The sequence below is a fragment of the Engystomops pustulosus genome, chromosome 1, assembly GCF_040894005.1.
Source record: "Engystomops pustulosus chromosome 1, aEngPut4.maternal, whole genome shotgun sequence".
In the NCBI taxonomy this organism is placed as follows: Eukaryota; Metazoa; Chordata; class Amphibia; order Anura; family Leptodactylidae; genus Engystomops; species Engystomops pustulosus.
This window is the reverse complement of record NC_092411.1, coordinates 24,333,227-24,477,405: the sequence shown is the minus strand read 5'-3', so window position 1 is coordinate 24,477,405 and position 144,179 is coordinate 24,333,227. Positions and strand designations below refer to the sequence as shown.

The 144,179-nt window shown below is 41.9% G+C and overlaps 5 protein-coding genes across 9 annotated transcripts in view; 4 read left to right on the top strand and 1 right to left on the bottom strand.

Moving 5' to 3' along the window:
* Positions 1 to 12,516, top strand: part of LOC140066865 (granzyme A-like) — an 18,527-nt gene extending 6,011 nt beyond the window's left edge. The window contains exons 3-5 of the mRNA XM_072113880.1: positions 738 to 888; positions 1,389 to 1,652; positions 12,158 to 12,516. Coding sequence (XP_071969981.1) covers positions 738 to 888; positions 1,389 to 1,652; positions 12,158 to 12,310 — 568 coding nt within the window. The 3' untranslated portion in view covers positions 12,311 to 12,516. The remainder of the gene's footprint in view (positions 1 to 737; positions 889 to 1,388; positions 1,653 to 12,157) is intronic.
* Positions 12,517 to 30,925: 18,409 nt separating this feature from the next.
* LOC140111806 (transmembrane protease serine 9-like) lies at positions 30,926 to 72,201 on the top strand. Its single transcript, XM_072132627.1, has 11 exons — positions 30,926 to 31,093; positions 34,012 to 34,165; positions 37,331 to 37,481; positions 49,268 to 49,534; positions 50,385 to 50,530; positions 51,806 to 52,094; positions 61,987 to 62,053; positions 64,991 to 65,138; positions 65,518 to 65,668; positions 69,537 to 69,794; positions 71,922 to 72,201. Exons 1-11 carry the CDS (start codon positions 31,024 to 31,026, stop codon positions 72,078 to 72,080), a joined length of 1,860 nt encoding a protein of 619 aa, XP_071988728.1. The 5' UTR covers positions 30,926 to 31,023; the 3' UTR covers positions 72,081 to 72,201.
* Positions 72,202 to 84,306: 12,105 nt separating this feature from the next.
* Positions 84,307 to 92,212, top strand: LOC140066711 (granzyme A-like). Its single transcript, XM_072113865.1, has 5 exons — positions 84,307 to 84,449; positions 85,691 to 85,844; positions 88,236 to 88,380; positions 89,442 to 89,702; positions 91,873 to 92,212. The coding sequence occupies exons 1-5, from the start codon at positions 84,380 to 84,382 to the stop codon at positions 92,029 to 92,031; spliced, it is 789 nt and encodes a 262-aa protein (XP_071969966.1). The 5' UTR covers positions 84,307 to 84,379; the 3' UTR covers positions 92,032 to 92,212.
* A 2,697-nt stretch (positions 92,213 to 94,909) lies between these two features.
* Positions 94,910 to 131,036, bottom strand: CDC20B (cell division cycle 20B). 4 transcript variants are annotated; one of them, XM_072136135.1, is made up of 12 exons: positions 130,809 to 131,035; positions 130,651 to 130,722; positions 114,388 to 114,607; positions 112,122 to 112,264; positions 109,659 to 109,755; positions 107,923 to 108,027; positions 107,061 to 107,257; positions 104,611 to 104,705; positions 100,929 to 101,154; positions 100,111 to 100,236; positions 97,351 to 97,468; positions 94,910 to 95,303 (listed from the first exon to the last, which is right to left on the bottom strand). In XM_072136135.1, the coding sequence occupies exons 2-12, from the start codon at positions 130,711 to 130,713 to the stop codon at positions 95,200 to 95,202; spliced, it is 1,494 nt and encodes a 497-aa protein (XP_071992236.1). In that variant the 5' UTR covers positions 130,714 to 130,722; positions 130,809 to 131,035; the 3' UTR covers positions 94,910 to 95,199. The 4 variants fall into 4 exon arrangements, 3 of the variants coding, with proteins under 3 accessions (XP_071992236.1, XP_071992226.1, XP_071992244.1); XM_072136125.1 differs by having other exon boundaries at positions 130,805 to 131,034; XM_072136143.1 differs by lacking the exon at positions 100,111 to 100,236 and having other exon boundaries at positions 130,805 to 131,035.
* On the top strand, positions 116,109 to 125,356 carry GPX8 (glutathione peroxidase 8 (putative)). Of its 2 annotated transcripts, XM_072136160.1 has the most exons (3): positions 116,109 to 116,371; positions 117,038 to 117,299; positions 123,872 to 124,546. In XM_072136160.1, the coding sequence occupies exons 1-3, from the start codon at positions 116,165 to 116,167 to the stop codon at positions 124,033 to 124,035; spliced, it is 633 nt and encodes a 210-aa protein (XP_071992261.1). In that variant the 5' UTR covers positions 116,109 to 116,164; the 3' UTR covers positions 124,036 to 124,546. The 2 variants fall into 2 exon arrangements, with proteins under 2 accessions (XP_071992261.1, XP_071992270.1); XM_072136169.1 differs by lacking the exon at positions 117,038 to 117,299 and having other exon boundaries at positions 123,872 to 125,356.
* Positions 131,037 to 144,179: the final 13,143 nt, after the last annotated feature.

Here is a 144,179-nt window from a genome sequence, read left to right as displayed (position 1 = left end):
GCCAGATGGGACACACACCTGCATGTAAGTGTGCTTTTTTTACAATACTTGAGCCTGGTGGTGTAGCTTTCCTTTAACAGAACCAGAGATATCCACTCTTAAAGTTACAAGCAGGAATAGAAAGCTGTACATAAAAGTCAATATCTTTAGTACAATTTTGAACTAAAGTGGGTGGATATCTAGATATCTTTGGTTCTGTTAAGCATCCATAAACAAACATATATTTAAAATATAGGAGGAGATTCTTCTGTTTATTATGACACAACAATTGTGTTTCTAGGTGCCAGGGCTCAGGAGATATGGCTGTTTGAAGTTGGCCACTGTTATGACGTTTATAACCATCCTTTCTGCACGGGGCAGGTGCAAAAAGGATGTATATAGCCGTATGGCAGTCATGAAGGGGTAAGAAGTATTTTGCCATATAAATATTAATCACCAGTCTTCAGTCTTTTTGTTTTTGTATAAAAACAGAAACCTATATTAATTCAGTATCAGTGTGCTTGTACAAACACAAAGAATGAAGGGGATGTATTGTATGTTCTGATTGCACAGTGAAAGTTGTAAGAATAAAACCCATAAGAAAATGGTACAAATTCAGGTTCTTATTTGTCACTTTTACAATCTTGGAATTTTTATCCTGCTTCCCAGTACATTGCACGGAATATTAAATATGACACTAGGAAGCATAATAATAATGGAATATTTGTGTTTTAATGAAATATAATTCTTTCTTTTAGGTCCGATGACAAACTATTGGTGGTACTTGGAGCTCATTCACACGATCTCTATGCACATGAAAATGGAAGACAGATTATTTCTGTTGCGCAGTATATCCGCCATCCGAAGTATAACAGAACAACGTTATACGATGATCTTCTGCTATTGAAAGTAATGATCTATTACTTATTGATTGATAGATAGATATGAGATATATAGAGGATAGATATGAGATAGATAGATAGATAGATAGATAGATAGATAGATAGATAGATAGATAGATAGATAGATAAAATAGAGGTAGAGCTGCTTCTCATATATGACAGTAGTACAGAAGATTTTTTTTTATTTGCAGAAATTTTTTGAAATGGACAACCCAATGAGGTTATCTGATAGACAGACTTAGGGTACATTCAGAAGTGTGAATGCACCCTAAGGCCTCGTGCACACTTAAGTATGGGGGAATGCATTCTGGACAGAAATTCAAGGCACCCATAGATGTCTGCCCGGTCATGGGGTGGTGAGCACATGCCATCTCACCGCTCCATGATCTGTATTGTGCCGTATAACTCCGGACGGAAGGGTTGAGCGCTCGCCCCTCCTCTCTCCATTACCTGACTACGAGCTCACCTGGGTCAGGGCTTAATTAGTTTAATTGTTTTCTTTTGCAGTTGTCACACGCAGCAAGGACTGGCCCTAAAGTAAAGACCCTTCCTGTATCAAAGACGTATAAAGATGTGAAAGCAGGAAGGGTCTGCGAGACGGCCGGATGGGGACTGACTGAGAAGAGGGAAAATGCTAAATATCTAATGGAAGTGAATGTCACAACTATAAACAGGGAGGAATGTAATAAACGTCTAGAAAAGGAAAATCTGACAGTCAATGGAAACATGATCTGCACCGGTGTGGGACCTGGAGGAGAAGACTCCTGTTATGTAAGTTTGGAAAGCTGGCTTAAAGGAATTATCAATTATGAACCAAAAATTCCTTGAGAATGCTGTAGATACACTGATGCAGAAACATATCTTGTTAAATCCCTGAACTAAGTGGTTTTGCTTAAAAAAACTAAATCCAGGATAATGAGCCTGTGTCATTCCTGTGCCTGGCTCAGTGCTTCTCCTCTTGCACTGCTTCATAGAATGATGTAATCACTGTGTTATGCAATACAGGACTGGCTGTACTAACACATAGGCCCGGCTTAAATACACCCGTCTCACGGACCCAAAAAAGGAAACACAAGACACTGTTTTGGAAGAAAAAAGGTGGGGGTCGGCCACAGCTTTATTGCTAACAGTAAATAATATCCCAGACCAGTGATGAAACCCAGACCCTTTACCCAAATTTCACCTTGCATGCCGGGCCCCGCCTCCGCGGGGAATGTCCTAGTTGGTCTGTCAGGTGATTTGGGCTAAAACCGAGAGGGTCAAAATTCCACCACAGGCCAAGCTGTGACTACCAACAATCACAAACAACAAATTATAATAACAATAACCAAAATAACCGTCAACTGGTATACAAAAATACAAAAAACTAGGAAGGGTGGGCGGGTGACTCTTGAGTGTGGAGCAGTCCAAAGAGGAAGGGCTAGCTCTGCGCTCAAGCTTAAATATCCCCCAGGCCACTGCCACCCAGTGGCCAACTGGGCAACCAATTAGTGACCCGGGTTAAAGGGCAACAGGAGGGGCTGTACTCCTGCTGTATGGAGCACAGCCAGTCCTACAGCCTGCGGGCTGAGCAGCAGAAGTAATCAATTGCTACACAATCCCCAGTTGCTGTGTATGTGTCATCCAGCTGAGGTTGATTAGTTCATGAATGACAAGCAGCATGCAACCCAGCTTTCCCAAGGTCCTTAAATTTATAATTGTTTTTTGAGCAAAACCGCTCAGCTCAGGGATTAGTGTCGCTACAGCATTCACAAGGTAAGTTTGGTTCATAATGGAAGAAATCAAATGGTAGTTTTCCATTAATGAATATTTGGTTGTAGAACACAAAACCAACGAGCCAGTTATGACCACAGGGCAATGTATGTAGGGCTGGAGACCTGAGAGCCGTGTACAATGACAAAGGGAGGTAGGTGAAATTTACGGACACAAAGCGGCTGGTGTAGGTCTCCTCCCGGCTGAAGTTACTTGGTGAATCGGGGGTTCTCTTAATAGCAGAAGACACAGGGAAAGAATTGGACAAGCAGCTCATGACACTTTCCTTCAGTGCTCGTCAGTTACAATCTTCCATACACAATGGAGGCACAGTTCACTCTCTGTACCCAATACTAAGAGCTGAGCAGCCACTTACCATGTCCATTTTTTTTCCCCTTTTTAAATATCTTTATTTACTTTTTCTATATTCATAATCCAAAAATTCATTCTATAATCATTTCATTAAAAAAACAGTAGGATATCATAGTCAGCATTATTATTACATTTCCAATCCCCCAACCCCCCCATTTTTTTATTACTTATACCATCATCATATTGCTTTTTAATAACCGAAAAAAAAACAAAAAAAACATAACATCAACACATGATCTAGCCATCTTGTGATCTCCCACCCATCCCCAACCCTTTACATACTCATCCTAATATTGTAGAGTGTTAATCAACCACCTATATAATATAACTCCCATCCCACCCCCCCCTCTCCCACCCATATAACCCATGAACCATTCTGAAAATACCATCATTGCGTTACAAACAGTAGAATATGTGATCAAAATTACTATTATCAGTTACAAACAGTAGAATATATGATCAAAATTACTATTATCACATGACCCTTCCCCTCCCCCCTCATAATACTTATACAGAAATAAAAAAAAATAATCCAACACATATATAACAGAGAACTAACATATCCCATCCAATACCCCCCTTCTCCCCCCCATATAACCCAAATACCCGTGGTGCTGGAGATAGTCGGGGGGAAAAAAAAAAAAAAAAAAAAGGACCTTTATTCAATTCCTCTATCCTATATTCCCCTCATTCCTCATAAATTCCAGTGATTCCACAATTCGTTTAGGCGTCTTCCTCTTCTATAGCGTTTTTCATATGCGCATTCGTGTGTCTTAACCCGTTCAACTATATTATGCCATTCCTTTACTGCTGGAGCTTTATCATCTTTCCAATGTTTAATAATGACCAGTCTCGCCAAAAACAAAACCTTTAAAACCAAATCTACTTTACATCTCAAACCTATATTGGTTGGGGTTGATCCCAAAACACCTAGGGTAGCTGTGCGTGGCAGGGAACATACTACCCCTGCTTCAATACACCCAAAAACCTCACTCCAGTATTCCCCAATCCTCGGGCAGTCCCAGAGGACATGGAGGATGTCCGCATTATGTGTCTTACACCTCATACAATTCGAATTATCCTTCAACCCAATCCTAAACATAAATTGTGGAGAAAATAGTGTCCTATATAATATATTTAATTGTGTACATCTATGGTTTAGATTAATAGTACTTCTAGTGACATTCTTATACACCTCCCCCCATTGTAGTTCAGTAATCACTCCAATCTGATTGGACCATTTAGCTTGACTAATGTGACCTATTGTCTTGTCAATATTATTACGAAAAAAGCGGTATATCCTAGCTAAATTTTTCGGCATTACCCCTAACTCTATCAGTGCTGTAAAGTTACTACTACCCTCCACCTTAAATACAACCCAATTTTTTTCACTTCTATATGCATGTGCAAACTGCCAATATCTAAATAGATCCCCTTCTTTAAGAATACCTTTATCCACCCAATATTGAAACAACGGTAATTCCCCATTTAATCCCAAGTGCTCCAAATACCTAATATTCCTCTTTTCCCAGAATACGACATCCTCGATTTTATTTAACTCTGGCATATTGAGGTTACCCCATAAGGGTGTAAATTTGAAGCCACCCTCAATCCCTAGGATCCTCTTAGCCTCTTTCCAAGTATTCACCATTAATGCTGCTATTGGGAGTGCCTTCCCAATAATGATCTTTAACTGTCCTGACTCTAATAAGGCAAAAATAGATTTAAATCTCTTCCCTACCATACTCGAGAGTAACCCGAACAATGTACTATTTTTATTTTCGATTATAAACTGAATCTGATGATTCAAAAAAATAATGAAAAAAGGACGGAATAGAGAGTCCTCCTTTGCCCTTATCCCTCATCAAATTTTCTTGCTTGATGCGTCCTTTTTTTCTCTCCCATAGTAGTTTATTAATAATGGCCTGTATAAATCCAAACCATTTCTTATCAATCCAACATGGACAATTACACAGCACATATAGCAATTGTGGCAATAGAATACTTTTTGTTAAAACCACCCTCTCTGCTCGATTCAGTGGCAGGGAGCACCACGTGTTCACTTTGCACTTCAGCTTAGTCAATAATGGTACCAGATTCAATACTATATACTCGCCTGCTTTGGGACTGGTCTTCAAACCTAAATACTCCAACGTTGAGGAGACCTTCAGCTCTATTTGTCCTAAGTTAATTAGTGAATCTTTATCCAGGGGCATCAATATAGATTTATGTACATTAATCTCAAAGCCAGAGTGCCTGCCAATCTCATTAATCAATCTCAATGCCAACGGAACAGACTCCCCAGAGTCTTTAAGACAGAGAAGAATATCGTCGGCATATAGCATAATCTTATCTTCTGGGCCTCCTGCCCCTGCCCCTCCAATCTCTCTACTGGCCCTGATTTTGATTGCTAGTGGTTCAATGAACATAGCAAATAATAAGGGGGACAGGGGACACCCCTGTCTAGTACCTCTTGTTAAGGAAAAAAAGGAGGAATAGTCTCTATTTACTTTAATACAAGCTCTGGGGTCAATATAGAACAGTTTAACCCACTCCACAAATCGATCACCCAGTCCAAACCTATCCAATACTTCCCAGAGGAAATCCCACTCCACCCTGTCGAAGGCCTTAGACGCGTCCAACGACAGGATGGAGCGGGAATCCCTTTTACCCATCTGCAAGCTCATAAAGAGCCGCCTAATATTTGTACTAATGTGGCGCCCTCCCACAAAACCACATTGATCTTGATGAACTAAAAATGGGACCACCATTTTCAATCTATTGGAAAGCAGTTTGGCCATCAATTTTGTATCAACGTTCAATAACGATATTGGACGATAAGATTCTCTTTCCACTGGATCTTTATTCTTTTTCCCTATTAGTGCAATACCTGCCTCATACCAGGACTCAGGGAGTCGCCCCACAACCTGTGCATTCTCCCATACCTCTACCATAAGAGGGAGGAGTATAGCACCAAATCTCTCGTATATCTCTAATGGTAACCCATCTAAACCTGGTGAGGCACTTCGTCTTGTGGAAGATATTGTCTCTTCTAACTCTTTAACCAAGATTGGGGAGGAGAGTAGATCTTTCTTATCCAATTGCAATTTAGGGATATCAATGTTGTCTAAATATGTCTTTATATTAGCCGTGGTAGCCTCCAGATCCGAAGTGTAAACTCCTTGGAAGAATTGTAAAAAGGCCTCTTTAATCTCATTCTGACTAAGTACTATTTCCCCGATGTTATTCTTAATTGCCTGTATTCTATTTACCTCCTGCTGTTTTTTAACTTTCTGTAGAAGTCTTTTAGAAGATAGCCCGCTCTCGCAATGTGCTGTTTGGTCCAAAAAAAAAAGTTTTTGCATTGCTTTATTAGAAAGAAATTTATTATACTGCTCTTGTACCTGGTTATAAGTGTCTAGGGTACTTTGTGATCTATCCCCCTGGAGATCCTTCTCACACTTTCTAATCTCTTCCTTCAGTAGCCTTTCCTGTTATTCAAATTGTTTTCGTAGGAATATCACTTCTGAGTTGAGAATACCCCTCAGAAAGGATTTTAGTGAGTCCCACAACAGACCAAGATTATCAACAGATTTATTCACTTCAATAAAATGGCCTATTTCTTTCTTAATTTTATCTTCGTTCGATATCAGAGTTAGCCAGTGTGAATTAAGTTTCCAGAATCGGCACGGTGGAATCATAGAGCCAAACAACTCCAAAACCATCGGAGAATGGTCTGATATCGAACGATTATCATATCTAATTTTTTTAATCCAAGCCACTGCTAATTCATTCGCAAGGGCAAGGTCTATCCTGGACAGAGAGTCATGAGAGCGATTGAAGCAAGAGTAGACAGGCTTATTTCCATATAGCAACCTCCACACATCCAGCCATCCTATTTCATGACAGAATCTAGCAAAGGGGGAGCCCCTCACAGTCGGATTTACCATCCGACCTTTCCCTAATCGATCAGTCAGAGAATACTGAATTGAAGTCCCCAAGAGCCAAAACAGGACAATCACCCACTTTCTCCACAAACCGTAGTAGACTCAATAAGCTCTCATATCTAAAGGGGGGAGGTATGTATATCCCTGCCACTACACATCTAGTGCCTTCCAATATACCATGTAAAAAAACATATCTCCAATCTACATCGCATTGTGAGTCAATTACCTTGAATTCTATGGCCCGGTGAATCAAAATTGTAACTCCCCTAGAAAAGGATGAAAAGACAGAACTATAATTCTGAGTTGCCCATCTTCTTTCTATCAAATAAGTGGTCTCTTTATTCAGGTGTGTTTCCAACAGAATAACGATGGCAGGAAGTTGTCTACAGATATAATCGAAAATAATACACCGTTTCAGTCGATCTTTCATCCCTCTTATATTCCAGGAAATAATCCTAATACTGCCCATCTCTCACTAGTAAGGTAAAAAAAAAAAAAAAAGGACCCCCTTCTAACTCCAGCTACCCCCCTTTCCCCCCCAACCCTCCCCCCCCCCACTTCCCTACTACTTGTCCTACCATTGTAGAACTCTACCTACTTGAGCCACTAACCCATTCCCGCCCATTCTCCGCTTCCCCCCATATTACTGGCCTCATTAAGTCTAACCATGTTTCTATCCGTATCACAACCCCTTTGAGTCCATCCAATCGGATGCTTGTTCAGGATTAGTGAAAAAATGGGACTGTTCTTGGTATAGAATTTTCAGTTTCATGGGGTGAAGAAGGGAATAAATGATACCCTTTTCTCTCAGCCTTTTTTTTACCTCGAAAAAACTCTTCCTTTTTTGTAAGGTATCCCTGGAAAAATCAGGATACAACGCGACTTTGGCACCCTGGATCATCAGGTCTTTATGATCACGTGCCCGTCTCAATATCATATCCCTATCTCTAGAGAGTAATATTTTACATATAATTGTTCGGGGAACATTCCCCGGAACTTTTAACACCGCAGGGATCCTATGTGCTCGTTCAATATCAAAGTTGGCTGATAAATTCTCTTTGCCTATTTTCTCAGGGAACCATTCCCTGACAAAATTTACAATATTCTCCCCTTCTGATTTGTCCGGGACCCCAACCATTCTTAAGTTTGCCCTCCTAGACCTGTCCTCTATCTCAGTCAGTCTGTTTTTAAGAGAGATGTTCTCCTTTTCCATAGCGGACACATTTTTCTTTACAGCATTCATTTCCTTCTCCATTTTAGATATTTTTTCTTCTGCCAACTTCTGTTTCTCTCTGACCTTATTGAGATCCTCTCTCAGCAAAGACATGTCTCCTCTTAAGGCCCCCACCTGTTCTGTTAATTCTCCGATTGCATTACTGCAGACCTTAATCGAGGCCAATATTTCTTTTAGCATCGCATTTTCCCCACCAACTTCTATATCCTCCTCTCCTTGTTCATCTCCCTCCAATACAGAGAATCTCGAACCCTGGGACTTATTTTTAGGGTCTTGACTATCCGCTCCCTGATTTTTAACCACCATTCTTGTTTTTACCAATGGGGATTTCCACAGTTTATCTATTTTTGCCGAGTTATCGGCTTTGTTCCCACCCCCCTTCTCTTTCGGAGAGGATGACCCCAGAGACTTTCTCGATGAATTTTTGGGGGGCATTGTATTCCCCTACCTAGGGGACTCAATCAAATAAATCCCGCCCGATTTACAAAGCAATTGACATAGGCAGTATTATTGACTTGTCAACCTAGTACGCTGTACCAAACATAATCTTATATCAGACGACTCCAAGATATTATGTACTCATATAGTCATATACACCTAGTGGCTAAACATAGTCTAACCCCTACAATGCAGTTTTCTATAAGCCATCCCTTAAAATACAGAGATGATCTAGGTTTCACTCGAGAATAAACAATCAATCACTGTACAATATCATAGTAACAGGACTTATGTTACAAAAGGGAAAATTGTTATTCGTTAGTAGACTTTAAGCCAAGATAAACTGACGAATTAATGAATAAATAACAAACTATTGCAAATGCGATCTTCACAGGGCAGCCTCTTGACCACAAAAATAGTTTAGGTGCCACAAAGGGAGCAGACAGTTTAACACTTTAGGAGCAACAATATTGCAAAAGCTGGTTATTGGACCTTAGAAGATGGTCAATAAGACTTGATTAACAGGTTACATGCAGTACAGAGAGTTAGTATATAGCTGCCACAAAAATGAACATCCATATGAAAAATTAGTGAATGGCATAGAAAACGTAAGAATAGTTAGTTAATGCAGTAAGCTTGTTGTTAGTTCCAATGGTTTAACTCTTCACATCACAGTCTTTAACCCATGGGATAATATCAGTACCACAGGGAAACATTCAGTTAAGCTCTCCAGGAGGGATTATACTGTATAAACAGATTGATTAGACGATAGTAGTATAAGTTAATGATAGATTAGTGACTATCCAGAGGGCTAACACTGTTAAGTTAATCACACTGCTGCATCAGAACATCAGACCGCCTCAGAGGTAAGTATCCAAATAATTAGAGAGTTAATAGATGGCGGACCATAAAGATTGATGGTTAGTTATTACTTTCTTAAACTTAAACGTTCCCTAGGCACAGGTGGAAAAAGGTGAGAAAAGCCCTATCCAATATCTCCAGATGATGGTTACCACAAGAGGTTAGGGTAAAATAGAGAACCGGGCTATCTCACCACTCTGCATCCCAACTGCTCCAGGGTGTTCCGAGACTATGCTGGATGTCTGCAGGTGTCTATCGGCGGGCAAATTCTATGGATCCAAATATGTACCGTCCAGTGGTCCGGTCGCGCCGTCCTCGTGGAAGCTTGCTCCGGAAATTTCGCTCCCACGTCAAACCCGAGTCTCCTCCATCTGCGGTAGCGCTCCCTCAGAACCACGGACGTTCTCACCACAGGTATACCGCTGCACCGCCTGATCCACCTTCATTGCCTATATTACGGGCTTCTCCTCAGACGCGTCACTCGTCTCACACCCCAGCGCCCTCTCCAGCGCACGCCGCTGCATCAGGAGTCGCTTGCGGTCGACAGTCCGAGGTATCGGCCTCTTCACTTGCTCTCCCCCATCACGGCCAGCTGGAGGGTTGAGAGAGTGGGCGGGAGCTGGCGTGCAGTGTGACTACGTCATGCCGTTACACTCCCCCACCATGTCCTTACTATGTTCCACAATTCAACTCCCAAATCCAGTACCTCTATGTGCTGTACGTTGTACAGAAGAGTGTGCGGTGTATGTATTCAGCATAGATCCAGTCTGATTGTTTCGAGACTGGGATTTAGTTCTGGATTAATACTGCTCCATTTAAACACTTGAATATTAGTGATGTGCGGATCCAAACTGCTGATCAGTCGGGTTCGCGTTCGGCTAACTACCCGTTCTCCGCCTGCCTGTAACCCCCATGCCGAATTTCTGGTGTTAACTCTTTAAACGCAGACCTTACCGTTACCATTAGGGGTGAGTGTTCAGGCTCGGATACTTGAACAGGTCCACTCATCCCTAATGAATCTTAAAGGGAACCTGTGATCAGCAACTGGCCTAATAAACCGTTACCAAAATATTCTCAGACACTGCAATATCCTTTCGTTTTTGGTTGTTTTCACGGCCTACTGTGGGGGCATCAACCTGAAAATCAATTTTAAAGCGAGATGGGAATTAATTGTATAAAGTCAAGGGGGTGGAGAATTTAATACTGAAGTCAAGGTGGTTGACTCCTCCTCCTCTGGGATTGACATCATGCACCAGACATCAGGAGATCTGGTTAGTGATAATTCTGGATGCAGGACCATCAATTAAAATGAAGGGGGCTTTCTTAGGAAGAGAGAGCTTGACTTTGTGTTATAATCCCCTCCTCCTTGACTTTATACAGCCAGTTTACATCTGAATTTAAAGTTAATTTTTTGGATGATGCCATCACACTGGGTCATGAAAGAAACATCATCTGGAAGGTGTTGAGCTGCTAAGCAACATACTGCTAGTGGTTTATTAGGTCAATTTATGCTGACAGGTTCCCTTTAAGCTTTTTTCAGCCTCTATTAATATTTTCTTGAGAATTGTCATGTATTAAGCTTTGTCCATCTTGGCATCAGATGGTATGTTCAGGATGATGTGCAGTGCTGACTGTCCACCACATATAGCACTGGTGTTGGGTTCCCCCACTAGCTGCGTTCCCCATTGCAAGCTTACCTATAGCCACCTTGTCTGGCCATGTTAACACAAACCCCTGCTGCGTATTCTTCCCCCTTCTTAAAGGAACAGGGCGTGTACCAGCAATGGTGTTCCCAATGTGCACCTGTTGCTATAAGCATTCCCTGCTTTCTAGAGCTTGAGCAAAGGTTCCTAGTCTGACTAGTCCTGCTGTATGGTATCTTCTTCTATTTACTACCTTTCTGTGACTCCCTCGGCTTGTTCTGTGACTCTGCTCTTGATCTGTGCTTGTTGGTACACAACCCAGCTTGTATTCTGATCCTGTACTGCCCATCATGACCCTCTGCTGGTTTCCTGTCTCTGCTTGTACAGCGCTTGAATTTTGACAAACCTTGACCATTCTCTTGCCTGACCCCTTGGTACCACGTAACAATGTCTCTGTGCCTGATGGGCCAGGTGCTATCCTCTCTGGGACCTCCACAGGAGGTAAAGGCTTTGCAACCTCTCCACAGCAGATCCCTCTATATGGGGTGAAGACCGGAGAGGTCCAGGGACAATGCCCTTAGTGTGTGGCCCAAAGTCAAACCAGGAGGATAGCACATTGGGCTCACAACACTGCTGCTTCTTCTATTAAAGGGCATCTACCACTAGGAGGAAGGACTGTATGCAAATGAGCCTCAGGTGCTACAGTCTCTCATTCTGGTGATAGATGTCCTTTAAGTTTTCAATTTACAGATGAACTGCTCCTGTTGCTTTATGTTGTCTTCCATGCTGTTGCCTCTAATTGAATGAAAGAGAGATAGGGTAGCAGAGAACATGTTATAGCAACCTTTTCTGGATTTCTGAAATTAGGGGACAAATACGGATGTTGTCTACAGTAGGTAATACATAAATAGTGTTATCAGTAATGTATACTGTATATACATGTGACTGCATACTATATGTATACACATGACTTTCAATTTATTGCCGAAGTTTGAAATATCTGTTAATCAGTTGTCTTTATTTATACAGGGAGATTCTGGCGGCCCCTTGATATGTGACGGTGTCTTGAGAGGAGTTCTGTCTTTTGGGAACGAACATTGTGGGATGAGTAATGGAGCGGCTGTGTACACTCGTCTGACTAAGGAATACCTAGACTGGATACATAAAGTGACAGCAAAGTAATAACAAAGTAATCGAAGTAAGAAAGAGTATACGTGGCACATCCCATAAAACTTCAAAACTTTATTCTTCTTACATTAAAAAGTGCATCCACCTACGAGTTTCAGCTTGCGCTCAAGCCTTAGTCATGGTGTGAACAAAGTATCTTCACCCTTTCCCTGCTTATTATCGCTTATTAATTCCAGTCTGAGAAATGAATTGATTTGTTATTTCCCATATTAAACAAATATTCTGCTTTATGCAATTAAACTTGACTTTTTGTGTCATTTGTAAAATAGATGGAAGTCACACCACAAAAAGGTTAGAGAAGCCAAAAGGCAACATGAAGGCAACGTGGCAATCATTTTTTGACTTTTGCCCTCCCCCAGTAATGTAATATCCAGCAGCCTTTCCCAGCAATGTGCAACATCCCCCACCGGGGCCTAGCCCTTGAGGTGAGGCCTGGAGACAGCCGGGGCCCGCGGTACCTGAGTGGCTGGCGGTTGCGGCCTAGGCACGCTAGTGTCACGGTGCTTGGTATGGGGAACCGGAGGGCTGTCCTACAGCCTGGCAGGTCTCCAGCAGGGTGGTGTTGGCAAGAAAAGATGAGGGAGAGGCGGCTATAGCGGATCTCCCTGGGGCAACCCCTTAATGTCCCGAGTGTGATTCTCTGGGTGATGGACAGGGTGCCGGTGATGAAGGCAGCCGTATTAGCAGGGACCAGACGGAGACAGAAGTTGGAGAAAACAACTTACAGTTCTTTATTTGAACCGGCAGGAACCGCAGCAACGTGCCTTTAACACGTAGATGGAGTGCTGAGATGTAAGTTGGAGGGAGCCTCAGGAGATAGTTCACCAGCCTGGATGTAGAGGGCAGGCTGGGAAGGCAGCTGTGTCCTGGTAGGAAGCTTCAGCTTGTCCTGTAGGGCTTCAGGTATCACCTTTAAAGGTAAGATGATACCCCTTTTCCTCACTACACTAACTCTAGTCTAATGCTCCACTCTTCAGAGGCAGGGGCTAGGCTCTTCCTGCTCTGGTATGGGCTAGACAGAGATTGCTCACTCACTCACTGATCTCTAGGATTCTCCTACACTGAAATCTCTCTCTTGAGAGACTTCTCTCTAGACTAACTCTTCTCTCTCCTGAGAGAGACTTCTCTAGAACATTCCTGGCCAGGGGGTTTTATTACCTCCCTTTGGTCAGGTGGTGGCTGCTCCTCCAATCACATCTCAGCTTACAGAGCACAGGATGTAACACAGATCATTGGACAATAGCATCTTGCATCATACAAAATACTTAACTTCTGCCTTGCCAGGCAGGATTCACCACTGCAATATCCCCTATGTCCTATCAGGACCATGTAGTGTAATGTGGGTACATGCAGGTGGGACGTATTCGCAAACACTCCCTCGCCATTGCATTGTATGCAAATGTATATGTGCATACACTATGACCCGGCATGTGTTGCTGCTGTTAAGGTCATGGTGTGTGCGTGCACAGAGTATATGGACACATCTCTGCCCACTCTGTTAAATGAAGAGTGTCAGGGAGCATCGCAAGGTAAGTAGGGCAGCATGGTGACTCAGTGATTAGCACTACAGCCTTGCAGGTCAACATCTGCGAAGAGTTTGTATGTTCTCTCCTTGTTTGCGTGGTTTCCTCAGGGTCTTCAGGTTTCCTCCCATGCTCCAAAATATAATGGTAGGTTGATTAGATTGTGAGCCCATTGGGGACAGGGACTGATCCGACAAGCTCTGTGCAGGAATCTGTTGGCGCTATATAAATTATAAACATCTTGACAGTGACCAACTTTAAACTACTATATCTCCTAAACCCTGCAGCCTTCCCCAGTAATCTATATATAATGGAGCCAATGGAGAGTATTTTAGGGATGGTATTTGCAGGGAGGGAGAGGTAAATTTGGTGAAAATGCATAAACCTCTTCACATGAAAGGACATCTATCACCAGGATGAAGGATTGTAAACCAAGCACTCTGACATACTGGTGTGTGTGTCCCCTGGCAGGATCTGCTCTTCTTTTAGCTTCTTATACCCTACAAAAAAAGCCTTTCAAAATTATGCAAAAGTGCCTGAGGGATTCCGGGCTACATAGGTGTTAATGGAGACTGGAGCCCCTCAGGCTCATTTACATAATTTATAAAGCCCTTTTTTTTCTTAAAAACAAGGATATAAGAAGCTTAAAGAAAAGCAGATTCTGCCAAAGGGGGCACACACCAGTATGCCAGTGTGCTTGGTTTACAGTCCTTGATCCTGGTGGTAATATTAATAGCATCTTGTATAAATGTTTAGTTGAATTGAGTTGAATTGAGATATGATCCTGCCAATAGCTTTTGGCTGGCCTGTTCTTCTGGTGTATGATTTGAGCGGCCATAGGTCTTCTGGGGACCCAAATATACTGTATATACTTCTATATAAGCTAAGTTTTTCAAAAAAAACAATAGGCTGAAAAACCCCAACTTGGCTCATACACAAGGGTATAAAAGAAACCAAACTTAACCCCTTCATGACCAATGGTCATTGGTGCCTGAATGTCCAGGACAATTTTTGACGTTCTGCTACGCGTTTCTTTAAATTATGATAATTCTGGAAAAGCTTTGCAAATCACATATCATTTCTACAAAGTGAAAGTCGCCTACTCCTTTTTCTATACCCTTCATATTAAAGGGTATAGTCGTTTGAAGTTGGTCACTGTCAAGGCGTTTACAATTTATAAAGCGCCAACAGATTCCTGCACAGAGCTTGTCAGATCAGTCCCTGTCCCCAATGGGCTCACAATCTAATCAACCTACCATTATATTTTGGAGCATGGGAGGAAACTGGAGGACCCTGAGGAAACCCGCACAAACACGGAAAGAACATACAAACTCTTTGAAGATGTTGTGCAAAGCTGCAAAGCTGTTGTGCTGCCATGCTGCCCTACTTGCCTTGCGATGCTCCCTGACACTCTTCATTTAACATAGTGGGCAGAGATGTGTCCATGCGCTCTGCCCACGCACACACCATGACCTTAACAGCAGCAACACATGCCGGGTCATAGTGTGTGCGCAGACAGAGAGCATGAACCCGTCTCTGCACATTCTGTTACATAAAAACTAAAGGAAAGAGAGGCCTCGGGGAGTACCAGAAGGTAAGTATGCAAGTTTTAAAAATTAGGCTGTTGCGCATTACATTACTGGGGGAGGCTGCTGAGCATTACATTACTGGGGGAGGCTGCTGGGCATTACATTACTGGGGGAGGCAGCTGAGCATTACATTACTGGGGGAGGCTGCTGAGCATTACATTACTGGGGGAGGCTGCTGGGCATTACATTACTGGGGGAGGCTGCTGGGCATTACATTACTGGGGAAGGCTGCTGGGCATTACATTACAGGGGGAGGCTGCTGGGCATTACATTACTAGGGGAGGCAGCTGAGCATTACATTACTGGGGAGGCTGCTGAGCATTACATTACTGGGGGAGGCAGCTGAGCATTACATTACTGGGGGAGGCTGCTGAGCATTACATTACTGGGGGAGGCTGCTGAGCATTACATTACTGGGGGAGGCTGCTGGGCATTACATTACTGGGGAAGGCTGCTGGGCATTACATTACTGGGGAAGGCTGCTGGGCATTACCGTACTGGGGAGGCTGCTGGGCATTACATTACTGGGGGAGGCTGCTGGGCATTACATTACTGGGGGAGGCTGCTGGGCATTACATTACTGGGGGAGGCTGCTGGGCATTACATTGCTGGGAAAGGCTGCTGGATATTACATTACTGGAGGAGGCTGCTGGGCATTACATTACATTACTGGGGGAGGTTGCTGGGCATTACATTACATTACTGGGGGAGGTTGCTGGGCATTACATTACATTACTGGGGGAGGTTGCTGGGCATTACATTACATTACTGGGGGAGGTTGCTGGGCATTACATTACATTACTGGGGGAGGCTGCTGGGCATTACATTACTGGGGGAGGTTGCTGGGCATTACTTTACTAGTGGAAGCTGCTGAACATCACTTTACTTGGGGAAGTTGTTGGGTATTTTGTTAGTGGGGGAAGGTTGGGACCAGTGTATTTCCCATCCCAGGCTTATACTCAAGTCAATAAGTTTTCCCAGTATTTTGTGGGAAAATTAGAGGCCTTAGCTTACACTCGAGTATATAAGGTAAATCTTATAACAAGTGTCATATGACAACCACACAAGTTATTGCTTAAAAATGTCACATTGAGTTTTTTTGGGACTTTTTGCTGCTGTTCCTATTCTGGCGTAAAGATAGAATTACTGCTACTGCAACGCTGTGCAAAGTCAGATTTTTGACTTTTTAAAAAAGTTGCATAAAAAGTTGCACTGTCACTCCACTCCAGCTAGGCATTAATTGACTAGGGGGAGCTGCTGAAAATCACAAAACTCGGCTTATACAGGAGTATATACGGTAATCTCGAATCAGCAGAAAGGGTTTTAAATATCTTATTGCAGAAGTTTTGTTTTATTGCAGCAACTTTGTTGGGATAAACTTGAGATTCCCTAACGTACTATACAGTGGGTGCCAAGGCTAATCCTCTGCAAGGCCAAGGTGGCAAATCCTCTGCATCTCCCAATCAGATAAACCCTGACACTACAAAAGAGCAGGGGGATTATGTCTAAAGTTTGCAATAGGGCCACAAAAATTTTTTTTTCTGTAAAACAATAGTGAACTTAGCTCTCCAAGGTGACACAAGAAAGATTACATTTATTATCCAGAAATGTATTTCACAGACACCCCCTAATAATATGATGCCAGAAAGAAGCAAAGTGTAAATAATAATAAAATACTGCCCCCACCTTACGCCTTCTTTCCTTATCCTTTCTACAGTCCCCTGCACACTTTATACCTCAATTTTTGTAGCTCACCTTTAAACCTTATTGCTCCCTTTTGATTGCTAGCCCATCATATACCCTTCTTTTGGTAACTTCCCCCAATTTTGTAGCCTCCACATTCCCCCTTCCCACATTCAAATTGGGAGCCAGCAGCCCTGATGATGTCATCACATTGCACCTGTCTGCTCCGCCTACAGTTGACAGCAGTTGGGCCCTGTAAAAGCCAGATCGGTAGTTGTACCAGCGCTCATAGACATACGACTGTCTCACTGCTATAGATTGGTTATAGAAGATTCATAAAATAGACATTTTTAACCTATTTTATGAAATACCATCGAGCTGGTCCGTCACCACATATTGGTCTGTATTTGAGAATACTAGACATGACTGTGCAGACGGAAAAGATAGGCATCTATGTGGTACGAACACTTGTAGGTTGAGGTTAGTCATTTCACGTAAAAACACATCTGCCTTTCCTGTTTGCGTGATCTGACTGATATGGACATATAGGTAGCAAACTTTATGACTCTGTGGGCAAACAATGGATAGAATTTTTATTTGAACGCTGTATTGATTGCCGGTGTTCTGCAGGGGAAGACATTCCAGCCTCTTAGTAAATCCAGACATGTGCTGGGTCACCAGAATGAATCTCCAGCAGGTTAGACTATTTTAGACCAGATCAGACCTAGTGGAGATTTCAGCTGTAGTGTCCGCCAGTTTTCCACCCCACTATTCACCCCACCATACCCCAATTGGTTTGGGGGAACGTCAGAAATTGGGCTTTTAACATGAATTGTCTGCCGGAGCTCTATCGGACAAGGCATAGTAAATGTCCTCCTTTTTTGTGTATAGGTTGATTGCAAAACCTTACATATACTGTCAATACCTGTTCAGCAAACACGCAACCACAACCAGGCTTGGTGCTAGCTGTCAGACTAGGTAAGTGGTGGCGAACTCACCCTGTGATGTCCCTGCAAGCTAAGGCCCTGCCTATAAACCGCCCTGATAAGGGCGAACCCACTATCAGGCACATAACTGGTGGTCCCTGAGCGACCCTACAAGATGATAGGGAAAACTTACTTCGTCTGGCAGCTGCTGGATGGTGGAGCGGACAGGTAACCGGAATACAGGAATAGACCAGTGTTCACACTGGGGCACAGAATACTAACACAGGACTGAGACAGGGACACAACAACAGATATAGACAGGTCTTCAGGCAGATTATACACAGGTCAGGTCAAGATCAAGCAGATTATATACAGGTCAGGTACAGATACAGGCAGACAAACGGAGACACAGTTCACACACAAATACACGCCATCTATTCCGCCAACTACAGATTTAGGTGCGAGATTTAGGCACGGATGTTACATATACACAACGTACACAGTATTAAAATTACAGTGGGTACGGAAAGTATTCAGACTCCTTTAAATTTTTCCCTCTTTGCTTCATTGCAGCCAATTGGAAGATCAAAAAAGTTTTTTTCTGCTTATTAATGTACACTCTTCCAAAAGAAATTCTTACAATATTCACCGAATATCATAAAAAGCTTTACAGCTCCTCTATAATTGACATCAGGAAAAGCAATATGTTATTTGAGGAGATAACTTAGCCTGAAGTAGAACAAGCCCAACTACTTTTACTAAATAGTCCCGTAACTGACGACGAAATAGTATCATAGTTTATATGGTTGAAAAAAGACACTTGTCCATCAAGTTCAACCAAGGAAGGGAAGGGATTTAGGGGAAATAATTCTATATAACATAACCATCAATGTTATTTAGGTGTAAAAAGGCATCTAGACCCTTCTTGAAGCTATCTGCTGTCCCTGCTGTGACCAGCGCCTGAGGCAGGCTATTCTATAGATTGACAGTTCTCATAGTAAGACGCCCTGTCACCTCTGGTGATTAAACCTTGATTTCTCCAGACAGAGACAGTGCCCCCTCGCGCCGGGACCCGATGGCTTTACAACAAACTACTACAAATTGTTAAAAGATCAAATAAAAACACAGCTAAATAAATTATTTATATGCTATCAAATGAGGACATTATGCCAACAGGTAAAACTGCATTATTAAAAACCTTTCTAAAACCGGGCAAAGATCCACTCCAGCCATCATCATATAGACCACTAGCCAGGATTAATCAGGATCTAAAGTTTATAACTAAGATCTTAGCAGAAAGAGTGGCATAAATGTCGCCCAGGTTGGTGTTACCAAATCAGACAGGTTTTATGAAGGGAAGAAGTTGGGCAACCAATATTCGGAAACTATTAATGTCGATGGATTAGATTAAGATAAATCCCCAACTAGCAAAAAATTTTGGAATATTATCAGTAGATGCCGAAAAGGTATTTGATAATATAGAATGGGAATGGCTGTTCCTAGTTCTAAATAAAATGGGTATTGAAGGAAATTTTATTAAAAAAAATTAAAAGCTCTGTATTACAAAGCCACAATGCAAGTGTCAATATCGTGAAAAATGTCACAAAGTAGAGAAAGGTCCTACAAACGGATGTCCTCTATCTCCAATTCTTTTCAACTTAGCATTAGAACCATTATCTTTATATATACAAAAGACCAATTAAATTGAGGGAATAAGAGTTGGAGGTACAGAACATCGTATAAATATGTTTAATTTTTTTAGACTCACCAGATAAGACCTTAGTTAAACTCTTTACAATTCTGGAAAATTTTGGTTCCTTCTCAGGAGGTAATATAAATAAAGATAAGAGTATCCTCTTTATGCTGAATAAAGATGACAAACTTAGTAAAAATTCTGGTACAAAACTGCTAGTACTTCTATTAAATACGGTACCTAGGCATCCATATAGCCTGCTCGAAACAACAAATTTACGGACTAAATTTTGTATCAGTAATTTGTAAAATCAAGGAGGTTATGAGGAGATGGACAAGACCTCCCCTTATCGTTAGTGGGAAGGTGCAGTTTATTAAAAATGAATATCTCACCTAAACTACTATATCCTTTTCAAAATTGTCCTATGAAAATAACAGCAATAGATTTAAAGAGTCTAAATTATGCCATAAATCAATTTTTGTGGAAAAAAAGCCTCCAAGGATCTCTTAAACCCCTTACCGACACGCACCGTAATAGTACGTCAAGAGTCGGGTGCGGGTGCATGGAGAGGGCATATTGCAGAAAAGACTTACTGGTAACACCAAAGGATAACACCAAAAGATCAAAGGTGTTATCCCATCAATCGCCTCCGGCCAAGCGGCCGGCGGCTTCAAAAAGATGGCGGCACATGGGCAGCGCCGTCTTGCCGAAGATCGCCGCTCCCCGTGACAACATCAGGGAGCACCGACCCATTGCTATGACAGCCTTGGGTCTTCCAAAAACCAGAGACTGTCTCGTTTTAACCCATTCATTACAACGTGCTAATTACACATTGTAATGAATGAGGAGGAAAATCCCCATATAATGCCATATTGTAGTATGGCAGTATATGGTACAATCAATCAGACAACCTAGGGTTAAAGTACCCTAGGGGGTCTGAAAAATAGTAAAAATTAAAAAAAAAAAGTAAAAAAAAAATTATTGTAAAAAAGCATAAAAAATGTCAAAATAAAAAAAAATTGTACGGGAAATTTAAATTTTTGTAAATATATGAAAACATTACAAAACCTATACAAATTTGTTATTTGTATAGGTTTGTTATCATTGTTATTATTTGTTTTCACTGCATTTGGAATTTTTTTTCCCGCTTCCCAGTACACGGCATAGTAAAAAATAGCAGTATAAATACCATCACTATGAAGTGAAATTTGTTACGCAGAAAACAAGGTGTCACAAAGCTCTTTACGTGTAAAAATAAAAAAGTTATAGATTTTTGAAGGTGGGGAGTGAAAAATGAAAATGAGAAAACAAAAAAAGGGCGAGGTCGTTAGGGGGTTAACAAAAACGCAGAGACCAAGAATAGAAGGTGACTTTGATGTTCTGGATTTTCATAGATACAACTTATCCTGTATACTAAGATATTTAAAAGAATGGCTAATTGGGAAGGGAAGAATCTACACCATAGCGGGAGAAGAAAATATACACAATGGGGGTCATTTACTAAGGGCCCGATTCGCGTTTTCCCGACGTGTTACCCGAATATTTCCGATTTGCGCTGATTTCTCCTGAATTGCCCTGGGATTTTGGCGCACGCGATCGGATTGTGATGTGACGGAAATCGGGGGGCGTGGCCGAACGAAAACCCGGCGGATTCGGAAAAACCGCCGCATTAAAAAAAAAAATGTGGCGCGAAAATTGCACTTACCTTCACTCAGCCCGGCTTGGTGTATTCCAGTGCGTTCCAATGCTCTTCAGCGCAGCAGCGCCACCTGGTGGACGTCGGAGGAACTGCTTTAATAAATCCCTGCCGGACCCGAATCCACCGCAGAGAAAGCGCCGCTGGATCACGAATGGACCGGGTAAGTAAATCTGCCCCAATGTGTATAACATTGGGAGCTTACTACATAACATCAACTCAAACAAAAAATTAGATATCAAAAACTACACACTTTTAAATGATAGTATTATAGCTTGGAAAAAATGTACGCAAGCTGTTAAAAATCGAAGGCACATTAACTGAATACCTAAAAATTAGAGACATAGGAGCACATTTACTTAACCGGCCGCTGGAGACCACAAGGTATGGAGTGTCCGATGATAATGCACTGCGCCGTGATTCACCAAGATCGTGCGCCCGATATCCTGCATGTGTCGCTTCCCCGCTCAGGTCTGCCAGAGTTCACCTTCTTCTTCCCGGTGTATGTAAGTGCATTGTCTTGCTACACAATTTGAAAGTTAAAACCCCTGCTCAGTCCGAATTAGTCGGCACAACCCCCAGCTGCTCCACAATTTGATCGTGTGCGACACAATCCCAGCGCAAACCCCTGTTAAAGGACACCTGTCATCAGGTCTGTGTCACTAGTCCTGTCACTACTTCCTGTTGGAGCAGCTCACAAGGATCCCATCCCAGCCTTTATCTAGTTATTTCATACATTAATCATTGTAAAATCCTCTTTTCTTTATTATGTAAATGAGGCTGGTCACATGGTCAGAGGCAGTGATGTCACCCCTGTTCCACCTCCCCTCTCCTTCCCCTGCTCATGTCTGTGTGTAATGTATAGTAAAGCATTGCTAGTGTGTGTGCTGCATCTGCTGACATGCTGCATCCTCCTAATACACAGAGACACAGACATCAGCTACACAAGTGTCTGACATGTTCCTGCCTGGAGCTGATGTATCTCTCCTATACACACACAGGCTGCAGGGGGTGTGGCCAGCAGCAAGCACATGGAAACATTACACCATTATACCTCACATCATTATACATCACATCATTGTAGAGGCTGTCAGTCAAGCACTGGGGGAGTGGCTGTACCTCCCACTCATGAATAAGATGAACAGCTTGAATATGCTAATGCTTCATTGGACATTTCACAGGTCATTTGCATACAGCTTTAGGACCTCATTGCTTAGGTTTACAGGCATGTAGAGGGACAATGAAGGGATAGAGGCAATGCTTTCTAATGGCAGTTTATGAAAATATATTTAGTTTAGGGGGGTTATTTTGCATGACGGGTTCTCTTTTAATACCTCTCAAAGCTGCGCAAATCCCTTAGTAAATAAGCCCCATAGAAACTATTAACAGAACCGCCGCAGCCTTTTTTTCGTTTTTGTGTTTTCATTTTTCACTCCCCACATTCATAAATCTGTAACTTTTTTATTTTTCCATGTACAGAGCTGTGTGACGGCTAATTGTTTGCGTAACAAATTACACTTCAAAATGGTGGTATTTAATATTCCATGCCGTGTACTGGGAAGCAGGAAAGAAATTCCACATGCAGTACAATTGTTAAAAAAACGCATTTGTGCCGTATTCTTGTGGGCTTGGATTTTACGGATTTCACTGTATGCCCCAAATGACAAGTCTACTTTATTCTTTGGGTCGGTACGATTACTGGGATAACAAATTTATATAGGTTTTATAATGTTTTCATACATTTAAAAAAATGAAGACCTGTACAAAATTTTTTTGGGGGATTTTTCCATCTTCTGGGGCTAATAACTTTTTTATACTTTGGTGCATGGAGCTGTGGGTGGTGTAGTTTTTTGCAGATTTTGATGACGTTTACAATGCTATAATTTTTAGAACTGTGCGACCTTTTGATCACTTTTTATAGAATTTTTATTTTCTTTAAAATGGCAAAAAAAGTGCCATTTTCGACTTTGGGCGCAATTTTCCATTACGGGGTTAAACGCAGTGAAAACCGTTATCATATTTTGATAGATCGGGCATTTTCGGAAGCGGCGATACCTAATGTGTTTATGATTTTTACTGTTTATTTATATTAATATCAGTTCTAGGGAAAGGGGGGTGATTTGAATTTTTAGGTTTTTTTATTATAATTTTTTTTTTTACTATTTTTTTAATTTCATTTTTACTATTTTTCAGACTCCCTAGGGTACCTTAACCCTAGGTTGTCTGTGCGATCCTATCATATACTGCCATACTACAGTATGGCAGTATATGGGGATTTTACTCCTCATACATTACAATTTACTGATAGCACATTGTAATGCATGGGTTAAGCCGAAGTAGCTTCGGGTCTGCGTGAGACCCGACGCTACCATGGCGATGGATCGCCACTCCCCGATGACATCACGGGGAGTGACGATCCTTGAAGCCGTAGGCAGCTTTGCCGGCGTCGATCAACAGGAAAACACCCGCGATTGGTGCCGGCACTGATCGCGGGTGTTACCGGCTAGCCTTTGCTGCAATATGAAGCAAAGTCTTACCGGCTATGGAGAGGGCTCGTCCCGCGAGCCCTCTCCAAGCACCGGGACCCGGCATGTGACGTATTAGTCGGTAAGAGGTTATTGAGCAAAAAATAATTTTTTGAACTTAACAATTGGCTGCAATGAAACAAAGGGAAATATTTAAAGGGACCTAGGTACAAAAATTGTCTCCTCCGACCAGGGCAAGACTAGATGTCAGTGAGTAGCATTGGGATGTGAGGCAGAGAATAGTCAGGAACAAGCCAAGTTCAGGGCAGGTAGAGTACAAGTACAGTCTTGGATGCGCCAGTGGGTCAAGACAGGCAGCACAGGATTTCTCGATGTAAGAAAGATGGGAGTAGCAATGTGAACGCCATTGAAGGATTACCAGGCTTCCCAATAAATCACCAGAATCTGCAGTTGTGGTTAAAGGGGTTGGCCACTCTTTTTTATAAGTGCATGTACCTTTACTGCCTTAATAAGAATCCCTGAAAGTTCATCAAGTGATTCAGATACTTACATTTCTGCTGTCTGCAAACTCTCCATGATTATTTGTTTACATGTATGAGCTCTGATGAATAGGAGGAGCTGCAGCAGGAGTTATGACTCATCTTGCTCCCTCTCCTTTTTCTGTCTCTCAGACAGTGAAAAGAAAGACACATAGGGAAATGCTATCAGGATGGCCTAGAGCAACTATGTTTATATGCAGAGGACAGCATGGTGAGAACGGGAATAAGCTGAAGCTCTCAGAGGTAGCAAAGACACAGGTACATATACATGTAGAGACATGTCTAGAGGAAGATAATTATTGAAAAGTGGCCAACCCCTTTAAGAGTTTCTGTCACTAGATTTTACTCCATTAAACTACTAGTCCTCTCAGTTAGGGTAAGAATACCCTAACAAAATACCCTCTTTTATGTGAAATCTTGCCCTTTACTCCTCCATTGTCATGTGAGATTGAGTAGAAGATCATATTTTGTTTGAGATGAGTCAAGTTTAGAGGCTGCAAGGGGAGTCATTTTAAATGCTTCATTTAATTTTTTTTAAATTTAATCTGCCGCTTGCATTCTCTTACAGGTCAGTTCAATAGAGGCAGAAGAAGCATTAACTGTAATGTGTTTTACATAAAATCCCTTAGCACAGTAGCGTATCGTTCATTTGTTGGAAAATATCATGTTTCTAGGTATAGTATATGCAGCCTCTAAACTTGACTCGTCGCATACAAATATGAATCTTCACTGCTCATTTTCTAATTATCTTGGAGGAGTTTTTGTAGGTAAACAAAAAATATCTCACATCCAAAGGTACTTCATTGGGGTCAATCTGTTGACAGGTTCCCTTTAAGAAAGCCCCCAAGCATAGGATTAATAGAAAGATGCAGAATCTTAACAGGAGCGAGAGGCCGAATTTTATGCTCCATACGTATGTTCAGCGGTGAACTGGATAGTTTCAGGAAGTTGCAGACCAATAAAGGAAGCCACAAGAAAGAAGTTTAGGAGACACATGATGGTTATCTGACATTGGTTGACCACGATCGTGAATGAATGAACAATTTGCTGCATTAATAGATGTTTCATTCTTCATCCTGTCACATGAAATCCGACCTACACAAACTAATAACCTAATGTGCGAACTAATGTTGATTCTGGAGGTATAAGGTACAATATTATATAATATTTTTGCATATTTGGTATGTCCCGCTGATGTTATGTTACACCCCATCCTGCATGTTATTCGGGTACTGAAGTAAATAAATGCTGGATTCGGTATAGTATGAGCAAAACTGAATCAACAAGTGGCCCATTTGACTGTAAAGACAAACAACAGCCTTGAAAAGGGTGACTCCCCCCGTTAATGTTACCATATACAGTGACCCGCCCTTTAATTAAAATATGAACAGGGACCCTAGAATTGTAATATAGTGGGGCAGATTTACTTACCCGGTCCGTTCGCGATCCAGCGTAGCGTTCTCTGCGGTGGATTCGGGTCCGGCCGGGATTCATCAAGGTAGTTCCTCCGCCGTCCACCAGGTGGCGCTGCTGCGCTGAAAAGCATCTGAACGCACTGGAGTTCACCGGGCGGGACCGAGTGAAGGTAAGCGCATCCCAAGCGACACATTTCTTTTTTTAAATGCGGCGTTTTTTCCGAATCTGTCAGGTTTTCGCTCGCCCACGCCCCCCGATTTCCGTCGCGTACATGCCGGCGCCGATGCGGCACAATCCGATCGCGTGCGCCAAAATCCCGGGGCAATACAGGGAAAATCGGCGCAAATTGGAAATATTCGGGTAACATGTCGGGAAACCGTGAATCGGGCCCTTAGTAAATGACCCCCAGTGTCTCCCATTAATTATTATAATAGCTCATGACATACATACAGAACAAGAACCAAGCTTAGCACAGAAATACAGCACCAGAACTAGGCTCCATTTAGAAATATAGCGCTAGAACAATGCTCATCCCATAAATACAGTACCTACACAGTAACCCCCTTCATAATGAAGTAACATGTAAGCAGTGCACCCCTCATAATTAATTCATACATATACAGTGAGCTGACAATGAATTTATATGCAGTGCTGCCATACACTGTCTGCATAATTAATTCTTATATCTCACCCTACAACAGTGATGGCCAACCTATGACTGACACGCATAGCCATTTTCAGTGGCACGCGGCCGCCGGAGAGTTAAGTTTCATCCTCGGCTCTTACACGGCCAGGTGCAGTAGCCGGGAGGCTGAGAGATTGTCCAGCACATTGTAATAAATAGATGTAGTATGGCAGTACATGGTAGGATCAATCACACAACCTAGGATTAAAGTACCCTAGAAGTTAAATAATTATACATATTTGTTATTTAAACTATAAATATCACAAAATTATGCTTTTTTGTCAAGGTGACACACCACCAGAGTTATGCTTGGTTTTTTGGCGAATTTTGACACACCAAGCTAAAAAGATTGCCCATCACTGCCCTACAACATGGTGAATATGAACAAGACACCTGGGATCACAGTTAGGTTGAGACATTTTTATGCGTGAGATAGTCAAAATGATAGTCTATTAAATAATGGTTGACTCATTTTGGGGTTGTCAGCAGTGTTTTAAAACATTACATTACTTTATTGTATTATTATATAACACTATGGGGGTCATTTACTAAGGGCCCGATTAACGTTTTCCCGACGTTACCGAATATTTCCGATTTGCGCCAATTTTCCCTGTATTGCCGTGGGATTTTGGCGCATCGGCACCGGCATGCACGCGGCGGAAATCGGGGGTGTGGCCGAACGAAAACCCGACAGATTCGGAAAAGCCGCCGCATTTTTTTTAAAAAAGTGTTGCGAAACTCGCGCTGACCTTCACCAGGAATAGGCCGGTGAATTTCAGGGCATTCCGGCGGGCCTCGTGGAACTTCAGCGCAGCAGCGACATCTGGTGGACGGCGGAGGAACTACCTTAGTGAACCACCGGAAGACCCGAATCCACCGCAGAGAATGTGCCACTGGATCGCGAATGGACCAGGTAAGTAAATATGCCCCTATATTTTGTAGGTTCTTAACCATTTTTTAACTGCTAAAAAAAACTGATTAAAACTGATCACTGATGGTCTGGGTGTTAGAGCAGAGTTTCTACAACACACCTTAAAGTTCTTGAGGTGTCACTTTGAAGAGATGCTTGATGGGTCACCGAGTAGACCATTGCAGCCCATGAAAAGCTGAAGGTCAACTCCTTCAGGCTAGCGTCGTACAACTGAAACCCATAACAGATGTAAAGATATTATTTTTGAAAAAAACAACAATACAATCATCATAAATACAGTACGGTAAATCTTCTCAAAGGTTGTAAATAAGATGCAAAAATAACCAATGGAGACTTCCTAAAAAAAAATCATTATAGATTCTTTCTATTTTACTGGTTTTGTGGCAAAATGTGCCTAAAGACTTAGTCCTCGATCACATTTATAGACTTTGTTCATGTTTTGCTTTTACATTTTGAAGTTGCAGTGAATATCACTTTCTGTTTGGGGCAAATTTTTGTCACCAAATGAACTTATATGTATTTTCTCAGAAAATTTTTACTTAGTTTCACAATTGTAGAATGTTTGTAGAATGTTTGTAGACATGCTGCTCGTTGGAATTTAGACGTTGTGACCATTGTCTGATTTTGTGGAATATGAGGACAAAAACAAAAAACAAATAAATGTGATGATATAAAATGGAGTGATGTCTGTATTATTGTGCGGGCACAACGCTGTAAAATAGCATGGGAAGCCGCCTCGTCCTTGCCGGTAGGTTCACCTCATCATTGGTAGATCCAAGCAAGGGAAGGATGTGGAACCTCTTATTCTCGGACGTCAAACATAAAAAAAAGGACTATACTTTGGCAAAAAAACCTGAGTGGGATGTTCATACATAGACATTTAGCAGGAAAATGTCACTTTATTAATAAAAGCTTGAATAAAAATATTGATAAAAAACAGAGATAAAATAATGTCAGACAATGGGGCAGATTTATTAAGTGTCTGAAAGTCAGAATATTTCTAGTTACCCATGGCAACCAATCACAATCAGCTTTCATTTTACCAGTGCTCATTAATATTTTAAAGCTGAGCTGTGATTGGTTGCCAAGGGTAACTAGAACTATTCTGACTTTCAGACACTTGATAAATCTGCCCCAATGTGTTTTGCGCATGCTAATGGGCGCTTCATCGGGTCAATGCATTCTATATAGAACACAAAGGGTATATATATAGATATTGATAACAGAAAATTATGTAATAAGTAAAAATACAATATTATTAAGGGATACAAGAGTGGTATGGAAGATACTGAGGAGAAGATTTGATTTACCAGTTGAGACATCACAATTCTTAAAGATCAGTGAAGTACTGGATTTGAAGAAATGGGAAGGGCCTAGAGCATTTATTAGGGAATGGGAGAGGAATCATTAAGATGGCAGATCTAGTAGATAGCAAAGATAAAAAATTTAAAACATTTGGTCAGTTGAGAGCGGAGTATGGGTTGGGAGAAGGCCAATTTCTATGCTACTTACAGCTCGCAAGTGAACTGGGGAAGAAAGAGGATCTGTGGTGGTTAGGGAAGGCGACCCAAAAACGGTTTGCGGCAATGATAACACATAACAATGTTGACCCTTCAATAGCCAGCATAAGGAAAGCCATCACCCCCAGAGCTGATGACGTTTTTGAAGGAAGACTAGCAAAAAAATGGAAAGAGGATATAGGGACGTCATTGACAAGTCAGGAAGTGGGTAGGAGGCTCTTGAGGGGATGGAATGACACACAGAAGGCCACTATATCTGAAAATCTGAGAGAAATGCAGTGGAAGATCGCATTAAGAGCTTACTGGGCCTTCGACAAACCATTTCAAAGCAAGTTCTTGGATTATAAGGCAGAATGTCCTAAATGTGCAAGACCTAATGCTAATCTCATACATTGTCTATGGTTTTGTCAAGCGGCCAAAAAACTATGGGGGTCAGCGAATCAGTTAATTGAATCTGTATTAGGAGAAAGAGTAGAGATGGATGTATGGAGAAGTATCTTTCAATATCGTGAGGGAAGGCTCGGAAGGCAGAAAGATGAAATGATAGATTTGCTGATATTGGCTGTTAAGAAGGTACTACTGACAGAATGGTTATCTTCACACCTACCCACACTGCTGCAAGTAAGAAGAAAGTGGAGGGAATTTTTGATGTTTCAATGGGTGGAGAGAAACAGTAGATATAAAAAGAACAACGGAGGGAAGTGGAGAGCAGTGTGGGGACCTACAGTTAGCAGGATCTTCTCAAGAGAGGAAATAGATATACTCTATGGTGGGACCTAACTAGAAATAAGAAGATAAGCGAAGTTGGAAGCCAGTTGCATCTCAGGGAGGGAGAGCGGGGTTTGGGGGGGGCGGGTGGGTGAGGAGGGAATAGGGAAATGTATGTAAGTAAATTTGACAATTGTAGAAATTGTATCTTTTGTAAGAGTACATGCAAAGCTATGAACATGGTGCCCTGTGAAGGGCCATGGATGTGCAGAACTGTTTTAAAAAATTTTTGAAAACCTAATAAAGATGATATAAAAAAAAAAAAAAAAGTAAAAATACAACAAATATAAATTCAATTCATATTTGTAAATTTAAAGATATGTATCTGATATATAAATAGAACCAAGCACAGGATACATCGATACCCAGTATAATTAATATACAGCCTATAAAAGCTAGAAATATAAGCGTTGTGAAATATGGTAATAAGTGTGTTAATCTGATTTTTTATGTTGTAATTTGACTATTCGTACATTTCAAAAAATGTAAAAATTGCTCTGAGCACTGGAGGTGCAAAATGACTGAAAGCTCCAGGTAGCAAACAAATTAAAACCCTGAGATCCACCGTACATGTAGTGGTTAATTTACTCTGTGAAATAACCTAAAACTCAACAAGTTTGTATAGGAATTGTTTATAATGACCCTATAACAGTTCTTATAGTCCCCATTTTCTGATTTTCAAAACCTCTACTTCAGGTGTCCAGGGCTGGTGGTCGCACATGCTCTGAAGCCAATCTTGCCTCCTGGATCATCTTTGCCAACTACAGATCCCATGTACTATATGGTGTTGAAGGAATTTAGGACTTGCAGAGGGAAGCTGGAAAGACTATTGATCCTGCTACGTGATTGTACCAGGGTTCGGGGGTACTCATATACTCATTTGGCAGTTTTGGTGGCTTATATGAAGTTATAGTAAAATATTATGTATGGAATACAATATGATTAGATATTTTTAGCATCAAGAACCCACCATATTGTATATATAGTTATTTTGTATTTATGGGGTAATTTATCTATTTTGTGATTTTACAATAACTTGTCTCATGGTCTTTTTTTGCTGTTTCTAGGTGTAAGTTTCACAATGACTTGCAGCTAAGTTAAAAATATTAATGACTAACATCAGGGTGGGCATTCAGAAAGGGTACATACCGGTAGTTACCATTTAAAGGTAAATTATCACCTCTGTGGTAGATGGCCTAGATAATTTCCTATTTAAATGCCCAAAGACTGAAAGCTGCACATAGATCGTCCTATGCAGATATCAGCCATGAATCTCCTCCATCTTCTGCTTCTTTCTGCAGCCAGTCTGCTGAGCTCTGAAGGTAAGAACTAATAGATGATTGTCGTACGTCTTTATTATTAGGGACAGTTGTTTCTCTGGACAATCCCTTAGTGTTTTGCACCCAGGTCTATGGGGCCACACAATACCTGACTAAGAATACTGTAGTCCAGGGGTGGGATATCCATCTGGTTGGCCCAGATTGTCGGTAAATTTACTGCCAATTTTGAGTACCAGGTATACAGGGGAATACAACTATGTATTGGGTTCTTGAACCCCCATGCTGTTCTATAACGCACACAGAGTCCTGGCGCAGGCATAATTCATCGAGCCACTGTTACCAGACCATTAATAGGTTCCTGCGGAATGAGACACTATAGAATGTATGGGGGAGATTTATCAGGAGTGTCTGAGAGCAGAACTGTTCCAGTTGACAATGGCAACCAATCAGAGCTCAGCTTCCATTTTAAAAACTGCATTTGGAAAATAAAAGCTAAGCCCTGATTGGTTGCAACTAGAATTGCTTTTGCTCTCAGACACTTCTTATAAATCTCCCCGTATGTATATAAAACACCGGAAGGGGCCATAGGAACACAACAGAGGTGCACTATAGGTCTACTACAGGGAGCACTGTAGGATATCTATAGAATAATTTACAGGGCACTATGGAATAAAGAAAATATGGTTCTCTCTGGACGTGAACTTTAGTTAAAAAAGCAATAATAGCTGAATTTGCTGAATTCAACTATGCTACTAAATATATACTAAAGACGCACTGGGCATTACATAAAATAACCACAGGGGGCACAATATACTATGAGAGACACGTGAAGCCGACGTGATGAGTGAACCAGAGGTCTACAGTCTACAGAACATCTATGCACAACTAGTACCAACCACTACATGGTCACATGCATTATGATAACCTGCTGGTGTAGCAATATTTTTAGTAATATTGGTCTTTGACCCCTTCCTGACGCGTGCCGTAATAGTACGGGTCCCGATGCATGGAGAGGGCTCACGGGCTGAGCCTTCTCCATAGCCGCTAAGTCTTCGCTCCATATTGCGCAACATGGGCCCCGCCACCTTGGTGCCAATCGGCACTCCCCGTCACAAGCCGTCACAGATCTCTTTAATTTCAAACAGTATTTATCCCCAAAATAGTCAATTCTGAAAATACGGAAAATCGCTATTCGATTTGTAGGCCGCGTGACGTCAAAAAAATTATCCAAACATTTAAAAAATTATGAAAATGTAAAGTAGACAAATGGGAAATGTTATTCTGCAAGTTACTTAGGTGGTAAATCGATCTGCCTGAAAACGCAGTGATTTTGAATTTCGAAAATGGCAAATTTTTCTAAAAATTCATCATTTTTTCTTTTTTTTGTAAATAAACGCAAAACTTATCAGCCAAAATTTACCACTAAAATGAAGTACAACATGTGGGGAAAAAACAATCTCAGAATCGCTTTGATAAGTAACAGTGTTCAAAAGTTATAACCATATAAAGAGACGCAGGTCAGAATCCAAAAAATGGGACTGAGCCTTAAGCTGTAAAATGGCTGCGTCCTTAAGGGGTTAAGCCGCAATACAGCAGTTTAGGACAATAACGAAAATAAGCTCCGGCACCAGCTCACCCTGAGCTGGTGCTCGGTATTTGCAGCTTACACCTACCATTTCAAGTGGTATTTTTCCTTTAAGGCTCAGCCAAATTTTTTGGATTCTGACTTGCGTCGCTTTATATGGTTATAACTTTTAAACTCTGTATTTATCAAAATGATTCTGAGCTTGTTTTTTCCCCACAGGTTCTGCTTCATTTTACTGGTAAATGTTGTCTGATAAGTTTTGCGTTTTTTTACAAAAAAAAAGAAAGAACGCTGAATTTTTTTAAAAATTTGCCATTTTTGAAACTTGAAATCATTGCATTTTCAGGCAGATAGATTTACCACCTACATAAATTGTTGAATAACATTTCCCATTTGTCTACTTTACATTTTCATAATTTTTGAAATGTCTGGATAATATATTTTGATGTCACGCGGCTTACAAATCGAGTATCAATTTTCCGTATTTTCAGAATTTACTATTTTGGGGATAATTTCCCCCCTATATAACCAACCCATTTTCAAATCTGCACCCCTCAAACTATCAAAAACAGCTTTTAGGAAGATTGTTAACCCCTTGAGATCTTCATAGTAATTACATCAAAATGGAGGTGAAATTTAGAATGGTCGTATTGTGCCGGTTATACGTTCATTTAGCCCTAAAATTTACACATTTCTGCAATCTCTCCCGAGTACAGAGACCCCCCACATGTGGCCGTTACTTGTTTTATGGGCGCACAGCGAGGCGCGGAAGGGAAGGAGCCCTGCAGCTGCCAGGATTTTTGTTTCCTCATTGGCCCCTTTTGCAGGCTATAAAATTCGAGCTTTTTCGTTATTGGGGCCTTTTTTTTTTGCAGGATGAGATGCTTTTTCCAGTGTTACCATTTTGGGGTTGTTATCCCCTATTGTTGAAAATTAAGAAACTTTTTTTTTTGAGGGCAGCAGTAGAAAAGCATCAATTCTGTACTGGATTTTTTGCTTTTTTTTTGTTTTCACCATATAGCCTAATAATCATGTTATCTTTATTCTATGGGTGGATATGATTACAGGGATACCAGACTTAATTTTTTTTTCTGTCTTTTTCTAAACTTACCAAATAAAACCCTAATGTGAAGAAAAATCTATAATTTTTGCATTGCCGTCTTCCAAGTGGCATAATATTGTTACTTTTTTGACTATTGAGTATTTCTCTATACATCTTGATTGTTTAGTGCTCTTTATGTGGTGCAGAGACAATGCCGGTAGGTTGAAATAGAGTAATGGGGGAACAGTAAGGAAAGTATAACTTCTTTTTTTTTTTTTTAAGAAACGCGAATAGACACCCGCTATAAAATAATTCATGTCTGTCTTAACACAGGTACAGATTTCAAGATAATAAATGGACATGAAGTCAAACGTAACTCCAGACCCTACATGGCTTACATTTTAATTTCAAATGGAACACACACAATGTCTTGTGGTGGAACTCTGATCAAATTCAATTGGGTGCTGACTGCCGGTCATTGTACACTGTAAGTACATGGAAATGTCCCTGAAAAAAGAAAAGCTGAGATCCACGAGGTGTCGTCCCGTTCTGGAGGGCGCTGCCACACTCAGAGATTAGACCGGAATGTTGTATCCATAAAATGATTTTAATAAAAAGTAAAACACTACGCGTTTCGGCTCCGGGCTGGAGCCTCCGTCAGGTGAAAAATTACATACAAATTATACTGAAGGGCACTCTGTCACACTCTCAGCCGGAAAATTGCCCCACCTCCATGTCTCGGCATGTCAACTTTGCAAGGCGTGTATTAGGTTAGCCATTACTGTTCTAAACTGTGCAGCAGACTGCAGATGGAAGGTCATGTGATCTCTAACTGTCCTTGAGCAATCGCCCTGCCAGAACCTTGATCTCATATTTATAAACATTATCATAAAGTCTTGACGATTGCTCATGGACAGTTAGAGATCACATGACCCTCCATCTACATATCTACATGACCCTCGTCTGGCTGACGAGGTAAAAGACAGGAGACTTTGCTTTACATATCAAGAACTATTAATAGATAATAATAGATGTGTATTGGTAAATTACCTATTATCTTGCCCCCTTACATTTTCACACACATTACAAAATACATGAAGTAACAAGGGGCTATTCCCTTTAAATTAAAATTAAGAAAAATAAAACCTTTTGCTCTGCTCTGATAATCAATTGTCGTATCAGTATTATTGATTATTTTAGCAACATTCCCCCACATTTATTAAAGTGTTTGTGCAAATTTTCTGTCTGACTTTACACTGAAAAGAACATGCAAACTGCTTGCACATGTATTTATAAAGTGTCAGCGCCAGTTTTGCGTTGCGGCTGCCCTGTGTCCGCCACAAAATTCAGCACCTAAAGGGATGTTCCGCTGCCAATTCCGGTCGCGTGCCAGATTTATTACTGCGACTGAACAGAATTGTGTCGCACGCCCTATGTTATAGGTGCACCAAAAACAGTTTGTGCACAGGGGGCGCCAGATTCATGAAAAACCTGTGCCAGTATTCAATTATCTGCCGCACCCTGCACATTAGTGAGCAAACTGCGCCTACTTTTGATAAATGTGAGCGAACTTCGATTTTCTCAAGTCGCCGTTCTGGCAGCATCTAGTACTTATTTCAGAGGTGTTGTAACTATTTTGTCCAGCAGACGGCAGCACCAGGCAGTAATATTACTGGTTCATCATCACTGGGGAAACCGGAGTTGGAGCCCATCTCTTCTGCTTCTGTCCACAGCACCATAGTCAATCTATAGTACAACTAGGAGTTTCAGGAGAGTCTTCTGTATAGTCATGTGAAGACTTCAGAGGTCACCTCTGCACTAAGTGGACAGGATGTAGCATCAGTCACCTATGAGATGCCGTCTGCTGCACCAATGATATTTCATGGTCAACACTAGCCTGGCAGCTACAGTGGCCACGCCATCACATCAGGTGGCCCGCTGCAGTTAATCATTCTCTAGGACAGTGGTTCTCAACCTTTCTAATGCTGTGACCCCGCAATACAGTTCCTCATGCTGTGGTGACCCCAAACCATGCAACTCACCGTAAAAACACAGTAAAATTGCGGCTCCGATGGCTTTAGGCGACCCCCGGTTTTGGCCACTCGACCCCCGCTGGGGTCCCGACCCACAGGTTGAGAACCACTGCTCTAGGAGGTGTCATTTCTGCAGCCATGTAAACAGCAAAGAAAAAGGACCACACATAAATTAGTACTCATATTCTGCATATATGGGCACTGTATTGTTCTTCTCTTACCCTGCATATATGGGCACTGTATTTGTTCTTCTCTTACCCTGTATATATGGCACTGCGCCGTTCTACTACTCTTACCCTGCATATATGGGCACTGTATTGTTCTTCTCTTACCCTGCATGTATAGGCACTGTATTGTTGTACTCCTACCCTGTATATAAGGCACTACGCCGTTCTACTACTCTTACCCTGCATATATGGGCACTGTATTTTTCTTCTCTTACCCTGCATACATAGGCACTGTATTGTTCTTCTCTTACCCTGCATACATAGGCACTGTATTGTTGTACTCCTACCTTGTATATATGGCACTACTACTCTTACCCTGCATATATGGGCACTGTATTTTTCTTCTCTTACCCTGCATACATAGGCACTGTATTGTTCTTCTCTTACCCTGCATACATAGGCACTGTATTGTTGTACTCCTACCTTGTATATATGGCACTACTACTCTTACCCTGTATATATGGGCACTGTATTGTTCTTCTCTTACCCTGCATACATAGGCACTGTATTGTTGTACTCCTACCTTGTATATATGGCACTACTACTCTTACCCTGTATATATGGGCACTGTATTGTTCTTCTCTTACCCTGTATATATGGGCACTGTATTTGTTCTTCTCTTACCCTGTATATATGGCACTGCGCCGTTCTACTACTCTTACCCTGCATATATGGGCACTGTATTGTTCTTCTCTTACCCTGTATATATGGGCACTGTATTGTTCTTCTCTTACCCTGCATGTATAGGCACTGTATTGTTGTACTCCTACCCTGTATATAAGGCACTGCGCCGTTCTACTACTCTTACCCTGCATATATGGGCACTGTATTTTTCTTCTCTTACCCTGTATATATGGGCACTGTATTGTTCTTCTCTTACCCTGCATACATAGGCACTGTATTGTTGTACTCCTACCTTGTATATATGGCACTGCGCAGTTCTACTACTCTTACCCTGCATAAATAAGCACTGTATTGTTGTACTCTTAGGCTGTATATATGGGCGTTGCACTATTACCTGTATACACAGGCACATAATACTACTACTCAAAACCTATATATATGGGCACTGCACAATACTACTACTCCTAACCTGCATATATGGGCACTGCACTGTACTACTACAGTTCCCCTTATATACAGGCACTGAACAGTAATACTCCTACCCCATATATATGGGCACTGCACAATACTACTACTCCTACTCTGCATATATAAGCACTACACCATACTAATTATTTTATATTATGCTCAGGCGCTGCACAATACGACTGTGTCCTGTATATGTAGTTTGCATTAGTCTTCCATATAATTTATGTACATTGCAGAAGAGGGGGGGATTATTCGAATAACAACTAGCCTCACTAAATACCTTTCGCTTTCTCTTTTTAGGCCCTATGGTAAAGCACAGGCTGTTCTGGGCGCACACTTAAGTGGTTTATCTGCGAAAGAAAATGGAAGACAGATTTTCTCTGTTGTGAAGTATATTCCTCATCCGAAGTATAACAGCGCAACTTTATACAATGACCTTCAACTCATGAAGGTAATGACCCATAACTTATTACCATTTTAATTCATTAGAGTATTTTCCAACATAGATAGGGGAATACCGTATATATTCGTGTATAAGCTGAGTTTTTCAACACAAAAAATGTGCTGAAAATCCTCAACTCGCGAGTCAATACAGCACTCATCCTGCAGGGCGCTGCAATGTTTTTCTCCCGGCCAGTGCATAGTATGATGTCAGCAGCGACCGCGTCATACTATGCGCCTGCTGGCCTGGAAGGTCTAGGCCGCTCCCTGCAGGATGTTACCGAAAACAGAAGATGGGCCAGCGCATCGGGGCCACCGGAGGGTGAGTATATAAGTTTTGGGATTTTTTTAGTGCTGTGCTGGCTGTATACTTCAGGGGGCAGGCTGGGCTGGCTGTATACTACTGGGGGCAGGCTGGGCTGGCTGTATACTACAGGGGACAGGCTGGGCTGTGCTGTATACTACTGGGGCAAGCTGGGCTGTGCTGTATAGTACTGGGGGCAAGCTGGGCAGTGCTGTATACTACTAGGGTAAGCTGGGCAGTGCTGTATACTACTGCGGGCAGGCTGTATACTACTGGGGGAAGGCTGGGCTGGCTGTATACTGCACAGGGCAGGCTGGGCTGGCTGTATACTACAGGGGGCAGGCTGGGCTGGCTGTACACTACAGGGGGCAGGCTGGGCTGGCTGTATACTTCACGGGGCAGGCTGGGCTGGCTGTATACTACAGGGGGCAGGCTGGGCTGGCTGTATACTTCAGGGGGCAGGCTGGGCTGGCTGTATACTTCAGGGGGCAGGCTGGGCTGGCTGTATAGTACTGGGGACAGGCTGGGCTGGCTGTATACTAGTGGGGGCAGGCTGGGCTGGCTGTATACTAGTGGGGGCAGGCTGGGCTCGCTGTATACTACTAGGGGCAGGCTGGACTGGCCGTATACTACTAGGGGCAAGCTGGACTGGCTGTATACTACTGGGGCAGACAGGGCAGGCTGTATACTACAGGGGGCAGACTGGGCTGGCTGTATACTACAGAGGGCAGACTGGGCTGGCTGTATACTACTGGGGGCTGGCAGGGCTGACTGTATACTACTGGGGGCAGAATGGGCTGGCTGTATACTACTGGGGGCAGGCTGGGCTGGCTGTGTACTACAAGGGATTTGCTGGCTATATACTACTGGGGGCGGGCAGGCTATATACTACTGGGGGCGGGCAGGCTATATACTCGAGTCAATAGGTTTTCCCAGTTTTTGGTGGTAAAATTAGGGGCCTCGAGTTATACTCGGGTCGGCTTATACTCGAGTATATACGGTAGATACATCATAGATAAAAACACTTCAAACTTATATATCCTTATTAGAGATGAGCGAGTATACTCGTCCGAGTATACTGCTCGGTCGAGTATTAGCATACTCGGACCGGCTCGTTACTCGGACGAGTATCTCGCCGGCTCGAGTTCGAGCATTAAATTAATAAAAGACACAGAAGAACAGTGTTTACACTGTTCTTCAACACATAACACATGTTTCCAGATGTAATTGTAAGAATACATTAATAAAACACTATTCTTCACTTTACAGGTGTTCGCGCGTGTCTCCCGCTAAGTTCGGAGATGTGCGCCGAACATCAGCAATGTAAAGAATAGTGTTATTTGAATGTGTTCTGCAATGTGCACTTAAATGCTCGTGTTTTCACTGTTTTTATTCTATTCTTCACATTGCTGATGTTAGCGCGTATCTCCAAACTTAGCGGGAGACATGCGCGAACATCTGCAAAGTGAAGAATAGAATAAAAATAGTGCAAACTGTGAAAACAAGAGCATTTAAGTGCAGAACACATTCAAATAACACTATTCTTCACATTGTTGATGTGCGCGCACATCTCCGACATTATCGGAAGACTTGTGCTAACATCTGCAAAGTGAAGAATAGAATAAAAACAGTGAAAACAGTGAACACAGGACCATTTAATTGCAGAACACATTGAAAGAACACTATTCTTCACATCCAGATGTTCGGCGCACATCTCCTAACTTAGCGGGAGACACGCGCGAACACCTATAAAGTGAAGAATAGTGTTTTTTTAATGTATTCTTACAATTAAAACATCTGGAAACATGTGGAATGTGTTATTATTTACTGTTCTTTTAATGTGTTGTGTTAGTGAAAAAATGCTCGGGTCTCCCATTGACTTTAATGGGGCTCGTTATTCGGTACGAGCACTCGAGCATCGGGAAAAGTTCGTACCGAATAACGAGCACCCGAGCATTTTAGTGCTCGCTCATCTCTAATCCTTATATATTATATTTTGCTCGGAAAAAAAGGATAAGGCTTATTTTCAGGGGATGTTATATTTTCTTTCCAGGAACAGATATCCTCATTTATTTGTGAAAAAAAAAAAATCAACATTTGTACAAATATAATAATGTCGTCATCTTCTGGGACATTATCATAACTCTCTAAACCCTGAATTCCATCGTAAATTTCCTGTGACTATTTTGCATTTAGAAACATTGGCCCCTAATTTCCATACATGAGCATCTCTTGTCTATGTAGCTTGTCAGATACCTCTTCCTCCTTCTCCATGTAGCCTGCTGAATTGTGAAACACAGTACTGGTGTTATTTTAAAGAGGAGAACCTCCCCTTTAACATTGCATAAGAATCATGCTTCTTGGTGCCACAGAACTGGAGATACCCACAGTCAAAATTAGTGGGAGTGAGAGCTATACAGGCGGTCCCCTACTTAAGAACACTTGACTTAAATACGACCTCTAGTTACAAACGGACCTCTGGATTTTGGTAATTTATTGTACTTTAGTCCTAGGCTACAATAAACAGCTTTAACCCCTAGGCGCACCACGACGTTATACTACGTCCCCGAGGCTAGATGCTTAGCGCACCGGGACGTAGTATAACGTCCAGCTTCTGGGACCGGCTCACGAACGGAGCCGGTACCAGAAGCAGCGGCTGTCAGCTGTCTATCACAGCTGACACCGCGCTGTAACACCCGCGATCGGAGCCGACTCCGATCGCGGGTGTTAACCCCTTACACGCCGCGGTAAAGCATGACCGCGGCGTGTAAGGGTGTTCCTGCTGTGGAACGGATCCCCCGTGCCGCTTACCGGGGGATCCGATCCTCTTCCGGGCAGCTCCGAGGACTGGCTTGTGCCCCGGAGCTGCCCGGTCTCCAAGGCAGCCAGACCCCTTCCGGGTCTGACTGCAAACTGTCTGAGCATGCGCAAGCTTGCTCAGACAGTTTACACTGCTCTACAATAAAATAGTATTGTAGAGCAGTGTATTGAACTTAAACCAGTGATCAGAGCATCAATGGTTTAAGTTCAAGTATGTATAAGTAAAAATATGCAAAAACAGTTAACACTACACATTATAATAAATAAAAAATAAATACATAAAATATAAGCCCCTAAAATGTCACTTTCCCATAAAAAACTTAATAAAGTATAAAAAACATAAAAACACAAAAAAACCCCGCATATTTGGTATTGCCGCGTCCGTAACAATCTGCATAATAAAACAGAATTGTTACTGGACCCGCACGGTAAACGCCGGAGGAAAAAAACGCAAAAAACGTTCCGAAAAAAGATAATTTTTAATTAATACCCTATAAAAAATGCTCTAAAAAGTGATTTAAAAAATTTTATGCACTCTACAATGAGCCCACTAAAAAGAACAACTGTTTTCGCAAAAAATAAGCCCCTAACAAGATTTGTCAGCCAAAAAGTAAAAAAGTTATGCATATAAAAAGATGGTGATGCTAAAATGAATAAGATTTTCTCCAAATTAGTTTTTATTCAGTACAATTGAATAAAATACACAAAACCCCCACATATTTGGTATCCCTGCGTCCATAACAATCTGTATAATAAAACAGAATCGTTATTAGATCCGCAAAGTGAACCCCGTAAAAAACAACTGTAGGGATCTTCCCGGGGGATGGTGTGTTAGGACACAGTTCACAGCAGACGTAGATGTATAAAAGATGAACTTGGCGTTTATTTTTAGCATAAACAGTCCAGCAAACATAAATACAGCAACACCGTGCTTTTAAAAAATTCAAACAAAAGACCTACCCGTCTGGGCGCTTACTAACAGGTTGTTTCACCTATCTGACACTCACAAACGCAGCGTCTTTAGCCTGGATATCGCAGGGTGAGTTTTAGCTCCCGCAGTGGCTGCCTTCGCAACTTCCTCCAAACCCACATAGGCTGTTTAGTGGCTGAGAGGGGGAGGAGGACCTGTAAGCTTTGGAAAGCTTTTACCTTCACAGGCTGATTAGGAGGAGAGCTCACCTGATCCAAAACCCGAACTGGATCGAGGGGAGGGAGTGGCAAGTCCCTCTACCAAACCTACCTGCCACTCCCTGTAAATCCAGGCCCGGCAAGATTAAACAACAACTCAGCAGCATAATACTGCTGAGCAACAGGTCAATCCTGGACTTACCATCTCACACTACGTAGCAACCTAGGTGAGATGTACACCCCCTCGAGCACTTCTCCAGTGAGATGTCTACATATCCCCCCCCTCTTTTTCAGACCGGAGGGCTGAGCATTTTGTCCCCACAGACAATGTACCCTTGACAATGCATCAGCATTCGCCTGTAATTTCCCTGGTCTGTGTTCCACAGTGAAATTGAAATTTTGTAGGGACAGAAACCATCTAGTCACCCTTGCATTTTTCTCCTTGTTTAGTTTCATCCATGTTAGGGGGGCATGGTCTGTCACTAACTTGAATTTCCTGCCTAGCAAGTAATACTTCAGGGATTCTAGGGCCCACTTCACTGCCAGACATTCACGCTCCACAATAGCATAATTCTTCTCGGCCGGGGTTAACTTCCTACTCAAGTACATCACCGGATGCTCCTCACCATTCACCACCTGTGAGAGAACTGCCCCTAACCCTGTGTTAGAGGCATCTGTCTGGACCAGAAATTCTCGCCTGAAATCGGGGGTAACTAGCACAGGTTGTTGGCACAGAGAAGACTTAAGGCTTTGGAAAGCCTTCTCGGCCTCTGGAGTCCACGTCACCATTGCTGACTTTCCGCCCTTTGTCAAGTCAGTTAGCGGGGCTGCAACTGAGGCAAATTCGGCACAAACCTACGGTAATAGCCCGTAATACCCAGGAAAGCTCTGACCTGTTTCTTTGACAGGGGTCTAGGCCAATTCTGTATTGCCTCAATTTTATTTAACTGTGGCTTAATCAAACCCCTCCCAATAATGTAACCTAGGTACTTGGCCTCTTCTAGGGCTAGTGCACATTTCTCGGCATTTATGGTCAACCCTGCATCACTTATGGCATTCAACACAACCTGTACCTTACAGAGGTGACTTTCCCAATCGGGACTAAAAATGACCACATCATCGAGGTAGGCAGCTGAATAATCACGATGTGGACGCAGAATTAAGTCCATCAACCTCTGAAAAGTCGCAGGTGCTCCATGTAACCCGAATGGCATCACTACATACTGGAATAACCCCTCAGGGGTGGAGAATGCAGTTTTCTCTTTAGCCTCATCAGTAAGGGGAATCTGCCAGTAGCCCTTTGTGAGATCGAGGGTGGTTATGTACCTGGCATTACCCATCTTCTCAATCAGCTCATCTACCCTGGGCATAGGATAAGCATCGAACTTGGAGATCTCATTCAACCTTCTGAAATCGTTACAGAACCTCCAAGTTCCATTGGGCTTTGGGATTAGCACAATCGGACTGGACCATTCACTCTGTGAAACTTCAATCACTCCTAGGTCAAGCATACGTTTCACCTCAGCCGACACTGCCTCTCTGCGTGCTTCTGGTATCCTATAGGGCTTGAGGTTTACTCTGCTTCTAGGCCCAGTTTCAATGTGATGACGGATGAGGTGTGTACGCCCTGGAAGGTCAGAAAACTTGTCTTTGTTTTTCTGCAAAAACTCCTTAGCCTCCTGTTTCTGTGACCCTGATAGGGTATCACCAACCTTGACCGAAGGGATTGGTTGTGACCAATTATTACCAGGATTTGTTGCCACCAAGGATTCCCTGTCTTTCCAGGATTTGATCAAGTTTATGTGATAAACTTGGAAAGGCTTCCTTCTACCTGGTTGGTGCACCTTATAGTTTACCTCACTGACCTTTTCAACAATTTCATAGGGACCTTGCCACTTCGCTAGGAATTTACTCTCTATAGTGGGAACTAGTATGAGAACCCTGTCACCTGGGTTAAATGTCCTGATTCTCGCAGAACGGTTGTAAATTCTACTTTGGCTCTCTTGCGCCCTCTGGAGGTGTTCCCTTACTAGGGGCATTACAGTGGCTATACGGTCCTGCATTTGTGCTACATGTTCGATAACACTTTTGAATGGGGTGGACTCACTCTCCCATGTCTCCTTTGCAATATCTAATAGACCCCTAGGGTGACGACCATAGACCAACTCAAAGGGAGAGAACCCTGTGGACGCTTGGGGAACTTCCCTCACAGCAAACATCAGGTAAGGTAACAAGTGATCCCAATCACGACCATCTTTTTCTACCACTTTCTTCAACATATGTTTGAGGGTTTTATTAAACCTCTCCACCAATCCGTCTGTCTGGGGGTGGTATACAGAGGTGCGTATAGGTGTGATTTTAAATAGCTTACATAGCTCCTTCATCACCTTGGACATAAAGGGCGTACCTTGGTCCGTCAGGATTTCTTTGGGAATCCCAGTCCTAGAGAACATATAAAACATCTCCCGGGCAATTGTTTTAGATGCAGTGTTTCTTAAGGGCACAGCCTCCGGATAGCGGGTCGCATAGTCTAAGACAACCAAAATGTACTGGTGTCCTCTAGCCGATTTTACAATGGGACCCACTAAATCCATGGCAATACGCTCAAAAGGCACCTCTATAATGGGGAGCGACACCAAAGGACTACGAAAATGAGACACTGGGGCGCTAAGCTGACATGTGGGGCATGACTCGCAGTATTTTTTAATGTCATCATAAATTGCAGGCCAATAAAACCTCTGGAGGACTCTCTCCCGCGTTTTTTCAGTCCCCAAGTGTCCCCCAAAAACATGGTTATGTGCCATGTCAAGCACCTGACGCCGGTACGGCTTAGGGACCAGAAGCTGTTCCACAAGTTCATCATTAATTTTAGTGACTCTATAGAAGAAATCATTAGTCACGGAAAAATGTGGAAATTTATTCTCAGCATCTGGTTCCTGAGGTACCCCATTCAAAACAGTAACCTGCTCTCTCGCATTTGTGCAGTCCCAAAATTAACCCTAGACACCTCTAAGTCTGGTATATTTTGCTCAGTGGGAGGAGCTTCCTCCTCCTCTCCAGCCAGGACCTGTAAAGGAAAAGCATCACTTTCATCCTGCACAGTTTTATCATTTACAGTGGGTAATGCAACATCCTTAGGGGTATTCTCACTCCTTTCGGGGGTTTTTCTTTTTCCCCATAAAGCCCAAAACCACGGAAAGTCTCGTCCCAATATTACATTATGCATGAGGTTTTTAACCACACCCACTTCAAACTGTACGGAGCCTAGTTCAGTCCCGACTTTAGCCAGCACTATAGGGTAAACTTTTGTATCACCATGTATGCAAACCACACTCATGTGTTTTTTTGACCCAAAGTTCCCAGCCACCAGGCTGGCATGCACCAAGGTTACAAGGCTTCCTGAGTCCAGCAACGCCTTAACAGGGAAGTCATTAATGGTAATGTTGCAGACTTGCGGTTCAGTCTCTAGTCCAGGAACTGCAACACAAGATGGTTCCGCAAATAGCGACTGACGCCGGCTAGCGTCACACTCCATTGGCTCAGAGGTAAGGGGGCAATGGGCAGACACGTATCCCAGCTCATGGCATCTCCAGCACTGGATAGGGCCTGGTCTCCCTGGCAGGGAGTCCTTTTTAGGGCCACTTGGCCACCCGGGTCCAACGCCAGTCTTTTGCCCCTGAGCTACCTCTTGAGCCCTTTTCCCTCGATCAGCACCCCTCCACACTCCCCCAATCGATGGAAGTCTCTTACCAGCTGACGGCACAGACCTGGCACTCCGGGGAGGTGAAGAAGCTGCAGGAACATCACGGAGGTAGTCCTCAGTCGCTTGGAACCTCTCCACAAGGTTGACAAGCTCGTCTGCATTCTTAGGATCACCTTGTCCCACCCAGCGTTGCAGGTCAGCAGGCAGTGCTCGGAGGTAGCGATCCATCACGACCCTCTCTAGGATCTGTGCAGGAGTAGAGGTGTCTGGCTCCAACCACTTTCTTGCCAAGTGGATCAGGTCATACATCTGGGACCTCGCAGATTTGTCCAGACTGTAGTTCCAGTTGCGTACCCTCCGGGCACGGACAGCAGCGGTAACTCCTAGTCGGGCAAGTATCTCTGCTTTTAGCCGAGTATAGTCCTTGACCTCCTGCTCACTGAGGTCATAGTAGGCCTTTTGAGGTTCACCTGTTAAATAGGGCGCAATGACCTCTGCCCACTCAGCAGCTGGTAACTTCTCTCGCTCAGCCACACGCTCAAAGACAGTTAGGTAGGCCTCAACATCGTCCTCAGCAGTCATCTTTTGCAGCGCTCGCTGCACAGCCCGTCTCACATAAAAAGTCTCTGGAGCGGCTGTCACCGCTGGCTGTGGATTAGCCTCTGCAGACGCCTCTTGCTTAGCTATCAGGAGCTCGATGAGTTTTTGTTGTTGAGCCATTGCTTGTTCATGGCGCAGGTTAGCCGCTGTCTGAGCCTGCTGCTGTTGCAAATTCACTTGCATAAACTGCTTCCACATCTCCTCCATGGCGCTTGTCTGTTTTTGGAGTGAAGTAGCAGTCTTCACCCAGGACATAAGCAGCTGTAGCCAAGTTGATACACACCGTTGCCCCTAGCAACCGTTTTGCCCGCGTCCTCCACCAATTGTAGGGATCTTCCCGGGGGATGGTGTGTTAGGACACAGTTCACAGCAGACGTAGATGTATAAAAGATGAACTTGGCGTTTATTTTTAGCATAAACAGTCCAGCAAACATAAATACAGCAACACCGTGCTTTTAAAAAATTCAAACAAAAGACCTACCCGTCTGGGCGCTTACTAACAGGTTGTTTCACCTATCTGACACTCACAAACGCAGCGTCTTTAGCCTGGATATCGCAGGGTGAGTTTTAGCTCCCGCAGTGGCTGCCTTCGCAACTTCCTCCAAACCCACATAGGCTGTTTAGTGGCTGAGAGGGGGAGGAGGACCTGTAAGCTTTGGAAAGCTTTTACCTTCACAGGCTGATTAGGAGGAGAGCTCACCTGATCCAAAACCCGAACTGGATCGAGGGGAGGGAGTGGCAAGTCCCTCTACCAAACCTACCTGCCACTCCCTGTAAATCCAGGCCCGGCAAGATTAAACAACAACTCAGCAGCATAATACTGCTGAGCAACAGGTCAATCCTGGACTTACCATCTCACACTACGTAGCAACCTAGGTGAGATGTACACCCCCTCGAGCACTTCTCCAGTGAGATGTCTACACAACCTAAAAAAACTCTCTCTGAAAAAGATGATTTTTTATTAATGCCCTTTAAAAATGCTCTAAAAAAAGTGATTTTAAAAAGTTACGCAATCTAAAATAAGACCACTAAAAAGAGCTATCATTCTTGCAAAAAATAAGCCCTTAAACAGATTTGTGAGGTGAAAAATAAAAAAGTTATACATATGAAAGACGGTGATGCTAAAATTAACAACAATTTTGCCAAATTACTTTTTATTCAGTAAAAATGGTAAAAAATAAAAAATATATATAAATGAAGTATTTTCATAATCGTGGCGACCCATAGAATAAAAATAATATACTATTTTTATGGTATGGTTAACGGCCAAAAAAAAAAACACATAAAAAATTTCCTCCACCAACAAAGAGTTAATTAAATCTCACCAATTAGCTGTAGATGCCCCAAAATTACATACCAGAAAAGTGCATCTCATGTGGCAAAAGAAATAAGCCCCTATAGGCCCTCATTAAAAAAAAGAAAAAAATTATAGCCTGTACAATGTGACATAGCAAATCTGATTTGGATGGCGCCTCCTTCCCTTCTATGCCCGGCCGTGCGCCCATACAGCAGGTTACCACCACATATGGGGTATCCGTGTACTCGGGAGAAATTGGGTATCAAACTTTGTGGAGCCTTTTTTAATTTAATCCATTTTAAATGTTTAATTTTCCACCCAAAATGAGTGTATTGTGAAAAAATATTACAATTTGCAGACTCCACCTCCGTTTTGTTTTAACCCCTATAAAACACGTAAAGGGTTAACAAACTTCTTAAAAGTAATTTATCATACGTTGAGGGGTGTAGTTTCCACAATGGGGTAATTTATTAGTCTCACTATTATTTAGGCCTCTCAGTGTCAATTAGAAGTTGAGCAGGTCCATCTAAGTACGGGTTTTGGCGATTTTACAAAAAATGTGAAAAATGGCACCCAAATTCTGAGCCTCATAACATTCTAGTAAAATATGTGGAATCTTAAAAAACCATGCCAACATAAAGCAGACATTTGGGAAATGTAAGTTATGAATTTATTTGGGTGCTTTGACTATCTGCATCAAAAGTAGAGAATTTTTTAATAAAGAATTTTTCAAAATTTTTGCCAAATTTTGTTTTTTTTCATAACTAAACGCAAAAGATTTCATCCAAATTTTTAAACTAATTTGAAGTACAATGTGACACGAGAAAACAATCTCAAAATCCCCTGGATATCTCATAGCGTTCCCACGCTATAACCACTTATAGTGACACAGGGCAGATTTGAAAAATGGGGCCGCGTCCTTTAGGCCAAAAGAGTCCCCTAGGGGTTAACAGTTATCAATGGTGTCTGTAATTAAGACTTATTGTTAATCCTGGTTCTTATGACAACCCAACATTTTTAAAATCCATTTGTCACAGAGACCAAAAAAATTTTGACTGGGGTTACAATAATAAAGTATACGGTTCCGACTTACATAGAAACTCAACTTAAGAACAAACCTACAGAACCTATCTTGTATGTAACCCGGGGACTGCTTGTATATGAAAAGTGCATTCCTTACTGTTACTTTAACTATTAATTTTAAAGGGGTTTTCCCACCAATCAAGTTAGGCCCTATCCAAAGAACAGGGCCTAACTTGCGGAACAGTAGATCACAAGAACGGAGGGTCTGACGGGGTTGTATATAAACCACCAAATGTACCTTATTTGGGCTGTTTTGGGCTATACTCACGGACAGCTACCAGTCAGGAGGGGTGGGGTTCGGGGAATAGCTATCCAGCATGCAGTCATGGGGGTTACCTGACGATGTGCCCTTGAGAGTGCCTGCTTGACTGCTATTCCCCAAACCCATCCCCCTGTCTGGCAGTTGCCCATGACTATAACTTTATTTTTCTGGATAAAAGAAAGTGTTGACTCGTTATAAAAACATGTGCAGAAAACAGTCCATATAAGGTACATTTGGTGGTTTATAATGATTTGCGTGGTGACAGGTTCCTGCAGGTACAACCTCTGATCTTGGGATCAACCAATACACCATGAAAGCAAAAGAATGAGGTATCACCCCTATGCAGTTCCACAAAATGTTTTATCACTTCCGAAACTCCCTTCTCCTTATTTATGATACTCGTGAGGTGTTTCACCATCCTGAACCTAAGTTTCCGAACATCCTGATTCAGAACTGGGAAGTATTTTATTACTATTTCCCAATGTATTTTCATTGGACAATTCCTTTAAGCAACCGATATCCTCCATATGTCACTGTAAGGTCCTGATAGACTCAGGTTGAAATTTTGTCTTGAAAATTTGAATGCATCTTTATTCCAGTTGTCACATGCAGCAAAGATTGGACGTGGAGTACAAAGTCTTTCTTTACCGAGGACATATGAAGATGTGCAAGAAGGAAAAGTCTGTGAGACAGCGGGATGGGGATGGACTGAGAAGAAGAAAAGTGCTAAATATCTAATGGAAGTGAAAGTCAAGTCTATAAACAGGAGGGAATGTGAGAAACGTCTAAATAAGGAGAAATTGGGAAAAATTAGTGATAAAATGACTTGTACCGCTGTGGGACCTGGAGGAGAGGACACTTGTAATGTAAGTTTATATGGATATTTAGATAAAAAAAATATACATGTGGTTTTTGTAAAGTTGTAGAACATTGGGGCTCATTTACTAAGGGTCCGAATCACGCACTTTTGTCAGATTTCCCGACGATTTCTGATTTGCACCGAATTCCCCCGGGATTTTGGTGCACGTGATCGGATTTTGGCGCATCGGCGCCGGCTTTCACGCAACAGAAATCGGGGGACATGGCAGTCGGACAACCAGACGGATTCAAAAAAAACTAGGAATTTAAAAAACGAATTTGTGTCGCAAGATCAGCACTCACATACACTGGGACGAGGAAGGTGAAAGGCGCAGCAGCAACACCTGGTGGATATCGGGCACACGGACATTAGTGAATCCTGGCAGACCCGAATCAGCGTCAGAGAACGCGCCGCTGGATCGCAACTGGACCGGGTAAGTAAATGTGCCCCATTGAGTTCCATGGAGGAAATTTAGGCCGTTTCTATAGCATCAGAATTTGTATAAAATATCCTCTGCAGACATTCTGTGTCCTCAAGTCTATAAAATCCTTTATTTTAGGGGCTTCTTCTTCTTTACCATTGGCGACCCCACAAAACTTTAAACAAAGTGAGAAAATCTAATTAAATGAATCAGATGATCAAAAACGCAACTAGTCCTTCATAAAAACAGGCCCTCATACAGTGACATACAATTGTATCCTTCTGATGGCCACAGCAAGAGAGATATAGCTGCAGAGCATATGTGATAGAAACTTTGTCACAACCATTTCTGAATCTGAGCTATACTTTCATTTTACTTAAGAAATAACCCCTGATTTGTAAATATCTAATATTGAATTATGTTTCTTTTTTAATAGGGAGATTCTGGCGGCCCCCTGATATGTGGGGGCGTGTTCAGAGGAGTGGTGTCTTACGGAAACATGGATTGTGGAAAGCCTAATGGAGCGGCGGTGTATACTCGTCTGACTGAGAAATACGTAGACTGGATAGATAAAATGACCGTGTAGTAGCCATCTTCTCTCTATTCCTGCTTAGTATAACTCCATTTCATGTTGTCTTGTACTGATTATCTACATGGCATTCCGAGAGATTTTGTTATTTTTTATTTCTCATATTAAAGATATTAAACATGAGTTTTTAATCTAATTTATAGAAAGGTTGCAACTCCCATAACATACAGGTTAGAGCAGTGTTCCCCACCCGCCGGGCTGTTGAGCAGTGGATACCAGGTCACGGCCAAACTCTGTAAAAATACAAAAATCTAATACTCACCTTCCCCGTTGCCCGAGGCTGTCTTCTCTTCCTTCACTTTTCCTAATGCATAGCTCTATTGCCGTTGAACGTGATGATGTCATCACATAGCGTCTGCTGGCTGTGCATTGCTGAGGAAGAGAAGTGAAGGAAGAGAACGGGGAAGTGAGTATTGGAATTCAGCCGGAAAAGGGGGCATAGGAAGCAGGTGGTGGGGGCAGCTATAGGAAAAGGGGACATGAGAGGGGCAGCTACAGGAAAGGAAACATAAGGAGCAGGGGTGGGGGCAGCTACAGGAAAAGGGGGAATGAGAGGGGGCAGCTACAGGAAAGGAAACATAGGGAGCAGGGGGTGGGGGCAGCTAAAGCGAAAGGGGACATAAGAGTGGGCAGCTACAGGAAAGGAGACATGGGGGGAGGAGGGCAACTGCAGGAAAAGGGATAATGGAAGAAGGGGAGCAATTGAACAGGAAATGGGACAATATAATCTTGGCACACAGAGAGGTACAGTGGGACTTCCCAACATACATTTTTGGCTGTTCGCCAGACCCCATCCCCCCACCCTCCGGTCCATAAAACAACTTTATGCTCACGGCCGGCAAAAAAATTTTTTTGAAAGCCGAGGGGTTTGTGTAAATGCAGTATGTGTAAAACGTTCAGTTTTCCGCCTCAACCCTTGTCGCTCCGCCAGATAAATGGAGCAGACAGCTATAGCTGACCGTTCTGCTCCATTAATTTCTATGGAGCTGATGGAGAACGCTAAAGGCTTATTCCGTAACGCTTCAGTGATGCCTGTGAGCTGCTTTAGGTGTCAACTCCTCTTCCTCATCCTCCTGCTCTAAACTTGCATCCTGGCTGGACAGTGCAATAGCAGACCACTAGTCCAGATTAATACTGCATATTAATCATATAATAATCATATAATCGTTTTTTTATCTGCCCCCTTTTCTGCTGACCCCCAAATTAGCCTTTTCCAATCAAATTTGAAAAATAAAAAAATCATACACTTTCCTTTCCTGTTCCCCTAGAGCACGGGTCCCCAAACTACGGGCCCGGCAAAACACGTTTTATCCGCCCCTCGTCGCCTTCAGCAGTCGCCTTCAGCAGAGTCACTGTATAATGCTCGATGCGCCCAGAAATGGCCGCTCGAGCACTATTACTGCAGGTGGAGCGATGTGGCCCGAAGAAAAAGAACCCGGCGCACATCGCTCCTTGAACCTGGATGCGCGACCGCATGATTACGTCATTACGCAGCCGCACAACCCTTCCTGTCCGGCAGCAGCCAGAAGTAAGGCAATGCGGAAGCCACTGCCAGAGGTGAGTATAAGGGTTTTTTTTGAAACAGCAGTGAAAAGATTTTTGCGGCCGGGGCCCTAATATATGAAGCGATTAATTATGGGGGCATCATAGTAAATAATTAATGGTGGAGTGCCAGCATAGGAAATAATGGTGGGGGGCAGCATAGGAAATAATTAATTATGAGGGGCAGCATATAAAATAATTAATGGTGGGGGGCAGTATATGAAATAATTAATGGTGGAGGGGCAGTATATGAAATAATGGTGGGGGGCAGCATAGGAAATAATTAATTATGAGGGGCAGCATATAAAATAATTAATGGTGGGGGGCAGCATATGAAATAATAAATGGCATAGGCAGCATAGGAAATAATAAATGGTGGGGGGCAGCATATGAAATAATTAATGGTGATGGGGCAGCATACGAAATAATCAATGGTGGAGGAGCAGCATAGGAAATATTTAATAGTGGAGGGCAGCATATGAAAGAATTAATTATGAGGGGCAGCATATAAAATAATTAATGGTGGGGGGCAGCATATGAAATAATTAATGGTGGAGAGGCAGCATATGAAATAATTAATGGTGGGGTGCAGCATATGAAATATTAAATGGTGGGGGGCAGCATATGAAATAGTTAATGGTGGGATCAGCATATGAAATAATTAATGGTGGGGGCACCATATGAAATAATTAATGGTGGGGGCAGCATATGAAATAATTAATGGTGGGGGGCAGCATATGAAATAATTAATGGTGGGGGCACCATATGAAATAATTAATGGTGGGGGCAGCATATGAAATAATTAATGGTGGGGGCAGCATATGAAATAATTAATGGTGGGGTGCAGCATAAGAAATAATAAATGGTGGAGGGCAGCATATGAAATAATGGTGGGGGGCAGCATATGAAATAATGGTGGGGGGCAGCATATGAAATAATTAATGGTGGAGGGGGAGCATATGAAATAATTAATGGTGGAAGGGGAGCATATGAAATAATTAATGGTGGAAGGGCAGCATATGAAATAATTAATGTTGGGGGCAGCATATAAAATAATAAATGGTGGGGGGAAGCATATGAAATTATTATGAGGGGTCGAATATGAAATAATTAATTATGAGGGGCAGCATATAAAATAATTAATGGTGGGGGCAGCATATGAAATAATTAATATTGGAGGGGCAGCATAGGAAATAATTAATGGCGGGGGGCAGCATATGAAATAATGGTGGAGGGGCAGCATATGAAATAATTAATAGTGGGGGGGAAACCTTTGAAATAATTATTGGTGGGGTCAGCATATGAAATAATTAATGGTGGAGAGGCAGCATATGAAATAAGTAATGGTGAGGTGCAGCATATGAAATATTAAATGGTGGGGGGCAGCATATGAAATAGTTAATGGTGGGGGCACCATATGAAATAATTAATGGTGGGGGCAGCATATGAAATAGTTAATGGTGGGGGGCAGCATATGAAATATTAATGGTGGGGGCACCATATGAAATAATTAATGGTGGGGGCAGCATATGAAATAATTAATGGTGGGGGCAGCATATGAAATAATTATTGGTGGGGTGCAGCATAAGAAATAATAAATGGTGGAGGGCAGCATATGAAATAATGGTGGGGGCAGCATATGAAATAATTAATGGTGGGGGCAGCATATGAAATAATTAATGGTGGAGGGCAGCATATGAAATAATTAATGTTGGGGGCAGCATATGAAATAATTAATGGTGGGGGGAAGCATATGAAATAATTATGAGGGGTCGCATTTGAAATAATTAATTATGAGGGGCAGCATATAAAATAAATAATGGTTGGGGCAGCATATGAAATAATTAATATTGGAGGGGCAGCATAGGAAATAATTAATGGTGGGGGGGCAGCATATGAAATAATGGTGGAGGGGCAGCATATGAAATAATTAATAGTGGGGGGGAAACCTTTGAAATAATTAATGGTGGTGGAGCAGCATATGAAATAATTAATGGTGGGGTGCAGCATATGAAATAATAAATGGTGGGGGGCAGCATATGAAATAATTAATGATGGGGCAGCATATGAAATAATTAATGGTGGGGGCAGCATATGAAATAATTAATGGTGGGGGCAGCATATGAAATAATTAATGGTTGGGGCAGCATATGAAATAATTAATGGTGGAGGGCAGCATATGAAAAAGTTAATGGTGGGGGGCAGCATATGAAATAATTATTGATGGGGGCAGCATATGAAATAATTAATAAGGGAGGGGCAGCATATGAAATAATAAATGGTGGGGGGCAGCATATGAAATAATTAATAAGGGAGGGGCAGCATATGAAATAATTAATGGTGGGGGGCAGCATATGAAATAATTAATGGTGGGGTGCAGCATATGAAATATTAAATGGTCGGGGGCAGCATATGAAATAGTTAATGGTGGGGGCACCATATGAAATAATTAATGGTGGGGGCAGCATATGAAATAATTAATGGTGGGGGCACCATATGAAATAATTAATGGTGGGGGCAGCATATGAAATAATTAATGGTGGGGTGCAGCATATGAAATAATAAATGGTGGAGGGCAGCATATGAAAAAGTTAATGGTGGGGGGCAGCATATGAAATAATTATTGATGGGGGCAGCATATGAAATAATTAATAAGGGAGGGGCAGCATATGAAATAATTAATGGTGGGGGGCAGCATATGAAATAATTAATGGTGGGGGCAGCATATGAAATAATAAATGGTGGAGGGCAGCATATGAAATAATTATTGATGGGGCAGCATATGAAATAATTAATGGTGGGGGGCAGCATATGAAATAATTAATGGTGGGGGCAGCATATGAAATAATAAATGGTGGAGGGCAGCATATGAAATAATTCATGGTGGGGGCAGCATATGAAATAATTAATGGTGGGGTGCAGCATATGAAATAATAAATGGTGGAGGGCAGCATATGAAATAATTCATGGTGAGGGGCAGCATATGAAATAATTAATGGTGGGGGCAGCATATGAAATAATTAATGGTGGAGGGGCAGCATATAAAATAATTAATGGGTGGGGGCAGCATATTGTCACCGTTACACCCGCGATCCTCTGTACGGATTGAGGGTGTACCCGTGCCTGCTGCCGCGGTCCCCGCTCCCCCAGCTCTCACTTACCTCTCCTGGCTCTGGCCTGCACTCTTGCTCCCAGCGTGTAGGCCGCATGCTCTTTCCATGCAGTCGCGTGCTCCTGCCACTAGAGGGGTCGCACGCACACTTCTCCCAGCCTTAAAGGGCCAGCGTCCTCCTTATTGGCTCTGGCATTCCTGGCTCGGCTATATAGCCTGGCGACTCCCAGCATCCCCTGCCGGATCTTCAGTTCATTCTTCTGAGGAGAAAGCCTTCTTGAGCGTTTCCAGACGCCTCTGAGTTTCCGTGTTTCCTGTGTTCCGTGGTGTCCCCTTGTTCCGTGTTATCCTGTGGAGGTCCTGTTATCCTGTGGCGGTCCTGGTGTCCTGTGGCGGTCCTGGTGTCCTATGGTGGTCCTGCCTGCCTGCCTTCCCGTGGTCCTGCCTGCCTGCCTGCCTTCCCGTGGTCCTGCCTGCCTTCCCGTGGTCCTGCCTGCCTGCCTGCCTTCCCGTGGTCCTGCCTGCCTGCCTTCCCGTGGTCCTGCCTGCCTGCCTTCCCGTGGTCCTGCCTGCCTTCCCGTGGTCCTGCCTGCCTTCCCGTGGTCCTGCCTGCCTTCCCGAGGTCCTGCCTGCCTTCCCGTGGTCCCCGAGTCCCTACCTTGGCTGCCACCGTGGGCCTAGTCGCACCCGTGGAGCGACCTGGTGACTCCCCGCCGCATCAAGACCATCCCGCTTTGCGGCGGGCTCTGGCGAAGACCAGGAGTTCACTTAGACTCCGCTCCCGGGTGTGGCTAAGGTGGTTATCTCCCGCGGTGGTCCAGGGAGTCCACTTACTTAGTCCTAAGGGACTAATCCCCATAGACTGTGACACATATGAAATAATGGTGGGGGGGCAGCATATGAAATAATTAATGGTGGAGGGTTAGCTTAGGAGATAATTAATTATGATGGGCAACATATGAAATAATTAATGGTGGGGGCAGCATAGGAAATAATTAATGGTGGGGGGCAGCATATGAAATAATTAATTATGATGGGCAGCATATGAAATAATTAATTATGATGGGCAGCATATGAAATAATTAATGGTGGAGGGGCACATAGGGAATAATTAATGGGAACTGAACATTGGTTATCTTATCAACCATACTTCCCATTGAGATGCTGGTAAGTACTTGCTCTTTATTTTAAATATATATTTTAAATAATATATTTTAAAAATAAGATATGTGCAGTGCACAGAGGAATTTCTTTTTTTTTTTTTTTTTTTACTTTTTTCCGGCCTTCCAACATTCTGAGAGGGACCGTTAACGGCCCCCTGTGTAAAAAAAATTTGGGTACCCCTGCTCTAGAGCAATCTTGTTCGCTTTTCTATAGTTGCCATGCGAGCCTCTGAAGCCAGAATTCCTGGTGGCTCGCCTCTGCCACATTCAGCAGTTGGATGGTTGATGTAGACGGCATGAAGCTTCCAGTTCCGCCATTGCATTGTGTTGCAAGATCAAGCACTAACATGCACCAGGAAAAAGAAGGTAAACTCCGGCGGAGTGCCCCGCAGTGTAGTAATGTAAGATTTTCATTGGCACTATTCAAAGTAATTAACCTGTTAGGTTATGTGTTCAAAGCACTGTATCAGCTCCGAACATGAGCACCTCCATGCTCGATAATTGCCATCCCACAGCTATCACTCAGCAGACCCCATTACATTTTGCAGGAGGCATATTCACAATACACTGCAATTCATTTGTATTGAAGTAGTATGTTGTATAAGTGATCAGGTTTTCACGGCCCCCTAGGGTCAGGGGCATAACTACAGGGTTAGCAGCCATAGCATCTGCTTTTGGGCCCACAGTCTCAGGGAGCCCCGTCATCTGACCTGAAACACTGAAGAATAGGAAAAAATTGTTAAAGGGAACCTGTCATCAGGAGCCCCTTTTCTGCCTCCCCCATGTCCCCATAGAGAATAGTATGCACATTGCCAAAGAGTTTAAAAGGTTTTTTTTTTTTCCGACAAAAAGATAAGTTAGATGAAAGTTTACCTTTCTGTATGCACAGCTGTGTCCCTAGCCCCCTGGCAGTGACCAGTGAGGATTGGGGCAGACATGTATGATGTTCTGAAGGGGGAAACGACTGGGTGCAGGAGATTTGGAGGACATGTGAATTTTTTATTTTTTTTATTTGAAATCGATGCTTGACGGAACGGTTTCCTGAGGGTGTGACCAATCCTCACTGGCCACTCCCATGGGACTAGAGACACAGCTCTGCAAACAGAAAGGTAAACTTTGATCATTTGTTTTTGGAAAAATCCACTTTTACGGTAAAAACTCTTTGGCAATGTGTACACTATTTTCTATGGGGACATGGGGGAACCGGAAAAAGGGCTCCTGAGGACAGGTTCCCTTTAAGGAAGGCAAGATGAAACTCACCGGTCTTCATTCAAAATTTTCAAGCTTTTATTAGTTTAGTAAACACTCACATGTGTAATCTTGAGCACATGGCAGCCTAGCTGAGGCAATGGTCGCTTCCCGCTCACTTGTGACTTGTTAAACTTGTTAATGCTGATGCCGGCACATAGTTTAGTTAGGCTCGGAGAACTTTTGTTTAGCTAAAAAAATGATTTTCTTACATGTGTAAATGAGCTCTCCGGTGCTACACTATGTTATCTTCGGGCTGGCGATGGCTTCCGATGTTTAATTAATCCTGCCTCCTTCATATTATCCGTCCTCCTTCAGGTGCCGTAAGCTGTGATGTCACCAAGCTCTCGTCACCAAGCTTTCCTTTAAAGGGGTTATCCGGGTTTAAATTTTATTTTATGTCCGGGCTGGGGAAGGCTAGTTAAACATAATAAACATGTACTTACCCCCTCCGGAGCCGCCGATGTCCCGCGCCGCGGTCCCTTCGATCCGTGCCCCTGTTTGTTTACAGGGGCACGGAAGCCGCGCACAGGGAGCTTCCGGTCCACGATGTGGACGGCTCCTCCCATGCGTCCCTATCTCTTAGCGTTGTAAGCGCTGAGAGATGGTGCGCATGGGAGCTTCCGGCCGGCCGGAAGCTCCCTGTGCGACGGTGTAATGAAACCGGCGCACAGAGAAGACGGGCCGCGGCGCGGGACATCGGCAGCACCGGAGGAAATAAGTACATGTTTATTATGTTTAACTAGCCCTCCCCAGCCCGGACATAAAAAAAATTTAAACCCGGATAACCCCTTTTAAAGTGAGAATATCAGGTGCAATTTTTATATATAAAAATCACTCCTGACGGCAGTTTAACAGTTATTATCTCAGTTTTCCTGACACTTAGAAACACAAACACAAGCTTCTATGAAAAAAGAAGTGCGCTTCTAGGTGTCACAGAGCCAGAGATATAGCGTTCTTAGCCATCAGGCTACAGGGTCCTCTGTTTTAAACAATTTTTGGGAGTGCCACATACAGGCACTCAATCTATTTAATTTTTATGGAGGACCACCTACTTGCTCCTCTGGTTTGAAAACTTTTTTGGACTGCCACATACAGGCACTATCCAAATTAAATTGTCTCCATAGCAGCCTCCACACGTCGTCTTTTTAGCTGCCTCCACACGTTGTCTCCATTGCTACCTCCACACGTCATCGCCATAGCTGCCTCCAAAAGTCGTCCATATAGCTGCCTCCATACATGGTCCCCTTATCAAACGAGTTGTGTCAGGCAGAATTTTGGGTTGTTTTCATGGCTTCCACATCAAACTTGTTAACTTTGTCGCCACCCTGCTGTGTAATCCACAAAATATACTGGCAAACTTTTATCATTTACCAATATTATTTCAGCGCTTTTTGCGCATCTGTTTACATTCCCCTCACCCGCCATATCCCAAAGTTATAAGAACGCTACTACACTTGATCTTATACAAAAGGTTCTTAGAGGTGCTGTTTGGGGAGGAACCGAGAGACAGGGGCTTGGATAGGCGAAAGCTCGCCTGGCAGCGGAACGCCAGCTCCATCCCAAGATCCAACTAACATAGTTTTAACTGCAGCACCTTTAATCTACTACTAGATCACTGCCTCCATACATGGTCCCCTTATCAAACGAGCTGTGTCAGGCAGAATTTTCAGGTGTTTCACCAGATACATAGTGGAACTCGGCCCATCTGTCGCCGCCATGCTGGAGACCTGAAGTTGCAATCATAGCAGCGCAATATGGATGCCCCATACTGTCGCTCTTAATCATGGAACCATTTCCGAAAAAACAATTAAAAATAGAACCACTATGCTATTCCATTATTCCTAGGTGAAATATTCAAATGACCCGGCCTGCTTTGAAAATTTTTTCAAAGTAAACGCTTCTGGCCCCCAGGCCCATTTTGGGTGGGGAGGAGCCGAGAGACAGGGGCTTGGACAGGCGAAAGCTCGCCTGGCAGCGGACCGCCAGCTCCATCCCAAGATTAGGCAGCCTCAGAGGCATCCATGCATGCTGCCCCTGCTGTTTCCTGTCCATTTTGCCTCCACGATCCTCCACAGCGTCCACCAATTTCTCCATGCGCAACTTTCAACTGTCTATACCCCAGACGCTGGACCACGAGAGGATATGCAGCACATCATCTCCTTATCAAACGAGCTGTGTCAGGCAGAATTTTCAGGTGTTTCACCAGATACATAGTGGAACTCGGCCCATCTGTCACCGCCATGCTGGAGACCTGCAGTTTCAATCATAGAAGCAATATGGATGCCCCAGTAGTCACTCTTAATCATGGAAGTCGTCTCCATGGCTGCCTCCACATGTTGTCCCTTTATCAAACGAGCTGTGTCAGGCTCATTTTTCGGGTGTTTCACCAGATACGTTATGGAACTTGGTCACTATGTCGCCACCATGCTGTGTTATCGACTATATATACCGTCAACCTTTTGTTCACATAGGAAATCATTTCACCGCTTCTTGCTCACCTCCTTTGGTGAAGCCTGAGTCCATTTAGGGTATGTCGCATGCCGTCCCCTATAGTGTCAGGGTCAATTATTGCATGTTTTAGATGCTATCTAGCCTCATTCGGTCACTCTGTCATGGCCATGCTGTTGCCTATAATTTTGGCATAATGGTGCAATTAAGCAGCCTCAGAGGCATCCATGCATGCTGCCCCTGCTGTTTCCTGTCCATTTCCGTGGTGTTTCCATCCTTTTCTGAGGTTCCCAGGTGTTTGGTCAAGCTTCCCTGTGCAGAGCCTTGGTCCCCTTGAAAAATACTCGAGTCTCCCATTGACTTCAATGGGGCTCATTATTCGAGACGAGCACTCGAGCATCGGGAAAAGTTCGTCTCGAATAACGAGTACCCGAGCATTTTAGTGCTCGCTCATCTCTAATCTTGACGAGGAGTAATGGGATTGGCTGCTTTAAGGTTTAAATAGTTGGGTCTTTCCTCTGTTTGGATGCGCCTCCTGAAGAAGCAGCAAGCGAAACGTGTGGCGGGGCGAGGGGGAAATGGCAGCAGAGGACACAGGTATTTGAATTACATATCTGATTGACATTTTTGCACAATGTGATAAGGATATCTAGAGCAAAAAAATTTTAGTAGAGACTTAGAATCTAGCATCTAAAGTAATACAGGCAGTCCCGGGGTTACGTACAAGATAGTTTCTGTAGGTCTGTTCTTAAGTTGAATTTGTATGTAAGTCGGAACTGTATATTTTATAATGGTAACCCCAGTCAAAATTTTTTGGTTTCTGTGACAATTGGATTTTGAAAATGTTGGGTTGCCATAAGAACCAGGATTAACAGTAAAGCTTCATTACAGACATCTGTGATAACTATTATAGCTATTTACTTTAGCCTAAGGTTAAAATACAGTAAATTACCAACATCCAGAGGTCCGTTTGTAACTAGGGGTTGTCTGTAAGTCGGGTGTTCTTAAGTAGGGGACAGCCTGTACATTGTTCAACACTCCTGTACGTATGTATATGTTGGATACTTTTTAAATACTATACAATAAAAATCATTATTTCTTATAAATATGGTTGTGGCGTTCCCTTTATTTAGGTAATAAGTCTATTGAAGTAACGGGCACCTATGTAAAAAGATAGGGCTAAATAAATTTTGGTTAAATAAAGTATGTGCCACACAGTAGCTAATTATGCAGTAGGCAATATGATAATGGTACACCCAAAGTAGACAAAAAACTACGTAACTTCACATTAGACTAGTAAGTGCCTCAAGTAGACAAGAAAGTGAGTACTTCCACAGAAATCAACATAGAAAACGGCAGCCCCTCAGTAGTAAATAGAACAACATCAGAGCTACAGTAGCCAATAAAATAATGTTGCACCCCACCTTTGTCAATACAGAGCCCCCACAGTAGCCATTATGAAAACAGGTTCCCCACAGTAGCCATTATGAAAACAGGTTCCCCACAGTAGCCAATAAATAAAGTGCCCTAACATAAGACCATAATATTATCAGATAAGGCACAGCAATTTATAGCACCAATGTCATTCCATCCACATGCTGCTTAAATAGAAAATTGAGGTTAAAACTCCACCACATATTGACTTAGTTTCCAGTAGCGGAATTCAACCTTTACGATCCAAAGGTTGAGCTCAGCCCTACTGTGATCAGAACAAAATTGCAATTTCATAACTGTATTTGCTCTGATTACTCCAAATTTATCAGTGAAGTATCTGACACAACTCGTGCTACTAAAACCACCATGTGCATCGCCATGGAGAATATTTTCCATTTAAGCTCAAAAGTTCCATATCTCTATATCTGTGGTAGATTGGTCAGATAAGTGTTTCTGGATGGTACAGTATTTAACAATTCACTGCTGACACATTACACAGACCGAAATAGTCATGAAAACGTTACACGCTCTGCTTATCTCCACCGCTTGTCTTCTCATCTCCGAAGGTAAGAACTTTAATCTTTTATATCATGGCAGTAACGAAGAAGTGTTTATGAGAACCGGATTTCAATTGAAAGCACCTGTCACACCGGGGCTCAGCATATAGTTATATACTATGTTACCATTTATCAGCTGAATCGGTCATCGAGTTTTTCCTTTCCACCATGATTCTATGCAGGAAACCGTCTGTCTATTCACGTCATATGATACACAGTGGCCTATGATCACCAATAACCGGCAGAAGAAAGCGGTCAAGCGCCAAAGTGGTGTGGATAACACCCTGTGTATACGTGTATTTTCACATTGTGGAACTTCTATCAAATTCGATGGTTGGGCTTTCCAATGTAGAATTGGACATTGTATTTCAAACAAAATCTACCCAGTCACCATAGAACACTGAGGTCGACGTCCATTGAGAGTTTATTTCTTTTTTGCTATATTTTATTTAAACTTTTATTAATAGTATTAGACACCCGACTTACAACCGACCCCTAGTTACAGACGACCTCTCTGTCCACTGTGACCTCTGGTGAAGGTCTCCGGAGGCTTTACTTTAGTCCGAGGCTGCAATGATCACCTGTAAGGTTCTGTAATGAGGTTTTATTGACCATTCTTGTACCCGTGACAGCAAAAAAAAATTGAAAATCAAATTGTCACAGGGAGAAAAATTTTGTCTGGAGCTACAATTATAAAATATATAGTTCCGACTTACATAGAAATTCAACTTAAGAACAAACTTAAAGAACCTATCTTGTATATAACTCCGGTAATTTACATTTTTGTAATATTGCATTCTGAGAGCCATAGCTTTTTTATTTTTCTGGCAATTAAGCTGTATGAGGGTTTGTTTTTTGCAACATCAGTTGTATATTTTATTGTACCATTTTTGGGTGCATATATAACTCATTAATTCACTTTGATTAACTTTTTTCGAGCAAGAAGGAAAAAAATGCATTTCTACCTCTCTGATTTTGGTTGCATTTTTTCCCCCTATTTATGGTATAGCATCAGTTATGTGTTAATTTTATTCTATGGGTCATTGCGATTTCAGCAATACCAAATATGTATAGTATTTTTATGGTTTACTACATTTTTTTTTCATCTTTTGTGTTTTTTATAGAATGTTTATGAGATGCAAATAAAACCTTTTTTTAAAAATTATTATTATTATAATATTTTGTTCCAATTTTATTATTTTATGTATTAGATATTCACTAGAAAAGCTGCAGAAATGCTAGCTCCCTGAAAGAATTTCTGTAGCTTCATGGATGAGAGGGTTTAGGAGGGGGCATAATTTAGAAAGGCTTTTACAGACTCTGGGGTGATTAAGTGCAGCAATATCTAGCTCCTGTTCTGCAGGATATCGGTGGATTGAGATGTGTGCGATGTGTTGGGAGAATTTATTACATTATGCAGTTAACATCTTACACCCAGTGGCACACAGCAGTGCTCGGCCTGTGAAGACCTTTTGGCAGACCTGGGGATCTTCATCAGGTTCCCCAGTTGTCTTTCCATGATTGTGATATAAACTACTTACCAGTACTAATCACCTCATGTGGATGCTATGGTGACTATAAGTGCAGCTTCTAAAGAGTTAATTGCCATCTCCAATCTCCCACCTGGCACCTTGCCTCTTTACGTCCTAATCGGCTTTTGGCCGGGGCAGTGCAGTGCAGCCAAGCAGTTAAAGATAAAGTCAAGTTTGGTAGGCCAGGATAGTACACCAGTAGCCTCTGCAGTTAATTTATATACAGGCGGTCCCCTACTTAAGGACACCCGACTTACAGACGGCCCACAGTTAAAGACGGACCCCTCTGCCCACTGTGACCTCTGGATGTTACTATAGTCCCAGACTGCAATGATCAGCTGTAAGGTGTCTATAATGAAGCTTTATTGTAATGAATATTTTTGTCTGGATCTACCATTATAAAATGTAAACAGTTCCCACTTACATACAAATTCAACTTAAGAACATACCTACGGACCTGCCTATATTTATAAAAAAAAGTTTTTTTAACATGTTAGGTTAGGTTCCAGGTTTTTTAAAGGACATGTACCATCAGATCGCTGATGGTAGAGTGTCCTTATAATCACGCTTGTTACCTTAGGGGGTTGCCTACACTCTTTATACCTTTTTCCATGCACGGAGACCGGAAGAAGCGCGAACTGTGCAAAACAGCCGTTGCCTTTTTGTAGCATTACTTCCCACTCCCTCCCTTGCCTATCCTATTTTTTGTGAGTATCACTTTCTGTACAATAAAGAAGAAAAATTCTTGCAACAGGACGTTGGTGAGTGCCATACTTTCTATTCGACTTTTACTTTTTCCAAATATGTAAATTAGCCTGGAGCGCTCAAGTTTATGTCAGCTAAGCGCCTCATGGCTCCACCATCCTGTAATTATTCACTCTCCAGCACCTATGGGAGTCAGACAGAGATATGACCCCTCTGCTGGGGGGTGTGTACAGTAATACTCCTCCAGGCAGAAGACACATTCCTGGAATAAATCTGAGGGAGGGGCTGACGTGTCAGAATACACATCACTCCACTGCAGTTCCACATTCTAATAACCCTAATCCCTTTAGCATCCTCGCTAAGAGAAACAACCTGGCAACAGGAGCAGGGCTAGGTAGTGTGAATACGGGCAGATACAGGAGCAGAGCATACTTTTGTCTGTGGCTTGTGATTTTAATTAGCAAAATTTTTTGTTAACCCATTATATTTTATTACATAGCTAACAGTAGTGTTGAGTGGGCCTGAACCAAAAAGTTGAGGTTCGTACCGGTCTTTTCACGTTCAGGTTCCCAGAGTTTAGCCCCCACCAATCAGATAACAATCAACATTGGGACAAGTCCCAAACAAGCTGTAAATTCACATTGTACTCAATAGAAATACTGCCGTGTGTGATTCCCATTATAATATGTGTCTATCTTATCCCACCCAGGTGCAGATATCATTAATGGCCGCACTGCTGCTCCTCATTCTAGACCTTATATGGCCTACATAAAAATCTACTCGGGAAAATATGAATATATTTGTGGAGGAACTTTGATAGACTCAAAATGGGTACTGACTGCAGCTCACTGTAAATTGTAAGTATAACAAGTCAAGATGCTTGAATAAATATAAAGTGGGTCAGTATATGGATTGTTTTTGATACTGTTGATTATCTAGATTTAAACATTAAAAAGCGGATCTGCTATGAAAAATTTGCTTTGTTTTTAGGAATTCTTCTAAGATGCAAATTTGGCAAAAAGGTCTTAAAAATTGGGCAGATTTTGCTGCAGACATTTCTGGGGTTGAAAATAAGGTTGCACTCATCTGGACGGAGTTGCAAAATCCATAAAGTTGAATTGGAAAGTTTCAGAAATCTTTGCTCCATTATCTCCCACATGGCCATTCTCAGACCTAAAAGACCTTTGGATCACTTAATTATGGTAAATATTTAATTCCATCTTTTCCTTAACGTAGGCCTGAAAGTAAAGTGAAGATCCTTCTCGGAGCACATTCAAGTGATGAAAATGTAAAAGAACAAGGGAGGCAGAGGTTTCATGTCTCAGGGATTTTTGGGCACCCACATTATAACAATATTAGTATGAGGAATGACATCCTACTGATGGAGGTAAGGACAACATCCTGAGAATTATTCTCTAAGACTTTACATATTTCATTAAATTATAAATGTTTAATCCGATGTGAGTTAAGATGGGAAATAGTATATATGTTATATTAAAGGGATTTAAATGCTGGGTTACTCGCTACGACATCATGCAAAACATGTGACCATGAGAGGCTACATCCTATTTGTAAATCGTAAATCTGGTTCCATAGTAACCAGACTTGTGAAGTCAAACCCAGATGGGAGGAGGGGAAATTATGGAAGAATATGCTTCACTTGTTGCCTGATTCAAGAGGATGGCACTTGGCTTTCTGAGCCATTCCCAACCCACCCATTTGCAAATGTGATAAACCTAGTTTGGATGCGGCAGTAATCTTGAAGGGCCAGAAGCTGAGGCCACATTGATACGACTGGGTACTCAACCAGGCATCACACAAGGTCGGGTAGAAGAGGGTAGGGGGTGTGAGTGCTCCTCACCTCTGCCCTCTCTATATGAGGTTGTGCCACCCTGTATACTGCACTGTGACTAGATGTAATAGACCTCTATGGGGCCGTGTCCAGCTCACCTTCCCAATACAGTCATGTGAATGGAGCCTTAAAGAGAGGCAACCATGTGGTGAGCAGCGGCTACTACCTGGAAGTCTGGCAGGGAAAATAGTAGGAGAATTGTGCTCCCTATATGAAGAGAAATATTGGGCTGAACAAACAGGACACTTTTGTTCAACCTTTTTAAGGCAAGGGAAGTCCACAGATAACCCATTTGACCAAATTTAAAAGAGTGATATATCCAAACCTATTCTTAGTGCTCATTGCAGCAGGGACACAACTATCAGTTCATGCGGGGCTCCTATTACGATCACACAGACTTAACTTCTGAGCCCATGCATTTACCATGAAATAGAAGTTCATCATGATAAATTCATGTTTTCAAAACATTGGGGGAGATTTATTATGCCATCTTTGACAGTTTTCCAGTTTTAGCTACCTTGTAAGGCAGCTACTTTGACATCAAGCATAACTTTCAGGAAGCCTAATGACTTAATGCAGGTTTAAAACCAAACCAGTATATCTATTCCAGAGGGAACAGACTCACAACTATGGACAACACTGTTTTGACCTGTTGTGTGTCTTCAGTACAGTGACAGGAACTGGTTTGGAGTGAGAGGCTTGTCACTAGTATCGGGAAGTAAGAGTTCTCCTTACGGAGACTGCCAATTAAGGCTGTTGTGTAGGCGTGTGGAGACTTATAGCCTTTGATGCTTCACTAGGGGATTCTGGGAAAATATGCAAAGTTTTCCAGGATGGGTTAAGGAAAACCATGCCACTTTTAGCTACCTTGTAAGGCAGCTCTCTCATGGTTGATGTCAAGGGAGCTGCCTTACAAGGTAGCTAAAAGAGGTGTGGTTTTCCTTATCACATCCAGGAAAACTTTGCAAATTTCCCTAAAATCCCTTATCTCCCCATTCCATTTTATGCTGCAGATCACCCTTTTCGCTCAAATGGAGCTAAACAGTAATTCCAAGACGTGGACAGGTGAGGTGCTATTTCTAGAAAATTGATTTTGATTGCTGTCCATTAAATACTTTATTGACTTGTCCATCCTTCAAATAAAAATTTTACAGAAAATGAGAAAGATAGATTAATATGACAAAGACTAAATGGCTACAAGTGCAGTTTCCTTAGACAAACACTGATAATAGTATAAGTCATATTGAAGAGCTACTTGGGTTTACCAAATTATAATTGGTCACTGTGGTTGAGTCCCAACTCATCATGAGTCCATCATGACCGACCTTTGTCAAACCTTCTGAATCAAGCAATAGTTGCTTAGGCTCACAGCTGCTTTATGTTCCTCAACTGAACTGAAATAGATACAGTTATGGTATCTAAAGCATACAGCTGAAGGATTGACTGTAACTCCATACCAATTGTATTCAAGGGATTATCTTTCTTAATCTTAAACATATTCCTCAATGTGACTTAGGGACAAATAGTATTGGTGGGAAATCCCTCTTAATAGACAGTAATAGAATTCCATCAACTGTAAGTGTTATTATAGAAAAGCAGAAGTTTCGAGAATCACAATGATTTAATCTAATCTGTTTCCATGGTCGGACAGCTGCAAAGAAACATTAAATCACTAAACTCAATACCAAGCGTAGGTTTGAGTGATGTAAAGCAGCCTACACTGGAGAATGAAAGAGTATTCTCTGGAGTAATGAATCACGATTCGGTAATCAGCAGAATGATAATGACTAGATGACTATGGGTTTTGTGGATGCCATGGAACCAATATCTATTGTATCCATTTTCATAGAGTCTTTGGAAAAAGAGAGAATACAATTCTTCTGGTTTTATTCTAATGAAGAATTATTTTCAAGATAAAGAATGCAAAGATACTGTAAATAATTGCTTATTTGTGGCTCTTTTGTGCCCTCTACACAAATCGAGACTCATATGGACATGATGTGATAAGTATGGTGTAGAGAGGAATGGTCTGAAAAGACCTGGGACATGAACCTAAATAAGCACTTTTGTGATGAGTTTCAACCAGATCTTTACTATACCAATGATCATTTGGTGCAAATTCCCTTGAATACACTTTAAAATCTTGTAGAAATCTCATCCTAAGAGTGGAAGTTCTAGAAGTTTCAAACGGGGCCTACTTCAATATGTTTTTGCAATAAGGTGTCCAACAAACTTGTGTACAGTAAGTGTGAAGGTACAAATAATTTTGGACAACTCGGACCTCTGAAGCAATGCACACGTTGCATCGAAAATAAAGAAATGCTCCATCGCCATTTCAAAAAATAAAATGGGGGGGAATTCATGATTGCATCTGTGCCAAAAATACCTACCGACACATTTATGAAGGCTTGTAGACCATTCTTTGGCCATTTTCCAACTTGTCCAGCAAAGGGGTCGTGGCATCTGAAACGCAGCATGTTTTGGAGAAAGGGGCATGGCTATATGGAAACTAGCCTGTGAGCCAAAAAATCATGGGGGTTGTGCCAAAATGTGGCACAGAGTTTAGACCAGCTAAAAGCAGCTCTAAAAGTAGAACTCGACAGTCCAAATTCTTTATCAAAATAATGAATCTGGTGCAGCACAAGTAGTGATGTTCAGCTCTGCACTGTCGGAGCCTGAGACATATTAATTAATCTCCCCCAATGTGGGGAATTTAACAATGTGTCTTAGGTTCCACCAGTCTCTAGCTAGAAAACACTTGCCTTTTGCTGCGCCAGATTTATCACTGTTTGGTATCAGACGGTTTGGCATTAGACTGTTTGATGTTAGACTGTTGGTTTCTCCTTTAGACCTACTTTTAGTTGGTCTAAACTATGCGCCAGAATTTTGGGCACACAGACGATTTTCCGCAAGCCATGCCCCTTTTTCACGAGTTTATGCCCATCTCCCATAGGTCACACCCCCTTAATCGTACAAGTCGGGAAAGTGCCAAAAAAATGTCTAAAAGCCTTGATAACTTTGGTGCAGTTTAGGTTTTTTTGCCGCAAACCAACCAGAATTGTGGCTCAATCGCGTTTCTAAATCTCCTCTCCCCCGATGAGTTTATTGGAGCTTAATGCATACACCACATACAGGGACCCCTTTTTTAAACACAACCTCCCTAATCCAAACCCTTTCCCAACACACAAATCCCTTTTATTTCTCCATTGCTCCAATAGGCAACCACTGATTGCACCATTGCCGATGGTGTATATATAAATATACAAAGATTCTCATATAAATAGTATATTTGTTGGTATGACATAAAGATTATGGATGTTACCGGGTGAGTGCCACTGCTCTTTCTTCATCTTCCGTAAATGTATATTATGTTGATACTATTTAATGCTTACTTATGTTGCAGCTGAATACCATGCCAAAGTTTGGAAAATTTGTCCACAGCCTTTCTTTACCCGAAACATTTGAAGATATTAAACCAGGGACAGTTTGTGAAACAGCTGGATGGGGATGGACCGGAATAATGTATGCAGATCATCTGATGGAAGTCAATGTCACAATTCTAGACAGAAAAATGTGTCAGAGACGACTGAAAAATGAAGTGTACATTACAGAGAATATGATGTGCACCGAGGTGGGACGTGCAGGACAAGACACCTGTGGGGTAAGTTTAAAAAGGCTTTTATTTCTGATGTAGTTTCTTACAGGTACCAAAATCTGAAAAAATTGAAAGCCCCAATCTGTTTGTCATAAGCAGCTTTTTTTAAAATTTAATAATTGCAGTGTCTGACTACACAGAGTGCTTCTGTAGTCTGTTACCATGGAGAGCAAATTAGATTCAGAATATCAAACTACACTGCACCGTAAATAACTTTGCATTCTATAATTGTTGGCAAACACCCCATTTAAAACGAGCTTCTATAATTTGTTTGGAAAATTAAATTACCAAATTATTGACACAAGTAGAATATTTGTGCTGACATTAATATGGTTTTCTACTAATTCGATATTGGTGACCTATTTTTGTTGGATTGGTGGGAACCAACTCCCAACACCATTGGCAATAAGTATTAAAGGGAACCTACCACCACGAAACTATATAGGTAGATCGGGTGGTAGGTGGATCAATAGGACGTGAGGATAGCCCTTTTAAGGGCTAATCCTCACATCCCCGCAATGTATTGAAAACTTTTATTGCCCCAATATTCAAATTTCCTTATGCGGCTACTGGGGCATGGAGTAGCCGCATCTGAGGTTACACGGGGCGGCTACTTCACGCCCCGGTAGCCTCTTTTCTCCTCCTACCGAAAATCTTCATCGCGCATCTACGAGGAGCTGCGCGCCCTCGTCCGACGAATCTGCTGTCTGCGCATGCGCAGAACAGCAGGCCTGCGCCTGCGCGGTCACTTCTCCGGAGCCGGAGCTGCACAGGCACGGGCCTGCTGTTCTGCGCAATGCGCAGACAGCAGATTCGTCGGACGAGGGCGCGTGCCGAAGATTTTCGGTAGGAGGAGATGTAACCTCAGATGTGGCTACTCCACGCCCCAGTAGCCGCATAAGGAAATTTGAATATTGGGGCAATAAAAGTTTTCAAAACATTGCGGGGACGTGAGGATTAGCCCTTAAAAGGGCTATCCTCACGTCCTATTGATCCACCTACCACCCGATCTACCTTTATAGGTAGATTCGTGGTGGTAGGTTCCCTTTAAGTATTTAATTTCCCTCTGGTCTTGAAACTATGGGGAAGGGGGAGTTTATCATAAGTGTCTGAGAGCAGAGCTGTTCTAGTTGCTCACGGGAACCAATCAGAGCACAGCTTTGATTTTCTCAGAACTGTTTATAAAATTAAAGTTGAACTCTGATTGGTTTCCATGGGAAATTAGAACAATTTTACTTCTTATAAATGTGCAGCAAAAGTCCATACAGCTAGAAGCTGACAACTTTTTTCAAGAAATGAATAGGTCATGGTAAAGATGAAAGGACCCAATGTTTCCATTCAGGTTTGGAATTTGGGTTCACCAGCCCGATTGTCACATTTTGCCAGATTGGCAGTCGAACAGCCAATCCGGCGGGCCTAGCTTCTAAACATGGCTATGATTGACCTGGGGTATTGAAACATGGGGTCCACTCATTTCAAGTCATAGGTTAAAATTATTTGTAGGTTAATCTGTTTTAAATTAATGCTTCAAATACATGAGAAGCTTTTGCATTTTTTTATATAGCTATGCTCCTGGGAGAAGTAGATTTAGGTAGATATTAACTATGAATATACAGGCTATACTAGAGGGTCTGGCAGGCTATATACTATAGGGGCTGGCTATATACTACAGGGTCTGGCAGACTATATACTACAGGGGCTGGCAGGCTATATACTACAGGCACTGGCTATATACTACAGGGGCTGGCTGGCTATATACCAGAGGGTCTGGCAGGCTATATACTACAGGGGCTGGCTATATACTACAGTGTCTGGCAGGCTGTATACTACAGATGCTGGCAAGCTATATATTTCAGGTGCTGGCTGGCTATATACTACAGGGAGCTGGCTATATACTACAGGGGCTGGCAGGCTATATACAGGGGGGCTGTGATCAATGCATTTCCCACCCTCGGCTTATACTCGAGTCAATAGGTTTTTCCAGTATTTTGTGTTAAAATTAGGGGTTTTGGCTTATATACGGTTATATAATTACTCAGCTATGTAAATCACTTATTTATAACTAATTGTGCTAAATTATATATGCTTCAAGTATAGTGCCTATTACCAAAACGGTCATTTTTACTTTCACAGGGAGATTCTGGTGGCCCCTTGATATGCAATGGTGTCTTCAGAGGAATCGTTTCTTTGGGCACTCATCCTTGTGGGATGCCTGGTGGGGCAGCTGTGTACACCCGTCTCACTAAGGAATACATAAATTGGATAAAGGATATAATAAAGCATCAACCCTAAGACTGGGGTCATACAAGACATGTGCAGATTTGACATTTCACATCAAATAGGGTTGAATTTTGTGGCAGGATTCACAAAGTTATCACTGAAGGTTCCAAGCATCAATCTTGTACAGCGTTATTATCCTGGACATAACAGTATATTAATTAATAGAAAATATATCTCTTGCTAACTCCACCTAAATAAACAATATCCTGTAATTTAACTTCATTTCTTTTTTTATATTATTAATTTTAAATCATCCATTTGACTTTGTAAAAAAAATATAAGTAGGAAAATATGCAAATAAGTTTTCCAGGAAGGAATAAGGAAAGCCACACCTCTTTTAGCTACCTTGTAAGGCAGCTCCCTTGACATCAAGCTATTTTCCCAGAATTCCCTAGTGGAGTGGCAATGGCTATAAGTCTCCACAGGCCTACACGGCGACTTTAATTGGCAAAGTCTCCGTAAGGAGAACTTTTACTTCCCGACCCCAGTCAAAAGTCTTTCATTCAGCTTAAACAGTTCCCTACACTGTACTGAAGAGATGCACATATTTTGAAACAGTGCTATCTAATTTGTAAAAGGCTTTATTGAATGAGCAGTCAGAGTTACATACATTTGCACAGACCACGACACGACATATACAATAAATTAAGATTCATACATAGTGTTAACAGCACACTATACTAGCACACTGCTCGCTCAATTGACATAACTAAACGCACATTGCATCTCACTTACGGCGACGACAAAGTGTAAAAACAGAAAAAGGTGCGGGGTGGAAGGGGTGGGGGTAACACTTGACCGAAGCTTTATTGAAAGACAGACACAGAAGGGGGGAAAACAAGGAAGGGAACCTAGCAAAAGTCCACTTCTAATTTGTTCCTTCTGGGATAGATATACTGGTTTAATTTTAATCCTCCATCATGTCATAAGGCTTCTTGAAGATCATGCTTGATGTCAGGGAGCTGCCTTACAAAGTAGCTAAAAGAGGTGTGGGTTTCCTTATTCCATCCTGGAAAACTTTTTTGTGTATTTTCCCAAAATCTCCTAGTGGTGTGACAATGGCAGAAAGTTTCCACAATGTGTCTACTAGTGATGAGAAGTCCAGCTCTTCTTAGTGAGCAGGATCATTAGGCTCCGCTCACTAAGAATAGCCGGCTCTTCTGGCTCCTGAATGGCTCCCTATTAAATATATATACAGGTGGTGGTCACCTACTTAAGAACACAACCGACTTACAGATGACCCCTAGTTAAAACAGACCTCTGGATTTTGGTAATTTACTTTACTAGCCTTAGGCTACAATAAACAGCTATAACAGTTGTCAGAGGTATGTGCAATTAAGCTTTATTGTTGTTCCTGGTTCCTATGACAATCCAACATTTTTAAAATCCAATCGTTGCAGAGACATACAAATTCAACTTAAGAACAAACCTGCAGAACCTTGTACGTAACCCAGAGACTGCCTTTAATAGGGAGCCTTAATCCAGAAAGTCAACCCACTTCACTTTTATCACAATTTTATCGGATTAAAGTGGGTGTGGTTAATTGAGCTATCGGCTCACAGAAGGGAGCTGGTATCCCCAGCACACTATCAGACTTATATGAGTTTGGGAGGAGCAAACAGTGCTATTGGTTAGGAAAATATTTGTAGAAACATTAAAGTAAAATTTTAGTAAAATGTTGATTTAAAAAATCCACAAAGAGTATAAGTTTGTAAACGAATATGAATAACAATTTAAATACAATTTTGAAAAATGTTTAGAAATTGAAAATTTTTATTGTGGAATTGTAGACTGAACTGATATGTAAATAAAGTAATGTGTTAAATCTGCCAAACATAGAAAATACACCAAATACTGATACTCATTGCAGCAAATCTATTTAACAGAGGTGAATAATAAATTCAATTACGGAAAAAAATATACCAAATATCCCAAACTCTTACATATTATCACTATCCCTGTCAGTATCACTGATCTGAATAGGGTCCTCTCTCCTCAATCACTATCCCGTTATCAGTAACCAATGAGTAATCACTGGCCTCCTAACTGATGTCCTTTAGTATTATGAAGAAGACCACCAAAGGTCATATAATAAACACTCAACCTATTTTTAACATGGCAGTGACCTTTTTAGAGTTCGACTCAAACTAAATTCCAAAAGTCCCAGAATTGATTGAATCTAATACTTTTAGGAATTAAGGCTAAACACATTTCATACCAAATCAAGACTTCATTTTAGTGACATGAAGGATGGCGCTGTTGGCCATTTAAAAGACATTGATGGTAGATGATTAGTACTTATCTCTAGAGATCAGCGGACCCGATGTTCACAAGAGGTTTGGATGTGAAACCCGGACAGCCGAACAGCCAATTCGCCAAATGAATGCCCCTAGCTGCTATCCATGGCTATGATTGACGTTCATTTGTTTGACCACAAATCTGGCAATACATCTGGATCGACAGTCGAACACTGAACCTGAATCAAATCCGCTTGCCTCTACGCCGCTCCCCTTCTTGTCCCCCTGTGCTTGTGGTTCTGAGCTTAAACGGATGCATTTTTTTGAAAATTACTTTTTCATAATATTCAAGTTAGGCTACATGCACACTGCCGTTGCCCGCCATACCGTAGCATGGCGGGCACGCGGGGAAAGGAGGAGGAGGTGAGCGCTGCTCACCCCCGCCCCTCTCCATAGGAACATATAGTGCACGGGGCCGTAATACGGGAAAAGATAGGACATGTCCTATCTTTTTCCGGGCTACGGAGCGGTACGGTGCCACACATGTCCTGCACCGTACTGCTCCTGTACGGTGACGTGAGCCCATACATGTGTATGGAGGACGTATATCGGCCGTTTATGCCTCCCCCATACATATGTGTGAATGTAGCCTTAAACTGAGACTCCACCTGGATTTAATAAATTCACGCCCCTGATCAAACATTGTTTTATCTGGCACTGCCTAAAGAGCTTGCACAAGAACACATTAAGCTTCCAGCACAAGGGGACAATACTGGGAGGTGAGTACTGATCATCTACCGCCAGTGAACCTAATGGTTTAAAGCTCCAAGTAATTGATCTTATTGGTTTTAGTATTTCTCTTCAAGTCTTTAACTTGAAGTCTGAAGAAAATTAAAGATTTAGTTGACTTAAAGGAAATCTACCACCAAGATGAAGGATTGTAAACCAAGCACACCTACATGCTAGTGTGTGCCCCTTCTGGTAGGATTCACTCTTCTTTTAGCTTTTTATGCCCTTGTTTTTACTAAAAAAAGCTTTAAAAATTATGCAAGCCTGTGGGGCTCCAGCTCCATAGCTGTTAATTGAGCCTGGAGCATCTCAGGCTCATTTGCATGATTTTTAAAGCCTTTGTTTGTAAATACAAGGGCATAAGGAGCTAAAATAATAGCCGATCCTCACAGAGAAGGCACACACCAGCATGTAAGTGTGCTTGGTTTATAATCTTTGATCCTGGTGGTAGATGCCCTTTAAGTAAATGTGATGATTTTTTACTGATATAACAATTGTCCAGATACCGCCCTCACAGACTTCTCTGATTTGAGATAATGAACTGTAATCTAAGGACGGCAGACAACAGACCGGATATATTTCTATGCTTTTTTCTTCTCTGGATACTTTTCTGATGTTGTGGCCTGTGTTTCATTACCATGTGACTGGCGCTAACTGACTATTATGACTCAGACTGGAAAAGAGTGGGAACTCATTGATAAGTTTACATTTCATTTGCATTATTCTACATTGTCTGCTAAAATTTTTACCACAGGTCATCCTGCTAATTTTGTTGGGTATGGTGGGGTCCTGACATTGAACCATTGCGCCGGAAGCACCAAACATAGGTCCAATCTAAGTATCAGTGCCTGTTTTCTTGATGTGTAAAGTGAAGCCTACTTTTTCTTACCTTTTCAGCCAGACATTCCTGTACATAAAATGGCCGAGGATGGAGGGTCATGTGATCTATCACTTTCACTTGAATACTATCATAGGGCCCTGGCAGGGCAATTGCTTATGGGCAGAATGTCAGGAATCTCTGGCTGATGAGGTAAAAGACAGGAGGAGCTAAAGTGGCAAACCACCCAAAATATTCAAAACATCTTGATATATTCATTATCGAGTGTGAGTATGAAATACACACAACTTACTGTATATACTCAAGTATAGACCAAGTTTTTCAGCACAATTTTTGTGCTAAAAATTCCCCACTCGGCTTATACTCAGGTATATAAAAAATAAACTGTATACTCACCATTCCGACGGCCCAGGCAGCTCCTCTTCTTACTTCAAACCGTGATGATGTGATGCTGACATCACAGTTGTGTGCCAGTCAGGCCTTGCGCACGGAGCTGTCGCACATGAAGAAAAAAGAGGAGCTGCCCGTGGTGTTGGAATGGTGAGTATTTCAGTTTAATTTTTCATGTGCTGGCCATACTGGGGGCTGGCAGGCTATATACTACACTGGTCTGGCTGGCTGGCTATATACTACATGGGGCTGGCTATATACTACATGGGGCTGGCTATATACTACATGGGGCTGGCAATATACTACAGGGGGCTGGCAATATACTACAGGGGGCTGTCTGGCTATATACTACTGGGGGTGGCTATATCATAATATCAGTTTATATGGTTGCAAAAGACACATGTTCATCAAGTTCAACCAAGAAAGGGAAGGGATTGGATTATGCAGAGATTTATGGTAAACAATTCTATATAACAATTTATGATCTACTAGTACCCCCAGGTTCTTCTCAGCGAGAGACTCTCCCAGATTTACTCCCCCAAGGACATATGTTGCCTGTGAATTATTGGCCCACAAATATACTACAGGGGGCTTGCTATATACCACAGGGGGTTGGCTATATACTACGGGGGTCTGGCTGGCTATATTCTACTGGGGGCTGGCTATATACTGGGGAGGCTGTGATCAATGCATTTTCCATCCTAAGCTTAAACTCAAGTCAAAAGGTTTACCCAGTTTTTGGTGATAAAATTAGATACCTCGGCTTTTACTCGTGTGTATACAGTATGTGCCCTAACATGCAATCATTGAGCTTAGAAATGGTTCTCTGAGAAATATTCTGTAACACTGAATACCCACAGGATCAGAAATAATCAAAATCTACTGTTTTCATCTCCTTTTGCAATTGCATTAGCTAAATTACATGAGAAAACTACAGCCTCCTTTGCCACATTGGTCTACGTATACACCATGATAGACTTTGAGAGCCATAGCCTGTAGCTGGGCGTCTGGCTTGGTGCCAAATGTTATGACAACAGCTCTGATTTCTGAGTCTTGAAATGGATCCCTGCTATGATATTATTCCCCTATTTGTTCATCGGTGTTCATCCAATCAGTGGCAAAAAATCGACATTGATGACATCTCTCCTTATGCATGTAGCACACTCCATGAAAGAGAACGGCTGATGCACATGGTCAGGGGCTAGCGGTGGACATATCCTGGTTCTAGGGCTGCATCTGGTTCTGTAGGGCAACATAAAAAACAGCAGCTGTGCAAATTGGACCATAATGATAATACAATGCAGGATGGAAAGTTATCTTTATTGGAAGTATAAACATTAAAAACAAATAAAAACACACCTCAATTTATTTCATAGAGTCAGCTATAACAAGCCGGCTCACCTCTCCGCCTGCCCCCTGCAATATCATGCGTCAACTTAATTTATATAGGATTTACTATAGTATTATATTAGTACATTAGTATATTAGTATATTACATGTACTGGACCATTAGATGCATATTATTACTGGGGGAGGGTGTGTTTTTCATCATTTTTAATATTTATACATCCAGTAAAGTTTGTTTGCCTTGCTCCATTTATATTATCTTTATGGCCTTATTTGCCTGCTTTTTATTATTTTTTTTGTTGTACTTGATTTTTTAGGTGTGTGGTTGTGGTAGGAAGATTATTAACTATACAAATCGAAATGTAATAGTCCTAGATGTCTAGTATACATGGATTTCATTTATATATTCAGGTCTGGGTCGAATATGTTGGGGGTCACTACTAACCAAGAGGGCAACATCAACCGAACAGAGAGTGTCGCATGGTGTGAGCGGGGAGCCAAAGCAAAGTGAGTAACATTGTTTTTCTTGCCCCTGCTCTGGCCACCATGCTCGTTTCTTTATGCACTAAGCGGAACAGTTTTTAATACATACAGAATTAGCGTATTTGCTGCTAAAATCACTTTTACAAATATGACAATGAGCCGGAGGTGCTCAGGCTGATGTTGCCGGATTGTAATGTATGCACAACCCATGCTGTACCTCAGGCCCTGGGAGTTAGGAGCCGGCCAGTGTCGTCAGAGGGTTGGGACGTGGAGAGAGCGGGGCTCCGGAGCAGGAGGTACTGTTACCATATGGGGGTGTGCATACATTAAAATCTGGCATTGCCGAGAGGTGCTCAGGCAACATAGTCCTGAGTGCCTCCCGCTCATCTACATATTTTTTAAAAGTTGTTTTAGCAGCAAATATGCTGTTTCTTTAAAACTGTCCCGATTGGTGCTTAAAGAAACGAGCATGATGTCCTTTAATATAATAAAAAACCCAAACAGTTAGTGTTATCAGAGTAATGCTCACTGGGGCACATGTATCAGAGTTTTTCTGCTTCCACGTTTTTAAGTTTCCTGGAGTCTGCCTACTTAATCATTGCAATGTATCTTAAGTTTTTCCTCTATGTGATACATGTGATGAGTTGCTTGTTTAGTCTCACTTTTGCGACTTTTTGCAGTGTGAGACTTTTTAGTCCCAAATAGTAGTTTGCCAAAAGCAAGTCTGGGTCTGCTCTGTTTTGTGCCATTTTGTGCCATTCTTAGGCGCAAGAATGGGACAATTCCAAGCCCAAAAGTCGCACAAGTTGCACAAACATCTGAGCTACAAAGATAAATACGGCCACTGCATTACATCCTTGAGGCGGATAACTTTGGTACGCTGCTTGATTCTGCGGCTAAAAAGTTGCAAACTGCAAAAAGTTGCACAAAAAAAAGGAAAAGGAAGCAATAGGAGTGAAACATGTCCCCCATTGACTAACAAGTTAGAAAAATTGCTATATAGCGTGTGGTATTTAGGACCTTTTCAGCCCTGTTTAATATATGTTAAAGGAGAAGCTAGTTCTCTGACTGTTCGTTAATCCTTAATCTGTGGGCAGGCGTGATAGCAAGAACCGTACCACAATGTGCAAATTCAGAAACAAGAAAAATTCAGTTAGATGGTTATCAAAATTTGAGATCACACAGAAGATTGAGGTCATAAATAGCAAGAATTTCCATATATGAGACAAGTACCGTGACTGTGACAAGTAATTACTGTACCATAGTTTTGCATTGAAAGAAAGTTTTTTTTTAAAAAAACGACTACTAAATAAGACTACCAAATGTTATAATGCAAAATTGTGTGTAGACTGGCCCAGCATAGATACTTCCAATACTGCTGGTCTCTGTTGGTATAGAAAGGCTCAGCACTGAAGTTATATAGACATTGCGCACCTCATACCAACATCACGGCTGAGCCTCTGTATAGCAACAGCGACCAGTGATAACTGGAGGCCCCATATTGGGTTGTCTTCTACTGGACTTTTATAGTCCTACCTTGTCTTCTGCTGGACTTCTACAGCCCTACCTTGTGTACTGCTGGACTTTTATAGCCCTGCCTTGTCTTCTGCTGGTCTTTCATAGTCCTACCTTGTCTTCTGCTGGACTTTTATAGCCCTACCTTGTCTTCTGCTGGACTTTTATAGCCCTACCTTGTCTTCTGCTGGACTTTTATAGCCCTACCTTGTCTTCTGCTGGACTTTTATAGCCCTGCCTTGTCTTCTGCTGGACTTTTATAGCCCTGCCTTGTCTTCTGCTGGACTTTTATAGCCCTGCCTTGTCTTCTGCTGGACTTTTATATACCTACCTTGTCTTCTGCTGGACTTTTATAAGTTTACATCCAGCAGACAAACATCTGACCATGGTCACACAGGTGCACGGCTCGTTATATCGCACAGCTCTGATTACTCTCAGCCATGCACCTGTGTGACTGTGGTCAGATTTCTGTCCACTGGGAGTAAACTTAGAATCTTTCTATAGAACGACAGCAAGCAGAGATCTAGAAAACCATGAGGAATTGGTACAGAAAGTATATTGGAGAATTGTATAACTTTGTATAACTTTGCTGAATAAAAATAGTTGCTGAAATGGGAACACCCCTTTAAGTTGTTATTATTATATAAAACATCAATAAGATAAAAAAAACAGGTACTTACAGTATATATTTTTCTATGGTAAGATATGATGATAGGTAAAACATTCATGCAGTTTCAGTTTCCACCGCATGTAGATGTAGGATATAGGTCCGCCCATCCTGTGAGAATATTGGAGCAAATGTATCTTAAAGGGAACCTGTCACCACATTTTTTCACAAGTACAGCTAGTAACAGGTTCCTATAGAGTCCTATTAAGTAACTATGCGTTGTAGGGTCACAAAGAGCCCATTTTTCAAGTGAATAGAGACATACGTTTGGGGGGGTGTATGCCCAGAACAAAACATCGTTTTTGCACATACATCCCATTTGACCCAAACTTCAGCCTTTATCCACCTGAAAAAAGGGTTAATTTTACCTACAAATACAAGATTCACTCCTTACTACCTGTGTGCACCAGACGTTCCCTTTTGCCCTTCTCCAATTGTGTTCCTGTCCAGTGTGGCTACTGAGACGAAGATTTATCCGGAAGGCAGCACCTGATGGTACCTGTATGAGGCGCCATTTAGAGTTGTACCTAAATTCTAGCACAATCTCTCTCCACCTCAACACACCATTGCATTTTCTATGGACTGACACCCTTCTTTTAGCTAAAAACTGTTTTCCTCAGATCCCTATATAATCAACTTTTTAATTTTCTCCGGTATCCAGGGATAATTATTGCGAGTGGAAAGTGCGTAGCCTCCTCGGGCAGAATCCAGCATCTTCTCCCCATGCTTTCCCAGCATTCAGCATTAATGTCATGTGACCAAGGTGACGTCATCTGGAGTCCTTAAGCCTCCTAACATTAGCAAACTGTATACCATGCATATATCTGATTGCATGAAATCACAGCATTACTGCATGGAAAATGGAGAGGTGTGGAAGTCCATGGAGACATACTGACTGACTCTTACTCTTATTTTTCCTGTGTCAGTTATTATTCTGCCAGTCAGTTATTATCACTGTTGCACAGTTATTGGCCATGGCCTAGGGTGGTTTCGAGTAACTAGGTAGGGACAGTCTAGTGGGTTTGGTTTTAGTACTTACAACCTTTGGTTTGCAATGAACTATTATATCTTTGATTTTCAATATACCGGGTTACGAGACAGTTTTGATATCAACTGTACTATTTCTCCAAAAGGCCTTCTCTAGGCTCCCCATCTGCCCTGGTGGTCTGTTAGGCTTCTCTTTCAATGCTTACTGTTGACCCTACTGATCTCTACTACTAGTTCCCATTTTGAAGAACAGGAAATGCAGTGTCATAGGGCCAGATAAAGCCTATTACTGAGCCACATTGCTGTACAGTCTCGATATACTGGCGTAAGAGTTCTTTCAGACTCCATTAGTTATGCACTGGTTTAGTAAACAGCGTACTTCTTGGTCAATTGGTCAATCCTGGCTGTAAAAAAATCTACTGCTAAGTTATAGTCGATGCCTTGAGTCACCAACACTATCTTGCGGAAACAATCTCTTCCCCAGATGTTTGATAGGTCAACCTTGCATCTACCATTACTAGAGGCAGTAGCAGAGTCTTCATATGACTGTAACTCTGATTTCATGATTTTTACCAAATTCCCTTTTTGAGAACAAACAGAAAGATTTCAATATTGCGCTTTTCAGAGTTAGGCTAAATTCACATAACAGTGTTCCCACCGTACCATAGCATGGTGGGCACACGGCGGCGCCCCTCTTCATAGGGATGTATGACATGTCCTATCTTTCTCCCAGATACGGAACGGTATGGCGCCGTGCACCCATTTCCCTCTATGGGGGGCATATTTACGGCATATATACGTTGGCCTAATATACGCCCCCCATACGTTCGTGTAAATGTAGCCTTATGGCATTTTCTTCTTCCTCAGCAGCTGTGTAGTGGGCAGAGACTAACCTCTTTCTGCCTTTGCCCTGAAGCAAAGTCAAATTTAGGTTACCCACAGTTTCCCATGATACCTTCTCTTGTTAAATTTAGCAATAAATCCAGTAGAATTCCTATAAGTAAATCCACTGAATATTATACATGCAGCACTGTATAGTGACTAGCTTGGCAGCTTTCATCACATAGAGGAGCATGGAGTGTGTAATAAGCAGTAAAAAGCAATGACACTGTTACATGAAGTGTATATTCTGTGAGCACTAAGGGTTAACAGCTTCCCTGCTGTGTAGAAGGTGTCCGGAGAGGAGAAGGTGGTGAAAGATTGTGGCAGAGGAGTGTATGACACAGCTTGAGGTGCAGAGAACAACAGAGAAAGTTCTGCAGAATCACAGACTGGGATGGAGGGACTGATAGGAAACAGGGGAGACCTTTTACCTCACTATTCTGTGTAAGAGACTTCTGCATCCACAGATCTGCATACACACAGCTCTCCTGCTAGCTACACACAGAGTAACCCGTGACCTCCATATCCCTGCAGAGGGAGCAGTAGTCTCTCCCCTTTTTGAAACTGTATCTGTATCCTTTGTATAAGCAAAATACCATGTCACAGGGATAAGCAGCGCAGCCAGAGGAAACAGCTACTGCAGGAATAGGCTAAACTAAGGAGGATTGCAAAGAAATGTCCTGGACAAAGGTTATCAAGATAATAAGCAGAGCTGTTCTACATGACAAGAGCTATACATTTGTGAAAACAAATAATTTTTTTTAAATTGCTCAAATTTTAGGTAGGAACAATTCACAGAAGTAGCCGTAAAGTGTCATAAAATATTTCTCTTTGAAGAGTCCATTTTTTGCCAAAAATGTATCCCTCAACAATAACGCGATAACAAGTTGCCATACTGATTAACACTAATGGTTTTATTTCCCCAGAGGAAAAATTAAAGGGGTGTTCTCATTTCAGCAAATAAATGTTTTCATTTGTCTGATGAAAAGTTATTCAATTTTCCACTATACTTTCTGTATCAATTCCTCACGGTTTTCTAGATCTCTATGACAGCGATGGCGAACCTTTTAGAGACCGAGTGCCCAAACTACAACCAAAATCCACTTATTTATTGTGAAGTGCCAGAATGGAACTTTAAGCAGTAATTTATTGCTACCTGTTCCTCCACATCTTTCAATCGTGTTGGCCCCCTGAGGTCACTAATACAGTTGAAAGAAGAATTTCAGACTCTCATTGTAGCTTCTCTCTGGGGTCTCTCTGTACAGGAAGAATGGTGGGTCCAGCAGGATGACCTCCAAAGATAATGCACTTCTGTCAAAACCTTCTCACAGTTCCCACAGTTCAAAACAGCCAATGAAGTGTCACTTTAAAATAACGCTGAGAACAGCATCTCTTAAGTTGCCTGGGACTGCAGGAAGAGTCAGTGTTTGGTGAACTCTGTCCTGGGGTGATGGTCTGAGTGCCCGCAGAAAGGGCTCCGGGTGCCACCTCCGGCACCCGTGCCATAGGTTCGCCACCACTGCTCTATGATACTAACGAGCCCTGCACCTGTGTGATCATGATCAGACTTCTGACCACTGGAAGTAAACATAGGAGCTTTCTATATAATGACAGCAAGCAGAGATCTAGCAAACCATGAGGAATTGATACAGAAAGTATATTGGAAAATTGTACAATTTTTCATCATGCAAACAATAACATTAATTTCCCAAAAGGAGATTACCCCTTTAACTATTACACAATGCTCAGTTAATGGGCAAACAAGGTAATGGCATGGATTTGCTATGTCTTTACTGAGCTAGTAGTTTAGGGTTTCTGAAAATGGAAGCCTCCTCTATAACTTTTTTCCTGTCTACATATCCCTAAATAATACTGTATTAAATATGAAAAGGAAATATTGACTATATTTAGTGCGAAAAGACGATCCTGTCATTGTAAAAAGAAGCTTTCTATATCTTAAATGGTGAATATCCTCTTAGTAATGAAACCACAAACTGTCAGATCTGTAATAGTTAATATGAAGTAATACTGACAGACTCCGCACTGATGGTACTGATTACTTAATCATGTGTGGGGCGTGGTGTCCTTTTTCCGTGGGGTTAAATGCTATATTATGCAGATAAGATGAAATCGTGGAGGACATAAGGGTTTTATAAAGACTCACAGATACAATAACATGAATTCACCAGCCATGAGACGCCTCCTCGTCCTGCTCGTCTCTGCAGCGTATCTGCTGCTCTCTGAAGGTGAGGAGCCATAGCTTTATCTATCTCCTGTAGTTCATCTATTCCAGGTGACATGATGGGGGGAATATGTGCCCAACTGTTGGGTACCAATTGTCCATTTGCATTTTGGATCGGATATTTGGAAATGAAAGGTAGCACAGGAAAGGGGAGTAGATGGTGTGACAACTGAGTTTCCATAGATTGAGGTCTGGTCTACAAAGTGTCATAGTCTGGTCTATGAGCTCTGGTCAATACTCTTCATTAAGGTTTATGGCTTATATTTGTTTTAGGGACTCTCTTATGTGATCTGTAATTATAGGGTGTCACTTATTGTATCTTTTAATCGTTAACTTCCATGTAATCCATGCAAATGGTTGGATGTTACATGCAAAACCTGTGGTACTCTTTACCAATTACATGTGTCTCAGTTGGGACAAGTGGAATTATGCTTGTGATTCAACCAGATGGCGCACTCAGAGTGTGTTATACAAATAGGTTTATTAAAGGTCTAGAAACACAACGCGTTTCGGGGTTACAGTTCCCCTTTATGAAGTGTACAAAGACAGTGCTGGTGATGTTGTCTGTGTCATCCAACACAGGGGCACATTTACTAAGAACAGTGCTGTCTGTACTATGTGCAATTTGCCTGTGTAATGTGCAGGGGGCGCCTGAATCAGGAATTGTGGCGCACGTTCTTTATGAATCTCGGACAGAGTGCACCAACTTTATTTTGTGCTACACATTTCTGTCGGATTTTACATGGTAATTGTGGCGCACAGTCCGCTCCAGAACACCCTCATCAATGCAGCATTTTGTATTGCATTGGGTATAGTGCAGCCATGACACAAAGGGGCCATGTGTGACACAAATGTGGTGCGGACACTTCTTATATAAATGTACAAGCAGTTTGCACATGAAAGAACGTAAATGTGCCCCATTGTGTGACAGTAGAGGAATTATACACAGTGATATCACAGTAAATCAATCAATCACATCAGATTTTACGCCACATAATGTACCTCATGATATCAAAGTACAGTAATAATGTAACAAATATACAGCTCCGTAGTAAAAAGAAAAATATCAGTGAGACCCATTTCAATTCTTGATCCTTATCGTGGTGTGTAAGTTCTTGTGCCCCTGCAGGAAGAATCACTGATGATTTTGCCAAATATCAAAGTAAGTCCTGCCGCATCACTACACATCTGTGATGGGAATTTCTATCTTTGTGACATAATATAAAGCACTTTCCTCATTCCCAGGTAAAAGACTGAAAATCATAGATGGCAATGAAGCTGTTCCCCACTCCAGGCCCTACATGGCTCTGATAGTATTTGATACAGAAATAGAAGAAGTGATTTGTGGAGGAAGTTTAATAACACCAAGATGGATACTGACTGCAGGGCATTGCCAAAAGTAAGTAGCTCTATATGTAATATCTTCCATCCTATACACATAGGGGCAGATTAAGTTACCTGGTCCCGTCGCGATCCCGCGGTGCGTTGTCCGACGAGGATTCAAGTCCAGCGCGATTCACTAAGATCGTGTGCCCGAGTTCCTGCATGTGTCACTGCTCCGAGGATCGCCGGAGTTCACCTGCTTCTTCCTGGAGCATGTGAGTGCTTGATCTTGCACACACATGCACACACAAATCCTTTTTTAACCCCTTAATGCTCTGCGCCGTAGCTCTACGGCGCAGAGGTATAAGGGATGTATGAAGAGGGCTCACGGGCTGAGTCCTCTTCATACAAAGGTGGGGGTTTTTGCATAATGCATAAAACCCCCACCGCTAATAACCGCGGTCGGTGCTAGTCGGTGGCTATCTGGCAGCTGCAGATTCGTTACAATGATCAAAATGTCGCACAGACCTCAAAATGGTAGCAATGAAAACGTCGCTTCATTTCGCAAAAAATGACACCTCACACATTTCCGTGCGCCAAAGTATGAAAAAGTTATTAGCGTCAGAAGATGGCAAAAAAATTTTTTTCTTTTTTGTACACATTCGTTTAATTTTTGAAAATGTATTAAAACACAATAAAACCTATATAAATTTGGTATCACCGCGATCGCACCGAACCAAAGAATAAAGTAGGCGTGTTATTTGGAGCGAAGAGTGAAAGTCGTAAAAACTGAGCCCACAAGAACGTGACGTGTTTTTTTTCAATTTTTCCACATTTGGAATTTTTTTTCAGCTTCGCAGTACACGGCATGTTAAAATAAATAACATTACGGGAAAGTAAAATTTGTTATGCACAAAATAAGCCCTCACACAGGTCTGTACACGGAAAAATGAAAAAGTTATGGATTTTTGAAGTTGGAGAGCGAGAAATGAGCCGAAAAACCCTCCGTCCTTAAGGGGTTAAATTCCGTGGTTTGTCCTGATTTCTGTCGCATGGAAGCCGTCCCAGTGCACAAAATCCGATCGCGTGCTCCAAAATCCCGAGGCAATTCGGCGCAAAACGGAAATATTCGTGAAATGAAAGTGCGGCATTCGGACCCTTAGTAAATGAGCCCCATAAAGAAAATATGTGGCCTGTATGTAGAAAAATCTTCGTATTCTTTGCATTTTGGTTCCTCATGGGCATGGCCACGGGGATGGGTGCACTGTTTCTTGCCCACTTTCTCAGGCAGAGCTGTCAATCTAAGGGGAGGTGTTTAATCGGGCAAGTAAGGCCACGCCCATGGTGCATCAAATTGCTAATTTGCATAATATATGCATCTCTCAAGAAAGATATGCATATGATTCAGGGCATGTTACTTACAAGACCATGTTATTTATATTTATCATTACTTTTTTAAATTTCCCTGTTTTGTATGTCACCCACAATCAAAGAGCTTCTCTGGATTGGTGGAGGTCTAGATGCTGAGACCCTCAACAATCACTAAAACAAGGCCCCTTCAAACAGCTTATCGGTAGGTCTCCAAATTCGGACCCCCACATGTCTAATATGGACCACCTATACAGGCAGTCCCCGGGTTAGGTACAAGATGGGTTCCATAGGTTTGTTCTTAAAGGAAACCTACCACTTGAAGTGGCAGGTTTAAGAAGAAAACACCGAGCACCAGCTCAGGGTGAGCTGGTGCCAGAGCTTATTTTTGTTAGTGTTTTAAACTGCTGTATCGCGGTTTAAAACACTTTTTAAACTTTATAGCCGGCGCAGGGAGGTACGCGCTCGGCTACATAGGAAGCGAAGGAGAGTCGCGCGCATGGTAAGCGCCGAGCGCGTACCTCCCTGCGCCGGCTATAAAGTTTAAAAAGTGTTTTAAACCGCGATACAGCAGTTTAAAACACTAACAAAAATAAGCTCCGGCACCAGCTCACCCTGAGCTGGTGCTCGGTGTTTTCTTCTTAAACCTGCCACTTCAAGTGGTAGGCTTCCTTTAAGTTGAATTTGTATGTAAGTCGAAACTGTATATTTTATAATTGTAGTTCTAGACACATTTTTTTGGGCCCAGTGACAACTGGAGTTTCAAATTCAATTTTTTGCTGTAATTGGACCAAGGATTATCAATAAAGCTTCATTACAGACTCCTTACAGCTGATCATTGCAGCCTGGGACTATAGTAAAGCGTCCAGAGAGCTTCACCAGAGGTCACAGTGGGCAGTGGGGTTCGTCTGTAACTAGGGATCGTCTGTAAGTAGGGGACTGCCTGTACTACAATAGGCCATCAGTATTGTGATCTTTACCACAGGGTATTTGGAGGATCTCAAAGGGATTTTTGTATGGGATATGGGTGAAATACCCGGACTAATAATCTATTAATTATCTATATTTTGTAGTAATGAATATTCTTATTCATTTCCAGGATTGGAAGTTCAGCAACTATTTATCTAGGGGTTCATTCAAGGGAAAAATATGAAAAGGGGGTTCAGAAGTTTTTCATTTCCAGATCTATTCATCATCCACAATACAACCATAAAACTTTGAAAAATGATCTTCGACTAATAAGGGTAAGAACAGTCCATGTAGATTTTTACTGAATATCAAGCATTGCCATGTAAATTGTAGTTGTATGTTGTTTTGGGATGTGATTAGTAAACAATAACCTACGTACAGGCAGTCCCCTACTTAAGGACACCTGACTTACAGACGACCCCTAGTTACAGAGGGACCCCTCTGCCCTCTGTGACCTCCAGTGAAGCTCCCTGGATGTTACTTTACTCCCAGGCTGGAATAATCAGCTGTAAGGTGTCTGTAATGAAGCTTTATTGGTAAACCATGTTCCCATTAGAGCAAAACATTTAGAAAATTGTATTGTCACTGAGACATATAGCTGGCTGGCTATATACTGGGGAGGGGCATGCTGGCTATATACTGGGAAAGCATGCTGGCTATATACTGGGGGAGGGGTGGCTGGCTATATACTAGGTGGGCTGGCAATATACTGGGGGGGGGCTGGCTGTATATTGGGGTCAGGCTATATAAAGGTTGTGTACTGGGGGAGCTGTCTGGCTATTTACTGGGAGGCTGGCGGGCTATATACTGGGAGGCTGGCTATATACTGGGAGGCTGGCTGGCTATATACTGGGAGGCTGGCTGGCTATATACTGGGGGGCTGGCTGGCTATATACTGGGAGGGTTGGCTAGCTATATACTGGGAGACTGGCTAGGTATATACTGGGAGGCTTGCCGGCTATATACTCGGAGTCTGCCCTGCTATATACTTGGAGGCTGGCTGGCTATATATTGGGGGGCTGGCTGGCTATATCCTGGGAGACTGGCTAGGTATATACTGGGAGGCTTGCCGGCTATATACTGGTAGTCTGGCCGGCTATATACTGGGAGGCTGGCTGGCTATATACTGGGGGGCTGGCTGGCTATATACTGGGAGACAGGATGGCTATATACTGTATAAACATATTGTACGGCTCTCGCAGAATTATATTTTAATATATGGCACTTAGGGCTCTCTCAGCCAAAAAGGTTCCTGACCCCTGCTCTTTGTAATGTTTTTGCAGGTCCCTTGGGCCTCACTATTTTTGGCATTTATAACATGTAATTTCCATTTCAGTTGAGAGGTACAGCAAGGATTGGGAAAACCATTCAGCTGCTCCCGCTACCAGACAAATTTGATGACCTAGAGGCCGGTACAGTTTGTGAAACAGCTGGTTGGGGACTGACTGAAAAAGACGACTCATCTGATTCTCTAAAAGAAGTGAATCTCACCATCCTTAGCAGAGACAAATGTCAGAAACACTGGAGTAACCGAGCAGAAGTAACCAATAATGTGACATGTACCATTGTGGGGCCAAAGGGACAAGACACGTGTACAGTAAGTGTCAGCTCTGACTGTCGATTTTGTTCTAAAAATTTGAGTATAATTTTATTTGAAGTCTCAACTATCGATAATAACTTGAGATAAAAATTCTTTTTTCCATATTTGTAACCTATTATGCAAATAGACTTTACTGAAAATCCTATTATAAAATAGTACTTCTGGCATCATGAGTAAAATGCCAATTTTTGGATTTCCAAGTTCTGTAAGGGGTTTTATACAGATACTGTCAGGTCTGCATCAGCGTCCTCCTCTATGTGTACTAATATGTTTAGGGGAAGTTGAGTAATTCCTATTGTTTCATCCGGCATAGCTCTCATCCGTTCCGGATTGGGTGGGACAGGCCCAAATTTTGGGTGCTGTCTTGCCATCCTGGGTGGTAGGGAGAATGTCCCGTACTGTCCCACATTGTCCTGTCTCCTGGTCTCCGCCCAGACACACTAGAGGTGCAATGCCAAGACCAGGAGGTGGGATCAGCTCCTGCTGCCTCCTATTAAAAAAAAAACTTTACACACCTTTCCATTGATCTCCCATAGTCCTGCTTCCACTCCCTGGGGCCCTGAGATGTTGAGGAGGAGCCAACAAAGGGGAGGAGTTACAGTCAGACCCTCTGCTTCGCAATTTTGGAGCCCCGGGAGAGGAGGAAGCAGGAATTCATGGGAACATTGGAAAGGTGAGCAAGGTTATTTTTCTGTTTAATAACCGGGAGGGGAGAGAGGCCGCAATACAAGTGAGCATGGAGGACAGAGGGCCAAAATTTTCAGAAGATTGAATAATTAAAGGGGGAGGAGACAAGAGGCATAGTAAGAAGGTGCACAATAAGAAGGGGATCAGAGAGGGAGCCACAAAAAGATGTGAAGCAGAGGGGGGAGAAATAAGAAGGGGAGCAGAGAGGGAAGGCACAATAAGAAGAGGAGCCGAGAGGGGGCATAAGGAAGAGGAGCAGCAGGGGAGGCATAAGGAAGGGGAGCAGAAAGGGGCACAATAAGAAGGGTAGCAGAGGGGGGGCACAATAAGAAGGGGAGCAGAGAGGGGGGCACAATAATCAGGAAGGGGAGCAAAAAAATGGCGACCAATGAAAGGGGAGAAGGAGCAGAGACATGTTCCTAATAAGAGAGGGAGCAAAGAATAGAGTAGTGATGTAATAATTGGTCAGTATGAACTATATAGAGGTCATTGTACAGGGAGGAGGAGATAAGCTGTGACATCATCTATTGTCAGTAGTGATGTAATGATGGGTCAGTATTATCTAAATAGAGGACATTGTACATGGAGGGGGAGGAGATAAGCTGTGACATCATCTATTGTCAGTAGTGATGTAATGATGGGTCAGTGTTATCTATATAGAGGTCATTGTACAGGGAGGAGGAGGAGATAAGCTGTGACATCATCTATTGTCAGTAGTGATGTAATGATGGGTCAGTATTATCTATATAGAAGTCATTGTACAGGGAGGGGGAGGAGATAAGCTGTGACATCATCTATTGTCAGTAGTGATGTAATGATGGGTCAGTGATATCTATATAGAGGTCATTGTACAGGGAGGGGGAGGAGATAAGCTGTGACATCATATATTGTCAGTAGTGATGTAATGACAGGTCAGTGTTATCTATATAGAGGTCATTGTACAGGGAGGGGGAGGAGATAAGCTGTGACATCATCTATTGTCAGTTGCGATGTAATGATGGGTCAGTGTTATCTATATAAAGGTCATTGTGCAGGGAGGGGGAGGAGATAAGCTGTGACATCATCTATTGTCAGTAGTGATGTAATGATGGGTCAGTGTTATCTATATAGAGGTCATTGTACAAGGAGGGGGAGGAGATGAGCTGTGACATCATCTATAGTCAGTAGTGATGTAATGATGATGATTCTATAGAGGTGTATTGTAATCATGTCTGTGATGTAAATGAGAAACCGCTGTACAGAAAACCTCTATAAATAAGTAATTTTCTGGTGATGCCTTCACCAACTCTGATGCAGGCAGTATTTATTTGTGAATAAAAAAAAAAAGAAATGGAGGCGAGTAAGTCCTAGATAAGCGACTATCCTACCTATATCTTGTTCACATTTGGGGTTTCTGGTATCCTGTACCTAGACATTCAAAGAAACAATAATTTCAGAGAAATAACCATATTTACAGTCAATTCTATGACTTCTTTTACAGGGAGACTCTGGTGGGCCATTACTATGCAATGGTATTTATAGAGGAGTAACTTCCTTTGGAGAAACTGTATGTGGACGTCCTAATGATGCCTCAATCTTCACCCGTCTGACTAAGGAATACATCATTTGGATAAACAACACGATCAATGCATATAACTAAAGCGTTACTAGCGGCAATAGAATAATTTGCATACATTGCATTTTGTAGTGATCGATTGGTCTTCATTCAAGTAAAGTTTTATTTCCTAAAGCAGAATATAATGTGGCAACAAAAGAATCTTCAGAAAAAAAAATCTTCCAGAAGATGGTCCTATAACTGGAATAAAAAGTATTTTATGTATTTTATTGTTATTTTTATTATTTATTTATAGAGCGCCATTCATTCCATGGTGCTGCATGTTCGATAAGACTGGCTCGAGTAGAAGAAGGACCCTGCCCGTTAGGGCTCACAATCTATATGGGGGTGTTAATGGAGACTCGAGGTGAGGGAGCAGAGCAGTGGGGTTATTGTAGGATGTAGTCAATTGTAAACTGATGAGTTTTCAGGTTATGCTGGGACAGTCTGACAATTACCGTAATTTTCAGACTATAAGGCGCACAGAAAATCCGAAGCAGGTATTTATTGATGGTGCGCCTTATAATCCGAAAAATACGATATTAGAAGATTATTCCGGAGTATGGGCAAAGCATTGGAGAAGTCCTGGAGATGGTTGTGAGAAGACTGAATAGTAGGAGAGCAAGGCAGAAGGTCCTGATTTCCACAGTGGGCTTTGCAATGCAATTTAGTTGGACTGTTCACGTTCTTCATGGCTAAAATGTCTTGCACAGGTAATTAAGAAGTGATTTTGTCACACATGACCGTTGTACGGTGGAGCTGCGCTGCTTCCATGTGAAACACATTAGGGGGCATGGCGTTGGACGGTCCAACTGATTCAGATCAAACACCGTAAGTTGCAAATTATGTCGCACACCCTACATTAAAGGTGCACCACGAAAAAGATGGTGAACTCTGTTCAACATAATCGGACAAGAATAATTGGTTCTGGCAGGAGGCATGTAAACCATTCTCAGGAGAGTGCCTCAAAATGATGCAAAAGGTATCTGGGGAATATCATTGCATGCTACCACATATTACAATCAAAAGGTCTGTACAACACAACATAAGTACAAAAATCACATACAAAAAGTTGTAAAAGTTCGTAACTTTTAAAAGCAATACAATAAATATCACTGACAGTTTATAGTTTTTTTCAATCAATATTACAGACAGTTTATAATTTTTTTCTGTATTATACAGAAAGTTCCTTCAAAATAAAATGTTAAATAAATTAGTAAACATACAGTAAATAAATAACATAGAATAGTTTTCCAACAACTAGCCTTGTAGAAACATTATGCTACAAGTAATTTTATCAGCCCAAACAGAATGCAACTGCAGAAAATAAATATTGCTGTATACCCAATATGCTCTTGAGAAGTCTGAACAGCAGAAGACTTTTCCTTAAAGGAAACCTACCATTTTATGTGCTGCATTATGAAGCAAACATACCTTGAGACTACTGTAGTTGCACTGATGCAGGATCATATCTTGGTTAATTCCTGTGCTGAGTGGTTTTGCTAATAAAACAGATATAAAATTATGATAATGCACCTCTGTCATTTCTATGGCTGGTTCAGCGCTTCTCCTAGCATAGTGAGTTATTCACTGCACCACAGGATGATGTAATCCCTGGGTTGTGTCTAAATACAGAATAATCAATTGCTGCACCATCCCCCAGCTGCTGTGTATGAGTGATTCAGCTCATGTTGATTAGTCATGTTTTGACTAACCTCCATGTGTAATTACGAGCTCTGGGTGTAAGGTGTTTATCTAGGCAGCCAGCCTGACCCAGCTTTCCCAAGGTCCTGAAAGTTATAATTGTTTTTTCAGAAAAACCACTCAGCTCAGGGATTAACCAAGATATGATCCTGCATCAGTATAGCTACAGCAGTCTCAAGGTATGTTTGCTTCATAATGCATCAAATCAAATGTTAGGTTTCCTTTAAGTGGCCCTTCTAAGCTTCATGGCTGTGCTAGGGTATCCAAAACTGAGGCCAGGGATCTAATCTTTTTTTTTTTTTTTTAATGGAAGCAACAATCCTGCAGCAGACAATGGGTTGCATTTGCTGTTCTACTGATTGCACCAGTTTTTTTGGTGGCCATGTTTTTCTTTTTCTTTTTTGCTGCACCTTGTGTGCCAACTTTATGATATGCCAACGCCAACAAAGTAGCTTCTTTTCCGATACTTCAAGTTGAGCATGGCTCTTAAATCTTGACACTTTTCCTGCACTTTTAGTTTCCTGGCATTTTTTGGCAAATAATTACACAAACAAATATAAGTTACCAACTTCTATACACTTACATGCATTTATGCACTGATCTATACATTTATAGACTTACACATGTCTGTCCCAGTAGCCGCTGACCACATGGCGGAAGTACATGGAAGGAACTAGAGATGAGAGATCCCTAGTCCTGTTATTATGCTGTCCCCTCTCTATCCACCGGATTTTTTATCTGAGATCTATATTCATGCTGTCATGCTGTATACTTTGAAAGATGTGCAGTGTTATATACATATTGGGGGTCATTTACTAAGGGCCCGAATCGTGTTTTTACGGCGGGTTACCTGAATTTTTCCGTTTTGCGCAGATTTTCCCTGAATTGCCCCGGGTTTTTGGTGAAGTTCAGTGCATTCCGATGAACTTCAGCGCAACAGCGACACCTGGTGGACGTCGGAGGAACTGCCTTGAAGAGTGAATCGCCGGAAGACCCGAATCCTCCACACAGAACGCGCCGCTGGATCGCGTATGGACCGGGTAAGTAAATCTGCCCCATTATGCTGTACAATGTGCAGCATATGTATATAATGGTGCACATCGTCCATTCTTTAGAGTGTCAGCTCAGATGTCGGAGGCCCCTGACACTGTGGGCCTCATTGCTAACACTGCAGTTCGGCTCCTGTTTCTGACAATCATAAATTTATCTTATGGTGCACCAAAGTTTGCCCCCAATGTGTTTTTCATCTATCTTTGGAGCCAGTCACCTTTACCTACTGACGAATTCTTATGGTTTGTGGGTAGAATGAACATGTAAATGCTCTGTATCGGTAGAAGTTTAGCCTCAAATTCTTGATCTCAAGAAACACCAGGACATCAATGGCAAGGATTGCTTTCTAAAGCCAGTTAAGCACTGGACTATTTTACTATTATTATAGCTTTCTTTACAAACCTACAAGTATATTGGCCTAAAAACAATATACATTCCCTAGTTTTGTGATATCCGTCTCTATTTGCTGGATTTCCAAATAAAAGATGTGTCATTGGCCGCTGCAGAAAAGATTCTCTTGTAATCCGGACTTAAAGCAAGATGCAGGACTCTTCCTCTGTGCCCTGTAAATACACAATGTAACACTACATTGGGTCAAGTCATCTCATGCCAATACCTATGTATATAAATATGTTATATTAATAAATATACATACTACAATGTCCACCTCATACTGATGATTTCTGCCATGTCTCTGATACGATTTGTCCACAATACTACTATCAGATTTATAGGGAGATAATGTTGACTCTCATCTACTAGACCATTTACAACATTGAATGTTGGGTGACAACACCATTGTTACTGATAAGAAATCATCATTCTGTAAGTACAATAGATTAAAGATTGACAAACCTCATAAAATCTCAAAATAATTCTTGAAATTAATAAAGCATAACCGTCATTTGAGATTAATTTGTTATATTGAGGCAGATTTACTTACCCGGTCCATTTGCGATCCAGCGGCGCGTTCTCTGCGGTCGATTGGGGTCTTCCGGCAATTCACTAAGGCAGTTCCTCCGACGTCCACCAGGTGTCCAGCGACACTTTTTTTTTTTAAATGCGGCGTTTTTTCCGAATCCGTCGGGTTTTCGTTTGGCCACGCCCCCCGATTTCCGTTGCGTGCATGGCGGCGCCGATGCGCCACAATCCGATCGCGTGCGCCAAAATCCCGGGGCAATTCAGGAAAAATCGGCGCAAATCAGAAATATCCGGGTAACCCGTCGGGAAAACGCGAATCGTGCCCTTAGTAAATGATCCCCACTGTGTGTTGAGGGGATGTGCTGTACATTTTTATCATATTTTTAATTAAAAAATTCCACTTAAGCTATATTCACACACACGTATGGGGAGCGTATATACGGTCATGCGGCGTTTATATGTCCCCCATAGCTGGCAATAGGTGCACGGCGCCATATGGAGCGGTTCGGTGCTACACATGTATGGCACCGTACCATTACGTAGCCCGGAGAAAGATGGGACATATCCTATATTTCCCCTGAATACGGCGCAGTGCGCCATATATTCCTAAGGAGAGGGGCGAGGGTGAGCAGGGCTCACCCCCTCCTCCTCTCCCCGGCGCCGACGTGTGAATGCAGCCTTAGTTTGTATAGAGAAAAATCAAGCTAGTCCCTCCCATAGAGATGCATATTCCAGCCTGTACAGTGTGTGTCTATGGAGGCTGCATGAGCTCAATTCTAATCTCCCTGTGTGTCCCAGCTCGGAGATGGAGAGATTAACCCCTTCACTTTCAGCTCGATGTTTAATGCTCATAGCATACTGCAGCCATGCAGAGAACAGAAAGGGTTAACGCTCACAGCTCGAAGAAGTAAGGTTGTAACTGAGGGGCACATTGAAGTCTGTTTCTTTACAAACTACACAGAATTTCTTAATGAAGTATATTAGAAAAATGTTCACAATACTCCCCCAAAAAATTATCTGAAATTTCCATTACACATTCATTAATGAGACACAGGGAGATTCTTATTCTTAAAGGGATTCTCCAGTCATAGCAAGTTAGGCCCTATCCCCAGGCCTAACCTGCTGATCAGTGGGTTGTCTCAATGATGAGACCCCCATGAAGATGCTTGTGATGCCGGCTGCGCAAGCGCCGGTTGCTCTATTCATCTCTATGTCGCTGACCGAAATACCTGAGGGATTTACTCAGTGCCATGAAGATGAATAGAGCAGCTGGCGCACGTGATAAAATCTAGTATCATGTCTCTAGGACTGTGAGACCGGGCTGTCCCCATCTCATAATTCTGTTATTTGTATAATAGAACCATTAGTAAGCTGCATACATTGTGATAATGGGATACAAGGTTGGCATATGGCCATCGAGAGGAAATGCTGATGTTATTCTATTAACAAGTGATGAAGCAAATTTGTTCCCCTCCTTTAAAAATCAATAACTTTTTTATTTTTCCGTATAAAGAGCTTAATGAGGGCTTGTCCCCGGGTCTCTGTGCACGCTTACTGCAAACACCACTGAGCCACCATGGGGCCTGGTTGTCCACCCTCGCACTGCAAACATATTCATGACCTATTCAGTGAGGCCATCATTACAAAATACCACCCAACCATCAAGTTCTTATCTTATGTCCTACTCACCATGAGCATCAGTCACTTTTACTAATGATGGGTATTGCCAAATGGTCATTTGGTTCCTTGGAGATCCATGACCAGTGATAATCTCTTCAGTGTCTGGCAGCCAAAGCATGGAGCAGATCTGATCAAAGAAAATGTTGAAAATATACAAGTGAAAGACACTTAAAGGGGTTTTCCCACAAAGACAAGTTTCTTAAATGTACTAAGGATAACAAAATAACACATTCTCTAATTCACTGTTATTAACACAAATACAGCATTTCACAGATATGAGTCCAATCTGTCTCTATCAGTCCTGCTGTACACAATTTCAGTTGCCCCTAGACACGACCCTGTAACTTCTGACTTAGGGTTGGGGAAGCCATCTAGCTTTTCTGTCTCAAGGCAGTGAAGTTGAGATATTCTCTCTGCCTCTAGCCCTTCCTATTGCAGTCAAGGATGAGCTCACACTGACACACAGACATTGACTTCCTGCAGGCAGCAGTGTGAGGAGTGTAAAGCTACAGAAAGATAAGTTCTTTATCTGGAGAGGAAGGCACAGCAGATCTAGTGTGTTGTGGAATAGCAGAGATGTAGGAGAGTTGACTGTGTCATTGGGGCAAATTTACTTACCCGGTCCATTCGCGTTCCAGCGGCGGCTTCTCCGCTCTGGATTCGGGTCCGGCCGGGATTTAATAAGGTAGTTCTTCCGCCGTCCACCAGGTGGCGCTGCTGCGCTGAAAGTAAACTCATCGCGCCGGAATTCACCACCTCGGACCAAGTGAAGGTAAGCGGTCCTTATGCGACACATTTTCGGTTTTTAAATGCGGCGGTTTTTCCGAATACGTCGGGTTTTCGTTCGGCCACGCCCCCCGATTTCCGTCGCGCGCATGCCAGCGCCGATGCGCCACAATCCGATCGCGTGCGCCAAAATCCCGGGGCAATTTAAGTACAAGCGGCGCAAAACGGAAATATTCGGGTAACACGTCGGGAAAACGCGAATCGGGCCCTTAATAAATGACCCCCATTGTGTGTATTATGCATCTCATGGATCTCATCATCTCATCTTTAAAGGACACCTGTCGTCAGGTCTCTGTCACCAATTCTGTCACCACTACCTTTTGGAGCAGCTCACAAGGATTCCATCACAGCCTTTATCTAATCAATTCATACATTAATCATTGCAAAATCATCTTTTCTTTATTATGTAAATGAGGCTGGTCACATGGTCAGAGACAGTGATGTCACCCCTGTTCCCCCTCCCCTCTCCTCCCCCTGCTCAGGTCTGTGTGTAATGTATAATAAAGCATTGTTAGTGTGTGTGCTGCATCTTCTGACATGCTGCATCCTCCTAATACACAGAGACACAGACATCAGCTACACAAGTACCTGACATGTTCTGCTATAACATGGCTGCAGCCTGGAGCTGTTGTATCTCTCCTACACACACAGGCAGCAGGGGGTGTGGCCGCCAGCACCAAGAAGCACATCATTATACAGCCTCACATCATTATACAGCCTCACATCATTATACAGGCTGTCAGTCATGCACTGGGGGTGTGGCTGTGCCTCCCACTCATGAATAAGCTGGACAGCTTGAATATGCTAATGACTAATTGGACATTTCACAGGTCATTTGCATACAGCTTTAGGACCTCATTGCTTAAGTTTACAGGGATGTAGAGGGGCAATTGAGGGATAGAGGCAATGCTCTCCAAAGGCACTTTATGAAAATATATTTAGTTTAGGGAAGTAATTTTGCCTGACGGGTTCTCTTTAATCTGTCTTGTCAGCTCATAGAACTAAATGGATCATAATGGGGCAAATTTACTTACCCGGTCCATTCGCGTTCCAGCGGCGGCTTCTCCGCTCTGGATTCGGGTCCGGCCGGGATTTAATAAGGTAGTTCTTCCGCCGTCCACCAGGTGGCGCTGCTGCGCTGAAAGTAAACTCATCGCGCCGGAATTCACCACCTCGGACCAAGTGAAGGTAAGCGGTCCTTATGCGACACATTTTCGGTTTTTAAATGCGGCGGTTTTTCCGAATACGTCGGGTTTTCGTTCGGCCACGCCCCCCGATTTCCGTCGCGCGCATGCCAGCGCCGATGCGCCACAATCCGATCGCGTGCGCCAAAATCCCGGGGCAATTTAAGTACAAGCGGCGCAAAACGGAAATATTCGGGTAACACGTCGGGAAAACGCGAATCGGGCCCTTAATAAATGACCCCCAATGTGTCTTCTTGGAGAGTTATGCCCATACCCTGGAATCATACCCTGGAATCGATTTTTGATTCAAGATTTGACATGGTTTTTTCCATCTAAAAATCTATATTACATTCCACAATGGGAAACTAACTTCGGATGAATATTAAATTATTAAAGTTATGTGGTTATTGTGGGGGCATCAGTTCCACCGTGTGTAGTAGAGCAGACCCGGTGTGTCTGTGGGTGACGGTCAGCAGACAGACTGCAGGAAGCCACCCAAGCAGGATCTGGTGGCACTGGAATGGATAAAATGGTTGGACACAAATAAGAAGTAAATACAATATCCTAATAGGGTCACCCATATGTTACTAACCCTGGGAAATTTTCATCTTCTGCCCGGCGGAGCTGTAGGTTACGTGACAGCGAACTTCCAACTTGTTAGGGGGGCCATTCCTTCATTACTATATGTACTTGTGGCCAACCCTTCAATCGCCACAGAAATAATTATAAGAATCCTATAATATATTAGGAATCTGCTTTTTAGGTATAGTAGTACAAAATTCCCAAAAGACTCATTTACCTGGGAGTTTGTGTTGATTGAGTTTGTGAGTTTTCCGTTACATGTATCCCAAATACGGATGTGGCCATCACTCATTCCACCTCCTACGGCAAGAGTGTCCGAGAGCCAGGGACACCAGTTCATAGCCTGGGAGAGACAGATCAAATTTATCAGCAATAACTTAAATAAAACCAGTCACCAGCTGATATGATATATCCTTTCTAGTATTTACCATTTTATTTTAAATGTTGCCTGTTAATTGCCTACAAAAAATAATGAAATAATGAAACTTGGAATTCTTATCTTTACAATGACACAGGAACCATGGTGCTGGTTGCTATAGAGTGCTGGCTCTGAGGTAATGTTCCCCTCCCATCCTGTAAACATTACACTGCTGAAAATGAAAGAGAGCATGCTAGAAAATATATTTTATAACCTCTTTATTATGTAAAGTAGGTGTTGACTTATCACCTGTTACTGCTATGGTTTTAAGTTTTTCAGAGGTGTATGATTCAGTAAAGAACTGTATCTGGTGCTATCTGGTTATAATAATAATAATTCCTTTATCTATATTGCACACACAGATTACGCAGCGCTGCACAGAGCTCGCCAAATCGGTCCTTGTCCCCCTGGGGCTCACAATCTAATCAACCTACCAGTATGTTTTGGATTGTGGGAGGAAACCGGAGGACCTGGAGGAAACCCACGCAAACACAGAGAGAACATACAAACTCTTTGCAGATGTTGACACTGGGACTTGAACCCAGGACCCAGCGCTGCAAGGCTGTAATGCTAACCAATAAGACACCACACTGCTTAGTGTAATCGGCATATCTCACCCTGACAGCTGACTGGTGCACCATGTTCTGTAGCGGGCTGCTAATCTGGGTGGATCCGGGATCATAGGGCCAGATGTTGAGAAGCCCATCACATGATCCACTGGCCAGGTTCTTCTCCGATGGTGACCACTTTAGACTACAAATGCCTTGCTTGTGCCGTAGAGTTCCAATATGATGTTCTGCCATGCGGACGTCGTGATGGTGTATATGACCAAGCCTGGAACCACTGGACAAAACACAAATGATAAAAATGTTTTCATGAAATAGGGGTTTTACATTAAAAATAGCACAAAGGGGACGTATATTTCACCATCTCAAGCCTCAAGCTCCCCATTGTTGTTTTCTCAGGTGATATGGTAGAATTTTTTGCGGGCAAGTCACGGCTCCATGTATTTCTATGGGCTCATACACACAGCTGAGGATTCCTCTGCACCGTGTCTGAGTCTACTGGGTGTGAGAAAAAACTCACAGAAGGTCCTATTCTTGGTCATGTTGTGGCTCTATCCTCCCATAGAGCTGAATGGGGCTGTGAAAACAACGGCTGACACAATGGGGCAGATTTACTTACCCGGTCCACTCGCGATCCAGCGGCGCGCGTTCTCTGCGGGCCGGGATTCACTTAGGTAGTTCCTCCGACGTCCACCAGGTGTCGCTGCTGCACTGAAGAGCATCAGAATGCACTGGAGTTCACCGAGCCATCGTGGGTGAAGGTAAGTGCGAGTCCAGCGGCTCTTTTTTTTTAAATGCGGCCTTTTTTCCGAATCTGTCGGGGTTTTTTTACGGCCACGACCCCCCGATTTCTGTCGCATGCATGCCGTTGCCGATGCGCCACAATCCGATCGCGTGCACCAAAATCACGGGGCAATACAGGGAAAGCCGGCGCAAATCGGAAATATTCGGGTAACACGTCGCAATAACGCGAATCGGTCCCTTAGTAAATGACCTCCACAGTGCGTCACCGTGTCTCATCCGTGTTTGCCGTGGGCTGCTAGGTAACAACCGCCCTTTTTTTATGGAATCCACAAAAACAGATGACACAAGATTTACACACGGCCCTACTTTGAGGCCACATGGGCGTCTTGTGGAGGCACAGGGAAAATACTGTTGACACAAGGTCCTCCAAGAAGCCAATAGAGCTGCTTTTTAAGGAAGTAGGAAAAAAGTATTTTTGGCAAGAGTTATAAAATGGACAACTGGCCTTCTCCTACTTATCCAACGTGTTCGGAGCGGAGGTTGATCTTTTTTACTGCTTTTGGGAGTGTCCCCACATTCAAAGCTTCTGGGAGCAGGTTACAAGTTTCTTTGAACGAGTGTATCATAAGTTTCATTATCAGGCTCTCATGGTGGAAGGGAAAACCTAGAGGTAGCAGTTCACACACCGCCATATGCTCCGCCTCCACCACTTACCTCTTTCTATTTCCTGTGCCGTGAACACTTAAGAAAAAACTACACAACCTTGAAGAACGTCTTTAATCTTTCACCTACTGAAAATACTGAGATACCTGAAAGCCCACATAGAATCTGCAACTTTTGGTCACATGGGCTCCCAACTTCCAAACAAAAGAATGACAACTTGTTTTTTCGCACCTTAACTTGTCCTGCCTTGATGCTATGCTCCGTGCTTCGGCCAACTAAATAGTCCCACTTAATATTCCTGTTCCCTACCCCAACCAACTCATCCCCTTTGATGCTTCTCCCTGCTTTGTTTTGATTTGTCAGCCGCCCCAATTATATGGTTTGGTGGTCTCCACCATGTCTTAAAAACATCTTATGGAAATATTAATAAATGCAAGTTAAAAAACATATGTTTTAATGAAACATAGGATATGGGTCTCATCAGGACTGGCCACATGGGTGACATTGAGGAAACATACTGTAAAGTTGATGTACTCCATATGTTATTTCCCTCATATTGAACTATAAGAAGCATATCAATGACTATGTATCTGAGCATTTCTATTCTCTCCCAGACAATGAACAATGGTAGTTCATGAATAAAAGATAGATGAGGATCCAACACCCGTTACCCCCAATAAGCTGACAGAATTAATAGTCATGTTCAGTCATTGATCACTAGGGATTGCCAAGTGTTGGATCCCACAAATATTGATAAACTGTGTTAGGAGACCAGGACAGGGATGGGAGAAAAAACAAAGCATATGCACCTTGCTCTGGAAAAATTTCACTCCAATACTACGATTGTCACTGCATCACAGGACCCACTTCAGCCAATGACAATGTAGTGGACAATAAAGGGAGTGGTCACCCATGGTCAGTGGAACAAAAGGGCTTTGCCCATGAAAGAAAGTTAAAATTTTAATCCCGTAGTGATGTTTACACAATAAAGCTAATTTTAACCCCTTACTTAAAAATTTTACTTTGTTTTATTGCTGTTTTAGCTCCTAACACTCAGTGATGGTCAGTGTAATATTCAAAAGTGTGGAATCTAGTCTAAACAGACACTTCATGATTCCTCTGTGCTATGAGATGCTGTCTGCTGACACTGTGCTTAGATTATCAGGGCCTAGGTTTATCTACACTTTAATTTTGCTTTTAAAATTTTACTAGTATCCGACGCAAAGAAAAAGAAAGATTAGAGATGATAGATAATGAGATCCATGAGTTGGACATAAAACACAATGACACGTTCAGCTCTGCTAACTCACCTATAACACACACACAGATTGAGCTCTGCTATATGCCTCCCTCAGATAAAGACCTTATCTGTCTGTAGCTCGTAGAGTCTATGCACACTGCTGCTAGCCGGGAGGAAGTGCCTGTGTCTGAGCTGGTCTTGTAATGCAGGGGGGAGGGGTAGGAGGTAGAGAGTACTGCAGTGTGCGGACAAGAGAAGCTATTCATGAGAAGAATCTGACCATAGTCAGAAGAATTACGGTCATATCCAGGGAAACCAAAATTGTAAACACCGGGACTGATAGAGACAGGTTGGAATTATATCTGTGAAATGATGTATTTTTGTTAATAACAGTGAATTAGAGAATGTATTATTTTGTTATCCTGAGTATATTTAAGATTCTTGTCTTTGTGGGAATACCCCAATAAGGTCTTATGATCCAGAGAGACCACTCATTGGCCAAAATGGTGTCTCATGTTCCCCTAGCACTTCTGGCCAGGTGAAGTGCCCATAGCCAGAAGTACTGGATTGAAATGGGAACCAGAACTGCACTGGAAAAACTCTTTAAGAATAGGTCATTAATGTCTAGGCTCAACAAGGTCAACAATCCACCTGCCCTTATTTGTCTAAATACTGGATGTATGGAAATCATATGATAATGCGCACTTTATTTCTACATGTGTTCACACGGTAACACTTTTAAGTAAATTAAATGATTATTAGAGGGGCGGTGTGCAGACAGTTTTGCTCTTGTTATAGACTGGGATACCACATGTACATAAGAAACAGCAATGTGAATTAGCCCTAAGGGGAACTTACATTAATTACGGAATACAAGGCTCTTGTTGCATCATGAACCACTTCCCCCTCCACCTCCACATAGTAGTTTCAACTTTTTCTGAATGATCCTTCTATGTTTATCTTGCTTAGTCTATGCCTCTCTTGCCTTAAGGTAAGCCTTTTAAGAAAGACTCAGGTCAGCACTAGAAATATTACAATTTGCGTCACAATTATTTCCATCCAAGTGAATCGCACCTGTCTCCTTACCTACTTACGACGTGTTGATTCCAGCTTAACGCTCCCACCACGGACATGTGTCCCAGCATGTTCCTCAGTCTCTTTTCTGTTTCGATGTCCCAAAGCTGAAATAATAGCAAAGCCCATGATTACCGGATGTATTAACTCAACAACTTCATATCTACTTGTTTACTTTGTTATTGGATATAGTATGAAGATTGATATAGAGGACTTCCATCCAAACACTATATATCAGTGATGGCGGACCTTTTAGACACCGAGTGCCCAAAGTACAATGAAAACCCGCTTATGTATTGTAAAGTGCCAACATGGACCTTGCTCCCTGCTCTGTCAATTGAATTGGCTCTCTCCGGACACCAATGCAGCAGAAAGGAGGAGAAATTTTGTTTAAGAATTGTGTGACCTGAAACAGAAGTTACAATGATAATCCAGCTCTGTCCACACCTTCTCCCTCCTCCTTTAGTCTCAGGCGGCCCAGAATGTGATGCTTTAAAATAGCACTTAGCTCGGCATGTCCTGGACTTCCTTGGACTGCAGAAGGTTGCCTTTATCCCTTTCTGGTGAACTGTTTAGATTGATTGCCTGAGTGCCCACAGAGAGGGCTCTGAGTGCCACCTCTGGCACCAGTGCCATAGGTTCGCCACCACTGCTATATATTATCCTCATTGCTAATGCACATGTCTGTACAAGAACAGAATATTCAAGAGATTTTCTCAAGACAGACATTGGTGCCATAATGATGGGATGATGAACTGGCAAATGGAACCCTATTATTGCTGGAAGAAAAGGATAGAATCGTGGCATCTTATTGGCTCAGCATTTTCCCCTGCATCCACATGGTCAGCCAGGCAGAGGTGATACATTTGCCACTAAACAACACTCCTTTCCCACTGAGCCATGCCCTATTTTACAACAAAGTCATAGCACAAGAACATTAGCTATAGGTGATCTATAAAACAGTATCCTATTATTTGCCCATAAGACAATGGGGCAGATTTACTTACCCGGTCCGTTCGCGATCCAGCGGCGCCTTCTCAGCGGTGGATTCGGGTCCGGCCGGGATTCATCAAGGTAGTTCCTCCGCCGTCCACCAGGTGGCGCTGCTGCGCTGAAAAGCATCTGAACGCACTCAAGTTCACCGAGCCGGACCAAGTGAAGGTAAGCGCATCCCAAGCGACACTTTTATTGTTTTAAATGTGGCGGTTTTTCCGAATCCGTCGGGTTTTCGTTTGGCCACGCCCCCCGATTTCCTTCGCGTGCATGCCGGCGCTGATGCACCACAATCTGATCGCGTGCGCCAAAATCCTGGGGCAATACAGGGAAAATCGGCGTAAATCGGAAATATTTGGGTAACCCGTCGGGAAAACGCGAATCGGGCCCTTAGTAAATGACCCCCAATGTGTCAGGCAGGGCCTGAGTCAGGTGGCGGCAAACTGGGAACTTGCCCTGGGCCCCCTATCCTAAAACGGCCCCCTGAATGTGGACTTTTCTGGGTAGAGGACATATTGCTCTTTTAATACCCCTCGGTTGAATGCCCAGGTGAAGATGCTTATCATCTATCTACGGTCTATATGTCTATCATCTATCCGTATAGTTATCTATCTGCTATAATTTGTCTATTTTATATCTGTATATCTGTCCAGGGCCGGAACCAGCACTGGGCGTAACCGGGCAAGTGCTTGGGCCCAGAGCTTTCTGGGGAGGCCCACATAAAGCTGTACATAAGGAATCTATGGAGGTAAGGGGGCTGTATCTAATGAATCCATAGGGTGAGAGGGGGGCCTATATAAACTACCATGAGGAGGCTGTTTGGTATGATAAACTTGGAAATATCTAGGGAACAGGAGACTGTTTTAGTTTCAGAATTTTTAATGCTGCCATGTGAGTTGACTGCAAAGAGGCCCACTGAGGCTCTGTCACCTGAGGACCTAAAGAAAACTGGAGCTGACCCTGTATCTGTCTATCTAACCATTTATGTATCTAGCGGTTTGTCTTTTTATCTTTTATCTATCCATCTGTCAATCAATCAGTTGATCCTTTATCGCTCATATCTATCTATCATCTATCTAGCTATCTCTATATAATATACTTTATATTTCTGCATCTATAAATCTATATCATATTTCATATTTATCTTCTATCACCCATCTCCCTATCATCTGTCTCTCTCCTATAACATTCTCCTACAGCTCCATATTACAGATACTTACCTACTACTGTGTGTAACTATAAAGTGTTATTATTGTGCAGGGGTAAAGGAGACTCTTACTGACTGTGACTGTTCATAAAATAGTTTTATTTTCGGGCCCCACTTTTGCCCAAGGCCTCACTTTGTCTAAAACTGGTGTTGGTGCCAGGATGAACTTTGTACATTTACATTAAAAGTTCCATCACTACAAAAGAATTACAAATTTTGAAAACAATTCAAAATTCATCCCCAAACTCTAAATCAAAAGTACCTGAACTTCCCCGTTGCTTGTGCCAACAGCCAGACAAGAGCCAGTATTTATCCATGAGACAGATGAAACATACGTGGAGGGAGAATGTAAAGGGATAGTTTGGGCTACGTTATTGTTTTCCGTATTCCACATACACACAGATGATTTAAGTCCTAGGGCAACAAGATTTTCTGAATTCCAGTCCAACAGGTTTAGATCTGAAAACAAAAAGTACATGTTAGAGAATCAAAAGAAAAGTAATTTTTAGGCAGATAAGTAAAACACATCTCTGATTTTGGAGTATGATATGCCTCAAGTGACAAATACTGATGTTATCATATTGACATGTTTCTGTCTGTCTCCCTGTTTGTTTGTCATCTGTTTTGTGCCTATACTCAGAGTATGGACTGTTGCACAGTTGCTGCTTGTGGTTTAGCACTGGGTCTGGCAAGTAGGCAGGGACTAAGTTTCTAGGTAAGCACAGAGGCTGTACCCCTTCCTTCCGTCCCTTGACAATGGAATTAACACCAGCTATATTATATTGCTGGGGGGATTTTGTAATGCCTTTTAGTAACAATATAAATAACAGGAAAGGTTCTGTATGTCTCTACCTAATCACTGGGGGAAGGGAAGTTCTAATTCCTCTGCTTAAGCCCCAAGCTATTTTTTTGCTATTTGTTTATATTTGTTGCAGTTGTATGACACTAACTTCCAACAGTGTAGCTGATATATAACACAAACCCTTTGTCTCTGTCTATAAAGATAATACAGTAAGTATATTATACAGAGGCCCCTACCTACATCTTCTAGTTATTTAATGAGGAGACCAGCTAAACACATTACTAAAGTATGAAATAATAAGGTATAACTTACAGGAACTTACAGTAATCATTCCGAAGTCCAGACAAATGGATTTTCACATCTGGCTGTAACAAGTTCATAGCCAAAGATTTTCGAGGTGAGACATTTGTCTTGCTCTGTCGACAGCCTAAAGAGACACATTACACTACAGAGTTAAATAAAATAGGTTTAATTTAATTTAATGATGTATTTTTAATATAATAATGGGCTACACTGCCCACTGGGTGTTCTCCTTGTTGAATGAATGGAAGTATAGACACTGTGCACTGTCAGGACTGATTGGATAATGTAAGTCTGGGTAAAGATTAACCCCAACTGGTAACACTTGTAATGGCTTCTTCATGTATTCAGGACTTTTTCTAATACTTGGGAACCCAATTGCTAAGAAACAAATAGTTGGGTCTGAGAAGCTGTGAGTAATGATACTATATTTTGGAGGGATGTCTATGTACTGATACTTAAACAAATTTCTTCGAAGACAGTCATTATTTTAGTATATAATGGCTAATCAATGACTCACCAAACCTCCCAAATGAATGCCCATCTCTGTATTACAAACAGGGATCGCACCGACCAGTCAGAACTGGTTTTATAGAGAGGGTGCTCATATTGAAGGGGGGCTCCAATATTAAGGGGTTTTGCCACTTTTTTCACATATGCTTCGAATGCCTGTTGAGTCCCCACTCTACTAGATAACAAAGTTAAAGAATAACCGTAAAGGTTTTTTTCACAAATCAATAGTTCTTAGGATGTAAAACAACTTTTCCTATTATCTTTGTTACCTATATCCAGCTGTTTCTTTGCTATCCCCCTTTGATTATCTCAGTGCTGCAGGAGCTACTTCCTCTGTCTGTGCTGATAAGCCATGGAGTCCCTACTTTGTTTATAGTTTGTTTATAAGTCAGTTTCATGGGAGGGGCTCTTGCTCACAGAGGAGGAGGTCATGTGACAGTGTTCTCTGTCTATGTAGCAGAGCTGGATGTGTTCAGAACAGCGGATAAAGATGTCTCCTGCACAGAATAGTGAGGTACAAGATCTCCCCTGTTACCTATCAGTCCCTCCATCACATTTTGTAATTCTACAGAACTTTCTCTGTCTCTCTCTCTCTGCACATCATGCTGCTCCCTTCCCTCACCTTGTCATTGGCAGTATCAGCTCTCTGCAGATAAGCTATAAACTCTTAGATCTCACACAGCACAGGCTATAGACTTCATGTAATTGGTGTACTTGGATTTATACCACTTATTACAGGTTCTCTGCTCCTCCGTGTGATGGAAGCTGCCAGGCTATCACCATATACATCCTGTATGTGCATTGTTAAGTGTTCAGTGGATTAACTTATGGGAAACTAAATGTATTTAATGCTAAATTACTTTGAGAGAGAACACAAGGCATGAGGGATCTGTGGGAAAGCTAACTGGCCTCAGCCTGAGGGCACAGACTGACAGATATTAGTCTCCACCCACTTCCCCTCTGGTGAGAAAGATTTTTGTCAAACACTTTCAGAACAGAAAATGCCAGAACTTGGGAAAGAAAAGGGCGATCAGCACAATATGGGCATTGCAGAAGGCTTGACAAAAACCCAAAAACCACATCATATGATCGACTAGGTTTTTCAGCTATAGACATAACTAAGACATAGTTCAGCAGAATACAGAAGAGGGAAATTAGAGTAATGCTGAGTGTAGCCACTGCAAGAACTTTATGGCTTATAGCTCCACTTTAGTTGCCAAAAATGAGAAGTTAATATTTTTGTACCTCTGTATGTACATGAGTCTTTCTCACAAATCTGCATCATGTTATTATGTTGTTTAGAAGTTCCAAACTTATGTTCTTCCACAGATGTCAGGAATCTCTGCAAATATAAAGTAAAGAAAAGATGAGCGTTCACTCTGAGCATTTGTGTTTTTGGCAGAACATAATACTTATTGGCTGTATAAGAGCCTGGGGAATCTTGTTTTTAATGTATAAATAAAATACAGTAAATCTATTTTTATTATTTATTTAAATATATATACAGGCAGTCCCCGGGTTACATACAAGATGCGTTCTATAGGTTTGTTCTTAAGTTGAATTTGTATGTAAGTCGAAACTATATTTTATAATTGTAGTTCCAGAGAAATTTTTGACAATGACAATTGGAGTTTCAAAATTTTTTGCTGTGATGGGACCAAGGATTATTAATAAAGCTTCATTACAGACACCTTACAGCTGATCATTGCAGCCTGGGACTATAGTAACATGCAGAGAGCTTCACCAGACGTCACAGTGGACAACTGTGAAAACTTTCCAGAAGACCACCCCTTTATCAGACTATATTTCTGTGCAAAATGTGGCAGTTTGACCCCACATATGGGAGAAGATGTATCATAGTAACGATGTCAGTTTTCAGTATTCAGAATGTTTCACAATAGTTGCATCTGCCAATATGCACCAAATTTGCTACTTTTTTGGCATTCCATTATTTACTTCAGACAACTTGCTACAGATGAATCAAGTGAATCCAGATGAGGGGTATTTTTCCTCTTCTCCATCATCTGCCTCAGCTTCCTTATTCCTGCATGCCTCAGGAATTTCTCTTCAGTGAGGGAGGAGGGAGCTGAGGGAGATGTTGGTCATTGACTTGGTGAGTCTCCTGGCAAGGTCAAGGCTACTTTTAAAAAATTGATTTAATAAAGATATAAGCTACGGATTTTTTATAATAAGAACTCAATGTGAAACAGGTTCCCACAGAAGTCTTCTTACTATAATTAGGTTTAATGGTGAAAACCTGATGACAGGTTCCCTTTAAGTGAAAAGTAACATATCCCTGCAGATATTTTAACCCCATTACTTTACAATTTTACTCAGTTTTATTGCTGTTTTAGCTCCTATCACTCAGTGAGATTCCAGAGTGTGATCGGGGACTCTCTAAGCAGACACATCATGATCCATCTAGTGCTTTTAGATGTTGTGAGCTGACAATGTGCTTAGATTATCAGGGTACAGGGTTTACCTACACTTTTATTTAGCTTCTGAACATTCTACTAGTATCTGACACAGAGAAAGAGATACGGATCAGAGATGAGAGGATGAGATTCATGAGATGGATATTAAACACAATGACACATTGTCATCTTTGCTACATCTGAGCTATAACACAAACAGAGTACCTTCCCTGGATAAAGACCTTATCTTATCTGTAGTTTGTAGAGTATGTCTCCTCACACTGCTGCTTGCCCATCAGGAAGTATTTATTTGTGTGGTTGTCGTGTAATGGAGGGGACAGGAGGCAGAGATCACCCTGCTTCATGCAGACAGAAGAAGCTATTCATGAGAAGAATCTGCCCTACCTGACCATAGTCAGAAGATTTTCGGTCGGATCACAAGGCAACCAAAATTGCATACACCAGGACTGATAGATTCAGGTTGGACTTATATCTGTGAAATGCTGTATTTTTGTTAATAACAGTGAATTAGAGAATGTGTTATTTTGTTATCCTGAGTATATTTAAGAATCTTGTCTCCGTGGGAATACCCCATTATAACACCTCCAGAGGTATTTTTCAAGCTATCTAAACCACTCATAGATTTGATATATAAACCTCAGATAAAGACTGAATGATAATGATCAATCTACCACAATTGTTTTTACTATATATATATATGAGTTGTATACTTTATTTACTTTATCGACATTAGAGCATATGGCATCATTCATCCTGTACCCACTTTCCTGCCTAAATGCCTAGTAAATCGGTCTGGTATAAAAGAGGCAAGTACATGCTGAGAGTACGGGTCATTACTTGGGATAAGCGGATTCAAACGTAAAAATCCTGTCCGGCCCAAGCTCCGGTACCAGAGCACTTCCCCAGTATCACACACACAATCGATGAGTGGGTCCGCTAATCCTTAGTCATTACTATTTAATTGATGGGTAGTCTACATCTCAGCTACCCCTAATAGGAACTAACTATGGCCTAAACATCAGCACCACCTAGTGGATAATGTGGGTATAGCTCTGTTTAAAAGTTGATACAAGAGTTTCTGCCCTGGGTCCTGGGACTTTTGACTTAGTCTTTCTGCAAGGTCTTTCCTGACTAAGTCCCTGGTTCTGGGGTCTCTGAGTAGAGAAGAGGATATGAGAGAGGACAGCAGGGCTGAACTTGTTGCATTATCCCATAAGGATTTTTACTGTAAAGTGATTTTGGAGCGGAAGTCACTACAGAAAATCTGACTTACTTGAGGTTGCAGAAATGATAATTTTTTCTGATTTAGACACCTCCTGATGGTTTTCTTAGAGATGCTCTTAGGTCCAGAATCTTCTGACTGATTCGGTTTGGAAGTGGAGTCCATCACATTGACATTGGATGCATCTGTGAGGTCTGTAATGTAATTATAGACTATTACCATACTTTTCTGTATCAGTCTTTGCAATGAGTTATCATAATAAAGTCATATATATATTATAATATATAATATAATCACTGCAGAGACAGCATAGTGCAAACTAAAACCATTCACATAAAGTGTAAGAACCCAGCAACCAAAAATAGTTCATGCAGAAGATTCGGAAGCCTGAGCCATTACTGTCAACTCTCACTGCAGTGCAGAACCTCTGCAAGAACTGTGTCCCAGCCTAGAGGTGTCTAGAATAGACATAATGGGGGACATTTATAAATGCTTCTACGTCAGTTTTATTTGCCTGGTGGAGCAGCTTCCCGACAAATACATCAAAAGCTATAAGCCCCTTTATATATCTGCCGCAATAGGGGGATGTGGCTTGCATCAAATTCCTACTTTGAAATCACTGTGTCTATTTTCCCTGTACTGTGACATCACTGTGTGTATTATCCTTGTACTGTGACATCACTGTGTGTATTATTCCTGTACTGTGACATCACTGTGTGTATTATCCCTGTACTGTGACATCACTGTGTATTCTCCATGTACTGTGACATCACTGTGTGTATTATCCCTGTACTGTGATATCACTGTATGTATTATCCCTGTACTGTGAAATCACTGTGTATTATCCCTGTACTGTGACATCACTGTGTGTATTATCCCTGTACTGTGACATCACTGTGTGTATTCTCCATGTACTGTGACATCACTGTGTGTATTATCCCTGTACTGTGAAATCACTGTGTGTATTATCCCTGTACTGTGACATCACTGTGTGTATTCTCCATGTACTGTGACATCACTGTGTGTATTATCCCTGTACTGTGACATCACTGTGTGTATTCTCCATGTACTGTGACATCACTGTGTGTATTATCCCTGTACTGTGAAATCACTGTGTGTATTATCCCTGTACTGTGACATCACTGTGTGTATTCTCCATGTACTGTGACATCACTGTGGGTATTATCCCTGTACTGTGACATCACTGTGTGTATTATCCCTGTACTGGGACATCACTGTGTGTATTATCTCTGTACTGTGACATCACTGTGTGTATTATCCCTGTACTGTGACATCACTGTATGTATTATCCCTGTACTGTGATATCACTGTGTGTATTATCCCTGTACTGTGATATCACTGTGTGTATTATCCCTGTACTGTGACATCACTGTATGTATTATCCTTGTACTGTGACATCACTGTGTGTATTATCCCTGTACTGTGACGTGACATCACTGTGTGTATTATCCCTGTACTGTGACATCACTGTGTGTATTATCTTTGTACTGTGACATCACTGTGTGTATTATCCATGTACTGTGACATCACTGTATGTATTATCCTTGTACTGTGACATCACTGTGTGTATTATCCTTGTACTGTGACATCAGTGTGTGTATTATCCCTGTACTGTGACATCACTGTGTGTATTATCCCTGTACTGTGACATCACTGTGTGTATTATCCCTGTACTGTGACATCACTGTGTGTATTATCTTTGTACTGTGACATCACTGTGTGTATTATCCATGTACTGTGACATCACTGTGTGTATTATCTCTGTACTGTGACATCACTATGTGTATTGCCCCTGTACTGTGACATCTGTTCCTGCTGTCATCTCAGGTTGTGACTGTTTCCTGCATTTGTTACCTTGGCTGCCACCGCGGGTCTCATACCAACCCCTGCGGTGGTCCAGAGGGTCCACAGACTCTTCCCAAAGAGACTCTGAGACGGTTCATCCCTCACGAACTGTGACAATCACTGTGTGTTGTTCTTGTACTGTAGCATCACTGTGTGTTGTTCTTGTACTGTAGCATCACTGTGTGTTGTTCCTGTACTGTAGCATCACTGTGTGTTGTTCCTGTACTGTAGCATCACTGTGTGTTATTCCTGTACATTGCTGATTGTATTAACTCTTTACTATAACAATTCTGTGTCCATTATTCCTGTACTATGACACCACTGTTTTTATTATCCCTGTATTGTGACATTATTACAGTACTATCAGTGAGCTGCAGTTGTTTTCCTTTTTTTCTGGAGGGGTAATATCATAACATTTTATTACAAATGAAGTGACCACGGTGACACTTACATGGTAATAATACCAACTGTTCTGGTGTTCGCCAATATTCATCAGATGACCCCAGTGACAGCTCGGATGAGGGGTTACTCAGAGTGTGCTCCTGACCTTGTGCTTGACAATACTGCCATCTAGAGGAAATGGGACTGCTCGCTACAGGAATGTGTCTGGCGCGTCTTCTTAAGATGCTCCTTTTGAATCTTGAATATGAAATCTTTCCAATATCTGGAGTCTAATGTAATCAGAAATAGATTGTAAATGACATTTAGACTAAACAATGTATCAAACATATTTGGTATAAGGGAAGAAAAGAGAAGGAAATAATAGCTATTCATATTTTATATATCAGAATCATAACTCTCAAGCTATTGTGTAGAAATGTTTAAAACATTACTTGTATTAAACAAGTTTGAAAGAAAAACATATTTTATTTTAAAACCTAAAGGATTGCAGTATTTTTACATCACCCTTCCCCCTCTGGTTCTATAATGTAATGAGTACAATTAAAAAAAAAACTCAATACATGTATTATCCCTGTACTGTGACATCACTGCATGTATTACCTCTGTACTATGACATCACTGTGTGTATTATCCCTGTAATGTGACATCACTGCATGTATTACCTCTGTACTATGACATCAATATGTTTTATTCCTGCACTGTGACATCACTATGTAATATATCTGTGCTGCAACATCACTTTGTGTATTATCCCTGTACTGTGACATCACTGTGTGTATTATCCCTGTACTGTGACATCACTGTGTGTATTATTCCTGCACTGTGACATCAATGTGTGTATTATCCCTGTACTGTGACATCACTGTGTGTATTATCTCTGTACTGTGACATTACTGTGTGTATTATCCCTGTACTGTGACATCACTGTGTGTATTATCCACGTACTGTGACATCACTGTGTGTATTATTCCTGCACTGTGACATCAATGTGTGTATTATCCCTGTACTGTGACATCACTGTGGGTATTATCCCTGTACTGTGACATCATTGTGTGTATTATCCCTGTACTGTGACATCACTGTGTGTATTATCTCTTACTGTGACATCACTGTGTGTATTATCCCTGTACTGTGACATCACTGTGTGTATTATCCCTGTACTGTGACATCACTGTGTGTATTATCCCTGTACTGTGACATCTCTGTGTGTATTATCTCTGTACTGTGACATCACTGTGTGTATTATCCCTGTACTGTGACATCACTGTGTGTATTATCCCCGTACTGTGACATCACTGTGTGTATTATCCCCGTACTGTGACATCACTGTGTGTATTATCCCCGTACTGTGACATCACTGTGTGTATTATCCCCGTACTGTGACATCACTGTGTGTATTATCCCCGTACTGTGACATCACTGTGTGTATTATCCCTGTACTGTGACATCACTGTGTGTATTATCTCTGTACTGTGACATCACTGTGTGTATTATCTCTGTACTGTGACATCACTGTGTGTATTATCTCTGTACTGTGACATCACTGTGTGTATCATCCCTGTACTATGACATCTAATATGCCTTTGTATGTTTTTCTCCTTTTTTCATCAAATTTCATCATTTAGTGTTTTAGTAGAACATAGGATGACATCCATGAATCAGCGGCTCCTCTTGCTCTCGGTGGTCCTGCCACACAGGCTATAGACACCTCCAGCCCCCAGCTGCCTCCTCCGCCTGGGACCCTCCTCTGCTCTCCAGTTACAGACTCCGCTCCTCCCCTGCTACATTCCAGGGACTTGCTGAAACTTCCCTGCAAAATCTCCAAAATGGAGACTCTGCCTCCTCCTTACCCCTTCAAATGCTCTTCCCCAAAGGCGAAGGTATTTCTCGTCTTCTTCTCTATGGTGGTTTGCACGGCCGCTTTATTTATTTTACAGCTTAAATTCTTCAAACCAAGAGGGAAAGATTTCTACTCATTTGAAGTGCAGGATTCCAAGGGGAGGACGGTATCGCTGAGCAAATACAGAGGCAAAGTAAGTGACCCCCTCATAGCTCCTGTGTGTAGCATAGTGCCCTAAATATACAGTATGTATATAATTTAACATAATGTAATATTACACTAACATTTTGGTGTCAAATTGTCAATTTTGGGGAATGTTTACACTTGGATTTGGGTCTATGCCTTATATAATGATGTTTTGGGATTAAAGTTCTTAAAAGTTTATACATTTTTCTACCCATAACTTTTAATAAGGTTGGGTAAAACACAAACTATATTACAGCAATGTGCACAACCCCCAAACAATGTATCTAATTGTGTATATGATGGTGTAAACTTATATCCGATCACTGCCATAAACTAGCAACATACCAAAATGTTTACACTTGGATTTGGATCTATCCCTTATATAATGGGATTATAGTTCTTAGAAGTTTTAGGTCTTTTCCTATAACTCTTAATAAGGTTGTGTAAAACAAACTATATTACAACTACAGTATGTGCACAAACCCCAAAAAAGTATCTAGTTGTGTATATGATTGCATGTCTACACTTGTATCAGGTCACTGCCATAGACTAGGAAAATGCTAAAATTGAATGGTAATTTCCAGGAATATTGGACGTTATGTACTGACAGGGTCTGTATATAGCTTACACAGTGACAGTCATCACAATGAGATTCTGCTCTTTTCTCCTACAGGCATCTCTGGTTGTAAACGTGGCGAGCGCCTGTCAGCACACAGATGCAAACTACAAAGGGCTGCAGGAATTACAGAGGGAGTATGGGCCGGCTCACTTCAATGTCCTCGCTTTCCCCTGCAATCAGTTTGGGGAATCAGAGCCAAATTCTAACCGAGAGATAGAAGCCTTCGCTAGAGGGAATTATGGAGTCACGTTCCCCATGTTTGGCAAGATTAAGATTTTGGGCACCGAAGCAGAACCTGCATTCCGCTTCCTAGTAGGTGAGTGTATAGGAAGAATATACATAAGACATAAATAATCAGGGCTGGCGCCAGCGCTGGGCATTTCTGGGCGAGTGGATCCGGAGCTGCTGGGGGGGCCCACATAAGGCTGTACGTTAGGAATCCATGAGGGTGAGGAGGGTTGTATCTAATGAATGCATAGGGTTTGAGAGTAGCTCTATATAAAATACCAATGAGGGGGGCTGTATATGAAATAACAATAAGGGGGCTTTATATAAAATATAATATTATAGGGAACAGAATATTTTAGGGAACAGGAGATTGTTTTAGTTTCTGAATTTTTAATGCCGCCATGTGAGTTTACTGCCAAGGCGCCCACTGAGGCTCTGTCGCCCAGGGGCCTACTGATACCTGGAGCCAACCCTGATCTTCATACATGACCTACTCACAGGCCAAGGTGGAACCATAAGAACCAATACCTTTAGGGGAGAACATCTCTACCACCTGATATATGATAGCATAAAATCCTTAAAAAATGTTATATAAAATCCTCTTTATGCCTCCAAGACAAGAGGCCACCAAATCACTTTCATATGACATGGTTTTGGGGTCCCTGTATACCCAGCCTGTAAAGGGACCGGATTAAACTACCAGCCCGTCAGCTACGGTATAAAATGTCCTTTCTAGAATCACTCCTCTCTCATTTACCTATAAAAAAATCTTCTCCAAAGTTATAAAAATGAGCAGATTAGAGTCATATCTTGCCTGAGATGAGTCTAGTTTTGAGGCTGCAGAGAGAGAGTCACTTCAGACACCCCTATATTCCGTTCTGTAGCAGCTAGAACCCTGCTTTTGGTGTCATATTAAAAATAATACAATTTTAAAGGCTTGTGGTTTTGTGAGCTACAGAATTGGAGATACAGCCAGTCAAAGAAATAGACGGGAACCAAATCTTTTTCTGCATTTCCAACTGACTGCCTTTATTTCCTGTTATAATAAAAATAATCTTTATTTATATAGCGCCATGAAATTCCGCAGCGCTTTACAAATCATTTATGTAGCTCACAGAACCACTAGCCTGTTGGGAAAGATGAGATTATTCTCTTTAATATAGAATTTGGAACCAAAAATCGAGGCGTCTGAATTGACGCTCCCCCCACCAGCCTCTAAGCTTGACTGATTTCTGGAAAATATGACTCTTCTCTGCTCATTTTCTCATGATATTGGAGTTGATTTTTTATAGGTAAATTTTGAGATTTCAAAAGAAAAAATAGAAATTCTCAAGGAAACATTTCATAACCTTCTGAGGATGAAGGCAGTTTAATGGGGTAAAATCTGGTGACAGGTTCCCTTTAAGGAAAGGTAGTACAAGCTCACAGTATACAGAACTGCTCCTATATAGAGTCAGGAGTCAGAGCTTCCCTGATCAGATATTGCTGACCAATCTTATGGCTTTGGTCCCATATATTAACCCCGTTTTAAAACCTTCCCGCAGTGTAATCCATTAGAATACTATAAAATACTGGTGGAACACACTTGGAACATCACTTAACAAAGTCTGTACTTAGGTCGTCCTAACAAACAATGTAGACTTATTCAGAAACTCTCCATACAATGTCCTCGGTGACCTGCAGCAGGGGGCTGGGTGGACCATGAACAATCACAGGTCTTGTATTAGTGAGGTAAAACATGGCTACATTTTTGTGATCTCAATTGTTTTTCGTGCTTTGTTTTTTTTGGTTGACTATCACAGAATAAAGAGAAATAAAGGGAATTATAGATTGGAAACAACAGGATGTGAGTGTATTGTTATTAACTTTTATTCTTATTACTAAAATTTAAAAAGACAAAATCCATGTGTAAATGTCATGGTGCCTATAAGCACTTATATATACTATACATATACAAAGGGTCAGAGCATAGGAGAGTCTCATATGGTGTGAGGAACAACCCCTATTATACAGTTTCTGTTCTAGAGTTTATTCTTTTTCATTTGTGAGGGAACAGCATTAGTCAGGGTGAATAGTGGCTGTATGAGGGATCAGCCTGAGGCTTAATATAAGCCACCATATGTAACACTGGCCACAAACACAGCGGAGCTCTGGAGCAGGGGGGTAACTTGAGGGGGTGCAGAGGTTGCGATCGCACCTGGGCCCAAGAGGTTTAGGGGGCCCTTATGGTGTCACTTTCCAATATGAGAAGACTATTACCAGAGGTCGCATTAACGCGTCATAGACGCATGATGAGGCGCCATTACCCCCCAAAATAATTGCAATGTGTAAAAGTACGCTCGGCAATTATTCTGTGTAGCGCGCAGGCTGAGCAGTGCGGCGCACGCTGCAAAGGAGGTAAATATCAGAAGATTGCTCGCCAGACCGCTCAGCAGGACACATGATGCTGTGATCCGTGACGGCGCTGTAGAGACTCGAAGCGAGAGCGCCGGCCCTGGCCGAGACATGCGGGCTGCTCATCATGCTCTCCCTGCATGTTCTGCAGGCCTGTGCAGCAGCCGCCAGTGTTGTGATCCTGGCGGGACCTGAGAGCAGTGCCGGGTGAGTGTGAGCTGCGGCCGGGGTTTAACCGCACACTCTGTGGTCACTGCACTCTGTGTATATGCTGTGTGTAGTGTGTGCGTGCTGTGAAGATGATTTTCATGTTTAAATAGCGTCTGTTAACATTGTATACAGCTATGAGTTATATATTTGTACTACATCTATATTTTTTGTATTCATACTAGCTTCCTTTCAACCCTCCTTGTGATTGACAGGTGGATAGGTGCTACAATGAAAAGTGCTACAATGTATTGTTATTATGTCAAACAGGTAGCCTCACATGGAATACAAGTTATATACAATCAGTATCTACTTGAACTGTTCATTATTCCACTTTTTATATTTTACTATCTTATTAAATTGAATCCTTTAACCCTTTGTCTTCAGGGCAAATGAAACCTTAAGGCTGCGTTTACGCATTGGGTTTTGTTTGCGCATGCGTTTTCAAACTGCTGAAGAGATTTGCCTAATTACATCCATGTCAACATTGCGTTTACAAAACGCATGTCTTATTGCAATGGTAACACATGCGTTAACGTTTTGTTAGCTCATTCGTTTTTTAGCATTTTTGTTAACACATACGCTAACAGAGTGTTAACGCTTGCTGGTTTGGAAAGGAAATGTTGACAACATTGTATTTGGGCAAATGTCCACTCCAGCTGTTTAAAACCACTTGCGTTAAACGCAAACTAAAACGCAACGCATCGCACTCGCAAGTGTTTCCTTTGCCCTGTAGACAAGGGGTTAAACGACTCAATTTAATAGGATAGTCTGCATATTTGTTAGTTATAAGATAGTAAAATATTAAAAATAAAAAGTGGAATAATGAACAGTTCAAGTAGATACTGATTGTATTATCCCAATTCCACGTGAGGCTACCTGTTTGACATAATGACAATACATTGTAGCTCTTTTCAATGGTATATTAAGAATTAAATTGTATAGTGGTTGTGATAGGCTTATCCACGTGTCAATCACAAGGAGGGGTTGAAAGGAAGCTGTGCCTGTCCTCCCCCATCCCCAGAAGAAGCCGAGGGTACTTGGCGAGATGTACGTTGCGTGGATGTAGTGCCCAAGTCAACGCAGGGATAGTCTCTCTTTGTATATGTCTAGTACATATAGGTGCTTATAGGCACCATGAGATTTGCACATAAAATAGTTTTTTTTTTTAATTTTAGTAATGGGCAAAAGCTTTCAGTGCTATGAAATACCTGAGTGAAGTTGGCCCCCCCACCTTGTTCAAATCAAACAAAATTGGTATCAAACGTTTGTGCTACGTTTGTGCTGGTTTGTGCAGCAGAAATTTTCGTTTGTGCCGCCATCGTTTTCGAGATTTTAATGAAAGTTTCCAGAGGTCATCAGAGGTCAACCAGCCCCCCCCACATTGCCCAAATCAAACAAAACTGGTGCCGAACAATTCTGCTACGTTTGTGCTGGTTTGTGCTGCACAAATTTTTGTTTGTGCTGCTTTTGTTTTGAATATATGAGCAAAAAATTAAAGTTCAAAAGTTCAAACAGCCCCCCCACATTAACGGAATCAAACAAAACTGGTGTCAAACATTAGTGCTACGTTTGTGCTGGTTTGTGCAGCAAAAATTTTCGTTTGTGCCGCTATCATTTTTAATATATTCATACTTTTTTGCAGAGGTCATCAGAGTTCATTTCTTCCAAAGTATAATGTGTTTGCTAGCTCCCCCTGGTTGACCTCTGATGACCTCTGGAAACTTTCATTAAAATCTTAAAAACGATAGCGGCACAAACGAAAATTTCTGCTGCACAAACCAGCACAAACGTAGCACAAACGTTTGACACCAATTTTGTTTGGTTTGAACAAGGTGGGGGGGCCAACTTCACTCAGGTGAAACAGCTCCAAAAAATTCCACTCCCATCCTGCTGTTTCCAATCTAGAATTCCCTTTATCCTTTATACTGCACTTGAATGGTCGTGTACACCCGTGTGAGTGTTTGTACAAAAAGACCATACTCTATAACTTTATTGCTTTTTTTGGTTCAGGTTATTCAATGCTCCAGATCTGAATGAGAATTACTTCACCCCTTCCTGCAGGCAGGGTGTTATAGAGCAGGAAGAGCTGAGCCGATTGTGCACAATATGGGTTATTTATCTATTGATAAAGTCGCACATCCAGGAATTGCGACTACTTTTGCCACTTATAGGCCCCAGTGGGACAGGAACTGGAGCAAGTTGTAGCGCAATTCTACGCCAGGCAGTGTATAGGGTCCTATCTACAGGCAGCATGTTATAGAGCAGGTGGTGCTGAATACATTGCACATAGTGCTCTATCTGCAAGGAGCATGTTATGGAGAGAAGGAGCTGAGCATATCATACATAGGGGCAGATTTATCAAGTGTCTGAAAGTCAGAATATTTCCAGTTGTCCATGGCAACCAATCACAGCTCAGCTTTCATTTTACCAGTGCTCATGAATATTTTAAAGGGGAGCTGTGAATGGTTGCCATGGGCAACTAGAAATATTCTGACTTTCAGACACTTGATAAATCTGCTCCATAGTGTCCTATTTGCAGGCAGCATGTTATAGAGCAGGAGTTGGTGAATACATTGTACTTGATGTCTTGTCTGCAGGCAGCATGTTATAGAGTAGGTGGCGGCTCAGTGGTTAGCACTACATGAAATAATTTCCGTGCTCTAATAACAATAATAATCTTTACTTACATAGCGCCCTTATATTTCGTAGTGATTTACAAATCATAGGGGATACATCCATGTAACGTAATATTATATTTGTAAGTACAAACATTCATATGGAACAAAAGGAGTGAGGTTCCCTGCTCACAAGAGCTTACAGTCCTTGCTCTATAACATGCTGCCTAATTTACATTTTAAAGGAAATCTACCACCAGGATCAGGGATTGTAAACCAATTACACTTAAATGCTGGTGTGTTCAACCTCTGGCAGGATCTGCTCTTCTTTTAGTTCCTTCTGCTTCTGTTTTTAAGAAAAAAGGCTTTAAAATGCATGAGAATGAGCCTCAGGGGCTCCATAGATGTTGAGGCTCATTTGCATAATTTTAAAACCTTTTTCTTTCTTGTAAAGACAAGGTCATAATGAGAAAAATGGATCCTGCAAGTTGGGGGCACACATCGGCATGTAAGTGTGGTAGATTTGGTGGTAGATTTCCTTTAACTTATCAATCAAAGTCTATAGCAGTCACAGGAGAAGCCAAGCAAGTACCGTTCATTTTACAAATTCACTTCCCCAGTTTAAACACACACATTGATATACCCTAAATGTGGCCATACTTGTGAACCAAAAATCTAACTAATGTGTATGGGGACCGCCCCCATTTTAACATGTCCAACATTTTGTTCCCCTGGGAGACAATCCACTGCTGTGAAGTCTTAATGTTTTTATGTTGTCTATGAATCAGATAGCAAAAACTAATTTATTATCTATTCGTTATGTTTACCTTCAAAGAAATCTGCCATCAAAATCAAGCATGGATAAATCAGGGACACCTCTTCATAAATCTGGGCACTGTGACTGTTGTCGTCTAATTATATTTGTTATCCATGACCTTCTACCTTCTCTCCTTCCTTCTAAAAGCAACTTGAAAAATCATGCAAATGAGCCTGAAGGGTTCTGTGGGGTGTTACTAGAGCCCCTCGGTGCTGCAGATTCGAAGGCTGTTGCAATAAACAGAATATGTCTCACCCAACCCTCTAATCTCCTTCCACTTTCTGCCTTTGTATTCTTTCAGCAGTGCAGGGAAGGGAAGACCTGCTATGCTCATTGTAACAGCCTGTGACACTCCAGCACTGAGGGGCTCTGGTAACACCCCAGAACCCTTATGGCTCATTAGCATAATGATAAACGTTGATTTTTAGAAGGAAGGCATGGAGAACAAATATAAGAAGATTACCACAGTCACAGTGCCTGGATCTGTTAGTCCCTGGTTTATCATGATGGATTTTGATGGTAGATTTCCTTTAATTTGGCATAAATACAAATATAATAAATGTACTACTTCAGCTCATGAATAAGCCAATGTAGACATGTACCTGTATTTGTATTTCAATTTAGATTCAACCAAGAAAGAACCTAGATGGAATTTCTGGAAATATTTGGTGAACGCTCAAGGTCAAGTCATAAAAACATGGAGACCCGAGGATCCTGTGGAAAACATAAAAAGTGATGTGGCCTCTATTGTCAGAGAACTCATAAAAAGGAAGAAGGAGGATCTCTGAGGTTATAAGAAACCTTAGACTGGACTGTTACAGAAAAAATTCCTGAGTGGACTTATTTTTAGTTTATTTTTTGTTTTTTTTAATTTTTTTCCAGCGCTTTTGTCAGTTTACAGTCTATTGAAGAATACCTCCAATCCAATAAATGCCCTTACCGAAATGTGAAATATTGGTTGTGAAAGAATTTAAGGAAGATATGATACTCTCAGTAGGTAGTTGGTCATAATAGTCGAAAAACAGACATTTACAAATGATATTCTGTGTAGGCATATTTATGTAAAGCTGATTTTGCAGTGCTTTGGGCACATTTTTTTGTGCTAGGACACGGCTATATAATGAATATAATTATTTATGGAGATGTGACCAGGGGTGGTACTGATCCATTGTGTACCTCGTCCTCTAATGGGCCCAGAATGGACACAACATCAGGACTCTAGGGACATTCTTTCTAAAGTTTCCAGGTTTTTTGCTATTTAGCAGTTATTTTATAGCCCCTCTTACAAATATAACATACACATTATATGTTCATACACGTACAATAATAACGGTGTAAACTCCATTTGTGCAAAAGCTTTATGTAAATTAGGTTTTTCTACTTTCCAGAAAGGGGCACAGACAGGGCCCAAGCCAGGAATCCTTCTGTCTCATTAGCATAATTTTAAAAGTTTATTTTAGAAGGATCTGGATAACAAATATAAGAAGATTACCCCAGTCGCAGTGCATGGATCTATGTGTAAATGTCTCTGGTTTATCATGCTTGACTTTTGATGGTATATTTCCTACCTGAATGTTTGCAAGTGTTTACGCAAAATGATGCCCACCCGACAGATGCAACAGGATGTCTAAACGTGGCTTACATTATCCGCCGGCCCCCCATAGAGGTTATCAGAACGGGCATAGAAAGCCCCAGTATTGATATATCCCCCCTCTCTTATGGGTTTATGCAAAATTAAAGGGGGACTTGCACTTTTTCTGCAGAGCAAATGGTCAGGCTCTTATAAGGTTTTTTTTAGAAGCCCAGGGTCCCACTAGGAAGTTCCCTATGGAGATCTATCTGCATGTGTCAATATGCATGTTATCTGAGGTTCACATGTTCCTGACAAACTGAACTTTTTTTTTTTTTAGCTAAGAAACCACTTAAAAAACACCTGTTTTTTAAACACATTTGTTACAATTTGACAACTTTGAAAAAAAAAAAGTTTTTGTTACACGCTGAAGCAATTACAGAGTTTTTTGGACATGTTTATTCGTTTTCATACGATGGCAGAGATTGTCTTCCCATCCTAAAAATCTTTGTTCCATATTTCTTCCAGACACTTTATAGTAAATTGTCTCCTTGTCTTGTTACTTTGTAGTTCTATAGGTATGATGTCATCTGCCACTTACTGACAGCTTTCAGCAGCTGTCAGTGTAAGGCTGCGTTCACACGTTGCATTTTGGTTGCGTTTGCATTGCGTTTTAAAACGCATTACAACAGCTGAGGAGAGGTGAGAGGGAGATTTGCCTAATTACATTAGTGTTAACATTTGCATTTACACGCTATCTTATCGCATGCGATCAACGCTTTAATCCATGTTTTAACGCATGTGTTAACATTGCGTTAACAAGTGTAAACAGTAATGTAATTAAGCAAATCACCTCTCCTCAGGTGTTGTAATGCGTTTCAAAACGAAATGAAAACGCAACCAATATGCAACGTGTGAACACACCCTGACTAGTCATTCAACGCTCCAGTTGGTTATTTTAAAACATTAGGTGAGGAAATACAGTAGCCACCATCAACTTAGGAAATCAGATTTGGCTTAGATATATTAAAATCCATACTGTTATGATCCGAGTTATGATCCGAACTATAAGCCAGAGCTTTATTCACAATTCTGAATTATTTGCTGACTGTCCTTAGCTCATTTTAGTGATTTTTCTTCTGGGAAGTGTAATGTATGTGTGTTAAAAGGCCAATGACATTTTTTTAATTCAGGAACAAAAGTGAAAGTGACTTATCTGATACCCCAGCAAGTAAAGGGTGAGGGGGCCGCCATATTGGATCAAGGGAAAGTTTTTTTCCAATGGGAAGGTTCCTTGTGCTCTGTGTTCAGTACCATGGACAACACGTCAAATAGCTATGCATCACAAGGGACAATCCAGTTGTTATTGACACTTTTGAAATAGTTTCCGGAGACAATTTTTGTCTTCTTTGATATGTTCCATGACTACCTTCCCAATAGAGAAACACCCCCTGGATACAATGGGGGTCATTTACTAAGGGCCCGATTCGCGTTTTCCCGACGTGTTACCCGAATATTTCCGATTTGCGCCGCTTGTACATGAATTGCCCCGGGTTTTTGGCGCACGCGATCGGATTGTGGCGCATCGGGGCCGGCATGCGCGCGACAGAAATCGGGGGGCGTGGCCGAACGAAAACCCGACGTATTCGGAAAAACCGCCGCATTTAAAATCCGAAAATGTGTCGCTTGGGGAGCGCTCACCTTCACCTTCTATGGGATGGTGCATTCCGGGGCGTTAAGATTATTTTCGGCGCTGCAGCGCCACCTGGTGGACGGCGGAGGAACTACCATATTAAATCCCAGCCGGACCCGAATCCTGAGCAGAGAACGCGCCGCTGGATCGCGAATGGGCCGGGTAAGTAAATGTGCCCCAATATGTCAGCTTTGCAGATCGCATTCGCTGGTGTATTCAGATATGTAGTTTTTCTTTTTGTTTCTGGCATCCTGAGACTTTTGACTTGCCCTGTACATCAGTATTTATATATAAGTATACAGGATATAATCTGATACTGATCCTTACTGGCTCATGTGTTATATAAGCTTAGAGCAACAACAAGGTTATATCTGACAACAAGCAGAATTGTGAATGTAGCTCTGGATACTGTTTGTTCATTTTTATGGACACTTAAAGAACATACAAGTTTCTTCTCTTCACTATGTTCGGCTACATAAGTCTAAAAAGATTATTCTAAACATCCGGTGGCAATGACATGTGCTGATGTGGTAGTGTACGTAGAAGCTGATATTCACATCACAGCTATCTAACAATACACTGCCTAATCACCACACATACTACACACTATCTTTAGTCTGCGTTTCCTGAGTGGTCTGTGAAAGTTACCCACAAAATGTTTCACATTTCACAGATACAACACACACAAAGCGCAAACTAAAGAGGCAAAATCAAACCAAGAGTAGAAATAACAATAGTACGTGCAGATTACTGATAACACAAGGGCACTACAATAACCAGCAGTCCTGCATATACCCGGGTATATACCGAGAGAGTCCTGTGCACAAAACCTTCAGACAACACAAGAGATGATGGAGTTGCAGGGGTCCCAGTGGATGACTGTAGATCTGGAATCCTTCAGACCAAAACTGGATGATGAGGGTAGTAATTCTTCCAGCAATCAGAAAGCACAGCAGCAGATGCAAGCCCTGACTATAGCATTATGTCCTATCTGACTACAGGCTATCAAGGCAACCGGACCTCTGCTACCTAGGTGGCCATAGGAAGCCTAACCTACCAATATCCTATACCAGTGATGGCAAACCTTTTTGACGCTGAGTGCCCAAACTACAACTAAAACCCACGTATTTTTCGCAAAGTGCCAATGCGACAATTTAAGCAGTAACTTATTACTCCCTGCTCTTTCACAGGTTTAATTGTATAGGCACCTGAGGACACCAATACAGTAGAAAGGAGTATAAGAAGTTTGGATTATCATTGTAGCTTCCTTCTGGGGTCCTGGGACTGCAAGAGTCCTGTCTGGCAAACTGTACCCTGGGGTGATGGCAAGGGTGCCCATAAAGAAGGCTCTGAGTGCCACCTCTGGCACTGTCCTATACTATAACTATATATATATCCCTCACTACAACTTATGACTAAGTTATGTAACAGTATGTATGACACAGAGCAGACTGCTGGCCCTTTGTGAAGGAGATCCAAAGGAGCAAGTGCCATCTATAATCATGTGCCCTCCACACATGGTGGGCATACCGCCTGTGCATGCACCCTTAGGTAGGTAGATATTCAGGTGCAATCACATATTTCTTCTCTGCCACTTGCCTTAGACTCCTGCAGACAGGCAGAGTCTCACCTCTCCCTCTGTCTCCTTCTCCAGCCTCATGGGCTCCTGCAGACTGTATTTACTAAATACCCCCTGCTTGTATCTCTGGGGTTTCTGAAGTAATGCAGCAGGGGCAACAGGTTAATCACACTATTTCTTAGCAGCATTAGCAAATCCCTACATATATATTATTTAATTAAAAGGAAATATGCAGACACAACACAAAAATCAGCTATAGTAGAACCTTGGATTACAAGCATTATTTGTTCTATTCGTAGTCCAAGTGAGATATCCCATAGGAAATCAATAATAAGCAGAGGATTGTACCACAACCGTACAAAGTTATGTATAGTAGCATTTAGCCCCTTTATCTCTTTTTTTCTTCAATATTGTGTCATATTATTTTTAGTGAAAAGGAGGTACAATAGAGAAGAGGGGTGGAGGGCTCATATAATGCTTGTATAGCAAAATTTGCTCGGGAACCAAGTTACAATTTTTTGCAAGGTATAAGTTTGTCTTGCAAATCTCTCCTAGACTGGGCTTCTCGTAATCCAAGGTTCCACTTAATAAATAATCTGAGACAGTTACATGCTGTGCACAAATACTTAATAGATCTTCATTCTAACATATTCTGTTCTCTGGATGAATAGGCGTACAGAAAGAGGGCAGATGCAAGTTAACTGGTGTATAAACTGCAAACCAGCTAACATTACACTGCCTTCCTCCCACACACAGAGAATACACACAAGGCACACATATTACAAGTGATGTATTGTCTCTGCTGCTGGTGGCTGTGTATTAGCGACTGCTATATATAATAACAAGCAGCCAGCTAAAATGACACTGCCTACCAGAACCAGGAATATTAATTGGATCCAGGTACATAGGTGAATATTCTTGGAAAGCTCCAGTCTCCAGGTAGTTACACAAAATTCCACTAGATGGCGCGCTTACCCTTTGATGTTACCAGACAGAACAGTGTGGAGGGCACCTAGCAGCTGTTATCAGATCACAACAGCCAGCTAGAAATGCACTGCCTCACCGGCCGTCTTATGCATTCATCTGCAGAATTCCAATAGTTTAGAGATCTCCTCCTATTATTTTACAAACACTTAATATTGAAATTAGTATGCCTCATATATCCCTAATAGATGAACTTATCATATGTACACCCTATGAACTGAGGGCCATTAAGTTATGTGGGTGCTGAAAGTGTAGCTCATACTATGTAAATAAGGGGCTCATTCAAACAACAGTATGTGACCAAAGCAGATTTTGACAGTCATTCCAAATATTCTGAGCGGCAGTCACCAGGATGAGAATATAGGGGACATGTTTCTTCTTGAAACAATGTAAAAATGTAAAGGTGTATTCCCATCTGGGCATTCACATGTAATTTAATTCATCTGCCATATATATATATACACATATACACATATACACGTGTGTGATGTGTGATACACATCTACCGATGCGAAGATTTCTCATAAATGTAACTGTGTTCTCCCTTAGAGACAAGAGAGCTGTCCTTGGATACGACCACCTCAGCATTCTTTACCACTGGATGGCTGTGAGACATGCAGTAGCTCCCAGACATTTTATAATTTAATATGCAAAAACAATTTGTTTCTTTTGCAATCTGCAGCAGTGGTGGCCGTATCCAAGGACAATAATCTAATTTCTGAGAAAACATGGCATGAGAAATTTGCTTCACTCGGGTACAATGTTTTTTATAACATGCAAATGAAGAAATGTAAATATATATATATCACATTCACCTTGACAGCTGGCTTCTATTTCTTGTTTCTGAGACATATCTAGTTGGAGAGACTACACAATTTAGGTATTAAGGGGACCCTGCCGTTGCAAAATGATGAGGGTCTGGGTTCAAACGTAACACCAAGCTAAAATTCAATACCTGATTCACGAACCAGATATGTGTTTTAACGTAAGGCCACTTTCTTTACCCTCATCTGTATTTTGCGCCAGTATTTTGAAGCCCAAGGCACATCCCATACACAGCAGATTTAAAAACCTTTCCATTATACCATCAAATCACTGCTGGGTTTGTCTTACTCACACTGATGCAGAATAAGTGCAGAATACTGTTGTCTGAAACCAGTTCAAGCTTTGATTTTTCCCTGTAAAATAATGGAAATCCAATGGACTCCATTATACATCACAGGGATCTGGGTGCTATTGATGTTAATTTGTGTGCCAGATTGTGTTTTTTGCACTAGTGATGGAACAGAAAACCAAATTTATAGTGAAAATGTGATCTGAGCCTAAAAATATTGAGAAAGTGAAGAATTTTGGGAAATTTTAAGCCTGCAGAAATGTAAATGCATCTGGAAAGAATATTATAAGGTTTGAGGATCGGTGCTACTATATGTAAGCGGTTATCACATCAGGACTCCCCTTTCAAGAACTATGATATGAGTGACATCAGTGTGTGACCTTCCCCACAGGTCATGAGACATAATTTGGGGCAATCAGTTATACACATGCCATGACCCCTATATCCTATAGGTGACACTCACCTTACTGATCTTCTGTAGATTTAGTTTTTTGCTCCATCTCAATTCTTTTCCCAGAGTCTTCATAATATTTTCCTGGAGGAGAAGTAACCACATCAGTGCATCTTATCCCAAACCTCCCAGCACACAGAGAAGACTCCAGAGCCCAGACTCTTACCCACATGACATGCTCGTCTGTCCTAACCCTCGGGCATGCCAGCCTCTCCAGCTTCCACTCCATGCTGTCTTCCCGAGCTCTGCCTGCTTCTCCCCTGGGGACCAATCTCCTATATAAAGGTAGAGCCGGGCGGCGGATGGAGCGGGAATCACCTGCGCCGCCCTCTGATTGGTGGAGAAGTTCGGAGCGTTCTAATGGTGACGTCACGCGAGGGATTCCCTCTAGTCTGCAGAGAGCAGGGGGCGGCTACTGCAGCGGGAAGCGCCGCTTCTTTCATCTGATTGGTGGAGCTCCGTGACGTCACGGCGAGGGATTCCCTGCTGCCACCTGAGCCGACCGCGGCTACTCTAGCGCCAGTCTGCGGCGGGTGCAGGGAGCGGGCCCCGGAGCCATAGTTACCCAAACTTACCCGGGGTAACCGTGTTACTATGTGTGTTACTAAGTGGTGGTTACTATCTACAGAACAGCTGTTATTTTTGATTGATTCATTCATTCATTGATTATTTTTCACTTATAGGATTTTTATTTTGAATATGTTCATATAATTATATAGTACCGGTGGTCCCCTACTTAAGAACACCCGACTTACATACGACCCCTAGTTACAGACGGACCTCTGGATGTTGGTAATTTACTGTACTTTATCCCTAGGCTACAATAAAAAGCGATAACAGTTATCACAGGTGTCTGTAATTAAGCTTTATTGTTAATCCTGGTTCTTATGACAACCCAAGATTCTTAAAATCCAATTGTCACATACACCAAAAAAATTTGACTGGGTTTACAATTATAAAATATACAGTTCCAACTTACATACAAAATCAACTTAAGAACGAACCTACAGTAACCCGTGGGACCACCTGTACTATATTTAAGTGTCTTCTATTTACCTATCAAAATTCTATTGGCATCACTTAATACCCCCAGGACTGGCGCAGGGTGTATAAACTTATATGTTTTTTCATAATATTTGTAATGCTGAAGTATTTCAATGTATTATAAATGCCCCTAGTGGGGTATTAAAAAACTGTTGAAATTTTATACTATAGTATTATAGTATATTTTAGTATTTTATAATACTTTACTAAATACTAATACTATAATACATAATAATTAAAACCCAAAGAAATTGTCCTTTTCCCCATAAATAATTCTAAACTGTGTAAAAAAAACTGAATTAAAAAAAACACACAAAAATGGGTATTTCCATGTCTGTAATAACCTACGCTTAGAAGAGATGTTATGTGTTATATTACACCAATATTGTCAAATGCATTTTTTTTTTAAATTAAAAAAGAGATCAAAAAGTTGTCTATTCCCTAAAATAGCACCCAATAAAAATACAACTCTTATCACAAGAAAAAACAAGCCCTCCTACACCAAGTAAAAAGGTTGTGATTTGAAGAAGTTGAGCATGGAAAAAAGAAAAAAGTGCTTTGACCTAAAAGTGCCGTGTCCTTAAAGGGGTTGTCCGAAGTTTGCATGTTATCGCCTATCCACAGCATATTTCCTGTTGCTCCATTCAATAATATTAAATTAAACAAATTTTCTAAAACCCCCATATTATTGGCTTAGGCTGCATTCAGATGGCCGTTGGGGGACGTATACATGGACGACGTATATACGTTGGATATACGTCCCCCATAGGCTGGCAATGGGTGCACGGCACCATATAGAGCTGTACGGTGCCGCACTCGTGTGACACCGTACCCTTCTGTAGCCCGGGGAAAAGATAAGACATGTCCTATCTTTCCCTGGAATTTGGCGCCGTGCCCCATGTTTCTCTATGAAAAGGGGCGGGGGTTAGCAGCGCTCACCCCCTCCTCCTCTCCCCGGCGCAGACAGGTGCACGCCATACTTCGGTACGGTGGGCACACGTTCATGTGAATTTAGCCTTAGTGTGTCCTACCATTCCACCCATCAGTGTTCTTCAGGATGCTGGGGGTCCGTTCACGTGACTGGTTGGGTCCCAGCAGTCAGAGCCTCACCAATCAGCCTGTTATCCTCTACCCTGTGGATAGGGGATAGCAACCGGACTAAGTGTTACTAATGAGGCAACCTTATACCTTCCATTGCTTACAGGGTGAAAAAATGACTGACTAGGTAATATATCTTATTTATGCAGTTTTTTTTATACTATTACTATTTTTTTATTGTTTAGAGGAGGAGCGTGGCACCTGTAACTGCTGATTATTACCAAGGGGCCCAAATACATAACTTTACTTGGGGTCCCCAAAATGCTAAATCTGACCATGACTATTCTCACTGGTAATTCACATTTGATCCAGTAATTCATTGCCACATATTTTATTGGTACATATTGGAGAGGAAGGGTATAGAATCAAAATGAAAGCATCATTGTCACCGTGGGATATTATTGCCACAAGTATCAGACTCATGGGGAATATTTATCAGAAGTGTCTGAGGTAAAACTGTTCTAATTGCCCATGGCAACCAATCAGAGCTCAGCTTTCATTTTATAAACATCTGCAGGAAAAAGTAAGCTGAGCTTTGATAGGTTGCCCTGGGTAACAAGAACAGTTCTGCTCTCAGACACTTCTGCTAAATCTCCCCCATAAACTTTATTTCCACCTTCATCTAACTTAATCCGTTTAGATACATAGATACAAGATGATTTTATAAGGAAGGAGGCCATGGATAACAAATATAAGAAGATTACCACAGTTACGGTGTCTGGATCTATGAGTAAGTGTCCTGGTTTAACGCCCTCGTCATAAGTCAGCTGCAGGTGCACGTAGAGGTTGCAGTCGGGTTGTCCGACTGCCACATCCCCCGATTTGTCGCATGAAAGCCGGCGCCGATGCTGCAAAATCCAATCGCGTGCGCCAAAAACCCCGGGCAATTCAGGGCAAACCGGAAATATTTGGGAAACCCGACAGACATGCGTCCAACGAACCCTTAGTAAATGTGCCCCAATGTGTTGATCTGTGGGGGGAGTCTAATAGTCATAGCCCCCCTCCCCCGTTCACCAAATTATCCCCTACCCCAGTGATGGCGAACCTTTTAGAGGCCGAGTGCCCAAACTATAACAAAGAACCGCTTATTTATCGCAAAGTGCCAACACAGAAGTTTAATTTGTGATTTATACTCCCTTCTCTGTCACAGTTTTCATTGATACCAGCCCCTGAGGACACCAATAAAGCAGAAAATAGTCCCAGGTAGAGCTGTCACTTTAAAATAGCTCTGTGTACAGCAAGTCCTGGGCTGTCTGGGACTGCAGGAAGACGCCTGGAGTCATCTCTGGTGATGGCCTGAGTGCCCACAGATAGGGCTCTGAGTGCCACCCAGGGCCGGTTCTAGACAAAGTGGGGCCCTGGGCAAAACTAAAAGTGGGGCCCCAAAATAACACTATTTTATGACCAGTCACAGTCAGCAAGAGGCTCCCTTTAGTATGGTAAAACAAACTGTAATATGGGAGAATTTTATAGGAGATAGATGATAGGGAGATTGATGGGCAGCATGGTGGCTCCGTGATTAGCACTACAGCCTTGCAGCGCTAGTCAACATCTGCAAAGATTTTGTATGTTCTCTCTGTGTCTGCGTGGGTTTCCTCCGGGTCCTCCGGTTTCCTCCCACACTCCAAAAAATTACTGATAGGTTGATTAGACTGTGAGGCCCATTGGGGAGAGGGACCCATATTTTCTGAAAGCAGACCATTTTCAAAATTGCATCAAAGATTTTATAGACATAGGCACCTTCATTCAATTTTGATTCAAATTGAAACATTTTATTAAAAATACTTAAAATTTGACTTTGATTGCAAAAAATTTGATCCAAACAGAAAATGTTTACCTTCACATCTCCTAAATGTAATACATGGACATTTGTACAGTTCACAAATGTCCCATACTGATATGTTCACATGATCCACATAATATCACTAAAACTGTAATAACTAGATATCTGCTTTTCAGCTAGACATTTTTAGACAGTCACAACCTGTAAAATATATCAATAAAGCAGAATAAAAAGTAAAGGTGCCATAAAAACTATATAATTTTGAAAGCAGACAACCAGGCGATGCATTTGGCAATTAACATTCAGAAAATATATTTTCCTATAACAGTAAGATGTGAGGAGATCATACAGACCCCACATGTGTATATTCACCAAAATATGCATCAAAGGGAACTGCAGAAAATTCACACAGATGTATCATTGTCTGTTCCAATGGTAACCCAAATAATTAACTATATATCCATAAACCTCTCTAATGAGATAATAAAAGTCACATTTAGATGTCGCCATTGTATTAGCTGCACAATAACAGAACCCTCCACGCTTCATAAGAATGAGAGTAAGAACATCATAACATAGGTGGAAATAATGGAGGATGATGGGAAATAAAAACTTTATTCCAGGACATGTGTGTGTTTTTGGTGTTACATATAACTTTATGGACATGTTCTGGTCGCGGTGTAGTCACATTAGGCGAAGAGGATTGAATGTTCATCGTATCAGTCAATTTTCCCAACAAAAAATAACTATCACAAAATAAAAGGGAATAAGAGAGAAAGGGCCACATTTATCACTTTTGTGCGCCTAAGTGTAGTAGTTGCGCCTAAATTCTGGCGCACTGTTTTCCAGAATTATCACAAGCTACAACCATCTGTGATAAGGTAATTTCCTGCCTCTTATTAATCACTTTACTTTAACACAGTTTAGGCTCAATTTTGGTGCAGTTTCGGCGCAATGTTAGATTCGGGCACTTACATGTGATCCTGCTACAAGCTCCTCTCTGCTTCTCCCACAGCCCACAATGAAGATAACACTCACAGCAGCACCCAGGTGTGTGACACCCTGCACCCAGTGACCTCCTCAGCAGTGGCTTCTCCTGGAGGGGATACCCCAGTGCTGGTCTCCTGCTGCACCCCTGTAATTCTGCACAGAATCCCCCTCAGACACACTGGTGATACTGTTCTAGTGTCTGCATAGTATCTCATGTCTGTATTATCTGTTCTAGTGTTTGGCTGAGCTTTGCTGCTAGAAATGAGCTGCTCTGCAAAGGGGCTCAGTGCTTTCTTCTCAGTTAACGCCACCTTCGGGCTGGAGTGTTTTTGCGCCCGTTTTTGCGCCTAAATGAAAAGTCGCAAGTGATGAATATCATTAGGCGCAGCAAAACATCTGGATTGGTAAGATAGATGAGGGAAAGCTGCTTATTTTTGCTGCGCAGCTAGTTTGGCAATTAGTCGCAAAAATGGCACAAAAACAGTGCGCCTGAATGAAAAGGCGCAAAAACAACTGAAAAAAACGAATGATACATGTGGCCCAAAGTGTGTTCTTAGACTTGCATAGAGAAGGGTTAAAAACATGAATATTAGTTGATATTATCCCTTCTCAGAATGTAGTAACATATAAAGTGAATATTTCCATTATCTGTGAGGTGGAGCAGCTCCTGTATGCAGAAAATTCTCCCTGCAGCCTGATGGCTAAGAATCTGGATTGAGGGGTGGGTTAATTTCAGGGGGCTGCATCTCTGGCTCTGTGACACATAGAACCTTACTTCTTTTTTACTATGAAAGAAGAGAGTCTCCTCTTTTAAATCTAAATTTGTGTTTCTAAAATGTAGGAAAACGGAGATATTAACTGTTAAACTGCCGTTGGGAGTGATTTTTATATATAAAATGGCACCTGATATTCTCACTTTAAACCTGAATATCTCTGGATCCCTGGCACCTAGAAACAAAATTCAAGATTCATTTGAAAGAAGAGATTCTCCCCTTTCTCCCAGGGGCCCTGGGCAATTGCCACCTTTGCCTACCCATAGCGCCGGCCCTGGTGCCACCTCTGGCACCAGTGCCATAGGTTAGCCATCACTGCCCTACCCTGTGTTTTGGTCTTAACATCATGTAACTCCACTTTATCCTGTTCCAGTATTCCTGTAAATTCCACAATGAAACACAAGTCAAGAATAAAGAAACTGTAACTGCAGTAGAAATATCATTTTTTTATTCGGTTTATTATTATACTCTTCTGGTAAGTCATTATCATTGACATCACCCCTGCAGGGGTTAATCTGTGGTCCTTCAGTTTTTGCATCCTGGTAACCATGGACACAGAGACTGGCGCCCGCTCCTCTGTCTCCTCTCTATAGTCGCATCTGTAGTCACGTGGCCGTTGAAACTGTCAGCGCCAACTGCCGGCTAGTGTCGCTGTGTGGCGGCAAAAGGAGCGCGCGCACCGCCCGGAGGGAGGGAGGGAGGACAGGAGGGGCGGGGCCGCGGCTCCCGGGCTGCGAGGACGATGCTGGCCGGTCACGTGACCGGAGCGCGGCTCTGCTGCACAGATTCCTGTCATAAGGAGTTACTTTCCCGCCAGTAAAAAAAATTCATAAAATGTGACAGGAATTGGGATTCGCTCTCATGACAGGCATTGTGTGGCGGATGTGTTTTCAATAAAGATCGCAAAACCAGTAGTTCAAAGAAAATTATATTTGTTTTTAAATTTTATATGAAAGTTAATTTTTATTCATGAATTTTACCTAACTGGTAAAAAAAACAAAAAAAAAAAAACAAAATGAGTGCTCTCTTCTGCTCCAGTGCTGATAATCTAGTCCCAGCAGGAATAAATCACAAAAGTAACACAAAAGTTTCATGGTGGTTTATGAACAATTTTGTAATATAATTTTAGGCATAAAAGCTGATTAATGTCCTTATAATAAGGACAATATATATATATATTTTTTTAATTTCCACGGAATCACTCACTCATAGGGAAAATCACACACCCCAAATCTTCTCATTAATTTGAATATAATTAGATCAGATGATGGAGCAATAGCTCAGGCTCTGTAGTTAGATCTTTTGCATACAGGCGGTCCCTCACTTAAGAACATCTGACTTACATACGCCCCCTAGTTACAAACGGACCTCTGGATATTGGTAATTTACTGTACTTTAGTCCTATGCTACAATAAACAGCTATAAGAGTTATCACAGGTGTCTGTAATGAAGCTTTAGTGTTAATCCTGGTTCTTATGACAATCCAACATTTTTAAAAGCCAATTGTCACAGAGACCAAAAAAGTTTGACTGGGGTTACAATAATAAAGTATACAGTTCCGACTTACATACAAACTCGACTTAAGAACAAACCTACAGAACCCTATCTTGTATGTAACCCGGGGACTGCCTGTACTTTATTTTGTTACCAATTTTGCTAATAAAAATATCCGCAGACTCTTTGTAGTGGGGGGTTTTACCTGCACCTTCATATACATTCATCTCACCCCATTTCTGCTTTTGTACCCGTACTGTAAGGTGATGGGGGAGGCCATGAAAAAATAGCAAATCTATTAAGCAAGTATATTACACGCTGGGTGCAGAGGTTATTCTGAGTGATGAACAGTGCGTCAGTATAAGAATCCATTCACACAAACAGGTCCAGCGCCATGGAGAGGAGGAGTGGTGACCTCTCCCCATGCCATAGCGATCCAATGCACACGGCGCCGTAACACAGGGAAAGAAAGGACATGTCCTATCTTTTCCCCGTGTACGGAGCGGTCACATGCGGTAACGCATCACACTGTGCTCCCATTGCCGGCCTATGGGGGACGTATGTATGGCCGCAAGCTTGGGTCCGTACATACTTCCCCTTACGGTCGTGTAAATGTAGCCTTAATAAATCTCCACTTTGTGTGCAGTTTGCCTAGTTCTGGTTTTTTTGTGTCCGAATTTTTGCTGTCGTCCTTGCTGAAAAAGTGCCTTCAGATTTAAGTAAGAGTGGCTGCCGAGCCTTTGCAGAAATGTGATCTTGTCTCTGATCCCAACGTAAATTGACATCTACCCGCAAGTCTCATGGTTTATGAAGGCTTTTTCTTGTTTATCTGGCTTTCCCCAAAACTCCAAAAAATCTGTATGGGTGAGATAGGGAAAGTAGATTGTGAGGTCCAATGGAGAGACATAGTGTGATGACAAGTTCTTGTACTGCAGTGCTTACATCAATAGTACAAGTGAATACAAGAAGCTCTGTACCGTGGCTTATCAGAGGAAATTGCTTCCTTCTCCACTTACTGGGCTCCTTTCATGCTCTGTCCCTGATAAAATGAAATTCACTCTTTAATTCCCATGTTCTGTATTTATGACATATCCTATGTTTTAAATACATACTAGGTGTGCATCCCACCTTTAGGATCCAGAACAATCTTGCATAATGGGGGTCCAATAATAAGGCTACGCGGAGAATAATGTTTATTTTCTTGGCCACAAACCACAGATCTCTTGTTATCTTTTATGTGTCTTTAGTATTTTTACGTTTTTAGCCTACCTGAGCAGGCTTGCCAAGGAGCAAAAAAGAGTAGGTTCTATTCCTGCTCATATTTTCATCCTGGGCAGTAATTTTCAATTGTCTTTAGCAAGTAACCTGGATACAAAAACATTCCACATGTCATCTGTTTTTTCAGATCCGTAAAAAAAATTGGATTATTAACACCTGCTGATAGCAGTTTGTCCCAACCCTTTGGAGTGTCACATGATGCCGGGCATAGAATTCCCTGGGGCACACAATCACCGGTTGCCCCAGGGAATATTGGGTGCATCACGCACAGGTGGGGATAATACCAGAACTGTCACCATCAATGTGTTTCATGTACCTCAATGTGTTACTACTAAAAACTACATCTACTCCTGCAAAACCATCTATATCTGCCTGAACTCACTGCAGGACACATGCTTTTTAATTTTTACTCTTTCCCTTCTATTCAACATATTTCTGTAACATATTTTGATATTTATGTGAGACGCTATTATTTCATTGCTGTGTTGTGTAGTAATGTAGTAAGACAGTGTAAAGCTAAATACTATTTTAAATACTAAATGGTATGCTTCTTTGATGACAAAATACATCAATTTATAGATAGATTATACGGATGATAAAAAAGTTGTATCACTTTATGTATTATATGTGTGTATACTATTTATCCAGTAGAGGGCAGCAGTTGTTTTACCAAGGAACACAGAACAGTCCAATCCTGTAAGAGGTAACACAGGTGTATGTAGGTGGAGGATAACCTATAACATATGTAATAATTTGTTTTATTCAGTGTTAGGGGAAGCTGGAAAGAAATTCCAAAAGCGATAGAATTGACAAAAAAATAATGTTGCACCATTTTCTGTTTTGTTTTTGCATCTTTTCTTGTGCTGTCCAAATGACACTTTATTTATTGGGTCGGAATGATCACAGAGTTAATTAGATTTTTGACGCAATTTGTACCAGCACCAACCGTGGTAGCTGTGGGGGAGGAGTCAGCGCATGAGCCCTCTGTATACAGTTGTATGCTGTACGATGTTCTGTATATCGTGGTAGGTCGTTTTTCTGTGAGCATGCAGTGGGATACTTTGTATCCCCCATTCTTAGTAAATGTCAGGAACCCTCCCGACAAGGGGGTTAAAAAACGCAATACACGGAAACATTCTTCATGTTGCTGTTTATGTATTTGTTATCCTTGTTATGTGTTTGTGGTCAGGGATGAGGGGAGACTTTCAGGTTCAGGTTCTCCAACTTCGGCTGAACAAGATCCTGAAAGTTCGAATGCTCCCCCTCGTAGGTAAGAACAGCAACCGGTGCTGGCACTGATCACACTTATATTCCTTCCCACCGTTTTTTCCCTCCATTAAAATAGTAGAGAATGGAGGCTTAACGTATCACTTAAAAATCCCATGGACATCAATGTAAATTTGATGTCATCCGTTATGTCAGTGGTGGCGAACCTATGGCACGGGTGCCAGAGGTGGCACTCAGAGCTCTTTCTATGGGCACTCAGGCCATCACCCCAGGACAGAGTTCACCAAACACTTCCAATCTTCCTGCAGTCCCAGGCAAATTAAGGGATGCAACTCTCAATGCTATTCGACACATCGTTAGCTGTTTGGAACTGCAGGAAAAGTGAGAAAGTTTTGACAGAACTGCATTACCTTTGATGGTCATCATGCTGGACCCGACCATTGTTCCTTTACAGAGATACCCTGGAGAGAAGCTACAATGATAATCTGAATTTTCCCTCAGACTGCCAATACAATTGATAGATTGTGGAAGAACAGGTAGCAATAAGTTACTGCTTAAAATTTCATGTTGGCACTTCACGGTAAATAAGTGGATTTCGGTTGTAGTTTGGGCACTCGGTCTCTAAAAGGTTCGCCATCACTGCGTTATGTTTTGCTTAGGCGGGGATCCGTTATCCGTGCATTTTTGGATGGAAAAAATGATGCAGTACTTATCAATGCGTTTTTTTTTCAAATGGAGGAAAACGGATCTCTGCCAAACTGACCATAACGGATGACACAAAATTTACATTGATGCTAATGGGATTTTTAACTGATACGTTAAACCTCCATTCTTAACTTTTTTAATGGAGGGAAGGAACGATAGTGTAAATTTAGTCTCAGTCAAAGGGGGCACATGTATTAAACTCTTTATTTGCCCTTTTCATTCTTTTTTTGCAAAATTTTTCCCTTCCCTTCAAAATTTGCCACTGACTAGTTTTTTGCGGTGTTCTCTGACTTCTGAATTCAGATGTTTAGAGCTGTTTGCTACTTTTGGAGACTTTTTGCAACTTTTGGTTTAAAAAGTTGCAAATTCACCAGAGACCAAATGCCACATGTATCAATAAAGGGAAAAAAAGCAGACACACAAGCAAGACTTAAAGGGGTTTTCCCATAAAAAAAAAAATTAGGACCTATCCATGGGATAGGGCTTAACTTGATGATCAGTGGGGGTCTCAGTGCTGAGTCCCCCACAGATCACGAAAACCAGGGGTCCAATGGGGTCCCACGTACCTCTGTCTGACCCCTCGTCGCTCCGTCAAACTAATGGAGCAGACGGCCGCGCATGACCATTCAGCTCCATTAATCTCTATGGAGCATCTCCGACCTCTCGTTTTTGAGACCTTTGGGGGTCTCAGCACTGAGACCCCCACTGATCAGCAAGTTAGTGGATAGGGCCTAACTTATGGTCGTGGGAAAACCCCTTTAAAGGACATCTACCACCAACTTGAAGGATTATTATAGACCAGTGGTGGCGAACCTATGGCACTGGTGCCAGAGGCGGCACTCAAGCCCTTTCTGTGGGCACCCGGGCCATTGCCCCAGCACACCAGACAGGACTCAAAGAATCTTCCTGCAGTTCCAAGCAACTTAAAAGATGCTGCTTTCAGTCATACTTTGATACTTACTTCACTACTTGGGACTGTAGGAAGAGGGAGAATGTGTAGACAGGGCCGAATTATCTTTGGAAGACCTTCTGCTGGTCCCACGATTCTGGGACACTGGAAAGAAGCTAAAATGATGAAGATTTTCCATCTTGTCCTCAGAAAGTCAGTATGATCAAACATTGTTAAGGAAGAGGGAGCAATAAGTTACTGCTTTCATTTTTGGTTGGCACCTCACAATAAATAAGCGGTGGTTTGGGTTACAGTTTGGGCACTTGGCTGTTCAAAGGTTTGCCATCACTGTTATAGACCATTCACACACGTGTGCCCCTACTCTGGCAGGATCCAGTCTTTTGCTTCTAATGTCCTTGTTTTTTCAAAACATGGCTTTAAAAATGATGCAAATGAGCCTGAGAGGCTTCAGTCTCTATAGCTGTTAATTAAACCTTGAGCTCCTCAGGCTAATTTTCATAATTGTTAAAGCCTTTTTTTGGTAAAAACAGGGGCATTAGAAGCTATAATAAGAGCAGATTCTGCCAGTGTGTCAGTGTGCTTGGTTTACAAACCTTGCACCTGGTAGTAGATGTCCTTTGAGATACATGTGCCCCTTAATGTCAAATGTGGGGGCAAGGTAGTCTAAAACTTAGAGTAAAAATGTTTTTTTTAATATATACAAAAAATCCACATTATTTTAGATCACAAATAAAACAGAAAAAACAAACATATTATTATCCCAGCATAAAGGTTCATTTTATGGGGTACTGCAGGAAAGAGGCTTTATATGGGGTGCTGCAGGAAAGAGGCTTTATATGGGGGCTGTAGGAAAGAGGCATTATATGGGGGGCTGCAGGAAAGCAGCATTATAAGGGGGCAGCAGGGAAGGGGGCATTTAAGGAGGGCTGCAGGGAAGAGGGCACCATAAAGGAGGTTACAGGGAAAAGGTCCCAGTTTGTTTGTTCTCTCCGTGTTTGCGTGAGTTTCCTCCGGGTCCTCCGGTTTCCTCCCACACTCCAAAAACATACTCGTAGGCTGATTAGATGGTGAGCCCCATTGGGGACAGGGACTGCTTAAATGGGGAAGAAAAGGACACAAGGACACCAGAAAATGTTTTTTTAATAAAGTATAAATCAAAGTTTATTATTATACATTTTGTCAAAAGTTAAGTTACAGCTTTCTCGTACTCTACATGAAATATCAAGCCATCCAATGTAGACAATCAAATAAAAAAGCACCCAGCCTTGTATCTCATTGACAACCCTAATAGATATGTATGCTCAAAGATGACTGTAGAGGAGTAAGTGCTACACATAGCAATGTCTGCACATCCTTTAGTGGTCCGAGCTTCTGGTCCCCGCAGGTTACCCCATACATCACTGTTATGATTCTATATAAAATAATAGTCATAAAGGTTGAAGGCGAGTCCTTTCTGGGAGGTCATAGGGGTTCATTATATTTTAATAGCATTAACATAGACGCATATGGAGGAGGAGTGCACCTCCTGTGTTTACCTTCTTATGACGCTGCCTTAAATGATTTAACTGGGGCTTAGTGGCCTCACTTTTCTCCCCATAGGATACATTTGCTTTGTTTATAATAGTTATTCTTCACTCTTTCTTTTCTAGCAGGTTGGGTTTAGCAGTAAAGTCAGTACAAAGGGGAAAGCATAATGCCGAGGAGATGTTTACATTCTTCACAGATCTGCCTATTGTTTGTAGAGGAAAATGGCTTTTATATTGCTTTGACTTAAAACGTATGACATGCAATACTTAAGCTTTCATGGCGGATGATTTATAGGATGACTTGGTGTTTTGAGAGAATGGGATTCAGAGAATTCGCTGGTCATTCTCCGGAACGATTTTTACAGCATCAAGTAGGTGTGAAAAATATGTAACACAAAGTAATAGAGTCTAGACCATTACATAAGGAAGGAAAGTGCGTTGCGCAAAAATTCAGATTGTATCCGAGCAATTTTTTTATGATTTTTATGGCGTTTGCCTGGTTTATGATTGGTTTGAACCATTTTTGGTGGCAGACATTGATCAAATTTTTATTTTACACAGATGGGTGTAACTTTCTTAAGATATTTTTAGACCAACATTTATTTATCAAAGCGAAATTGAACCACAGTAAATTTATACTTCACATAATAGATGGCAACAAATATAAATAGTCTTTTCATATGATTTGCACAGAAATCTCTGTCTCTGTACAA

What these genes read in the sequence shown, in the direction of transcription:
- CDC20B (XM_072136125.1), bottom strand. Translation starts at nt 130,867, where the DNA reads ATGGAGTGGAAGCTGGAGAGGCTGGCATGCCCGAGGGTTAGGACAGAC. An exon ending in ACAGTTGGTATTATTACCAT is followed by an intron (nt 112,265 to 114,387) that starts GTAAGTGTCACC and finishes ATTACATTACAG; the next exon opens with ACCTCACAGATGCATCCAAT. An exon ending in TGGACTTCGGAATGATTACT is followed by an intron (nt 107,258 to 107,922) that starts GTAAGTTCCTGT and finishes TTTTGTTTTCAG; the next exon opens with ATCTAAACCTGTTGGACTGG.
- LOC140111806 (XM_072132627.1), top strand. Translation starts at nt 31,024, where the DNA reads ATGCAGATATCAGCCATGAATCTCCTCCATCTTCTGCTTCTTTCTGCA. An exon ending in CAGTCTGCTGAGCTCTGAAG is followed by an intron (nt 31,094 to 34,011) that starts GTAAGAACTAAT and finishes GTCTTAACACAG; the next exon opens with GTACAGATTTCAAGATAATA. An exon ending in GAGGAGAGGACACTTGTAAT is followed by an intron (nt 49,535 to 50,384) that starts GTAAGTTTATAT and finishes CTTTTTTAATAG; the next exon opens with GGAGATTCTGGCGGCCCCCT.
- LOC140066711 (XM_072113865.1), top strand. Translation starts at nt 84,380, where the DNA reads ATGAATTCACCAGCCATGAGACGCCTCCTCGTCCTGCTCGTCTCTGCA. An exon ending in ACTGCAGGGCATTGCCAAAA is followed by an intron (nt 85,845 to 88,235) that starts GTAAGTAGCTCT and finishes ATTCATTTCCAG; the next exon opens with GATTGGAAGTTCAGCAACTA. An exon ending in ATGATCTTCGACTAATAAGG is followed by an intron (nt 88,381 to 89,441) that starts GTAAGAACAGTC and finishes TTTCCATTTCAG; the next exon opens with TTGAGAGGTACAGCAAGGAT.
- GPX8 (XM_072136160.1), top strand. Translation starts at nt 116,165, where the DNA reads ATGGAGACTCTGCCTCCTCCTTACCCCTTCAAATGCTCTTCCCCAAAG. An exon ending in TGAGCAAATACAGAGGCAAA is followed by an intron (nt 116,372 to 117,037) that starts GTAAGTGACCCC and finishes TTTCTCCTACAG; the next exon opens with GCATCTCTGGTTGTAAACGT. An exon ending in TGCATTCCGCTTCCTAGTAG is followed by an intron (nt 117,300 to 123,871) that starts GTGAGTGTATAG and finishes ATTTCAATTTAG; the next exon opens with ATTCAACCAAGAAAGAACCT.